Source organism: Corapipo altera, unplaced genomic scaffold (genome assembly GCF_003945725.1).
Source record: "Corapipo altera isolate COAL_440 unplaced genomic scaffold, ASM394572v1 114, whole genome shotgun sequence".
Classification (NCBI taxonomy): Eukaryota; Metazoa; Chordata; class Aves; order Passeriformes; family Pipridae; genus Corapipo; species Corapipo altera.
In genome coordinates, this window is record NW_020885009.1 from 697402 (window position 1) to 823250 (window position 125849).

At 42.0% G+C, this 125849-nt stretch overlaps 1 protein-coding gene across 1 annotated transcript; it reads right to left on the reverse strand.

Moving 5' to 3' along the window:
• Window positions 1–2246: 2246 nt before the first annotated feature.
• Window positions 2247–119858, reverse strand: ABTB2 (ankyrin repeat and BTB domain containing 2). Its single transcript, XM_027667393.1, has 17 exons — window positions 118786–119858; window positions 44384–44530; window positions 41616–41826; window positions 21334–21486; window positions 17999–18164; window positions 14774–14863; window positions 14250–14351; window positions 12567–12663; window positions 11793–11928; window positions 10078–10304; window positions 9175–9353; window positions 8494–8599; window positions 8274–8376; window positions 7680–7770; window positions 6176–6244; window positions 5665–5778; window positions 2247–4381 (listed from the first exon to the last, which is right to left on the reverse strand). The coding sequence occupies exons 1-17, from the start codon at window positions 119645–119647 to the stop codon at window positions 4184–4186; spliced, it is 3051 nt and encodes a 1016-aa protein (XP_027523194.1). The 5' UTR covers window positions 119648–119858; the 3' UTR covers window positions 2247–4183.
• Between the last annotated feature and the right edge of the window lie 5991 nt (window positions 119859–125849).

The following is a 125849-nucleotide window of genomic DNA, read 5'->3' on the forward strand; positions in this document are numbered from 1 at the left end:
CCCAACATAAAAATAATGACATCACTTCATAATCATCGTTGGCTGTACTGTAACAATGGAAAACTCCTTTTGCATGTCCAGAGGCAGGAGATTGTCCTGGTACAGGCTGTGAGACCTTAAACTGTACATTTGTCTGGGGGGCTGTGACTGGGATTCCAGCAGAGAATGAGCCTCCTTAAACATAAAAACTCTTCCAGAGACCAGCATTGAAAAGGTTGGAAGCTGCTGCTTCACCCCATGGTGTCAGAAAAAGAGAGAAAACACAAAATGTCTTTCCCAAAATAATGATAAAATGATTCCTCCTGCTTTTAGTGGGACCAGGGATAACTGTGCTATGGAACGACAAAGAACTTCTCCCTCAGACCACCAGAGCCCCCTTCAAAAGCCAAACTGCAGCAGGTCAGGATGGCAGGGCACCTCTGCCTCATCTGTTAGGGACAGCACAGGTCCTGCTGGTCCCAAGGACTGGGAATGTGGTGGGAGCCAAAAGCATCTTCCCAGGCGAGAGGGTCTTGCCTAAAGCACCACCTCTGGGAAGCCAAGGGTTATGGAAGAAATGGAGTGGTGATTTACAACAAAAACAAGAAGAATAACAACAACAACAATATTGGTGAAGAGCAGCAAAGAGACCAACTATAAGTCCAAGGCAGTAGGAGGGATGTTGAGCTTTAAATGGGGATTTCTGAAGCACAGCTCCAGCTCTGGAATTACATGATCAGTGCAAAGTCCTCCTGTCCACTCTCTGCATTTGCTTCCAGCCAGCACTCGGCACCTCAGGCATGTTTTGGGTGAAAGTGCTCCAGTGCTGCTGCCTGAGGGACCAGGAAAATGGGCATTCAACCACTTCCCCCAGGGCTGACTCTGAGCTCTGCCTTTGGCACCTCAGGCTTTTCAGTAAAACCAGTTTCTATCACTGTGAAAATACACTGCATAAACCCAGCATAGATAAATAACCTTTCTCCAGAAGGACAACCCCAGGGAATACACAACTACTGCTACACCTGGTCAAACACACCAGCAGCCAGTTCTTGGAGAGAGATTCCAGACTCTTGACTCCCTCCCTGGCTGTAAAACACTTGCAGAAGCTTTGAAGTTCATACACACATATCAGGATTTGGATACTTGGGCCTTAATTTAAATTCCACTGACACTGAGGAATTGGAAGTGTCCTAAAGGCACCTCCACTCACACTTTCCTTTTAAGCTTCTTTCTCCCACCCATGAATTTTGCTGTTCTTTTGTCAGGAACACTCCACCCCTGCTTCTTTAGGCATCTCCATTTGGGAAATACAATATATGTGGAAAAAGTTTGGAATGCTGCTTCCAATGACACCCTTTTATTTTAAGGCATCTCCAAGGGCTATTGCTTGGGATTTAATTCCTGTGAGGGAAGGCTTCCTTGGCTTTAACGCTGCTGCAGCCCATGGAATGTTATCATATTTTCCCCCAATATTTTGAGGTGCTGCCCTGAATTAGTTAATTTCTGCCTCCCTCCCGATGGTGTTTTCCAGCAGTCCCACGGCATCTCTTGGGCAGTGCAGCTGCCAGAGGTCCTTCGGGACTGTGGGACAGGCAAAAACCCCACAGCAAAGGAGAACCTGGATTTGGGAGATGGAGAATTGAATGGCACCAGTTTGAGCTGTGCCAGTCCAGGGAATGCCAAAGGAAATAATTCCAAGACTCCTCCAACGGGAATGTTTTTCCTGGATGTCTGCAAACACAGGCACAGCTTTTTACTACAAAGTGAGTTACTGAGATTTGGGATTGTTTTCTCAGTTCCCTCTGTAAGTTTTCCCTCTCTCAGCCCCACTGGCCAAACGGGAGGTGCAGCAGCAGCTCCAGGGCCGGAGCAGTTGGATGGGTTTGGGAGCCCAGGTTCCCATCCTGGTGCAGATGTGTCCTGCAGCCTCCTGTGGGGATGTCCCTGCAGCAGCACCCTGGGGAAGGGATGAGACATCTCCTGGCACTGCTGGAGCACAGGAACCCCACTGACTCCCACCTGGAGCGCCCATTAATGATCATTCACCTTACTCCAGCAAGGGAAAATGCAAGTTCAACCTATTACTTCAAAAAATGTTTGAGCCTAGAAGGGGGAAATGAATGACTCTTTATCCCTAAAATTAGGTGTATATAAACCAAAACAAATTTAAGATGCTTAAACTGCAACAGCCTTTTCCACTGAAGTGTGTATAAATACGTGGTTTTTTTCTCATTGTTAGAAGATCAGAATAAATAACAGCAACTGTGTATTTTAAAATTACATTGTTAATAAAATCCTGGTACATTTACATAAATGGCAACATTAATGTACAATTAACAAAGCATTGTAATATTACAGCAACAAAAGAGGACCTACATATTTGTACAGGTAGCTGGAGCAGCTACTTGAAAATACTTTCCAAGTTCAAGCCTTCTGTGGTATTTTTCAGGCAGACCAGTGATAATTTTGACCCCCTTGTATGGCTTTCTGCTAATAAATAGGGTTATTGGAGCTGGTGATGTTCAGAAGCAGATGTGTACCTAAATCACAAAGGGAGTGTGCCCTGACCAACCTGTCAGCTGACTAAGCCTAGACTAAAAATCCTTATCCTTGCATGCAATTTGCCTCTTGTGTAAATCCTTTAGGACTGAGGCCGTGTCAGCTTTTGATGGATTTGTTGGGAGATGCTGTCGTTCCTTCTCCTTCCCTGCATCTACCTAAACAGTGTCTATATTGTGCTTTGGAGCTTGGGCCCAGCTGAGCCTCCTTCTTTTCCAGTGTGTTTAATTGTAATAGTGATTAATTGTTGAGTTTCTAAGAAGGAACAGTTCTCCACTGAAAACTTGGTTTCCTCTTCTCCTTCACCCATTTAAAATGAATGAAAGGGTCTTGGTGAATGCTTCTGGTGGGTGCAAGCAAAGCTCAGTGGGAATAGCTGGAGGTCTTTTCCTTAAATCTCTTGGTGAGAGCAAGGTCTGTGTTTTAACCTTCCTACAGCTGGGATTATTTGAAGTAAAAACACACACAAAAACCCATTGCTTTAGATTCAAAACTGTAGACTGAACTGTCTGCTTCTTCTCCTAAGTCAGCTAGGATGAGGCCTTTTGGACCAGAAACATCTGTGAATAAAGGAAAAATGTGAATCTTGGGCATTTGAGTTGAGGACATCTTGTTTAAGGCTGCAGCCAACCCCCAGGTACCTACCAGGTATGCACTGTGCCCAGACCCCCTGAGGTAGTGTATCTGTGGAAACAGCAATCCAGGGATGAGGCTGTGGGAGTGGAGTCTAGAGGTCAGAGCTGCTAATTCCAACTAGCTCCAGAAAGAGACCAAACCATGGAGCTCTGTGTTCCTCTTGGGGAGACTTTTATTGCTATTTATGCAAGTGGGCAGTTTTTAGCATAGCTCCTATTACACCTGAGTCTTCTAGAAAGTGTCTTTTATGCTGTGAGGTCTCACAGATAATGTCCAGAAACAGGTTTTGAAGGTGAAAGCAATTGAGACTATCAGACCTTGACAAGTGAAAGGGCAGACAGTCTTTTTATATCTCCTCAAGGTAAAACAGATTAACAACTAGCACAGTGAAAACACACAACCCCCCAACTCTCCCCTCCCTGCCCCAGCTTGGTTCTTCATATAAGGTTTAAAGAACTAGTAATTTCAGAGTTAATATTAGTTTCTATTCAGCTTTGAACATCCAAAATATCTCTTTCAAGGTGCAAACAGTTTTGGGGGAAAAGTTATGTCAGTCTCTTGCCATGTACAGACACTGGTGGTGTTACTGAAGTAGTTTGTGGCACTGGCTCATCGGATGGGCAGTGGATTAGAAAACTCCTTCTATGCAGCCTTTTTACACGGAAAACATCTGTTTGTGTGTGAACTGAGGTGGTGCGTAGACACTTAAACCTATGTATTAGGCGTCAGGTCTAGGTAAAACTACCTCTTTCTCTCCAGCCCTGCCTTGTGCTTGTGGAAAGGGCAGTGCTGATCTCTGCGGTTCAGGTTCTTCCCTTGCACCCTCAGCCCTTGTTTGTGCTGTGCCAGGGGTGTTTCTGTTACAGCAGCAGCACAGAGAAGCCAAGCTCCCCCTCCCTCAGCACCCTGGCCTAGGGGTGGCTGCTGCAGGGGGCTTTCAGCGAGATCCAGAAGGCAAACAGGTCAGCCACAGCTTTCCCGGTGACGAATCCAAGTGCCTTGTCCCGCCTCACACCCTGGAGGTGACATACACGGAGTGCAGGCGCCCAGCCAGGGCTGTCTGCAGGTCCCTCAGTGGGTCCAGGCCCTGCACTTTGCTGTTCCTGCTGTAGATGAGCTGTTTGAATGAGTCCTGCTCCAGGAGGGAGCTCATGTGCTTGAGGAAGAAGCCCTCGCAGAAAGAGGCCAATTCAGGTGCGTTGTGAATCTGAGGGAGAGAGGAAGATTTTTTTAGCCTTTAAGTCCTAAATTACATCCCTGAGCCTCTCTTTCTAATGCTTTTTCCTAAGACAGAAAAAGGACAGTGGGAAAGCACTGAAGGCAGGACCAGTGATGGCTGATAATTTCTCCTGGTGCTTTTTGCAGGCACAGGTGTGAGCAGGGAGGCATCCAGGCTTTTTTAATTCCTTCCCCTGCTGGCCTGCTGTTGGCAGAGCCCCTGGCCTGCACTCCAACCTCCTGCTCTTCAAGGAGCAGAGCAGCTGGCTGATGAAGTGGCCAAGGTACCTGTTTAGCTGTGACACACAACACTGCACTGCCAGATGGTGAGCACAGCTCAGGGCAATCAGGATACGGTTCACAGGATGTGAACCTTACTCCTACAAAAAGGAGATGGATGTAGAAGAACAGAGATATTACAATTCTAAACCATACTGGGTGATTTCTGGCTAGGATCTTCCCTTTGCTTCAGAATCAGTCAGGTCAGTAATGAGAACAAAACTCAAGTTCAGCATTAAGAAGCTCTGTGCACATACAGCCTGTTCCTGGGAACTTCGTGCAAATACTATTTTAAGGAAAAGTACTAAAGGCCAGTAGGAAATGTTCTTTTTCCCCTCTCTACCACAGCATACTGTTAAATTTTAGATCCTGAAAGAAACCAGCCCAAGTTCCATGGGGAAAAAAACAGCCCAGTGTGAGAGTCAGGAATTGAAAAGCCTCAGTGTGACACACTGCACACAAAATAAATAAGTCATGATCAGCTCTCTGTTTCTTTTGCTTAAGGGATTTGATCCTGCAAAATTCCAGGAACAGCAAAGTATTTATGATTTATTGATAACATGGGTTATTTGTTACAGAGGTGAATATCTGCACACAACTGGGTTTATGTTAATTCTGGAACTGTAAGGAATATATTCCAGCAGTAGGGGTCCTAGGAAAGGGTTTATTTCGTAGCTGCTGTGCTGTGATCAATGGCCCCTGCTGCTCCCAGGATTTGAATCCCTTGGGCTTTGCTGATGTTTGCAGGATCAGCCTGCTCAGACAGCTCTCCCCTCCTCTGCAGGGATCCCCCCTCAATTTCCCATATGATTGGTTCAGACAGGAAAACACAATGGGGCTGTGCAGGACTTTACAGACTCACTTTATGGTGGGGTAGAGTCACCTGCAGAGAGGTGCCCACCTGTGCCTGTGCTATTTAGTTCCCAACAGGAGCCTGTGGGAAGAATCCTGCTGTTTCATTGGGATTCTTAAACAAGGGGGGTTGGCATTTACCTTTGCATATTTATAGATGTTCACAGAGTTGTCCATGCTGATGGTCTGGGCACAGAGGATCTCACAGTGTCTCTGGAGGCCGTCCAGCTGGAACAGGCTGGCAGCCGACAGCAGCTATGGGGACAAGAGAGAAGCAGCTATTTGAGATCATGAGCCTTGAAAGGCCTAGGGAAGGCAAACAGAACGGATCATTTCCTCTCTGAACAGCCTCTGACTCCCTGTTTTAATGGCCAAGTCCTCATGAAAGAGCAGAAAGGCCACTCAATGCTAAAGTGATTGACAGACACACTTCCCGTCATAGCAAAGGCTCCTCACGTAGGAAATGTATTTGTGCTCCTTTCTGTCACAGAAGCACCAAGCAATGATGTTTTGAAACTTTTAAGCTCATTTCCAAGTGTTAAGTACACTCCTGGATTGGATGGGAGCTTGCTGTTAGCTCCTGGAGTTTGCCTTTCAGCTCTGTTTATGCCCCAGTGCACTTGGCAAGACTTAGAAGAAAATGCTCTCTCACCTCTAAGATATCAGTGGTGGGAATTTCCATAGATTCTGTTCCTCCATAGTATAAATACTGCATCAGCATCTGGAATTGGAAGAAGGCCAGGCATGAAGTTATCACTGAAGTCACAAGGGGCTGTTGATGGCTGTGCTCCCCTTCCTGAACAGACGGGAATCGTGTCCTATTCTGGCTCTCACCTCCACTGGTGGCTTTTTTTTTCCCTAGCGTTGCAAATCTGCTGCTTTCTAGCAGTGCTTTCTCTCTGGGGTTCTGAAAAGGGCCCTGCTGAGGATTTTAGGCTGAGGGTGACACTGTGTCTCTGAGCAACACTGCTGTCCTTGTAAAGCGGTGTCTCAGATCTGGCTTTGTAAAGCTCAGCCAGCTGGTCACGTGCAGAGCTGCCAGCGAGCCCAGCATGTGTGTCCCGGGGACCTCCCAGCCACTTGCCTTCCCTGCTGGGCTTCTAATCAGCTTCCAGCCTCCCATCAGGGCCAGAGGAAAAGGCCTAATTGTTTTCAGGGAGAGCGAGAGGCAGCTTTTCTGCTCTTTGATGTGCATGCGCTCACCTCCAGCCCAAACGGTACCATCCTACCAGGGACAGGACTGGATTTGGTGTCGGGAGAGAAGTGTCCTAGGTGCTGTGTAAGCAGGTGTGGGGCCTGCAAGATATGCTTACCATGTCCCACAGGGGTAGTAACAAACTAAGCTACTATTTTTAAACATTTTCTAATTGTATTTATTTGTATATATAACAATTATGGGAGAGCAAAGCTGCTTTCCAGTAGAACACTCAGATCTCTGGTGGCTCAGCATCCTCCACTGTAACTGAGATGGCATCTCCTTAGCTCATCTGATTATATTTGCCATCAAATTGTTTAACTCCATGAAGCATTTCACTGTTTCAATTCAGTTCCCATCTCCCTGTTTTGTACCTTTCTTCCAAATCTGGAAGATATGCAGATCTGGAAATCTGGAATACCATAACTATCACATTTCACTGACTTGTTTTTTAACTTTGTTGTGTGTAACCTGCCTTCTCTCCCTTAGGTCCATTAAATACATAAATGTCATAAAAGCAAAGTATAATTCTCAATTCTGACCCTTTCTTGACAGGAACACCATTGATTTCTGATCACCTGATCTGAATGAATATGAAGCCTCATAATCCACCTGCTATAAATAATTTACTTTTGTTTAGCACAGCATGAAAATGGTGCTGTAAAAAAGTATGAAAATGGTGTCTTAAAAGTATAAAATTACTTCAGTAGAAGGCTATTTTCTCCTGCTTAATGGAAGAGTCAGCTGCCTACTAATAAAATAAGACTACAGACTGGAGGATTCTGTTTTAAGGCTGGTCCTATCTGAGAACTTTGGAAAAAGGATCAGAATACTCCTGAAATTCAGATGTATTGAAAGGAACTCAATTTCTGCTTGTAAATTACCTATGATATTACATCTTACCTTCCAAGTAGGTGAGAAGATGATAAAGAATAAATCAAAAGTAAAATAAGTTACATACCTTGAAAATATTGTATTTCATATCACTGATTTCAACAGTCTTGCTGCCGTGGCTGTCGTGCTCTGTTTTATTGGTCATTAGTGTCTTAAACCTGGAAATTGTTTTAAAAGATTAATTACACTTTAGATTGCTGTGTTAGTGTGTCATATACTCATCAACTACTGACAAGCAGCCAAAGCAAGGGGAAAACAAAGATCCTTGTTCTTGTTTGCAAGTTGAAAATTGAAACGTTTCTTTCAATTTAATGATATTTAGTTAAGGGACAATTTAACCTACAAGTTGCTTGGGTCTGATCCAATCCCACCTTGTAATAGTTGGAAAACCTGTTCCTATTTTCTCCTATAGAGAAAATATTTCCTATAGAGAAAATATAGAAATTTTCTCTATTTCCTATAGAGAAAATAACTAATAAATCCAAGTGTACCAGGTCAGTGTACCAGGTGAGTGTGAGATTCCAGGAAAGCTGGAGTGAGTGTAGCTCTCACTGCAAACTCCGAGAGAAGGAAAGGGAATGGGTATGTAAAATTCCAACTACTGCACATATGTTTTAGGGATAATCAGGTTATTTAATTATATCCCTGGTTAGTGACTCACCTGTTAGATGCAGTAACCAGCAGGACTTTGTGTGCATAAAAGAGCTTTCCTTCTACTAAGAAAGTTACGTCGGACATTTCTTTGTTGTTCAGAAAGTGAGGATCTGTCGGGTGAGGGGAAAAAACAGGTGAATATTTTTTTTTGAACTGTGCATGTTTTTAAAAAATAAAAAAACCCAACCACAACCACAAGAACTTCCCTGTGTAGGTGAGCACCTTACCTAGGCGAGCTGGCAGCGTCTTCCGGATTTCAGGAATGCTGGGGATTGGGCTGCTCCCATAGCAGTGAGTGAAGATGGACGCAAGCTGCTGGTTGATGGAATCATTCTGTGAGGGGCATGGAACAGGTATTATCACTCTGTTTAAAGCAGGTTTCAAATGTGCTGTAACAGTTCACTTGAGGCTTAGAGCAACTGCATAACAACAGGAATAACCTCCCCACAGAGGGACAAGGATCTGAGCAAGTGTGTTCTGACAGAATTCTCTCAGCAACAGAGAACAGCCTGTCAGCAAAAGCTCATGCCCTTCTCTGGAACAGAGAGCCCACAAGTGTGTCCTCAGCAAGGTCTGATTTACACTTAGCTCATGGTCAGATCCATTTGGTTCCCAGTCTGTGGTTGGTTTTAGTCAGCCAGTTACATCTCTTGCTTTTAATTTAAAGGAGAGTTACAATGCATGTTGTAGTGACCAAATATGGAGGTATCAAGAGCTGGATCTGCTCCTCAGCTTCCCCCTGTCTGTGCATTTCAGGACTGTTTTGGGGGCTGTATATGCATTTAGATAAATGCTATCAGGGCCATTTCCATACCATAACTCCTCAGGGACTTTGCACTTGTTCTTGTGCACAACCTTGTACAACAACAAAACCACTGATTTTCACACTGTCACAAACTAATGCTTACTTTGCTGGTTTTGAGGATATCAAACATGAGCTGCAAGCCTTCATTAACCAGTTCTTCATTGTAATCCTCCTCTTTAATAGTGACAAACTCCCTGAGGAGGGTCTGTACCACGGAGTAACGGGACTGGTAGAAGGTTGTCCGTAGGGATTCGATCCACACGTGGAGTTTCCAGGGAACCCCTGCAGCCACAGAAAAGGAACAGTGAAAGATGATTTCCTGAAGTACCTGTGAGTAGATTGTCCTGCTGCTATTACCAACACTTGGCAGCACTGGAGTAGACCATTACGTACATGCCAACAGCACATACATTTTTGTTTGATATTGAAGGTGACTGAACTGGGTCATTGACAAATTGAGTTATCTACACAAGCAAAGGATTGGTACCAGGATCATAAATTGGAGCTTTATGCTGATTGTTAAGGACCACAGACTCCCTGTTTTGTTCTGAGCTTCATGATTAGTCAGAACCACAAAATAAATTTGAACTGAACTTGTAAGAATACATAACCCTATGCAAACATGGTGTGAGGGGTCTTTTCTCCTGGTTACCTGTAATACACAAGCTTTAAAACTTCTCTTTCCTACCTTTACATCAGGTTTGTTCTTTCACCTTTAACTATTTAATCTCTGATGTTATTTATGGTTTTGAGACCAGCCTGAATTTTAGGTGTCAGTATCTGACAAAGGGATACGTCCCTTTGTTTTGATACGTGGGAACAGAGAATCCAGCCAAGAGTGAGGGACATCCCACATCAGGAATTTGTGAAGAGCCTTAAACACTTTTTTAATTTAAATTACACAGCCTGGGATAGCTTTGAAGTTGGAGCTAGTGCTCCTGCAAGTGGAAGGGGAAAAAGCTTTTTATGCCTTAAATGTGCACAATGGTTAAAAGGAAGAGCTTACCCAGTGCCCTGAGCTCCATGGTGATGTCCACATAGCCGTGCTCAGCGCTGTAGTACATGGCCTCCTGCAGAGCCTTCATCCTTGTCTTGCAGAGCTTGACCTGGCCCTCACTGGAGCTGCCCTGGCTGGAGGTGTCACTCTCCACCCCCTCAGCCAAAATCTCCTCTAGGGAGAGAACATCTCCCTTCACTTGCTGGGGCTGGGTCAGGAGCTTGCGCAGGACATTCCTGAGGACAAAAAGGAAGAGATTTCACTTATTAATAAGTGAATTATCAATTCAGACAGGACTGTGGTGATTTAGCTGTGAGGATCTGGCTTAGCAGATAATTTCCTTCCCAAAGACAGACAGCAGGCACTATGGAAAAGGATTTAAACAACTTGTCCTTCCTTACCCCTCATGCCCTGTTTGTGCACATGGAATACACCCCTAATACGGTGGGTTTGTTTGGAATTTCACACAGCAGTTGCAAGAGAGAGACTTTCTTGTTTGTGTCCAGCCACTTTGGGAAGTTTGCATCATTGGCGTCCCTCAGCCAGCTGGAACCATCTGCTCCAGACATTCCCAAACCCAGCAAGGCCACCCAGCACTTGGCTGTGCTGCTGCATTGCCACTAGCTGGTGCTCTCCTTGCACCCACACTACTCCCTGTGGCTAAATCCAGTTAATTTGGGTCTTTAGGATGCGAGAACAAACCTTGAATTCCACAGTTTGCACGGTCAGAAAATGGTGGGAGGGGAACAGTGTTTGTGTAGTTTTACACTGTAAATAACTGCATTAGGCTGTTCCAGCTTTGCAGAGTTTGGGCCTCATTTGAGCTTGGAATACTTTCCTGGGTGTATCCAGATGTGAGATGTACCTGGAGGTGCAGTTTTGTCACTGTAAAGCTCAGCTGGGTTCAAGGGAGCTGTTATTTAACATGCCATGTTGAACAACCCTGTGGGTTTCTCTCGGCCCATCTCCATGGTTGTTCCAGGGCTGTTTTAATTGGCCTGTTACACTAACATTTTTCCCTGGGAACAGAAGGATTTCTGGAGGAGTTTGAAAGTAATGACCTAGTTCTAAATAACTACCCTGCAAACAGGGTTGGAAAGCCCAGGCTGGCTGCTCAGCATCATAATGACTCATCTCTTGGTTGGCCATCCAAAAACCAGAGGTGCAATCAACCAGATTCTGTTGCAGATTATTTCTGCCACCTTAACAAGATTAGATTCTGTCTCAGAACATGACCCAGGATCTCATAACTTCAACCTCATAACCTACCCTGAGGTGGAACTCAGTCTGCTCACACAGGCCCTAGAACCAGCTACAGCTCACTCCTAGTGCTGCAGAGCCAGACCAGCAAGTGACAGACTAAGAAAAAGCAAAGATCTCTGTTGTATTTTGTGCTTTTGACTAAAATATAATTCCTTTCTTTTATGAAAATTATAGTTGCTGAATAATGAAGTCTTGCATCAATTTTTTCTCAAAGGGATGGAAAAAAGAGCAACAAGCAATTTAAAAATCATGCCTAAAAGGCATCAGAATAGATTGAGAAACTGTGGTTCTCTAAAAATGGTTATCAGGAGTGTCCTAATACCATCTTCTGAGCCACACACCCTGGGATTTGGGTCACAAAGTCATATATCCCCATATATATGGGGATATATATACACCATAGTGCAAAATACCCATAGTGCAAAAAACCCACCCTGTTCTGAACATAAACAGAACCTTACCTGTGCCCATGTGCTGCTGAGTGGCTGAAGCAATTCATGTCTTCGTGGAGAGATGAGGACATTCCATTGACTTCTAGCATGCTCAGGAGGGGATCTGCACCCCTGCTTAGCAGCAAACTGACCAACTCATAATTTCCTGGGGAAAAATGGACAGAAACATTGTGATGGTTCCTCTCTGGAAGCATAAAAATAGGAGTGGTAACAGGCAGGGCTCCTTTCTCTGTCCTCATTAGATAGAGGAGTGAGTGGTGGCAGGAGACCCAGCACAGTGAGTATCAATATCCCTTCAATAAATCTTGGAGCAGAGCAAACCAGAGACTCATCATAAAAGCACAAAAATGAAGCGGAAAGAAATCAAGGGAAAAAAAGTAAAACCAGTTAGAGGTGAAAAGTACTGAAAAACAACAACTAGCACAGACTTGTTCCCAGAATGCCCAACTCCAGACAGCCCTCTAGAAGAAATGCACATTTTCTTGTACTTAATAAACTAATAAAACAAATTTCTTTACATAACAGTGATTTTTCCCCAGGCTGGATTTAAACTCGTTAATTTTTTTGCATCTGGATCTTACTTAGATCCATGACATGCCTGGACTAGGCAGCGCTGGTTCATGTTTCTTGACAGTGCTTTGCAAAGGAGTTGGTACCATCAGCTTTGCTGTGGTGGCCTCTGGGAGGAGGCAAGTGTGGGACTAATTGCAAAAGCAGATAATCAGGGCCCATCAGGCTTGTGGAAGCAAGAAATGGAGCATGCTGGGGTCACAAGGAGCTCACCTGCAGCCGAGGCCAGCTGGAGGGGCGTCTCGGCGTAGTTGTCCTCTCCAGTGTTCACAGCAGAGCCCTCAACGTGGGCACCAGCATCCAAGAGCAGCTGCAATAGGCACATGGAAGACAGGGAGGTGGGAAAAGAGCAATTCAGAAGGGCAAAACAGAAGGGGCTGTGTGTTAGGAAGGAAAACCAGCGGATTCACACTGAGGAGGGCACGCACACAAAGGGCCCATCTCAAAGGCTACAGCAAAGTATCAGTTATGAAGCAAATTTCTCTTGCATTTCCTTACTCATTCCTCACCATGAATGGTAATTTACAGCTTTCTGTAAATTTTCTTTCGTTCACTGTGCTTTCAATATTTGAGTTTATTCTGGAAAGGGGCTCAGCTGGCAGCCTGGAGAACATCACCACCTATTTTTTATCTCCTTTATGGACATGCCTTTGCAATTGTAATTTCCCAACTCCAAAGAGCTCTGTGATCAGAGCTTCTCTTGAGCACAGGAAGTCCATCTTACTTAGCTTCATGCTGTGTGCAGGAAGCGGGGTTCCTCCAGGGAATTAGCCCTGGAGCTGGTCATGGCTCTCAATCTGTTGCCCTATGGAGCCTGCTGAAAAAGGAGCTCTGGCAGCTGCAGTGATTTGTCACACAGAACCTGCTTTCATTGAACCACTGAGCTGCCTGTGAGGGAAGAACCCCCTCCCAGATGAAGGGGACAAGGTTACAAAGTGATAGGGATGTTTTATGGTCAGGTGGGGCTGGCAGATAGCACAGGGGGTGGGACAGGGCAGGGAGGACCAGCCCTCTCCATGTGTATCCACCAGGATATTCTAATTGTGGGTAGTGCAGTCCAGCAGGAGCTTTGATATACTTGGCTTCATGTCCTGGGAGAATCAAACTTGTATCTTACATGTAAATTAAGGCTGCCCAGGCAATTTGCCAGGTGGAATCTAATCTTTATAATTATTTACAAATGTACACAAATGATGAGTGTGTGCAGCCTCCATTTACTTATATCTTTTTTTTTCCCTTTGAGCAGAAGGTAAATTAAATTCATCAGCAATTGACTATCTGCTGTGATGAGTTTGTAATTCCTATGGAAGTCTGTGCAGGATTTCCAGGACTCCACTCCATTTTGCTGCCCCTTAATTCCACAGAAAAGGGAGCAGGGAGGATGTGACAGGCTCAAATCCCACGACAGTGTAAGTCTTATTCATGCAATTTTCAAGGATTATAGAGAAAGTTACAGATGATTTGCTTCAATTAGAGCAGAAATCAGCACACACAGAATTTTTGCACATGTAAATTTATAAACCAATCAATATCTACTGTCAGAAAGCTCCTGATCAAGCAGTCAAGCTGTAACCACTCCACATGAAGTGGAACTACTTTGTCTAATACTAAAGAAATGATTGTGCAACACTGTTCTTGAAGCAGTAAGCCTTGGATCAATACTGAAACCAAAGAAAAATAAGGAAACACACTGTGTTTTGTTAGGAATTCCATCATCAATTTTCCTTCTCCTCATTTCCAAACATGCTGTTTTTCACTGTTTTTTTAGGAGGCTCCCACCAAACAGCAGGTGGAGCCTGGGCCAGATCTGTGCTCAGGAAGGCTGAGAGTCAGGGTCACAGTGCTGCACTTCAGCCCCCCCACGCCTCCTGGAAGGATTCCCAACCAGAATCTTACCTGGACTACGGAGATGTGCCCGTGTAGCACAGCAAAGGTGAGGGCAGTCCAGTGCCGGCTGTCGGGATGCACCGAGGGATATCGTGGAGAGGTACTGGGAACCTGGCAGAAGGGAACCAGGCAGTCATTCCCCACTCTGTCTGTCTGCCACCATCTCTAGACTTGTACAGACCTGGCTTTTTCCTTTGTAAGTGACTTAGGCCACTTAGAGAACACTGCTACCACCAGTCCCCTGGGCCTTTTTAATGGGCTTACTGGTTTCTCCTCATGGCAGCTCCTTCCCCTCCCCCCGCCCCCGTGCCTATTAGACTTCCAATGCCAATCATAATTGTAGTCACTAAATTCTCCAAGAGGTTTGGAAGGTTTTCTCCCCCCTCCAAAATCCCTGAAGACATGGTTTCTGAAAGAAATTCCTTGCTTGAAGCTTCCAGATCTGAAGCCTTTAGTTTCTAGAAGGAATTTCATAGATGCTCCTATTAGTTTACAGATGAATAAATATGGGGAGAGGGTCCTCTGTTACTCACTGGTATATCTAAATTTGCTCCAGCATCTATAAGCATTTGGACCATGGCTTCATCTCCAGCAGCACAGGCGTACATGAGGGGGGTCATACCCTTCAGAAAGAAAAAGAAAAGAAAAATCAAGTTATATTTCTATATTTATCAACGCTGACACTGTCACGGACACAGGGAGTTTGAATCTTGTGTGTAGAGACAGCATAACACATTTTTAAAACAGTTTTCTATGCAGAGTGGGAACAACATACTGGTATTGGAAAGTGAGGTGGACAAAACACCAGGGGACAAGGCTGCAAGAATACAAAAGGCATCACTGAAAATCCTTGCTGTGTATTGTCCACAATTCTCGAGGTTTCTCAAGGCTGCCAACAAAGAAACAGCATTTCTTGGCTCATTTGTAGCCAAATGAACTGAAAGCAGAACGCAACACAAAAATACAGAAGATGAATTTATTTGGCAACTTCTCCGCATTGCTAAAATCCTACTTGCCACAATATTTCAGAATTTCAATCCCATAAATCTCTCTCTCTCCACTTAACCAGCAAACCATGACGGTTCAGAGATGAATTATGAGAGAAATGAGCCTTACTTATGGAGTTCATTCTAGAAGTAGCCAAGGACAGAAAGGAAATGGCCTAGTAAAATCTATTCCTGCTCAAATCCTATGACTTTCCTGCCCCCCCTTAATTTTTGCAGGCATTTGAATTTTTCACAGGCAGCATCTCTGTTGCTTGGTGTGTAACAATAATACAGCTTCGTCTTTACTGGGACCTGTATTGTAAAACAGAACTACATCTCTCACATAGGAGTTCTGCTCCTGAATCTGCAAGGCATCTTTTCCAAGCAGGCACAATTCCAAGCTTCCTGCTTTGAGGCAGTTACATGTACAAGTCTTTATAAAAAAATCTTCACAAAGGTATATCTGGGTGAGGGGGTTTGGGAGGATCCCCTCTCATTAGAGATAAGTAAACTGAGAATTCAAAACTCAGGTCTGCAGGCACAAGCCCATATTTACTGCCTCGGTCAGGGTTCTAAAATTATAGACTTACCTTTTCCTTTTTTTAAATTTTTAGTATTAGTTTTGCATTCCCTGCTTGTTCCTCAGTATGGAAAGGGAAGAAGAGAGTGTTTTCCTAAAAATCTCAAATCCCATTAAACCAGAGCGCTGCTCAGTCCCCACTAGAAGGGAATAACAGGGTCCTGCTCCAAATTTGAGTTTCTGAGCACATGTTCTGAGTTTTTTTCCAAAAATCTCCACACTCATAGATGGAGAATTGAGTCTGAACATGCTCACACTCTGGGAATGGTCAAAATTCAAACCTGGATCTAAAGCCTTCATGTTAAATTAGTCCAGCAGTCCTGTCTAAAGCTTTTGCTGCACATGGCAGGTGAGAGATGGTCACACCTGTCTGTGAGGCCTTGCAGGTGCTACCAACTGTGCAACCTGTTAAGGAGATGCATCCTGACCAAAAGAACCCAAATATAAGAGCTAACACACTCTATCTTATGACAGGACCTGTTTTATCTTGTCAGTTTTCCCAAGGCTGGGCATCTGCCTTTGACTTATTCCTTTCCAGGAAGGGCAAAACAAACTGGTGGCAAAATTCAGCTTTCGTTTCATACTCCAGCTGTGGCAGAGCTCGCTCCTAGAACTTGGATTTCACTCTGTCTGGGGTTGGCAGTGCCATGAAGGATCAAGTGGAGAATTTCCAGGCAACAATGTCTCCAGAGGGGGCCTGTCCTGCCCTCCTTGGCTGGTGCCAAAACACTCTTTGTGTGGCAAAGATGACAGAGCTGCCCCGCTCACAGTAGGGCTGGTGATCCCATCAATAGGATGGCAATGAGACCATCAATCAGTGACAGCAGAAACTCCTCCAACTTCCAAGGAGCTGTTTAAAAGGGTCTCCACACATACAAAAGCCAGACAGCTTCCAGTTTTCTGGCTGAATGAGAGGTAGGAAACACCCCCCAGCGAGAAGTGACAGCCTTGGCACCACTGTCTGTGGTGCTGGGATAGTAAGGTTCACACAGCAAAATAATCTCTGAGAGAGTAAAAGGGCTACAGAAACAGAAACTGTAAAATTTATTTAAAAAAATTTAATACAGCAAGTGGAAAACCTTCATAACGTAAATCTGCCACCTTTGCCACTTTGACAGAGTGAATATAAGGCGCACCTATGAGGGGATACACACCTTTGTGACCACAAAGCTTGTGGTATTGGGTATGTAAATAAGGCAACTACATACCTAGATATATTTCTGCTCTATTTGTGTATACATCCACACTTCCTCTAAAACTGCAGGATGGTGGGAAGTACCAGAAAAGATGTGCCAGGTTCAGAATTCGGTCTGAAAAGCTACTGCAGTAAAATGCTGTCTGTAAGAAAATGTCTCTACCTGAACGTAAACCCTTCCCACTGCTCAATATCCTCTTATTTCAGAGACATGACAGCTCATTCTCCTTGCTGTGACAGCTGTAACGAGTGTTTATTTGGGGGAGGTGGTTTTTTTTACTTTTTAAATTAAAAGCTAATTCTATGCATTGAATGATGCCCCAGAGGACAGACTCTGCTGTTACTTGATGGGACTGACAGCATGAGCAGAAGCAGCCAGAGATTCCCAGGACTACCAAATGCCTATGGTTCAATGGAGCAGAGAACAGGTAAAAATGAATAAACAGACACATCAGCATGATGGACTTTGAGCAAATCTAGTACTGACTGATGACAACACTGGGGTTCTCAGTGCTGTTTCTTGTATTCCAAACTGTTTCGAGCCTGAAAACCATCAGACAGCAACACCTTTTGGTCACTCATCACTGCCCCAGGCTGGATTTGGGCTGTTGAAGCAGAAGAGAGTGTCAGTGGCAAAACCCACTTTGTCTTGACATCAGACTTTCCATTCACTGCCTGTGTATTAACCTGTCTGCCCTCAGTGCCTGAGACAGGCAAGACATCCAAGGAACAGACCTACATTCCAGCTGATAAACGATTCATTCCAGCCTCTGATGGGCATTTTTGGAGGGGTAGCATGAGAATGGGGGGGGGGAATTTCAGGGGTTATGTTTTTATGTTTTCAGACTGCACTTTCAGACTAAAACATGAGGCAGAATTAGAAAAATCCTTGGAGAGGCAGCAAACACAACCTGGTGTATTGATTTGCCACATGAAAAGGAACATGGAAGTTGTTCATGCAGAGAATTTGTGGGTGTGTTTGTCTTCTGTGACATACCTGGTCATCCATGGTGTTAACCCCATCGGGTCCCAGTGCATCGATTGCTTGGTTGATCAGATCTGTCCTCCCGCAGTTCAGCATCCGGAAACCCAGATCCTGCTGGAATTTTTCAGTAGCAGCTTTAGCATCCAGTCTCCGGAAGGAACTAAAGCAGCATTCAGGTCTGTGGAAGACAAAATCATTCCTGGATGGTGCCCGAACCACGACAGGCACTGAGCAACCTGGGTTACTGCAGCAGGACTGAGGTTACTGTGCTGTGCAAACCTGCAACAACCAGGTCTCCTTAGTCCTACTTCTCAAAAAACCCTGTATTGTTTTAAATAATTATCTATATATTTTTTAAATATCATATTTGTATTTTTCTGCCTGTTATAGTCCATCAAACATACATAAAACATATTGCAAGGAGGAGAAAGAGGTGGAAAGTGTGTTTATTATAACAGTAACATTCTAGGATGAAATAATTTTGCTGCCTGCTCACCAGACTAGCTGTTATTTTGAAATAAAAGACATTTCTGAAAGAAAATAGATATACCCTAGTCTTTTCTGAGGAAAAAAAGCCATCAAAATTTTTTAAAAAATGAAATAAAAATGAAATTTAGACAGTGGAACACTCTCAACTCTCTTCCAACGAGGAAAGTGTGTTAACATTTCTACGAGGCTCTACTAACTCCTTATCCTTCAGATGAGTATCAAACAACCTTTATCTCATCTGCATGGAGCCCAGGGATTACTGTAAAACCCTCTGGTTGTCTGCTCACAGACTCCTGAATCCAAACCTGGAAGTGTATCTCCTTCACTGAAGAAGCACTTTTGAACTGGAGGTTTCCTATCTCAGCTGGGCACTGATATGGTCAGGCCTTTGATGTTATTTTGGGGTGATGCCTCCACCACCCGCCTGGTTTCCAGCACAGCCTCTTGTGCAAGCTTTCAGTGAGTGAGATATCACCCTGCCAAGTTCCTCTGATAAATGAGATGCTTCCAGCACAGCTAAAACTCTTCTGGAAACTCTGGATGGCCTTGCCAGAGAAACAAAACACTCATCACTTCACGCAGAAGATGCAGGATAAATCTTATTCACATTTTAGTTCAGCTGGTCATTTTTTTTCTGAGCTTGCATGGCTGGTGGATGACAAATGGTGAGCAGAAGCTGCGAGCAACGTGCTGAGCAGGCAAAGATCCCCCTGCAGCCTGGGGACTGGTCACCCTTGTACCAGAGCAACCAGCATCTCACCACAGCTGCTCTGAGAAAGGAACTGCAGCAGGCCACAATTTGGGGCAGAGTCAGCAGGGAAGGGAGCCACTGGTTCTTTGGAGATACAGCTGTAGTAAAATGTGTCTCTGTGGCAGCTGAGCTTTTGAAGGCAAGATCACTGAACTACTCAGATGCTAGATCAGGACACAGCACAGAGCAGAAGAGGACAGTGGGGTAAAAGGCCTAATATGCTGGACATATATAAGTCTTACAGCTGGGCTTTAATAACCCTATTCTACTAAGGTGGTTGGTACAGTACGACGGTGCTACAATATTATGACTTTGTATAATAGTAAGAAGAAAGAGAAAAAGAAGAATTCTGTGAAAAAAGTGAAATAAAATGACACCTCTTGAAATCCAGTGAACCTCAGAAAATAAGAGTTTTTGAAGTGATGGCACTTGTCTTCACATATTTTTCCTGTTTTGCCAACAGGCATAATTCCACCCAGAGCTATTGTCAGGAGGAAGAACACTCACTGACAAGCCCTGAAGAGCCACCAGAGAAACAGAACAGAGGTGTCAGAGACCCCAGAAAAAAAGGGGGCTGTAGTTCTCAGTGTAGAGCTGCCAAGAGGCCAGTTGAGGCACAAGAATTTGAAGTTATAACGCGTGAGCTTTGCTGCTGGGGACCCACAGGCTCAGGCATGCAGAAGTTCCTGTTGTTCTAGAGCTGGACAGTGTGATCTTCTCTGATGGATGCTAAGGAATTTTTTTGTTTTAGAATGTGATAAAAAATCCTACAAGAGCTGGGGGGGAGAGCTCACTGCTCGCTGCTGAGCAGCAGCTGTAACCACAGCAGGATTTCCATGTGTGAGTTGTTATCCTGTGGAGAAGAGAGGGAAACCCTTGCACGCTTCCCAGAGTGAAGGCTGTGCTCCTGCAGCTGCCCAGAGAGCAGCTCCTGTGACCAGGGAAGGGACTGAAGAACTGGAGGTGGGCTGGGAGGAATCAGGAAGGCAGAGCAGCAGATGGGATAGGGCTGAGGTGTCCTAGTTTGGGAAGGGATATTTTCAGAACCGAGCAGGAACCTGGTACGCACTTTGCATTCCATAAGCAGTAACTACTACTGGAACTCCTGGAAACAAGTGGGTTAAACAACTACTAGAATTAGTGGTAGTAAGTGATTTAAACTACTGCTAGAATTACTGGAAACAAGTGATTTAAATTTGCTCTGCAGTGAGGAAAAATAACAATAAAAACATTGTGTGCTAATAATATTAACTCCCCCAACACTTATATTTAAGTAAGTGGAAGGGAAATACAGCTCTCTGAAATCTAACATTTCCCCACTTAGACTCTCATTTAACCAATAACAGGTGAGTGCTGAGGATGTTTACAAATATATCATCTGGTAAACATAAAACAAGAGCATCCTATTAGAAGGCTTCATTCTTCATTCAACTGAGACTCAAACAGTTGTTGTGGAGGACTGTGGCAGAGAATAGATATTAGAGGTCTGAATTTTAGGTTATACTAATTATACTCTGTTTTTCTGCACAACTTCTCTTTCAGGGATGTCAACATACCCTACCTGGTGCATCACCACTACAAGGAACATCATTATTACTATTTAATAAACAGACTTTTAGCCTGTGCTTCATGAGGAAAAGGGAGTTTCAATTTGCCTACAGTCACACAGCAAGCCAGGGATAAATCAATCAATCAATCAATCAGTTCTAAGATTTCCTTTCCCTCTAAATGTGCTGAATACAAAAGACTGCTTTAAAGGGTCATATAAATGGCACCGGGAATGATGGATTCCTCTCTCTTTTTTTCTGTTAGTTTAAATCTTTCATTCAAGGTATCCTAAAAAGCAAAGAATAATCTTGTAATTAAGGTATAAAAAAATCCCCCAAATCCTTGTTTTTCAGTCATTCTCTGTCTCATTCTTACTTTTGGCAAGACAAAAATCTCTGCAGAGTTTAGCTAGAGCTTCTTTACCTCTTGGAGTACCTAAAGGTTAAACAGGTGTCACCTGTGGAGTATCGTGAGCTCTGGCTCCCGTGAAATGCAGTAAGAAGAATATTATAAGAGTCATACAGTTACTGTAGGTGCTTATAAAGCTTAGGCCACGTACTTGAGCTGCCTGGGCTCGCAGTCCAGCCCAGGTAGGAGCAGCCTGGCTGTCTGCCTGATGTCATCGCTGTCCACGGTCAGGCTGCGCCGGTGCTCGGCGTAGGTGATGGCCACTCTCATCCACTCCATCAGCGGGGGCAGGAGCATGAAGGGGCTGTGAAAATGAGAAAAAGCCCATCATTTAACACTGCCTGATGCAGAAGGACACTTCATTGCTTGCAGGTCGGAGGCTGGCACGGGTAAAACTCACCTGTGGAGGCAAACTGTGCTCAGAGAGACTGGCAGGTCACAGCAGGAGGAAGGAGGTGGAACTGCTCAGCCTTGGTCATCTGAGTAGCTTCTTACCAAAAATAGGGCCATGGTGGTCTCATTTTGTACTGAGCCTGAACAGAAGGGACATCCTTCTGCTGTTCTTAGCTACAGGTCAGGCCCCTCCACAGTGCTTTGCTTTGAATCAGAGGGGTTCTCACCTCAGCAAGCAGTTTATATAACAATTGTGTCCGTTCTAAATAATCCATATGTACAGGCTGCTCCACCACCAGGAACATGAAAAATATCCTTGATGGTTTGAAACTTCAGTTAAACTAGGCTAATTCAGTCCTACCTCCATTAAGCTTTACATTACCACTACCTAATAGCTTTTCACATCCTACATTTCTCAGGCCTCCATTTTTGCCCACCTGACCCTCTAGAGCACAGCAAAACCGGTGGAGCAGGGAGGTTTGACTCCATGTGAAGGCTTTCAAGGCAATAAAGGGATATAAATAAGGTAATAACAACAGCACTGGTGATGAGGCCCCCTCATTCCTACAAGAAGAACGAGCACAATACTGAGACTACACATTAATATATAGGTACCATAATACTCTCATACACAACATATCTCATCCACCCTCTCAATAAACAGCCAGACCGATCTATTATTTGCTTGATTTTTCCCCAAGGATACCTGCCACCCCGGTGGAAGGCTTGGAAGTGCCAGCTCTCCCATTTACAGTAATGACTTTATTAACGGTGTGAAAGCAAAAAAGGCTTTTTTCCATTTAAGCATTCAAAAGAAAATAGGGGAGAAAGTACCGATTTCTTTACAAAGTTCAGAGAGAAAAAAGATACAGATGAGGAAATATGAAGTGATTTGGGCATTAATGAAAGCAGCTGAAGCCATGAAAGGCATTTTCAAAGGTCTGTGTGTGTACATGTGCACTCTCATGTGAGAGCAGTAAGAGTGAGCAGCACCGATCCCGTTAGAAACCATTTATCCATAATGGGATTTGTAAGCAGAACTCCTTTTGTTATGACTTTGAACACCCTTGAGGGTGGAGTAACTCCACTCTGTAAAATATGTGCTCTTTCCGTTTTCCCAGTTGCAATGCACACCCTAAAATGCTGCCATTGTCACTTCGCAAGCATATCCAGTGTTTTTCCCTTCTTCTCCTTCTCTTCTTCTGAATGGAGAAGCAGTATCTACAAAATCAAAGGTGTTTTAAGCACCTGATCCACCCTGGATTGCCAAGACAAAGGTATTTTTAACAGGACTGTTGTTACCCATCTATTTGATGTCAAAGAATGGGAATATCAGGGTTGCTACATTTATCACTTTGAAAATCACCCAGTAGCTCCTCTGAAAAGAATGGGATGGGATGAATCTCTCCAGCCCAGCCAATTCAGAGCTGAATGACTTCCCTAAGGGAAGAGCAGCAATTGTCAATAGGCATTTGGGAGCTGCCTTTCAACAGCCTATTCCAGAGAACGTCCACCCTTATCAGGCCTGCAAAAGAGGCATTTACACTTTGCAAATTCAGGTCCTTAAGGGAGGAGCCAAAATTATTTGTACTTTCTATGTACTCTGAGAGTCCCTAGTATGGGATTCAAGCTCTGTAGAGGACAGAGAGGTAGGCAAGGGAGGCTAAAAGAACCAGAATTAAATACAGAATTAAATTAAAGTTAGATGGGGTGAAAAGCTCAGGAGCACTGGAAAAGCTCATCTTCCAAGCAATTATATCTGCCAATTTTTATGCTAGATAAAGATTTAGGCCACATCCCAGCTTCCTTGACACTCCCAGTGATGGGAACACTGCTGGACAGAGAACCATGTGGATCCAGCCCTCATCATACTTTGGGAACTGTTACTCATGGCACTGGTCAAGCCAACAGCAAATACCACGCAGTCTGCACCAGAAATAACACCTAAATTTCCATTCTGTAAAAAAATCCACATGTGCCAGGGTTATAAATGGCTTCCAAACAAGCCATTTGAATGTGGAAAACCTGCTTGGGGAGGAATGGGAAAGAGAAAGGATTTTTTTGTTGTTTCTTTTTTAATCTCAACAGATTTTTCCAAAAGCTTTAAAAGTGACAGCTCAGACTGCCTGGTTACCCTGTGTCCAAAGGGAAACAGGCTTTGGATTGCAAAAGGCAGTGTCAGGAAGGATGCTCTTCTGATTTTCCAAACCCCACCACTGGCATTGCTGTGCAAGTTGGATAATTCATTCTTTATTATCCATTATTCTATCAGGGGTGACAATAATGACTCCAATTGCTATTTTGCTGTAAAAACTTTACTTCGCTCCCAAATTTCTAGCTTGAGGATGGGCTTTCTATTCCTCCCTCCACCCTTTTCTCCAGCTATTTCCTTTCTCCATACTATGGGAACAGCTTTATCTTTGCTCACTGACACTTCACCAGCTAAGCAGCATTATCAAAAGATCGAAGCAGAAAGAAGAAATACTGGATAAAACACCCACACTGGGTCACATTGCACTAAGAAAATAAATGCAATTATTCATTTTTTTAGAAAATAAAACACAATTCTCATCCCTGTGGCCTTTAACCTGGGCATCCATCTGCCTCCAGGGAATCACTGATGATTTCACAGTCTGAAAAACACTGTAGGAGGGGAAGGGGAAAAACCTTCATGGAAAATTAACTGGGAGATGCTGCAAGCTAAAGAATTAATTTCTGTCTCTGCATTCCTGTCTGTGCCACATTCTGCAAAGTGCCATTTTCCTCTGGTCTTTCTGACATTTAGAAGCATTTGGCAGCTCATTAAATTCCACACATGAAGTGATCCAAGCCTTGGGAAACTGTCATATTCCAGCAGCAGCTCACTGGGGACACAGACTCTGTGATGTCTGTTACTGTCATGTACTGTCAATATTCCATCCATAGGTTCTTTGAAATTCTCTCCATTTAGAACTGGACAGCCACTCCATTCCCAAGGGGATCAGGCTGGAGCTGGGTGAGATGTGCTCTGAGAAAGGCTGGACTTCGCTGTGGGCTTTTCCCCCTCATTTGAACTAAACCACATTGTTTTATTAGACATAATCAAGGAGGCCAAGCGGCACTTGGCAGAGATTTTATATCAATTTTATACTAGCTTTTTCCTGGAAAAAGGTACTGGCATGTGGGGATCACATGCAGCATCCTAGAGGAGAAGCTGTGGGATCACAGACCTCCTGGGTACCAGTTCCTCCTGGGGAGATTCTGACTGGACACAAGAGGAAACCTTTCACAATGAGAACAGTCAGCCACTGGAACAATTTCCCAAGGGAAGTGGTGGATTCCTCAATATTGGATACTTTTAGATTTGTCTGGACAGGATGCTTGGTCAACTTGCTTTTGCCAAAAAAGGTTGGACCAGGTGATCCTTGAGGTCCCTTCCAACCTGGTGTTCTATGATTTATCCATCACAAGGAAACCAGCCCCCATGGGTTCTTCTGAAGGTTTTTAAGAGTGCTGGGATCCAGGTATTTCTGGCAGAGGGAAGTTAATTGTATGCAAAAAGGAAAGAGCTCCAGAGGAGTCAGAAAATCATGTCATCCCTCCTCTGCACTGAATGCTGGGAGAATGCTTTGGAGCTTCACTCTCAGAAGTGAGGAATATCTGCTACCTCAGGTGAAAACAGACAGACATGCTGTCACATTCCTTCCTCCTCCCTGGGTCCCCAGGAGGGTCCTGTGATTAGATTGCTGAAGAATCACAGAATAGTTTTGGGTTGGAAGGAACCTTAAAGATCATCTCATTCCAAATCCAGGAACACCTTCCACTAGACCAGGTGCTCTAAGCCCCATTCAACCTGAAGGAAAAAAGAAGCAAGAAGGAGACATTTTCCCTGCAGCCACACCTCTTCTCTGCTGTTTTTCATTGCCTCCTGTTTTGCTCCAGCAAAACAAAGCAGGAGCCAACAGTGACAGCAACAGCAAGAGAGAAAAACCTTGTTCTTCTAAACAAAAGTCTCCTTCTTCTAAAGCAGGGAAGAAATAAGTGTCCTAATGGAAGCAGGTGAGAATGGCAAAATTCACCTCACTCTTGGCAGCCTGAGCAGGTCCTGAGTCACACATGCACAGTCTCCCATCCTGCCTGTCCCATGGTCTTCTAAATGCTCTGAGTGAAAACTTTGTCTTCCCTTCATCTGTAACTGCTGCTCTGTAAGTCCCTGCTAACATTTTAAACACACACAAACTTTAGCATCACAAAACGTGTAAGTATCAGAATACTTTTGGTCAGAGCGGGGTAGTCCATGGTATATCCCAATATTTGATTTACTGGAAATATATAGATTCTACTGCAGAAAAGAACCCCAAATCTTTAAAGATCAGTGTGTGTTTTTGCAAGGGATTGAAAAAAAAATAAAGAAAGGTTTTCAGTACACTAATGTTTGAGTTTCATGCTGGAACCAAACTCTATGGCTCAGTCCCACCTTGCCCTAAAATGAGAGAGCTCAAAGTCACTAAGACTTTGCACCAAGATGGAAAAATCCCCAGGATGGCAGCAGAGTGAAAAAGAAATCAGAGTGAAGTCTCATTAATTGGAGAAGGGAAAAGACTTTGAGGCAAAACAGAGTATCCAAAACCCAAACCAGGTCATGCTTATGTGGAAAACAGTGGCATATTTATAATTTGGAATCTTAAAACCCCTCTTCAGCCAGCCGGAAAAAAATAATATCTCAGAGTATGTAATTACATGTGAATAAAACAACAACAGAAATGCTGATTTAGAAGAAGCAAAAAATCTTTGCTCCAAAATACAATCAGTGTCAGTCACAAGCCATTCCTCACAGATTTAAAAATATTTTTCAGAATTTTAAAACTTCCCACATTTACAGAAAAAAAGATAGGATTTACCATGCTGGATCCTACTCAAGGATCATCTCAACACATGCCACGTCTTTTAAAGCAGACAGTTTTCACATCTTCACAGAAAAGGAAGAAGAAATTCAATCACGTTCAACTGACCCAAAAAGTATTCTTCTGAATCCCCTTGAAACAATGGCTGGCTCCCATCTCAGAAGATAAGAGTTCTCAAATTTTAGTGGATCATTATCAAGTTACCAAGGTCTTGGCTTGGATATGCCATGAGTTTAGTGAGTCATCCTTCAGTCAGACACTGATGGAATGAAAACCATCTGGATAATTTTATATTTATTTGGATCCTTTCTCCACTAAATCTGCCTTCACAGCTTCCTCTGCTTAGAGAATATAAAATGGTACAAGAATAGTTTCAATCTAGAACCAGCAGCTCTGATCTCTCCTACCACTCCTCGTAACCACAGACAGAAATAACACCTTTTCCATCCTTTGCAAATCACACTTAGAAATAAGGTGCAGCATCACACAGGTTTTATTTCATGCAAAACCAAGTCAAAACTAGATTTGAGCTCACTAAAAAAAGATATGAAGGGAGTTCAATGGGAATCTTAAAAAAGACCCCCAAGTCTGTGGTTTATTTATTATAATCACATTTTACAAACTTTAACAACAGGGAAAAGATTCCATTTTCAGGCTGAAAACAAGCACTGGTGCTGCTCTGGAATGTGTCATGTGTCTCATCAGGAAAACATGTTTGTAACATCTGTGTGCTGTGGCAGGAGGAAGGTTTCTAGAGGGATACAAAATAATTAAAACCAACTTAAATTGTATATACTTGATGATCAGAGGCAGATATAGATACACATGATAGTTTAACTGCAGCAATCTGGTCATAGTTATGTGGTCAAGGATGTGACCGACTCACATCTGCCCCCCCAGCCCCACACGGAGCCGTTTGATCCCTGATGGACACTGTGAGTCGCCACCTCCTGCTCCTCTTGCTCCTCCCAACTCCTTGGTGTCGTAAAACTCTCCATTAAAGTGAAAACTACTGCAAACAGTTCAGGAGATGAACTGTCCTGAGTCTGGACCTAACTGCAGCCTTGACCTCAATTAACATGGAGCAATTCCAGAGATATGGAGGGAGTCCAGAGGAGGCCACGAAGATCTTCCATGGGCTGCAGCAGCTCTGCTCTGGAGGCAGGCTGGGAGAGTTCGGGGTGTTCAGCCTGGAGAAGAGAAGGATCCCAGGAGAACTTAAGAGCCCCTTCCAGAGCCTAAAGGAGCTCCAAGAGAGCTGGAGAAGGCCCGAAGTGACAGAACACAGGGAATGGCTTCCCACTGCCAGAGGGCAGGGTTAGATTGGATATTGGGAAGAAATTCCTGACTGCGAGGGTGGTGAGGCCCTGGCGCAGGTTGCCCAGAGAAGCTGTGGCTGCCCCATCCCTGGAAGTGTCTGAGGCTGGATGAGGTTTGGAGCAACCTGATCTAGTGGAAGGTGTCCCTGTCCATGGCAGGGGAGTTGAATGAGATGGTCTTTAAGGTCCCTTCCAACACAAACCATTCCATGATGATTCCATGATTCTAACAGTGGCTCTGGCCAGGTCATCTACATCAGATCTATTAAGCCTCTCCCAGCTCTTACAAAAAGGTGTCTACCCTGCTTTGCAAGCAGAAAACACCCTCCCAGACAAGATCCAACAAGTCCAACACATGGAGTTCTGGTACCCAGGACCCACCCCAAGGAGACTGACCACGGAAAACCTTGCCATGCATGATGATTCCTGCAGCGAAGGAAAACACTGGTCCATTTTGGAGCAGGACATGAATCCAAATCAGATGCATGACAGAAATGAGCTTGTAACAGCATGCTAGGTGATAGTCAGAGATAAACACGGGCACAGAGCCAGAATGGGGTGTCTGCTATTCTTGGATTAGCCTTGATCCTGTGGGCAGAAAAACCAAGAGGTAACTCCTACAGTGAATTCCAGCAGCTCTGCTGGCAAACTAAAAAAAAACCCCATTGGTCTCTCAAAGCAGATTATCAGGGGTCAGTGTGGTTCTTCACTATCCACTGCTGAGACTCCTTCCCCATTTTTTTTGCCCATTTTACTTAATTCTCAACAGCACGAGGAGGATTGAGATAACAGGCCTTTTAGTTATGACTTCAATCTGATTTGCCAACATGCATATGTTAAAAACATATGCTGATTCTCGAGCCAAGACCAATCTGCCAGATTCAATCACTGAACTCACTTTCAGGGCCCAGTTGTAAAATCCTGACATAGAACGTTGCCACGCTCAGGAAAACTGCCTGAAGCTCCTGAGTTACAATTGTGCGAACAAAGAGCCAGAAAGATAAATATTTTTGTGTAGTTCTGGAAAACTGAAAGCTGTTTAATTAATTATAACTGAAAAAGTTTGCTCAGTCAAACAAAAGACAATTCTCACCAAAGCAAAGGGTTTTCATAATGAATAGGGGAATGTTTCCCATTTACCTCCCAGCATAAGCCAAAACCTAATTAGTGTTTCAAAAGAGGAATTTTAAAACACAAAATACTGGTATCTAGAGGCAAAACATTTCAAGGTTAAAAAGATGATTCTTTCCTTTTCAGGACTGAGAAATAGTTGATCAAACTGTATTTTTTTAATAACTTTAATTGACAGTACACTTGTGTGCCATGTCACGCTCCCACGAGCACAGACATAGTGTGGCGTCACTCACCCCCTTGCTGATGTCAGTGCTTCCTTAATTAAAATCTAAGTAATCTTTTGGCTTTCCACATTCCCGCAATCCGAGATATTCCAGAAACTAATTTAGCATGGAGGCAAAAGGAATGCACCAGCACATTCGGATGACAGGAATGGGTTTTGGAGCTCTCTTAGGTACAATTGCGCCATGTGTGCTCTGAAATCAGGTACCCACTCCACCCCACAGTGGAATTACACAACCCAATTTCTGGCTGCTCTCTGACAATCACAGAAGGTCTCACAAAAGAGCCAAAATTTAAGAGTCCACTTTCTTGAATAAAAGGCATTCAAGCCCACAGTGTGTGGCATTTGTGGATGAACAGGCAGAACTATACCAGTGCCAGGTAAGACACATCAAATCTGTCATCAATGGAAGTTCAGAAGGAGAAGTAATGTCACTGCTGGATCAAATAATTTCTTAAATATTATTTTTCCAGAAAGTAACACTCTGTCCTAATGGCAAGCTGCTTAATGAGCATATTTCACCTAAATCTTCAGGGAGTTTCTGTTCCTTAGTTCTTGTCTTAAAATATTGGAAGAGTTGATGTGCAGGATGAAGAAGGTGTTCTGTTTGCTACCAGTGGTGAATGGATTTGTTTCTGTTTTCCACCAGAAAGTATAATTAGATCCATGTTTGCATTTTGCCTTAGATAAATAAATAAATAGTGCCATGTAAAGGTACAGATATGAGAAATAAAAGCAACAGAAGTGTCCTGTTTAAAGAAAACTATCACTGCAATGAAGTTCTTTTATGCCAGACTAGAAATCATCCTATCCTTCCCTTTTGTGTTTAATACTGTGAAATCTCCCAACTTCAAACTCTTTTTATGCTGCTATCCCTGATTTCCATGGTCCTATCAATGGGTATCACAACCTAAATAACACTGGGAATGGCAGACACAACAGCTTAACTCTGGGATTCTGATAGGTGGATGGATTTAATTGGCCCAGTTCAAATTCCTTCTGTTTCCAAATATCCTAAATTTAGAGCATGCCTGCATTACATTTCAACGTTTGGAGCTGCAGTGCTTCTCAGTAGATGCCATAAATTCCACTATTAAGTCTGCTTTCAGTACCAGCAGTGCTGCTGAGCAGTCTCTTGCTTTGCCTGTGTGTGAACTTTCACTGAATTTCAAATAAGAATAATTAAAGTAATAAAAATACCTCAATATATAGATCTTTCAGTAGATAAGTTTCGTCTAACATCTCATGTATTCTGAACAACAGAGTTGCAGATTTTATGCCAGGATGGCAAATGATTGAATAAGACCCGGCAATGTTTGTTTATACCCAGGACACCTGCAGTCCGGGGAGATGAAAAAACCCAACTGTCCCACAAGTCTCCATATCAAGGTTATCTGTTACCCCATCTCTCTCTCTAAAAAGCCGCACTTAAATAGCCTTATATTAACAGATTAGATAAAAATTCTAATGGGAGGTAAGAGAGTGAAGTTTTCTTATCCACACCCAAAACCTGTTCTTGCAACAGGCCCAACCTGGTTCATGCTGACCATTGCAGAGGGTGCAGCACTGTGGTTACCACAGGAACACAGAGGAGTTTCAAGCTCCAGCTGCTTCCTCAGCTAATGACCAGCATGACAAAATAATAATTTTTGTTTATAATATCAAATTACAAGGATTTTCTTTTTCTTTTCAGCCCCCTGAGGCCAGAAAGCAGATCTAAAACCACAGAAGCAGCAATGATTGAGATATTAAAATAACAAAGCTGAAAGTGCATCAGTTCTAATGCCAAGTACAATGTGCACAATTATTCTTTTCCAGCTTGTTGAGAAAAATATTTTCACTCAAAATCTTCATATGCTCTACACTTCAGTACCTGTTGCTTGAATAAACCTTTCTATCAGCACCCAGTGCTCTGCATTCCAAACACAAAAACAAAGATGAGACATGGGAAACATCTTTCTTCCCAGAGTTTTTTCCTCAAAAAAACCTGAAAAAAACCAAAATTATTTGAGAAATAAATTGGTTTTCACTTGCCTTTCTTCACAGGAGGTACCTCTGAGCCCTGACTGTGTGGCTAAAGCTGTAAATAGCCAAAACTGTGCCACGTCACTGTCCTGGGGCAAATGCCCTTTTGCTCTCAGATTAATCCAGTTTGGCCACTTATCCTTAAGCATATTAAGTGTCTCAAAACAGACAGTTTAGCAGACTAAAAGTGGTCCCAAAGTGAGTTAATTAAACTATTGTAACTTCTTGTGTAAGGAAGAATGGCATACCCAGATGGAAAGTCATTTAAAGGCACATATGTTTCTGTGATGTTCTAATGCACCAACTCTTCAGAGAGATCCTTCCTGAAGAATTTGGCAGCCCCAACAGGGAACTGAGCACTGACTACCTGGCACAGTGCAGAGCTGCACAGAGGGAACTCTTAATCACACAGTCTGGCAGCTGGGAGCAACGCAATTACAGCAAGATACAGGTTATGTTAGTCCTGTTATAATTTCATGCTAATGTGCTCATGTTCCTCTCAACTAATTAACTATCCTCTAGTAATGCATCATGGACAACTCATCCTTTCCTACTGAAAAGGTCTCTCGTTCTGCAGCACCTGTCTCAGAAGAGCCTCATGTTTCTCTGGCAGGATCTTTTCCATTTCTCAAGGAAGCCAAAGGGGTGAGGAATCATTAACTGAATTCCTTACAGTAGCGGAGAGTTTTCCAGGAGTAAAACTTTCCAGCTCCTGTCTCCCCCTTCTATCCTCTAGCCATTATGATATACTTTCTAATTCATGGAAGAAAGGCCTCCAGGTACAAACTCTTCAGTGGAACTCGAGTTGTCAGAGGTTTGGCTCCAGACTGAGAGTGCCCCTTTCAGCAGCATCATCCCAGATAAGCAGCAGCAGCAGCAGCAGCTTGGTGTCTCCTCTCTCAGCAAACATGTCAGACCAGCACCCGTGGTATCAACACCAGGTGGTTTAGCCCCAGAAGAATCCATGAACCAGGGCTGAATCAGCTCAGACATGCAACTCATTTGAATAGGATTTGTCTTGCAGAGCAGACGTGCTTTTTCAAACAGCCACTTCAGCAGTTACTGTAAAAACATGTGATTAAAACAGGGCAGTTGAGCTCCGTAAGGTCATGGCAGCACAGGCACTCATAGGTATGGGACAGGGAACTGCAAATTGCCAGGGTCTCCTTTAAAAAGGAAACCAAGCAGAGACACACCAATCTAGGATTACCTGAGGGAAAGCTTAGTTCTAATCTCCACAAGGTCAGAGAAAAAGAACGATTGTTGCTATTATCATAAATTACACCCAGAAACATTTACTCTTCAGAGGAGCTTTGCTCTCAGCTCTGTGTTACAGAGATGTCAGGAACAATAAGAGCAAAGCCCCCAACAACCTGCCAGCCCTGGCTGCTGCACAGCAAAGACTCACAATTGTATTTATTTAGTGTGGCCTTTGTTAAAGCACCAGCTAACTCCTTCCTCAGGAAACAGGCAAGTTCTGCAAGGGAAGGGCTGTAATTTAGTCCAATAGGAAACAATATTAACTTCAATTGGAAACAGCAATTACTGAAAAAGGAGAAACTTGCTGGCTTGCTACCATCATTGTTCTTTGCTATGTGCTCAGAACTTTTCATCCACGGAGTCGCTGCTTTTTAGGTATATTAGTACAAAAGCATGATGTTGGTACCACAATACTGACAATTAAGGATCTATTTAAGGAAAAATGGAGACAGGCTCATAGGAAAAGACGGCAAGCCTACAAGAATCAAGCAGAGAAATGTAGACTCGGTCAGTCCTCAATAGGCACTCACTGTCCAAAAGGCGGAAAAAGAAGCCAGAAGACCTTGTCTTACTCATTTCTGTGTTTCTATAATGCTCAAACAGTTTTGTTTTAGGTTTCCCTGCATTATTTTCCCTTCATTTTTAATGCTGGGTTGCTGCTCATTCTTCTCATCATGAACAGCAAAAAACGAACAACACACAGCCCAGGGTGCCTGCAGACACTGAGGATTCCTGGGTGCATCAGCCCTGAGACTCCAGGAAGCTGAATTGCCAGGCTCTCATTTTCTTACACCTTCTTTTTTATCTGCACAGATGGAAACTCAAGAGTAGAAGCCAAGAGCTCAACGTGGGCATCTTTACAGTACAGTAATTACTGCAGCTGTAGTTACAGTAATTGCAGGGTGGTAGCACACACATACACAGTGGCTGTCATCTCTTCACTGGTAAACAAGACAGCCAGAGATCATCCATCCACTTTCCAAACATCTAGACAGGGACTTCCAGCAGGAATGGCTTAGGTCGGTGCCAGTCTTTCTGGGGATTTCCACCCACCACTGGAAAAATGTCTATGAAAGAAGAAAATGTTTTTTTCAAACAAATGTTTTGTGACTGGGAGGACAAAGGCTGTCAAATGCCTTATGCTTCTCTAGGTAGGTGGTGAGGACCAACCACTGCACTGTCTGTGAAGAACTAGTTTTAGGAAACAAGGTATTGATACCTGTGGATGAGAGGGAAGTTACCAAGAGGACAGAGGTACAACAACTTTAAGGACAAATACTGGAATTAGAACCACAGAAGCTGAGGTAGAAAGGCACTTCTGCAGATCATTCAGTCCAAACCCCTTGCTCAAAACCAAGGTCAGCTACAGCAGGTCGCCCAGGACCACATGAAATGGGTAATCTTTCAGGTGACCTGTCCCACCTGCATCTGTGATACCTGAGACTTCTCAGACCATGAAAACCAGTGAATATGAAGCAGCAAGGTCCCAAGACAGCCTATTTTTGGCTCATGGCTCCACAACAGCCATTATCATCAAATTTTTGTTTCACTGTGCATTCTCTTTTTCACCTGTAATGCCTTCCCCATGTGTCAGGCCTGGCAGTGTCTTAATTCTCCACACACTCTGCTCTGTGCTGCTCCATTTCATACACGGAGAGATTCCTCTCCTTGCAGTTTTGCAGAGAATTTAAATAATCTGTGTTTGTACCCCACCCCTGCTCCAAAACAGTGAGATCAGAAGATATAGGAGCTACTTTGGAAGCACAGCAATAACACTACAAATTGCTTACAGCCAGTAATGTGGAAGAAAGGCTGGGCTGTCCCAGGTGTGAGATATGCAGAGTTAAAAAAAAAATAAAATTGAGCAGTGTTTGTTTATACAAAAAACATAAAAGAGAAGGGAAAAATTATCTAATTCAGAGCACTGCCAGCTACAGCAGTTGCAACTTGGATGAATTCGATCCTCAGGGTTTGCAATTAACTCCCTTCACTCCTGCCAAGGTCATCTCTCACATTCCAATTCTGCAATCTTTGAACTAGAAAGAAATAAACAATTAAAAAAATTATGAGATGTAAAAATAGGTGATGCCAGGCAAAGGCAGGAATGTTCCAGGAACGCAAACATAACTAGTGTCTGTCACCTACCAATTTCAGCCTGACTTGGTGTAATTCCATTCCCTTTAATATTCCATAAATACTTCATCCTGGATCTCTCCTCAGTCTTTCAGTTAAAATACCACGAGCACATATAGAAGGAGTCCCACTTGTGGGCTCTGTCAAGAAATCATTTTTTTCTATCTAAATATTACTGAGATGTCCCATAAACAGCAGGAAGGTGAAAGTTGCTCATCAAAAATGTTGACAAATAAAGCTACTGACTCCTCTTTTTAAAATATGTTTTCGATTTTTAAAACTGTGGAAGATATTCAATGTATTGCAGCAATTTAGTACAGGCTCAGCAAACAGATTATCTGGTCTATGGTCAGGAGCAGCACTGCCAATGAACAGTTAATTTCAGTCAATAGACACATGTTGATTGCAGCTTATTGGCCTCCAAAATAGGGCCATTCACTCCATCTTCCCTGTGAATGAGCATCTCAAAAACACAATTAAACCAGACATTAACTGGTCAAAGTCTGAAAAACACATGGTAACAGCTTCCCTCCTTAGTGCTGGTGGAGAAAGTCAACCTTATCTGTTTATAACCTTCTTATTCTTCTGATAAATCTACCAAGTTGATTTTTCATCAATAGCAAATAGCTGCTTTTTTTTGGTCCCCTCTGCACAAGCAATGGTACAGTTCAAAGTAAGGCTTCTGTTTCTCTATATTTAATCAGTATATTTATATCAAAATAGCTTTTGGGGGAAAAAAAATAAAATCAATGGACTGTTGCATGCGGATGGGAGTGGAATATGCTCATCACTGACACATCTTTCTGTAATCACCCCGTTGACTTCAGGGATATTCCGAGTGGATTTAAGTGCTGTTAAATATGAGTGTATGATTGTGCTCTCTCAAGGCAAATAACTGGATCAGGGTTTTCTTTTATTATTCCTATACACCTATTTTTGTCTGGTGAGGCAGCTGCAGACAGAATGGAAAGACAGTCAGATCTCTCAGACAAGCGACCCCAGAACTTGTTTTATTGCAGACCTTTTCAAAGGCACAGCTCACTGAACTAAGTGTATCAAGTTCTGTCCCTGATACTGCATGGAAACAATAGGATATGGCTGTAAAATACAAGAATTCAGACATAAATACATTAAATTTGAATTAGGAAAGGCTAGGCCACAGATAAATCTAAAAGACAGACAATGATGTAGCTATTACACTTCATAAAATTTCATAAACCTGTAGTTAAAAAGAGTAGGGGGGGAAAAAAGGCTCATGACAGATCAGGGAGAGTCTGGAAACATCCAGCTGGAGAAGAGATTTGTCCTGGAAAGCCTTACCCAGTTCTGAAATCAGTTATACCTCTCGGTGATGTTGGTGATCAAGCTCAAACCCAGCCCTCAGTAGCAGGCTCTGCAGGTTATTCCTGATTTTCCTTCCTTTTCTGCCAGTTGGATGCCCGTGCAACAGAGCAAGGCTTTCTGGAGGCAATTCACATTAATAACTGGGATATTAATATCCCTTTAATATGGATTAATACTGCTGTATAAATTTGATCCATGTAGCCAAATCACTCCTGTCTCAAGCAATTCCAGAAGGAACATTTAGTTGTGCCAGGTATTTTCTGGACACAGGTGAAGAAGGCAGCAAAACACAAGGGAAGGAGCTGAAGGCTCTAATTATTCCTAATGATGCACCTAGAAACCATCAAGTAAATAGGAACTAAGTAAGAGCAAAGTAATGCTTTTTCAAAACATGAAATTTAGGAAATCTGATGAGATTCAGAAATAACCATAGCACAGGGGCTCTTTATTTGAATCAACCACTGCAAATCAATCAATCAATTAATAAATAAATAAATCCTACATGGGCGGGATTTTGACAGAAGAATTAATTTAGGCCCAACTCTGGTTTCTGTGCCAGCCGAAGTAGGTTTAGATTTTACACCACAAGACAAAAAATATTAAGTGTTCCAGCCAATGATGATTTAAATCAAGAGCTCAAGTATTGGAAGAACAGAGCATTAGAGCAGAGAGCACTCAAAAATTGTATGAAAGGGCTACAATCTTTTCTTCTTCCTTCAGAATCAGATGCATTTTTCATCCTTTCCCAATAAATAATGTCTCAGAGCTGACACTGCTGGAAATACTCCACAGAGAGAAAACCCAAGTAGATGGTTCAGCTCCTTCTTCCTCCTGCCCAGTTAAGGTAGCACAGAGGAGGAGGAGGCACAAGTCCATTTTTCCTGCTTGACTCTACTGAAAAATATGATTTGCATGTTTATCCAAGGATCAAGTGAGGTAACAGATGTAATGGGAAGACTCCTATTGGAAGCAGAAAAAAATTTAGGTCATTTTTCAACCTTATAGGTAAGAGCAGGCATTGAGCTGAAAGCAGGATGAGCAGCAGCCTTCCAGCTACAAGCAGGATAAGCAGCAGCCTTCCTGAAGGATTATCTGTGGCAAGGAAGAAACTGAGTGAGCCCAGGTTTGTTTACAGTCGCATCACAAAACAGACTTCTCCAAAAAAGCAGCAAATCTGGAGCCTGCATGTGGCAAATAGCCCAAGGTGGCCCCTGTGTGACTGCAGTTGGTTTCTTGCAGTGTCCACGGCTTTTCCAGCTGAAGAGCTGTGAATTTCCAGCAAATTGGCAAGCCTCAAATTTTACTGTTGTTGGCAGCTGACAAATCCTCCATCAGCTCTGGAATTTCCCTAGTGTTTTACTGGATTTTCACTGACAGAGTCAGATGGGTACAGTCTGTGTGCTTCTGCTGATGCAAACTGTTTTGTACTCACTGATGTTTGGAATAAAATAATGCCCCAGCAAACTCAGACAACATGTAGAACTTGGCACAGCTGCCACATGGATAGTCGGGAAAGGCCTGACATGGCTGGATCCATGAGCACTGATGGAGAAGCCTGGAATTAGTTTTAGAATGTTCTACAGACCAACAATAGAAAAACACAATTCAGAGTTTTTTCAAGGGGTAGTTGGAAGGGGAGGATAATCAGCTACACAAGGAAACAGGATCCAACTTTTTTGCCTGTTCTTGGGTATTAGATCATGCTGACTTTCCTATAATAAATGCTGTAGGTACATGATAACCCAAAAGAGACAGGATGAGGACAGTCAGTGTCCATTCCCAGCTTTAAGGCTGGACCACTATGCTGGCCAAGTCATTTTACCCAGGGCAGACAAGTCCACCCAGCTGTAAAATGAAACCATAATATTGACCTGGATTTGGGCTCTATGGGAGCAGACAAATACTCCCCAAGATAAGCATCACTGTGAGAGCATTCTTGCCTTGACATATCATTAAAAATAAAACAAAAGCTTTATGTTCCACTTGGGAAAAGTGAAAAAGGAGAAAGGAACTTCATTTACCTTTGAATGGCTCTTTTCAAATCACAGTATCTCAAACAATCCCAGCAAACATGATCTCAGGCTGTGGAGTGCTCCCAAGCTCAGCCAGCCTGACATAAGCAATGGGAAAAATCCCAGAGCAGGAAAAGAGCAGAGAGAGGAATGCCACGTGTCTGCTTGCTCCTTGTGCTCCAAAAACACATTGTTTGACCCCTGACACAACACAGACTAAGACTTCAGAGAAAATCAAAATATCTTATTGCCCAGCAGAGCCATTTTTTTGCAGCAGCACAGACAGGTGTGCTCTGATGACACCAAAAAGCTCTGAGCCTTCAGGCACCCAGGTGTATCCTCACTGAGCAAAGCAGCTTCCGCTCACCTCAGGGTCTAATTCCTTTGCCAAAATATTGCACAAGTGGCACTCTGTGTTTGCAAAACGCTTCCTCAGATGGCCCATGTGACACCAAACAGCAGATGGTTTATTGTCCCTCCAGCAAATAAGGTCATTCTGGGGTTCTAAGTGGGCCATGGCTCAGTTATACAGCTGCATTCACTTTAATGTTTTGCTTAAGATACCTGAGTGCTTTCTCTCTAATTCTGCCTCCTCTACTCCTCCTGCTTCAACACCTTCATCTGGAGATATCAGAACCAACATCACAACAAACTTTCCAGAGTTTCAGTGTATTGGGATCCATTCACATATTGGAGGCCGAAACAGAGAGCTCCTCTCTCTGCCAAACTAGAGGTAGCTCCACTGACCCTACTGCAGCAGGACTCTCTAGCTTTCTCACCTCAGGTCTTCTGCCAAGGTGTTTAACATGGATAAACTCCACTTTAAACTGGTTTTGTTCACTGGGGTGCCTTAAATACCTTTCTGCAGCGTGTCTGTTTTCATACCTTATGAACTTTGCTGCAGGATACATTCAGAAGCTGAGCAAGGTTTTTAAAGCCCTTTATGGCATGTGACAGTCCCCATTAGGTGTGGTTTCAGAGCTGAATTCTGTGCTTGCCTTCATGTTGAAGACCTTCCAGACCCTTCAGTGTTATGATTTTCACAGCACTTTCCATCACAGTGTGAAACACAGAAAGCTCACAGACAGCAGAAAGCCAAAATAAACAGCAGATTGTCAGGTCTCTGGATGAACAACTGCAGTTCCTTCCACTGAATCAACGTGGCTCTTGGATTTTCCCAAAACAAGGTTCTACCAAGTTTGCAGCTCTAACAGCCATCCCTTTCTTTGCTAAATTTCACATCAATGTTCAATAGATTTATGTATTTATACAGGAAACTGAAGCACAAGCAAACACAGAACAGCTCAGTGTTACTGTCCTGGTCTGTGACAGATTTTTCCAGCAGGAAACAAACTGGGATTGCTGTGCTCCTAACAAGGATATTCGAGAGAGCCAGCACAAACACACAAAAGAGCAATGCCGAGTTTGCAGCTGATTTAGCACAGCTCAGAAAAGAATAAAAGACTGCCCAGCCTTGCCAAGTCACACTAGGTGAATCAGTGCCCTCATCCCTCATGCCACGAGCCTAGCATCTCGCACGCAGCCTCCACTGTCCCTCCTCTTCAGCCACGAATGAGTAACCCACCTCCTCTGCAAAGTGCTGCCAGCAATATTTATATAATAATAATATTTATATAAATAACTTGCCCAGAGCTCAACACATTAAGACACAGATAAATCCACCTTGGAGCAAACGAAAGGTAGGGTTGGATGTTCAATTCTGGTGTACCAAGCAATATTAATTTCATTCTCAGCTTTCATAAACTTCTCAAAACCAGTCCTTTAATCTGATAGTGCTCACTTCAGGTTGTTGTTTTGGTTTTTTTTTCCTAATTTTATTTTTTTGCTCCATTTTAATATATCCTCTTTAATTTCCTTTACAGCTAAGTACTGCTCAGTAAAAAATGGCAGAAATTTCCCTTACACCAGCTGTCACAGGATCTAGTGAGGATTTTAAAACAGAATAGAGTTGCAGCCTACATTCCAAAAAAACTCCAGTGAACCATGTGAAGAGCATTGTTTGGGAGCAATTGGAGAGATAACTGCACTCCTGATTTAACTCATTTATTGTCCTCAATGTACAAAACAAGTAGCTGCAGTAACATCATCCCACTGAGAGTACTGAAAAGGACACAAAATAAAAAGCCTAATCTATATTTCTGGTACAAACTGTTCAGCAGCTTCAGCTGTACAATTGCTGTACCTGTAAACTGTTGTACCACAATACAGTGGTACAGCTTTAGACAATCTGGCCTCATAGAAAGTAATTTTTTTACACAGAGTGCAAGCGTGCACAATAAACAATCTTGCACTAGGTAGGGCATTTGACTAAAGCGAGTAAGTCCAAAAACCTGAGCTCCCAATGGGTTCTGAGTTATGCAGCTGCCTCTTTCTATTCCTGTATTATTCAACTTCACTTAATTCCTCTTGATTCTTCATATGTGTACATCAGTTCCCTCTCTCGGTGTATTCCTGCTCCTTTTGAAAAGATTTTAGAGGAGGATCAAAGAAAAAGACAATTTTTTTTACCTTTGTAATTAATTATTTGTCTGTTACTATGATTTCACAGTAATTTTAGAAGCTGGGGCTGAGCACAAATGAAGCCCAAAATGCAAAGAAGAAACCATGTTATTTCCAAAGCTGCAGAGATGTTTTCCTTTCCTGTCCAATAAGCACCTTGCTTTTTTTGTTTTGTGAGTGTGGCCTCCCCTCCCAGGCTCCAATACCTCAATACACCATGGAACTTCCCACCCACTTTGCTTTTGGGAAGGGGCAGGATACAGCCTTCCCTCAACCCGATGTCCAGCAGGCTAAAGGACATCCAAAGAGCAAGCTAGCATAACTAATGGATAATCAGGAACCAGAATTTCCCATTCAAGATTTCTGAAATAAATAGGAACTTGGATATGCACTTGGAAATGGGGAACTGTAACAGCCTGGGTCTTCCTGCAGAATGCAACTGGGGAGCAGGAGCTGCCTGACCTGTCAAGGAACTCAGCTTGTGGCCAGGGCTGTGAGGGTTCCTCAGCTGTCCTCTTGCCACCAGCCTGGCAGGCAGACTGCCAAGGAGCTGGGCAGGAAGGAAACCAGGGAGGTTTCCAACAGAAAAAACGTCCCTCTGGAAAACTTCTGACCACTCTAATAATGGGCCTACTTTCAGAGTCAGTTACGGTGCTGGCAGGAGGCAGGGAGACCCACTGCATTCTCTGTTTAGTTATTGGCTTCCTATCCAAATTCCTTTCTGCACCAGACACAGGGCATCAACTGAAGTAATCCTTTAAAAGGATGTTCATAAATCCCTCCAACCCCCTCCATGGCAAATGAGGCTTTTCCCCAGAACGATGACAATTGTTAATTGGTGCCATTCAGAAGGTAACATTTTCTTTGGTAAGGTCTTTACTGCTTCAGGCAACCACATGTACTTTTGGCAAGGTCTCCAGACAAGCCCTGTTGGCAGCACACAGCATGTGCCTTGCTCGGAAAGACTGCATGAAAAAACAGCTCACTTTCCAGTTCCAATTCCAAGGCTTCGTAAACTTGGCCACACAACCTGGACTGACTGCAGGAATAACTGATGCCTGATAGGTAGCATCCCACAAAGCTGCCCACACAGTTACCCTACAGAAGGGTAAAAACCTAAAAAAGGGCAAAACCCCTTCTCAGCGTAATTCCACAACCACCGAGAGCGAGCTGACTGATTTACGTACCGCTCGTTGCTCAGGGTCATCCGTGGAGGGTCAAGGTTGGGGTTCTCCATGGACTCCATCTGGGGACAGCGTAGGAAGTAGTAGAGGGTGTGGAGAGCATCAGGGGACCAGGAGATGGGCTGCTGCTGCCGGGTTTGCCGCACGGGGCTCATCCCGGGGCGGATGGTGTTCAAGCACTGCATGTGGTGCATCGCTCGTGAGACCAAATCACCTGCACAGAGAGAGAAATAAAGTCCTTTTAAGTGCACTTTTTGACCTAAATAACACCTCTCTCAGCTAAGAGATACGTCTTCTGTGTGCACACAATTTTCCTCCACAAAGGTCTGTCCTCAGGCTGCCACTCTGCAGGTTGTTGCGTGGGAAATTTAACTTGCTTTCAAATGACAAGTTGTTACTTAGAAAACATTAAATGAAACGCAGTCCCCACACATTCAGAGCAACAGCTTTACATTGAGTTTTCTGGTTTAGTGTTTGTTTTCCCCTCTTTCCACCCACATACACCAGTTTCTTGCTTGCCTACAAAAACTACTGATGTCTTTGTAAAATGTCCTCTGCCCAATCTGGGAGCAACAGCTTTCACAAGGCAAAGCCATCAGCACCAATACAAATACTTTACTCTCATTTCTGTTATGAGGTTGCTCCCATCTCTTCGAACTGGGTCATGCTGTTCTACCCTCTGCCCAGGAACTTGAGACAAACTAATGACATTATGTTCAATACAGAAGTTCCTTCTTTTAGGGATCTGCTGCTCTCATTCTTCCTGTAGCTGCAGGTTTCTCCAGAATAACAAGACCTGACTCTTGTACTAAAAAGCCAATCTTTATCATGCTGCTTGTCACAAGCTGTACCAGAAATTTGCTCCTGAACCTTGTGAGAAGCTTAATCCAGGAACTTTCTGGGCTTCTCAATCCTCTTGGTCTTTGAACTCGAGCCAACCTGCCTCTGTGCTGGAGCATGGTGGACCTGAGGAGGCCTGGAAGAAGGTGACCTGTATTACACAGTTTCACTCAGAAAGGATTTTAAGACTGCAGATTTTTAAAAAGTTCACAAAGCAATGACCCCAAATCTGCTCTTTGTGTAATAACCTTGCTTTATGCACACCCTGATTACTCTCCTCGTATTCTGGTGCATTACGAAATCTAAAAAACCTTTTAAAAGCTTCAGACATTACATCTCGGAGCAGTGTGACTACAGGGAGCTGAATTATTACTATAGATTACTATACTTAGCTAGAATCTATTTTTTCCTTGGGAGAATCCTCTATTGCTTTATGTTTTACAGTCCCCTAAAACTCTCACAGGAAACGTTACTCTATTGTGTCCAAAAGTCACAATACTGGGAAAGGATGGAACTGAAATAGTCACCCCATCACAAAGCTGGTTCCTGAGAAGGCGCCCTGAGTTTAGCTGTGAATTAGTAACACCTCCCTCTGAAATCCTTAGGAAGTTGTTATTTGTTCATTAATATCTAACAGCAATACACTCAATTTGCCAACCAAACTCTGGTTGAACCCCTGGGCTTCTGCTGTTACACAGGAGAAACCCCCAAAAAGTGACTCCATGTCTAAACATGACATTATCAATGGAGTGTTAAAAATCTCACTTTGCAATCTAAAGTTGCCACTCTGTTGTACAGTATGTTCAGCCTAAGGACCCACTTCAGAATTAAAAAAACCTTCTAACAACTCTGCCTTTCCACTCCAGTAGCCACAAGATCTGCACATTTTATGAGGATATCATGAATCCTCCAGCACTGGTGCTAACACAGAAGTCTGTGCAGTTATAGCAGAAATGCATCTGGAATTCAAATATTCAGCTCAGAATAACGTTCCTTCTCCTTTGCACACTCACTCTATTTTTCTGGCAGTGGGCAGCAACATTTAAAAGAAAGAAAAAAAAAAGTAGGCAACTGTATCAGGAGATCTATTCACTGGATGTACTGACCAAGTTGGCCAAGGCAGGGATGGGGGAAGAGAGGGAGAGAGGAAGCTGTATTCAATCTCAGGCCCTTGCTACAAATGTTCTCTTGTGTTCCAGGATAAATAGAGGTGTGTTAAAGGAATTTGAAAACCTCAAATTAAGGCAGGTTGCAAAATAAATCGTGAAACCCACAAACTCCTTGCTGGCCCTGACATTCATTAGCATTCAGATGGTGCAGACTAAGAAAGTGATGCCAGCAGAAACTTTGCAAGGGAAAAGTAGGACCAGGAAAACACAAATCATTTTTGTTTACTTTAAAGGGGCTTTGTGAGTACTCTAGGAATGGAACATTTCATTTGCTTAGCACGAAAAAAAGAAGGGTTTGAACAAGTTTTTGTTACCCAAGCGCTCTCCGATTTTTTTCCTCCACTTTTGGTTTTTCAAGTAACCAAAAAGCTTTTCCTTGAATATCCTGCACCCTTGACATTTCCACTGCAGAAACACTAACAAAGAGAACCCTCTCTGCCATCTGAGGGAGGTGCTTCACAAATGTGCAAGAAATCCTCCACATCTAGGCAAGAGCATCCATCTTCAGTTGGCACTAACACCACTACCAAAAGGCTAGAAAAGCCACATCTTGTATATCTCCAGGTGAATTAAATTTAAAGCAGACTAATGAAACAAGCTGATTTTCATAAACAGCACCATGAGACAATTAAATCTTCCCCAACGTCAGCCAAATGCTGCTTGTGCTGTCAACAATGGCAACGCTCCCACTGACCTCAGAGGAGGAACTGGCTCTCCTGCTTTGCTGAAAGAAACCTGTGGTTGATTGCAGCCAAAACTTACTCAGTTCAGAGATGCTTCCAACACACGTTGCCAGCAGAGACTGCTCCAGGGTCCGGAGTTCCAGCTGGGCGTACGCGTCGGCCCGTCCGTCGCTGCACACCGAGCCGTCGTTGTAGGGGCTGAAATAGGCAGGTAGGGACAGCACACCTGGGGCAAGAGCAGACAACAGACCTGTTAGAAGTGAAGCTACAGGTGTGCAAAAGCAAGTCCCTCTAGAAGAACTCAGCACCTTTCTTGGGGGACTTGAGGTCTTTTGACAAGTTCAAAGAAAATCAAAGTGTGCCATAAATACCCTTGGAATGGTTGAAACAGGGGAATTGGGCCCTGGGGACTGAGGCTGGGTGTTTCTTCAGCCTTTAAAAGCTCAGAACAAATTGCAGTTGAGATAAAACTACATGAAAAGCTTTGATGAAGTCTCCACTCTTGTTTACACAACAGCTCTGCTGCGCACACAGCTCAGTTTGCTGGGGAACAGCTGTATGCAGATTGTGGGATACAAGGGCCTGATCTGGAGAGATGTGGAATAGCCTCGAGTCCACCTCAGGTAGCTGAAATCTCTGCAACCCTGCAAACAAAACCATGGGCTGTGCCAGCCCTTTGAACCTGCCATTGCAGTTTCAAATGCTCAGACTGTGGTTTCTACATGTGCAAAGCTCTGGATAAGCCAAGCAACACCCACGAGTTTTGAGGTTATATTTTCATTTCTATAAATGACCCCTGTGCGAGAGACAGAGATTAGAAAGATAATTACCTTGCACACATGCATTTAGAAAGATAATTACCTTGCACACATGCATTTACCACACGCACACTCCTTCCATCTCCTCTTATTGCATGCATTTGTATGCAGTCATTGATGGATTTGCAGCCAGTTTTGTTAGTTGTTGTTGGGACCCCATTCTACTTTGTGCATACTCCTACAACTCATTTGCATTACTGGGAAATTAGAGACCTTTTGGGTAAATTGGCCAGAATGGCAGTGAAGGGGATGCTACAAAGAACCCACACATCAAGATGCAGGCAGTCTCTAACAGGGGCACTCATTCACCTTCCCCAAGTCACCTTTCTCACCCATTATCTTTGGCTGACCATGGTAGATCTGCAGTCACAAGGCAAGTCAGTGCAACATAAAGATAAAAAAACCCATGCCTTCCCTGCTTTCCTCCCAGAAATCCATTGTTGAATAGCTTCTCTTCAAATTACCCAACTGAAATTTGTTGCCTTTTGGCCACAAGATTGTTCCATGTGGCACAGGGAAGGGGGAATGTGATCCCTGGAGCTGGTGTGAGACAGGGAGCTGGGTATGTGATGGGGGCTGGGGTGGGACAGTGACCCTGAGGTGGGACAGTGACCCTGGGGTGGATCAGATGAAACCCAGCGTGACACTGCATCCACAGGGTGGGTGGACTCCTAAAAGCTGCCTGCAGTCACTCAGCCAGTGTTTCTGTGCCCTTGCTACTGCCACACCTTCAGCTGTGTCTGACTGCTATCACATTTTTAATTACAGATCCATTCTGCAATTGCAGTAGCACCCCCAGCCCAACTTTTCCATGATTTCAGACAAGGATGCTAACAGCCACGACTGCCTGTGCTCTTACCCTGCAGTATCCTGTATTTTTGCTTTTTAACTTTGATCCATGCACAGCCATACCAATCCATTTCAGCTTGGACCCACATTTCCTTCCACCCTTCACCTCCCGACCCCGGGTCAGTTTCAGATGTGGAGATACTTTGCTCCCGTGGCAGTGACCTCCTGTCTCATTGGTGCTGTGTATTCTTGTTCAACAAAACCCTGCCAGAGGAACGGCAGCACATTGTACAAGACCTTTTGTTTCTTTGTCTTGATGTTTTCTTTTGAGATTTTATGCTGCATTGATCTCTCCTACCCTTTTCACATCCTCTTCGCATCCTGCTTGGTGGTAAAGCCAAGGGCTGCATCAAAAACTTCCTGGACATTATGAGAATAAGGGAATGATTTATCCTGTTGTGCTTCTTCACTGTACATCACTGTTAGTTAATGGAGAACACTCTGCCAATGCCCTCTTAACCTGAATAATTAGGAAGTTGAGGCTTTAAGAGCTACCAGAAGTGATGCATGCAAACTAGAAGAGCTTGCTTTAAATACACTGTACAGAGCCTAAGCCACTTCCTTTTCCATGCCAAAGCTATGAAAGGATGTTTGAAAGACATATGGATTGAATTTATGGCAGAGGGAGAATGAAAATAGACTGATTTGTCAAAACTTTCAAATAGAGGCACATAATTCTACAGAGGCGAAAACAGAAACTGGCAGTTACATTACCAAGAAAAAAATGGGGCACATTTTCTCTGCCAGCCGGTTCCAGTCGGTTCTGTTTTCTAACAAGGAATTAAAAATAAAGATTTGCAGAGGGATTGAAGTTGGCTCCCAGACACAACAACATTTTCTCAGTTTTTCAGTTAATGCTTCGCCAGGTGGTGTGAGGAAACAGGGAGGATTTATTTACCTTTGGAAAAATGACTCACACAGGATGGTCGTGGATGAGATTTATGTTGTCATCTGCCTTGGTACAGCTGAGGAGCATCCTCTGTACCAGGGAGAAATAAGGAAGTTACCAAGACTTGGGCGATGCACCAAAGCCTGATGGTGCCACCGGGAATTTTCCCTGGGATCGGGAGGGGTATGAATCAGGCCCTCATGACATAAGGTTTCAAAGGCTCCCTGTGTCTGGCAGGCCTTGATAGGTATGAGCAGTCCTGGGAATGAGGACACACCTCCCAACACTGATTTTGAGACAGGGAGAACAGTGACTAAACTCTACTTGTAGGGCAGAAACATACCCCACAATTATTATATCTTGCAGCACACTCATCAGGATTTCCTCTCTGATACACTTCCAGTGGAGTTGGAAGAAGCATTATCTTTGCTCTTCAGATCAGAAATTCAGGCACAACGACATCTGAAGTCAAGCTTTTCCTGCTGGTATTATAATTAGGAACAGGACTCAATCATTTATATAAAATAGAAATAGTTGTTTGATAACAGACAACTGCCTTGTGATGACTGTTTATACCCCAAACAGTGGTTCCTGCTCTCCTGCCTCTCGAATCAAGGAATTTGCAGTCAAAAGGTGTTATAATGGTAAACCATAGGGGTAGTTTCTGTCTGGCATTCACATTCCTACATTTTTTGAATGTATAGAACCACTGCTTTTAATCACGACTGGCTAAATAAGCAAAACTGGAATTGAAATAAATCAATCCATGTCAAAACACTCTCTGAAATCACCTTCAGACTGCCCACTTGTTTCCTGACTTGCAAATATGTTTTCCCCATAAAACAACAATGTGAAACAGCACATAATTACACTACAGGAATGAACTGCTCTTACAGTACTTACTCTATGTTGTGTTTTCTACAAATCCCTGGCTGTATCCTGGAATTCTGGTCACTTTTTTTTCAATTAACTAAGATTTTAAGTACAGGATCCCAGCCCAGGTGAAGTTAGTGAGTTAGTTAATCAATTAATTTCGCTTAGCTCAAACCTCAGCAGAAGGAGCTAAGAATTCACCTCTCTAGAATGGTGTGATTCTAGATTAACAATTTGTTTCTCATATTTCCATAGCCTTTGAAACAGCAGCTGGAAATAAAGGCATATTTATTCTACCTCAGTTAAATATGAAACCTGCTCATGAGCACTTGCTGCCAACCATCTTAAAAGGCAGTCACGACTGGGTGAAATTCCAGTTAAGCAGTTCCTTAAATTCAAATTATTCTGCTTGCCTAAAGAGTTTGAAATTGTTGTCTGTAATTTGATGCTTTTTAATAGCAACTGAAAATGTTTCCAGTCTGAGCAAGATCCAGGGAAAAGTCTGTTCACACTCTTGGACATCTTTCTGCTTTAGGAGGTGCAGCAGTTCCGTGGAGAGCTTTGGCTGTAACGTGACGACTCCCACAAGCAGGACTGGGCAAACTCCTGTGTGGTTTCCAGCATGTGCTGGAGCTCCTCTGCTCTGGAAACAGGCTGGGAGAGCTAGGGGTGTCCAGCCTGCCAAAGAGAAGGATCTGGGCAGACCTTAGAGCCCCTTCCAGTGCCTAAATAGGCTCCAACAGAGCTAGAGAGGGACTCTGGACAAGGACCTGGAATGACAGGACAAGGGGGAAGGGCCTTAAGCTGAAGGAGGCCAGGTTTAGATTACATATTAGGAAGACATTCTTCGCTGGGAGGGTAGTGAGGCCCTGGCACAGCTTGCCCAGGGAGGTTGTGGATTCCCAGTCCCTGGAGGCATCCAAGACCAGGCTGGATGGGGCTCTGAGTAACCTGGTCTAATGGAAGGTGTCCCTGCCCATGGAAGGAGGGTTGGAACTGGATGATCTTTAAAGTCCCTTCCACCCCAAACCATTCCATGATTCTGTGATTCCCTGAGCTGGTTCTGCTCTTTTGGTATAACGATAAAGTAAATGCAGAATTTTACCTCAATTTTATTTTAAGATCTGAATGTTTAAAAATCTTATTTCAAATAACTTTCCAACTACCCATTGTATCTTCACACTTCACGTTGTTTGCATGTTACATTAATGGCAAAAGGACTCTCCATGATTTTTACCTTGCTGGAATGATTTTCTCTGGCCTTTCCCTCATCTGATTCCTTGATGTTGGCAGACAACCTCCCAGTGATTAATTCATCAGCCATTTGATGACTTTCAAACACTTCTCTGATGTCTAGAGGTTAAGATGGGGCCACTCACAAGTGGCAAAGGGCCAAGGAGACTTGGCTGGAAAGCACTTGAATTCTGCTGTCTGGGATTCCTCATGGAAATTGCCCAGGGTACTAAGTCCCTTATTTCAGAAATGCACTGGCTGTATTCATGACAGATTAGGCAAAGGATCAGGAATATAATTAGGACAGGGGTTTACACCATAAATTACTGACAGAGAAAAACTTTTTTTTTTTTTTAAATATACGAAGTAAAGTCTATGAGACAACACAATGTGTATTGATTTCTCCCTTTGGCCAGAATAAAACCAGGTTCTTCGGGCAAGGATTCTCTGTGTCTTGTGTTTTCATTGCACCTACATCAGTGGTGATTGTTACTGAACACTTCCATAATACAAATTACAACAGCAGGAACAAAAGTACCTATTTGGTCAAATCAACCAGAAAGCCCTTGGAAAATTCAGGATCACATTTATACATTATAAATTGTTTCTAAAAGCCCCATATGTGAAATGAGAACTGCTGTGAGTATGCTTGAAAAATGTATTAGGGAACTGAGTAAGAAAAATTGGTCTCCAGCATAAGTGTGTTTTTGCAATGTTTGGCTTGTGATAAATTCCACAAGGAACATTCTGTGGGGTGAGAACGGCAGTTGATCCCACTGAACTAAGCTGTGACTTGGAAGGTCAAAATTTTGAAGATGATGACCTGATTACACTGAAGTGAAACAGCCAAATCCCACTGATTCCAATGGACCCATCCACTGCAACTGCAGTTCCCATGCCGGAATTTGGCCATGACATCAGGGTGGCTGTCACCTTGCACAAAGTCCTGCAATTCTTTATGGTAAGAAGCATTCAAGGCTCTCCTTGTTTTTTGTTCCCCATTCTACCACACAGCACAATGCCCTGCAGTTCCCACTTGCCAGTCAATTCCAAGCACAGAGCACCATCAGGAATTAATGCCAATTCCTGGAGCTCTGTTTTCTTCTTACTGACCTACCACTGCTAGGAAAGCTCAACCCTCCTTTGTTTTATGAAATGAGATGGGATCATTTTGACAGAACATAAACATGCTCTCCCCACCTCTCCATAAAACAGCAAACAAAATGTTCCTGATAGAACCCCCTAATAGTAAGTTGATTATAGGCTCTATAATCAACTCCAGTCATGCTACAGATTGTGAGAATGGCTTATGATCAGGAAACAATGCAAGTAATTGCTAACATATAGGAAAATAATGTGGCTCCTGCTACAGAGCAGGCAGGCATCTCTCTCAGTTTGTCAGCAGTAAGAAAAATCAAGCACAGTTGCTTATTTCTGTATCCACATTAAACAGTAATTGTGTAACTGAAACCAGGAGGAAAAGCAGAGAAGGGAGGAGCTTCAAGCAGGAGGGAAGATCTTTTAAATCTTCTGCAAGTGCTCAACTGATCTCTCCATCGAAGAGCTGATGTCCTCACGGGACACTTCTGGACAGATCTGGGCTCCTCCGTCTTGATCGAACTGCTCAAATAGACAATGTCCTCTTCAGATTAACAAACTGCAGTTTGCCTGGACTTCAGGAATGTTATTAAAAATATTAATGCACACAGCCTGGTCCATCCTGTAGCTCAGTGTCAACAGGCACTGCTGGACTGAAGTACCAAAATACTCCAAAATGGAGTTATGAAGCACTCTCAAAATCCACTACCACTTCTTCCTGGGGTGCAGCACCTTGAGGTCCAAAAGTACGGAAAGCAGTAGAGTTCAAAGCTCACAGTAACTGCCCTTCCAGGGAAAGGGCAGGAGCCCAGGAACACTCACTACAAATAGTTAAATGCCTCCTTAGTCATAAATAACTCATTGTCCCTGTCTTTATCTCACACTTGGAAAGGTTCAACATTTTGCCTCCCTTCTGCTATGGAAATGGTGGAAGTTGGAGGAAAAAAGGTAGGAAGTGTCTGTATCATATTTGAATCCAGCTGTGATATATGGGATTGCAAATGACTACAAATGTAGGAGAAAGGCCTTGGTTTAGTACCGAGTCAGTGTTTCCTGAGTCATTAATCCCACTTCCATATCCCTGTGGTCTTCTGGACAACCACTAAGCTGGCTTGGCCCCAAGCACTTAATTGAACATAAGCACAAGGGAGCATATCCTTGGCTTACATTGTGATGGCTGCCAAAAAACACAGCACAATGACTGTCCTCATTCCCATTTCCTAGATGGAGAAACAGACAAAAGGAAAAGAAGCAATTACGAATTTTGTGCATCAGAACCAGCCCTTTGCAAAGCCCAAACCTCCCAGTTCAGAATCCCTGTGCCATCAGAAACTGGCCAACCACGCTCCCACAACCTGGATCCAGAGATTTGAAATAAATGGAATGATTATGAGGGTTTAGTCTAGTTTTGTAGAACTATGCTTCCTATTTTATATGTCATAATAAAAGACCTTTGAGATATAACCTGTAAATATGACCTGTAAATGCTTCCTGGTATTATGTGTACAAGTACTTTTGAAAAGGAGCATGTGAACCTAAAATTAGGTTGATCCATTAGAATTTGGCATGTGGTTTTCCAGGCACTGGATCTTCTACACAGGGTCCGAGGACAGGCAAAGACCTACACTACAATAATATCAGTATCAATAAATCCCGCAATTATCAACAAAACCATGTTTTCAGGGCTCTTGTTTTCAGGATCCAGTAACTAAAGAGAAAACCCCATACTGGGCTATAAATATCAATGAAAAAAAACAGAGAAAGTTTTATGAGGCATGGTATAAATAGATTATGAACACTGTGAAAGAAATACAAACCCAGAATCCTGTGCCAAAAAATGACTGTGGTCAAACAGGGGGAAGACTTAGAATTAACTAGTTGTGTAAACCTCGACCAGTTTATCTCTGTGTCCCAGCTTATCTGGAAAATGGGGATATTGCTTCATTCCTGTTAAGGGTTCTTGCTTCATTCCTGTTAAGGGTTCTTGCTTCATTTCTCATTCTCATCTTACTCCTTCATGCTGCTCAACATCTCAGCAGTGTCCCCATTTCCCAGGTGTGCCAATAGCACATTTTTTTGTCCCTTAGCAACAGTCCATCTTTCATTTAAAAGGCCCTTTTTACCTCCAATAATCCCAAAGCTCTCCCAGACACAGCTACTTCTGAGATGAAAGGACACAATATTGTGACAGTATATAATTGCACCTCAGTGGAACTTATCATACCAGAAGAGGACCTTTACCCAACTGAGAGGGTTAAGAATGGCAAAATGATTTTAACCCAATAGAGATTTGGATATGGATACAATACTGGGACAGTTATTCTGAAAAACACAGAAGAAATTCCATGAGAAATTATAAACAAGAAACAACACGTATATATAAGAAAGCTAAAAAATAAACCTTATTTTTTAAAGAGGGAGAGAGGTAGGACAGGTAAACAGTGGCAATTCCAAGAGTCCTTCAATGGCATTGCTAAGGGGATTAGAAAGCTCAGGGAGAAGAATTTTATATCTCTTTCTCCATTGCCTTGGAATTCTTTAGAAGTCTCCAATTTAGGTGCTTATACAGTAAAAACAGCTTCATCTGGTGTAACCAGTGGGACTGAAGCAACTGCAGGCACCAGCTAGAGCCCTCATAGCCTCTACAATACCCTCTTCTAATCCATTCCTTATTGTTCACTGTCCTTCCTGTAATATGGCCTTTGAATCATGCCCAGCTCCCCAGATGTGGTCTGAGTAAGCCCTTTGTACATGCCATAATGACCTCTCTCTACTTGCCTTCAATTCTTCTATTTATACATCCCATGACTGTGTGCTTGCCAAACAAAGAGGAGAGTAAATTTATATCCTCTGTCACTCCCAGTTCCTTTTCGTAGGGAACATCAAGATGGAGAATCTGGCCAGAGCAGTATTCCAGAATAATCCAATGCAATCCCTCCTCAGCTATTCCAGAGCAATCTTTTGGAAGAGCTCCCTCTATGTGACCTATGCCCAGCAGCTTCTTTATACAGGTGATGAAATCCCCTGGACATTATGAGAATAAGGCAATGACTTATCTCCTGGCTGCTGTAAACCTGCCATTAAAACAGAATTTTAGAAACTGTGGCCACTTAATAATAAACATAAAGACTGCAATTACATCAGTTAATGACTTAAAATATCAGAGTGTCATAAGAACTGCTTATTCTAAAAAAGCCAGGAGGAAACAGGAACTCAGCAGTAACCAACCTACCGCTCCTAAACGACTGGAATTCTTTAGGACTGTCTCCATTAGTCGTCAGCTAATGCACAGCTTGGATTTTGTCAGGGTGAAATATGCATCTGTCACTCAATATAAAATTGAAATTTTATCTAAGTGAAACACAGTGCAGCCATGAGACCATAAAGTGTGACCTCAGGAGGGCAAGGCTTGGAGGCTCACTAGGATGAGCACATCCATCCCCTGCCTGCAGACAAAAATGATTCAGGTTTTGAGTCACCAGTCAGACAACATAAAACTTTAGGTGGGTGTATCCTGGGTTGTTCACGAGAAAACAGACAGTATATTGTAGATTTGATACCTGGGGTTTAATCTCCAATATTATCATTGCAGAGCAGTGAATTGCTCACACCAGCATTTATGTGCATGAGTAATTCATGAATCACAAGCGCTGTCTTTTTCCCCCCAAATCTGCCTCGAGCCCAGTATTAGTCCAAGCTTTTGGGACAAGACAAACACAAACCTCCACCACACAGATAACGATGTTTGTGTTTGCCAAGCACCATTAGGCAGGGTTTGCTCTAGAGGATTATTTTGATAGCACTAAAGATGAGCTATCCCAGGACAGAAGCTATTCCTCTTTTAATTTTCATTTCCTCAAACAAACACTTGGAAGTATTTGGCAGTTTTTTCCCCCAGAATATAGCAAATCAGTCTCTTACTAACGACAGTATTTCACAACTTTCTGCTTCCTCCCATCAAAGCATCCTGGAGATCTTGTCAACAATGACCAATTGTTTAGAGCTCAGAAGTGGAGTTGAGGAATTCCACTTAGTCACCAACTGCCCAATTTTGCCCTCTATCTTTGCAACACTTCAGCCCATTTCTCACATCGTGTGTGGTACTAAAGTATCATCTCATACCATCTACTTGGCTTTCTTGGCTTCTAACACCTATTTTACTCCCTGCTCCTGCATTTGAATTCATCTTTCTTGTTCCACACCACCTACTTATTGTCATCGCTATTGCACTCAGGATTCAGCCTTTCAAGGTTCAACACCAGTCACAAACAAGATCTATTTTGGAATGCACCCTTTAGGGGTGGCAACACTGTAAGAATTTGGCATTATTTGTAAAGTTGGAGGGTTTTTTTCTGCACTACAAGGCTCTGGCCTGTCTCTCTCGTTGCATAAGTGCCAAATGCATTTCAAAGTCTAAGTTCTCTTGGTTGTAGCCATTTATAGTTGGTATAAAAAGCATAACTTGTACACTTCCATTAGAGCCCTAAATATAACTGCCCTGAGCAAGCATTCCCTGGTCAAACAGTACCTCTTTGAATTTTGTTTTCAAAAGAATCCTGTGGCCACTATATTATTTATAGACATTTACATTATGATCTGAATGCTTGGTGAGGAAACCACTCCAATTAATGGATCCCCAGCACTGTTCTATAACTCGGAAGAAAACCTAGTTGCCTATATTTTTATTCTAGAACAGCAATTTTTTTGCATAAGTATAAAAGCACCAATATTTACAGTGCTCAGACTGGATGGCCATGGTTTTTTGAAGAATCTGGGAACACTGCCACGTTTCAGTTTTCAAATATAGCACCTGTGTAGAGGATGAAAATTAGAATCTTAATCTTGGATTTTATTTTAAAAATATATTTTGATATCTTTATTACACCCATGCACCAGATCCCTTTCACTGACAACAAATAACAGCTGGAAAAACTTTTTTCTTTTTTTAATAAACTATCACAGTGTTACCTCTGTTTATAAAACTTCTGTAGTCATTAGCATATAAATGCTATGTATATGCTAAATATTAAATGCTATTTAATATTTGCTATTTTCTTGGTTCTGTGTTGGTCTACATTGTGATTTTCTCTCTGATGTCAACATGCAGCATGTCCATTGCTGCAAGGCAGAGATGCACAGCATGGAAGTACTTTTAAAGCAAAAGTCCATCCCACATAAATAATCCCATTCCACAGAAGTAATCACTTTTTGGATCCAGCTGTTTGTATGTAATCACTAGATCCAAGCAATATTAATAGCTTTGATTACTGCCAAGAAAAAAATGTCTTAGAAGGCTTCTTAAATTTATCATGGAATAAAGCAAAAGCCAGAACCATGGCAGAGGCAGATTTGGGGAAGCTCAACTATCTAAGAATACTTTTCTCTCTTCCTTTCACCAAATTATTGAACAGTTTGAATAAGACACTGTTCTGTTAAAACAGAACAAGCTGGTAAAGGCTAAAATCAGACTGCCCTGCAGGTCCACTTTGGGAATTTCAAAATACAGATGGGAGTAAAGACTGGAATAGGAGATAGGGAGCATTACGTGGATTTGACATCCAGGTGGCTCCACAATGTAAAGTTATTTGGAGTTCAAATTTTACTTTAGAACTATCTTTTTCCCCCCAAAGAAATACAACAGTAAGAGGGTGGGGAAAGGAGCACACAGGAGACTCAGAGAGGCTGGAAACAGATACATGGAGGAAGGATGGTGAAAAAGGAACAGGAAAAAAAAAAACAACCAAATATTCCGTGATGAAGAAATCAGTGAAAGAATGGGACAGCCCCAGGAAACAGTCTAATAAGTAAGAGCCAATTCTGCACCCTGATCTTGGAAATATTTTATTTTTCCTAAAAGTTTTCAGGGTCTTTAGGAACACGTAACACTCTATATCCTTTAACCCCCAGTATCATTTGTTTCCCTTCCACTCACCTCGTTCTCTGGGAAGTGGCACAACAAACAAAGGGTGATTGAGCAGAGTTGGACATGCCTGTTTAACACTGCTGGAACCTGATACCCATTGGAGCTATCTGGGCAAAGCCATTCAGCTTCCACTGTACCTTAATTTCAAGATCACCATAATAAGATACAAATAGGAAGGAATCTATTTTTTAATACTGTGCTTTGAAACCTGAAGTTACTGGGGTTTATTTTTGCTTGTTTATGGTTCTTCAGGGCAGAATAATCAGACAAACAGAAAAATGCTACAGTCTCTTAACTACCTATTTTCAAGATGATCTTCACCTTCCTGCCCTATTCTTACTAATAAATCACTGATTTACTGTTAGGGCCCTGCAGGCCCCACCACTGCTTCTTCATCTCAGTGGGAGCCAAATGATGATTGAGATGCCAATATATTAGGCTGGCCTGATTCAAAGCAGGATAAGGAACAAAGCATTTGTGCAGAGCAAAGATAAATGAATATAAATCAAGTGCTGAACCATTTTCTGTGATGGATTAGCACCTTTCTTTGACCTAATAATGTCAAGGGGTCTCCATGCTGACAGCAACTAATGTGGAAATCTCTGTGCTGTGTGAAGCCAAGAGGAATCCTGATCTCCAGCTGCACTTTTACTGTACTTATATTTTGCTGGGTGCCTCACTAAGATGTGAGCAATCCATCTCCTTCATCTCACCTTAGAAACATCACTACAGTGCCCACCAAACTACCCCTAGAGTATAAAAGATTGCTTCCACTCTGTCTTTGAGTTTCTCCTTGTAAACCCATTTTTACCAGTAAACCAGCATAGATAGTACTGACCTAGGCAAGGACTGGATGGAAAAGCTTTCTCAGTGTCTCATGGAATCATAGAATGGCCTGCATTGGAGGAATTATCTCATTCCACCCTGCTGCCATGGGCAGGGACAGCTTCCACTAGAGTAGGTTGCTCCAAGCCCCGTCCAACCTGGCTTTGAACACTTCCAGGGATGGGGCAGCCACAGCTTCTCTGGGCAACCTGTGCCAGGGCCTCACCACCCTCAAGGGAAGGATTTCTTCCTAATAACTAATCTAAAGCTGCTGTCTTTCACTTCAAAGCCATTTCCCCTTTTCCTGTCACTCCATGCCCTTGTAAAAAGCCTCTCTCCATCTTCCTTGCGGGCTCACTTCAGGTCCCGTGAAGGCCGCAATTAGGTCACCCCAAAGCCTTCCCTCTGGTATCTGGTGATGTTGTCAAAGTATAAAACTATACAAAGCCAGCAGCAAAAAGCAGATGTTTGGATCAAATCTGGCAACTGCAGTTTTGCCAAAAAGAGATGACAGCAAAAAAATTAGTACACGCTGAGAAAACTTTAGCGGAGTGGAGCCCAAACCTCTCAGTTTTGGCCATGTGCAGTAGCCAGAGCTGTATTATATAGTGGTTAAAAACCCATTGCATCACTGACTGGTGGCAAAAGCTGCAGGTTTAGAGAGCAGGAAATACATCAAAGTCCTGCAGTTATTGTAGCTCCACTACTGGCATTTTCCAGATGCAGAAGTTGTCTGTGACCTGTCCAAAAAAAGAAGAGAGCAATATTTCTCCTGTGTTTGTGTTTGCAACGTGAGCCCCTGTGGTACATCTTAGATTCCTGGACACTTGGGTCAGTAAAAGCAAGGGTTTTGTGTCTGGGCTGTTCCCACAGCTCACTCTGGATCCTGGTGCAGACAGCCTGGGATGCTCAAATCACAGCTCTGCCATCAACCCACCCTGCAAGTGAGTGGCACTTGTCTAACCTGTTGGACTACGAATCACATCTCACCCTCTCTGAAGAGCTGACCTGATGAAAGATCACCTCTATAAGGTGCCTCAGGCCAGATTCCACCCGAGTCTCCACATTACCCATCCCATGCAGACTGACAGATAGGAGGCACTATCTCAAACAGACTTGAGGCACTAAAAATGAGCTGAGGGCTTGGTGTTACATTGTTTTAAACTTCCACTGAACTACTTCCAAGGTGAGAGAGCAGCTCTGCTCCTTCCTCACTCCTCTGACATGAACTTTGCGCTCCCAGTCTCTGCTTTTGTCGGAGTTGGAATCTCCTCCTCTCAATAGGCTCAGCTTTGGTAATATTCCCTGCCTCAGCATCAGCACTGTATAAACACATAAATGCAAATGCAGGTGTAAAAGGGGCAGTGGGTACATGTTTGGGAGCAAAAGGGGATGGGTGAAACTGCAGCACTCCCAATTCAGTTCAGCTTAAGCTGCCACAAAATCACACCCTTACAGTGCCACCATGTCTTGCAGAAATAACAGAAACTGCTGAAATACTGAAAACCATAAATTAAGTAGAACCCCTTAAATTTAATCTCCTGCTCTCAGAGAAAACAGTAAAGGACTTACTTTTAGAAATTAGTAGAAAACCTAATCCTCAGCTTTGGCCTTCTGAAACCAACTGAGTTTGCCAAGTGCAAGAAGTTGTTTATAAGAAAAGAAACAGAGAACTGGCAATGGTTCCAGAAAATTTATTATGATCCACCTGACTGTAGCCAAGAATATTACATCAGCCTAGATAGCCTGAGAACTGGAGCAATATTGCTCTCAAATTAGCAACTTGCTTGGTACCACAGGCAGGGAGAAATGGTTTTGCAGGAGGTCTGGAGTTCTGTCCCCACCTCTGTGAGCGACGATGGGCAGATCTGCTTCTCTGCCTCTAAATTTACTCCCTGTAACCAGAAATAAAGGCATTTATTCTCTTTACCCCTAAGGCTTGTTTTTGGCTGGTTGTTTTTGTTGGATTTGGGGGAAGGGGGTTTGTTTTTAAAAAATATTAAGATTCTTAGGACAGTGAGCATCTCTCACACTTCCAGAATCTCCTGTTCTTTCTCAGTTCATGCTTCAAGAGGGATTAATACAAGGTAACTTCAACCCAAAAGCCATAGAGAGTCAGTGGTGCTCATGGTGAGTTCAACTTAAGTACAGTCCCAGCATGCCAAGGAATTCTGTGTGTTGCCACATTAAAAAAGGAAAACAACACATGCAAAAAGATCAGCTGAGCTTAAACAATTCAAAGATCATAATTAGAGAACACCTTTTCAATACTTAGACAATTCCACTGCAAAATAAAACACAGCACTGAGTAGTTTCAAAATGACAGTTCATCTAATAACCTTCTCTTCCCCACTGCAGCTGGAAGAGGATTTCTCTCATTTAGCATCACTGATAAATTACCTATTTTATGAGTGCCTAAGAAGCCAAGACTCATAAACTCTCTGATGGAGCTGGCATGGCATCATTAATTCTGAGGTAGCGTTATGGATGCCTTTTATCTTGAAGTATCCAAAAGAAACTTTCTTATACATTAAACAGGGTGGTTCATTGGCAGTGCTTCTTGGAAAGAGGAAATACAGCCACTGCTGAGTGAAATCAAAGAGAAAACCAGTAGCTGCCCACACACAGCAATGCTGTCCTACCAATTATGAAAGGAAAACTACTGTCCACAGACATAGAATGCACTTGGATGTTTTTATGAACTACCTGGGGAATGCTGAGAAGTCAGGGCTGGACTATTCCAAGCCCAAAGCACTCACTCAGGAGGGATCCTGAATGGGTCAGGGCTTCACTATCTGCTTCCACAGAAAAATCATCCCAGAGAGGTGGGAAGGATGGAAGAGCCTATGCCCATTGCCACAGTACAGGACGGGAGGCTGGGAATGCCAGGGGTAGCCCAACACTGAAGTGTGGTTATGATGATGCTCTGAGGGTCTTAGTGTTGGACTAAAAGACAGGGCAGCCCCTATAGACCCTCTGAAGCGAGGCAGATGGCGGGGACACAACTCAGTCTGTGGGGACACAACCTGAAGTTTGTTCTTGTACCATCATTTTCAAATCAAAGTCAAAACCTTCATGTAACTGTGCAGACATGGGACTCACAGAAATGAGTTTTCATGCTCATGACTCAGCCTGGCCCTGAGGAGACATAACCCACAGGTTGTTTTCTCCCCAGTTTTGAACCATTAATTTATTTACCAACATGGTGCCTTTGCATAAAACATTCTCAGAGGTGCAACTGTTCAAGCTCACATTGCTTGTTTTCTGAAAGCCGAAATTTTAATCAAACATCCTGATACAGTTTAACATGGACAGTATCTTCCCAATTGCTCTAATTAATTTAAATGCTGTAGAAATACAAACTTTACTGTTACATTACAGAAAAAAACCCAAACTTCTGCAATGGAGGAAATGATGGTAGGAAATTCTCTGTTGTTTTTCTTCAAGATTTCTTCTTGTCTGTAACTAAATACATTTGGTAATGTTTCTTCTTCACAAGAAGGATCTTTAGACAAATGTAAAAGGGATTTTTTTGGAAGACTTTTTCTCCCTTCTCCCTCTCTCCCTGCACACTGAGCATCCTGATGAAGGAAGGTCTGAAATGAGGTTCATCTTCTAAACATTCAGTTCTTACAATGGCAAATCCTCTTAAAGAGCTCCAGTAATCTCCCATTAATCTCCCACCAGGGTTAAAAGTCCGGGGCAAAAGTATAACCATCTTATAATCCCCCTTCTGGGCTGGGGGAAGTGCCAGGATACAACACTGAACCAAAGGCATTTAGTCCCTGAGCTAAAGTTTTCAGTAAATCATCAAATATCCTCCCAGGACAAAGAGGTTCTCTCCAAGTTATCAGCCTATCCCTATCCCATTCTTTCATGAATACCAAGGGCATTCCCAGGTGGAAAAATACAACTTCAGCAATCTCTTGAGTTGACTTGAGTAAGAACCATGTTGCATATAACCACAAAGAGTTCAGTTCTTATAAGCTTGATCACATCATCCATAAGGCCCATGTTAGGTCTAAATCATACCACAGTTCATATTTTATAAATTTTTTTATCTGTACAGTACATAAACCTCATAAGCAAATAGCTAATGAAAAGCAGAACGCAGGAAATTTTACAGGGCAAGCAAAGGTCATCTGTTTCAAAGGGGTTATGTTGTCATTTTTATTTCAGCTGCCAAATGTCTTCTCCAAAAATAAAAGTGCATTTGTTGCATCAGGTTTCATTCCTAACTTCTCCTTTTGAATTTTATAATGAAAGGAAATGCACTTTAGATACATCAGTATTTCTCTTTTCCTCATCAAGCACTGAGGAGGAAAATGTTGGGGTTTAGGGGCTTTTTTGTTTGTTTGTACTGTTTAGTTATTTTTAATTTACACCTGCCTGAAATTGAGGTTTGGATTTCAAACTATCACAAAAAGCTGTGAAGGAACACATGGGCCCACTACACAGACACAGTATATTTGTCAAAATTTGGTTCGGATTTAGGCTTCAGTGAAGAAATCATCATCAGTCCTTTTCCAAACATGGTTAAAGGTCTAAGGTTTGAGTCTAACTGGAGCAGTTCTGCTTCCAACTCTGCACTTCTTAGGTATGAAGGAAAAGGTCTCTCTGAATCTCTTCTCATCTAATAGACTGAAAAAACAAACTGGGAACTCCTCCTTTCTTCTGGAATGCGATGAATAGACCTAAACCACTCTTTGCAGGAACACTGATTTATGGATTTGAATGGACCTGGTTCTTCCTCCTTTTAAAGCAGTTTGAAACAATACCTGCAGAACCCCTTTTTTCAGTACAAAGAAAAGATCTATATCACTGTCTTTGTTTTTCAGCAGAAGAAAAGAGGCACAGGCACCACAGCCCTCGCCCAGCATCATTCCAGGACCGCGGTGGAGCAGTCCTGGAAGTCAGGCATGCTCCAGGGAAAAGGGTGTGAGAACAGAAAGTGGTATCAATAATTCTTTTCCTGTTTGCACATTTATGGTGACCACGGGGCAACTGGTGCAGTGTCCAGGTGAAATCCATCTCCCTCAAGCAGATTTATGCAACACCCCACAGGGTACCTGGTTGACAGCCTAAAAGCTCAAGGTATTCCCATATGGATATGGTTTATTCAGTGTCTTCATCTGGGAAATATAACAAAAAAATAAATCACTTAAATGCTGGACTCTCTTTCAGTGTTGTTTTGGTTACCCTCTGGCTTGTTTTCTTTATGTTCCCTTTCTCCTAAGGGATAGTGCCAACAAGACCTGCACCACTACAAAAAAAGCATGGAACAGCCTAGAAGGAATGGACACATTAATTCTGCCACTCTCATATTTTCTCCCCTCGTTAAACAAGCATCACTGTTTTGTTTCATTGCTTCTGTGCACCGGACTAAGGGCTTCCAAGATTTTTCCACAACAACATCCAAAGCCTTGCTCCAGCCACAGTACTCTGGATGATTTTTCCAGTGCACACATAATTCCCCCAGCTGACTTCTTTCATTTCCAAGTTATTGTACCATTAGAATGACAAGATGAGATTTATGACACCGTAGACGTATCCTAAATAACCCAGAGAGGCGCTGACATTCCCAGCTCTGGATGGGGCCTGTGCAAACCCCTCTCTCCTGCTGGAAGGACAAGCTGAGATCAGATTGATGTGGAGCTTTTCAGCAGGGACTGATTAAAAACAAAAAACTGGGGGGGGGGAGGTATTTTGAAGAAAAACTTCTCTATTCTCAGAAGAAAAGGAAGACTATTTTGAGGCAGCTTTATAAACCATAAGCTGTGCTGAAACACAGTGGGAAAAGCCTTAGTAGGCTGTAAAGGCAACAGTAGGTTTAGTACATCGCTCATGGGACCCGGCAGCAGAAATACTGAATTTATTCCAGTCTGCCACTAAATCATGTGACTGAGGCATTTCCCTCAGCTTTCTCATCTGTTAAACAGTTAACAATCCTGCTTCCCACAGATGATGCCTCAGAGATGTTTGGAAAATGCTCCGAGATGCAGAGGAAGGAAGCGGCACAGCAGACAAAGCTCTCAGTCTTCCCAGGGAAAAGATCTGATCCTTGTGAACACTAAATCCATGATCCACTGAGACGAAGGGCTGCTGCTTCATATAAAATATAATGCTGTATATAAAACACATACTATATGTCAGCCTCTTCATAATTCTGCTTTTCCTCCAAAGAACTCTCGTGGGGGAAAAAAATAAACAACAAAGAGCAAGACAACCCTCAGCAAACACAGTCAGGACAAAGTGGGCAGCTGCTTCAAGACAAGTATTAACCTGAAAAACAAGCAGTGTCTTGTCTATGGCAAGGCAAGTGTTGCTGAAATTACAGATTTCTGGTATTCACAATTAAAAGTAATTCCCAACCTATGTAGGGACAAGGTAGAGCCAGGGAACAGCCCAGAAGTTCTGTCCAGAACCACCACAAAAGCACAAGGGCTGTGTGTTGCCTCTGCCTTTGTGGCAACATCTGTGCTCTGATGGAAATGCAATCTTTTTATATTGATAGAGAAGATTTCCAAAACCAATTATTCAGCAAAGAAGCTGTTCTACAACAAACTATGAGATAAGGCTAAATCTATCTGTGCTCTCCCAGGGCCTTTAAAAGCCTGAAGGGAGATGAAAGACAAGCCAGGGCATGTCAGTGGGAGCAGGCAAATGACTTAAAGATCACCAGTTACACACAGAAAATTCCCTTTATTGCCAGTGTATGACTAGAGAGGAAAAAAAAGTAATTAAAAAATAAATCAATCTGTTGTGGTTAGACTAAAAGACACTCCATTCCACCAGCCGTCTTCACTTTGAGCTGCAAGACAAAGCTGCACTTTGTTTGACACTTGGAGCCTTGCAGCAAGAGATGTCACAAGGTACAGTACAGAAGGGTGTTGTTACAGACCCAGGGCATTACACTTCTGGGATTACACCCCCCATTTGGGACATTTTCCACACCCAGGAACTGGTAAAAAATATGGTCATTTTTATGAAATATTCACATTTTCAATAGGGGAGAATATATTTATGTGTAAGGCTCAGCTTCTCTCTGAGCAAAGACCTTTTCTGTTTCAGATTTATACTGTTCCAGATGAGCCAGATAAAACAGGGAGAGGAAAATGAGGGTCCCGGGAGCAGGACCACCAGTGGATGAAGCAAGAGTGGGAGTGTGTCCCACAGGAGAACAGGTTCCTGCGGGTGCTCTGAGAGCAGAGGCTCCAGAAAGGACAGTTTCCCATAATTCTGCAGTGAGTAATGAATCCACACAGCTTCCAGCCAGAGCATGTGATCCATTTCACTTTCCAGAGGAGGAGAAGGCCTTTCCTGACTTGACTGTATCAACAGCTATTCAGGATCGAGCTCCACTCACGTGCTCCACCATCACCTCTTGCATGGAGTCAATCCATACTAAATTCCACTTATTCCCGACCTCACTTTGCCTGGGACTTAAGTTGTCATCTTGAAATGAGAGTTATTTCTTTCCTTGCAGTTTTCCACATTCCATGCCTGGTTCTGAGCAACTCCAGCTTCATCTGACATTATTGACATGGCCCCTGTGGGGACCTGCTTGGGGCTAAATTGCAGAGAAGTTTGTGACAGGCAGAGCCATCCTTTCAGAGCAACAGAAAAAAAAAAAAAAGACTTATCATGTAAAAGACTGAGTTTTACTTTAATTCCAAACAAATCCCTTCCAAAAATAAAAGGCAAATAAATGGCCAATTCAGCTTCTCTGCTGCCTTTCCCAAGGTCATGACTAAGGGCGGACAGGCTCAAAGCCAGGCTGTGAAATGGATAAATTTCCCTTCCCTACTCTCCTAAAAAGTGTAACATCTTGGCTCACCCTCATGCCTCTTTAATCTCTTTGCTACATTCATACAACCTCCTGATCAACTAGATTGCAATTGCTGTTCCACAGTCTGTTTTTTTAAAAAAAACAATCCTTGTTCATTTCATTCTTTAGCATCATCTGATTCTGTGCTCTGGAAGCAGAGTGATTTTGGAATGCCCATAAATCACACCACAAACTAGACTAAAATAACTTTCTTTTTTAATTGTTATTATTGATTTGTTTTACACTCTATTATTGCAACCAGCTTATCCTGTTATGTGTAAAGTCTGGACAGGTATCTGTTTAAAAAAAAAACCAAGAAGAAAACAACAGAAAACCCAGCTAATGCCTGTAGCTGATACTACTGGAAGCAAAGGCTGAGGAAGCTGCCTCAAGGAGTCAACCCTTGCAAGGAGTCAACCCTTGATGTCATTTCTACACTTGCACCTTCACTGGAGTATTTCTGGCCAAGAATCCAAATCATGTTCTCACACAGTCTTTCACCAACTAAATTAAAGGGCTAAAATGAGGTATTACAGCTAACAAAGAATGGGGGAAAAACCCTCCTCCCAAAAAAGCAGTTGCTGTATTTTGCTCACTAGATCCTATCACCTCTCACAGGTTCAGAGTCTCCTCTTGGACAAGAGCCTCACACTCCCTGGCCAGGTGACTACAGTTGCACCAGTACCACCCTTGCAGGGCCACAGCTCCAGCACAAATTTGCCCTAATGCCTCCCAGGTGGCCAACTGAAGATAAGGAGTAGGATCCTGTCCCATAGGCAGGCAATATGCACAGCCTCAAACCCCAAGATAAGAGGAGGCAGACAACCTTAACGTTTAATTTCTGTGAGAAACCACCCCTCCCTGCTGCACAGGAATGACTGAGGATAAAGCTGGGATATGAGAGGAGCAGGGGCTGTTTTAATGAACACACTAAGTCACTCATGTCACATCAGCCCACTCAGCATGGTGGCTTTTGAAGCTAGAAGAAGGAATGGCATTTTTTGCATGAGGAAGTTACAGAACATGCAGGAGACTTGTATTAATAACTTTATTTGGGTTGGTAGTTGAGAAAGAGAGGGAACAGCACAGGGATATAGTGTAATTGGATCCTGGCTTAGGAAGGAAAGACAAGGCTGTGCTCTGTGTGTACAGACACACTGAGGAAAAGAGAAAGGAAAGCCAAAAAACCTTGTCAGAGTTGACCACACTTGCCTTCCACAACTGAGGTTTCCAGCCACTCTTTTTACAACAAAAAAACCAGAATAAATATAAACATAGTAGAGGATTTCTGTGAGCTCTGTGGGTGTGGGAGCAGGACATGTGTGACAAAAGCTGGTATCACAGCAGAGTTGTGAATCATATGGTAATGGAATGAGGAGTTCCTGCTAAAACAATGCACTCAGTGTCGGACTACAGGTCGTGTAGATAGCAGCCCTGAGCTGAGGGATCCAGAGCTAGAAAAGCCCATGGTGCTGACAAAAGGAAAGCCCCCAACAGACACAGTGAACAGCAGAAAAATGGGCTCTGTAATGGTCACACTTTATCTCTGAGAACAGAAGAACCTCAAATCTACAGAGAAAACTTTGCCTCCTACTTCACCGTCTCTCTGATGAAAACTTGCCCCGGAGCTTGTAACAACGAATTAAATAAAAAAGACTTTAAGATCTCCTCAGATGTTTTTGAACGCCACCAAAACGATATTTTACTACATTAAACTCCTAAATTTGTTGTTATCAGCCTTAGCCCCAACTAATCCTTTTAACAGCCTCTAAAGGCATCCTCTTTACCAGTTTCCCTTTAGCTTTCAATTATTAAATGCCAAAATCAGTGTGTTACCAGTATATGAAACACTGTTCAAAACCAGAAGACCCACCTTTCTTTTAGAAGGCTAAAAGTCCAATTTTAGGACTTTTTCAGCTTTAGAAAAGCAATGGCAACAAAAAAAGATGCAGCAAGAACTCTCAGTCAAGCAGGAGGTGCTGAGATGACCAAGATCCAATGCTGACCAAGATCTGGACAATCAGTGCCAAGAGCTCAGGAGAAAGACAAAGGCCTGAATGTCACCTAAAAATAATCCCACAGCTCTGAGGAAAGAAGTAACACAACAAAATGCAAAGAATATGCAAGCTTAACCAGTAAATGCCAGAGCAGAAGATGAAAATAAATCACAGCTGAAGCAAATCTAGTGAAAACCACAAGCATAATAAAAAACAGACAGTAAAACACAACGTAGATGGATCACTAGCTATGAGTTTTCTCTGGTAATGTTTCCAGTAAGTCCCAGAAAATAAATCTCATTTTGGAAACTATAAGAACAGCCCTTCGGAGTTATAAGAGTATATACATCCACAGATGCATGAAACCGAGGAGGAAACAGCATAGTCTATGATTTCTAAAGACCTGTGCAGTTGCAGTTTTTTCTGAAATAACATCTGTGCACACCAAGGGAAGGTAGGAAGGAAATACGCTCCTTAAAAACACCCTCCACTTCTTTTTACAAGCAAAGCCACGTACACACTTCTGTCTCTGTTAGCCCCTACTACGCGGCCAGTTCTCTGTACATGCAGCCCCCCACTTCTCTTCTCCTTAGGCCATCTCCATCCACCTTTTTTTCCTTATTTCTCCTTCCTCAGCTGCTAAGCAGAGCTCATCTCACATGGAAAGCTCTTTCAAAGGAGATAACACAGTGTCTTGCACTGTGAGTCTTAATATATAGAAACAGTGCCCAGAGGTGAACTTTGGATTTGGGAGAAAGCTTATAATAGGCTGGTTCTGCTTTGAGGGCTAAATAGCTCATCATATAACCAGTTAGAACCAAAGAATCATTCAGGTTGGAAAAGACCTCCAGGATCACTAAGACCAAATACCACTGTGCCCACTAAACCATACCATGAAGTCTACTTGTTTTTTGAATACTTCCAGGAATAGTGAGTTCACCACTTCCCTGGGAAGCCTGCTCAAATGCTTCACTACTCTTTCAGTGAAGAAATTTTTCCTAATATCCCACCTCAACCTTCCCTGGAGGAACTTGAGGCTGTTTCCCCTCATCCTATTGTTAGTTACCTGGGAGAAGAGGGTGACCCCCACCTTGTCACAACCTCCTTTCAGGGAGTTGTAAAGAGCAAAAAGGTCTCTCCTGAGCCTTCTTTTCTCCAGATTAAACAAAACCAGTACCCTCAGCTGCTCTTCATAGGATTTATGTTCCAGGTCCTTCCGTATGTAGCTAAACTACCAAGAGTAAGAGTCCCTTTTCCACTGTAGCAACTGAGCACACTGGCCTATTAAACATTCCAAACATGCCAAAACTATTCCAAATGGAACCATGGCCATGTTTAGGTAGTCCTATTAATTGCACTGAATTGCCACATTGAACATTGCAATGCTGAGGAGACTCTCACATGTAACAAAGGTCCCAAGGACCTGTTCCTCCTCTTGCCCACACCAGGATGTTGTGACGCCAGTGACTTACACAACTGATGTACCAACAGTCACTATAAGTAAAAGAGCCTGAGACTCAGACATTGTTCTGGCAGATGAAAGGCTTTGCAAAAAAAGCCAGGCAATAGCTGAGCTATGCACACCACGCCGGTATCTGCAGACATGCTTATTAAAGCTTGAGCAGCCTCCAGATCTCTTACCTTACAGAAACGACAGCAAGAACGTGCAATTTGGTAATTGTCAGTGGCCAGATAAAGTGAAGATGAGTTAAGGTTGCACTTTCCTCTCAAAACTGGTAGAATCCCCCACTTCACTGTTCAACAAAAGCATAAGTACAGATACTCATCCCTCACTCACTGGGCACTCAGCCAGTGCTACACTCCTGGGTCAGGTATTGCCAGGTTGGTACATCACACTTGCTTTTGAAGGCCTGTATTCATTTCTGTCTTCCTTACACATCGCAACTTGGGAAAACCTCGGTGAAACCAAGTGAATTTCCCAGTAAACCATTCGCTCCTCATGCAGAGACTGAGAGTCTGGGTTGGGTTCGTGGGAGGAAATGGGGAAAGCCTTGCAAAACCAGCCTTGCATAACCTCCTGACATCAAAGGCCTGCCAGGGTTTTAAATCAGATCAAAATTTGACTGTGCAGCATTTGCACTAGAAACAATCAAAACTCAGATATCCTCAGAAGCAATTTTGGATTCGTGCTTGAATCTTAACCAAGAACTTTTCTTTGCAATCCCCGTTTCTTTATTTTCTCTAAAGCAGCCCATTTAAGATTATTCATATTTAGTAAATCACTTTATGTGGCTTCCAGAGCAACTGCTTAAAACGTCTGAGCCCATGCAGAGAACACCGAATACTAAACATCTGACAAATTCACTGAAGCATTTGTATAGAGAATTAAGAATAGATAAGAAGGGTATGAGGAAAGTGGGTAAAGTGTAATCAGCAGAGAGAAGGGGGGAATCCAACTTACTATTTGCTGGGGTTTTTGAGTCAAATAACTGACCTGAATGAAAACATAAATACCTGCTTTCTGCATTACATTTTGCATCATGAATAATACATACACCTCCCCTCTGTACTGAAAATAAAACTCACTTGAACTGTCACTGTGCAGCTGGAGAGTGTCAAGATTAAATGACATCCTTAGGTTACAGCTGGAAAACATGCAGTTGTGCTTTTATGTGAAACAGTTTTGTATTTTAGCTGTTGTCCCAGTTCAAGAAGAGAATGGGAAATTCCCAGCATATGTGTAAAGGTAAAGCCATTTTATTGCAAAACAAAAATATATGTATTTTCAAGGAGCAGAAGTGACTGATACCCAGAGAATTAAAAGCATAGTTTAGTTGGGGTCACTTCTGCAGACAGGAGTCCATAGATACCTTTGTTCTTAGTCACTTAGGTAAGACAAATTTATTCAGATGGAACAGATATGAACAGTAACAAGGATTAATTACAACATAATTAATTAATGGTAACGACTGGATGAAATGATAAACCAGTGGAAAGATTAAAAAAACAACCTGAAGTGTGACATAGATCCTTAGTAAACAGATCTATTTATTACCATTAATGCACAGAGGCAGCATTATTGTTTCTCTCTGTGCCATATAAAGTTATAATTAATTATGCAGCACAGCCACTGACACCTGAGATCGATTCATGATCATTTATACTCTTCCAGGGCCAGACTTTGAGAGGAGAGAACTTTGGAGATACCTGATAGTGCCTCAGCATCTGTTACCTTGGCACAGTGTGTGCTGAGCAATCCCCTCCCCTGGCACAGTCCAGATGCAGGGAAAAAAGAGGAAAGGGGTGTATTTAAATATGCACTTCAGGGTTTATCATGTGCATTTTATGGATAAATACACAGAGGCACAAGGAGCTCACTGACTCGTGGCAAACTTTGTGCCCTAGGTTTAGCATGAGCTTCCTTTTTGGATTGGAAAGTCCTGGAGTTTGTCAGACTGTGCTGCACAGCACTGACATGAGGCACTTCCTATAGTGGAAGATACGACTTTCACCTCAGAGTCCCCAAAAGGAGTAATAAAAAGGGCTGTGAGATTAAATCAGCCCAAATCGATAATGAACTCCAGGTTTGTTTTGAACTGAGCTCACTCTTAAATGGTGTCCCCTCGACTAAGTGACTCAGGGGATTGGTTTGGAATTGGGAATGTTTTGAATTGCTGCATTCTGGATTTCATTATTCCCCCTGGGCAAGTGGATGCATTTGAGAGCCTGAAACTTCATCTGTAGAAATCCTGCTATAGCTGGAAAAGCAGGAATCAAACCAACCAGGATCGGATACATGCTGATGCCTCTGAGTCAGCATTCAAATTCCTGCTCCACTGCAGCGTTTACCAAGTCTGGAAAGGGAGAGAGGAAATAAAAAAGAGACAAGAGGCTTTCCTTACACTACCAGCAGCACACAACCATGTGTGTGCTACAGGAAACAGTCTTGGTTTGCTTTTCAGAAACTTTTTTCTCCATGAAGCAGCTCATTGTATATTATTACAATTCTATTGCTGTTCCTGGTTAACTCAGTGTCTCACCTTCCTACCAGCTGGTGGCTGTGACTGCTGTTCTCTCATCAAGTAGGGAAAGGTGAGGATTTTGCCTTTTGACAGGAGACTTGTTGCTGCAAGTCTGATATATTTAACATTCTTTCTACCTGGTTCATTTACTAACATACAATAATTAGCTTCCAGAAACAACTGGCGCAGCTCAAAGGGTTTGTTTGCTGACATTCGTAACCAAAGCTTTGAGTATGAGCAAATGCAAAGGGAATAAAAAATACAAAGAAAAACAGAATGTGTTCAAGATGAGACTTGAACCAAGGCCTCAGCCCAGTGCTGAACCCCGGGTGATAATAGTGAAGGAATGCACAGAAGCAGAAAGCTCAATCTGCAGTCCAAGTGGACTCAAATGTGATGGCAATTATGTGGAAGATGTGCTTCTGCTCCTCATAGCTGTTCCTTCCCTTGGCTCCCTCCCAGCAGTTCTCATAGAGGTTTTATGGGCAACTCATATCTGAGACCAAGAATTAACGGAGATACTGACCACACACATACCATACATAAATTTGATTTAGAAGACAACTATTAGTGCTTTTCTTTCTTTGTTTGATCAACCTGATCTCCTTTTACGATCAGGTGACCCACCTGGTGGATGAGGGAAAGGCTGTGGATGTGGTCTATCTGGACTTCAGCAAAGCCTTTGACACTGTCTCCCATAGCATACTCCTGGAAAAGCTGGCAGCCCATGGCTTGGACAGGGGCACTCTGTGCTGGGTCAGGAACTGGCTCAAGGGCTGGGCCCAGAGAGTGCTGGTGAACGGTGCTGCATCCATTTGGCGGCCGGTCACCAGCGGTGTTCCCCAGGGGTCAGTGCTGGGCCCAGTCCTTTTTAACATCTTTATCGATGATTTAGATGAGGGGATCGAGTCCATCATCAGCAAATTTGCAGATGACACCAAGTTAGGAGGGAGTGTCGACCTGCCGGAAGGCAGGAGGGCTCTGCAGAGGGATCTGGATAGACTGGAGAGATGGGCTGACTCCAATGGAATGAAGTTCAACAAGGCCAAGTGCCGGGTCCTGCACTTTGGCCACAACAACCCCCTGCAGCGCTACAGGCTGGGGACAGAGTGGCTGGAGAGCAGCCAGGCGGAAAGGGACCTGGGGGTGCTGATCGACAGGAGACTGAACATGAGCCAGCAGTGTGCCCAGGTGGCCAAGAAGGCCAATGGCATCCTGGCCTGCATCAAGAACAGTGTGGCCAGCAGGAGCAGGGAAGTGATCCTTTCCCTGTACTCTGCACTGGTGAGGCCACACCTTGAGTATTGTGTTCAGCTCTGGGCCCCTCAGTTCAGGAGGGATATTGAGGTGCTGGAGCGGGTCCAGAGAAGAGCAACGAGGCCGGTGAAGGGACTTGAGCACAGGCCCTATGAGGAGAGGCTGAGGGAGCTGGGGTTGTTCAGTCTGGAGAAGAGAAGGCTTAGAGGCGACCTCATCACTCTCTTCAACTACCTGAAGGGAGGTTATAGCCAGGTGGGAGTTGGTCTCTTCTCCCAGGCAACCAACAATAGGACAAGGGGACATGGGCTCAAGCTCTGCCAGGGGAGGTTTAGGTTAGATGTTAGGAAGAAATTCTTTACAGAGAGGGTTATCAGGCATTGGAACGGCCTACCCAGAGAGGTGGTGGATTCACCATCCCTGGAGGTTTTTAAAAAGAGATTGGACGTGGCCCTTAGTGCCATGATATAGTAATTGGAGTTGGATCAGGGGTTGGACTTGATGATCTTGGAGGTCTTTTCCAACCCAATGTATTCTATGATTCTATGATTCTACAGCTACCTGCCTTCCTGAGAAATACTCAGGAGACACCAATTAAATCATAACTTTATGATGCTTAAGGACTTAGAGTAAATAGACACGTGTCATGGAATCACAGATTCCGAGAATGGCTTGGGTTGGGAGAGTTCTAAAAGAGCATCTAATTCCAAACCCCTGCCACAGGCAGGGACACCTTCCACTAGACCAGGTTACTCAGAGCCCCATCCAACCTGGTCTTGAGCACTTCTAGGGATGGGGATGTCTGTCTTATTTAAAAACGGTTTTATTTTGGAAGGGGTGAATACAGTAAGAACATTCTCAAGTGTTCAAAGGTGGGAAAAGGAGGTGCTGAGATGACTCCCAGGTCATAGTTTTGTACTGTAAAAGGCCAAAGCACTACAACAAAAACTATGACAGGGATCACCATGAGGGCAGGTTCAAAGGAGAGATTTCAGAAAGTTCAAGCAAGGACAGGTCCTGCCTGGTTAGAGCTCTTAGTGCTGCTGGTGGATAGATGAACACTTTGAAGACAAAAGTTAAGATGATCTTGGGGTTCAAAGAACAGATTTAGAAGCAAGAGATCTTAGTCTTCTCCCCACCTCAGACATGGTTTCATCTCCCACCCCATCACTACTTGCCGAATTGTCAAAACTCCTTCCATACAGCACCTCACACTGAGAACAGTAAATGGCTGTTGAGAATCAAGAAATTCAAGGTCTGGCTTTGTCTGGCACTTGGTGTTTTCATTTGTAAAGTGGAGGCAATAACCATCTCTGCTACTTCAAAGCACTGAAGTGCTTTGAGGTCCTTGTAGCAAAAACAGTAGGTACAGTTATGATCTGCTATGTGATCACTGTAGGAACAGCACAAGTCTGCTCTCTCAGATTTACAGCTCCTTTACAGACCATTCATTTTATTTTTTTGTGTTACAACTGAAGGAGCTGATGACTAACTTACTGAATATAGAAATGCTGCTGTACTCCTTGGAGTATTCCTTCCTGCAGCACTTTCCCCACCCCCAGACATATGTTAGTGGTTAGAATCAGCTTGCTGCAGCTCAAAGTTTGACAGAGGAAGGGGAAAAAGGGGGAAAAGAATATATTTGTGTTTAGAACAAAACAGAATACCTCAAAAGACTGCCCTTGTCTCTCTGGCTACATACACACACGCTTCTTGCCTCTTTATAAGATTTTTAGTTAAGGCCAAGGCACAGCAAACTGAAGTAGTAAATAACTGAAATGGTCCCCATTATTTATACCCATCCTTGATTAAAAATAATGATTCATTAATGAAAGAACTCAGATTTTACTAATGTACACACATTGTGCATTAGTCTGGATCAGAGGGAGTTATCCCTTAGCTTTAATCACGGAATATCCTGAGTTGGAAGGGACCCTCGAGGATCAAAGTCCAACTCCTGATGACAACATCAGCACAGTAACCATTATAGTTTATCCTGCCTTTATTGGTAGAATAATTCTCCAGAAATCATGAGCCCTGTATCCAAAGTAGAGCAAGTTTCCCTAACAGAATTCCTGAGGAGGAATGGGCAACACCACACAGGACTAGTAAATAGAAAAGAAGAACAGCAAACCTGCTGCTAGAAACCCCCCAAAAACAACAAAAAGAGTTTTCATGCTTCTGATTTCCCTTATGCCAGAGACATGAAGAGGGCAGAAGGTAAAGGAGGAGGGAGAAGGAACAGTGACCAGGAGCCAAAACAGAGGAAAGTGTGGCTGGTGGTGAACGTGTCACCCGAGCAGGGAATTCCAACCACCGCAAGTGCTCGTTCCAGTTGTCATCGCTGTGACACAGGAAAAACACCCCAGTACTCAGCAACCCCAGAGCACAGCCAGCCATATATGTTTATTAATACCCCTTTGGAGCCAGGAGGTGATGGGAACCACGGGAAGAGACGCCAGCTCAGTGCCTACTGGAAAAGGACTGGTAGGTATCTCATTCCCAGTCCCAGCAGCACGTCGGTGACACACACCCCAGGCAGAGCTGGCACCCCGCCCAAAGAGCACTTACCCAGCCAATTCAATTAATGTTATCATTAAGTCACAATATATAATGAATGGGGCAGCCAAGTTCCTCCTCATTATCACAGCATTTCTCTCCGGAGCAGTGCTGGTGATGGGATGCAGGGAGCAGGCTCCGACGTACAGGCAGCAGGGAGTGGATAAGGGAGGTTAAAACAGCCTGGGGAAATCAGCCACTGCTCCTGGGCCTGGGAATAGAATTGTCACCTGGGCTTTCATTTGCATAGGGCCCACACCAGACTTTCTCCTGCTAAGCAGCCAAGTCTGAAGTGAAGAGTTCAACGAAGCTAAAAATACTACAGCTTTTCAAATTTTCAATTTTCAATTAATCAGAATTACATCAGCACTCTACTTTCACATGGCATATTTTTACTTTGAAAGAATCACATCTTTTCCCACATTTAGGTAAGTGTTTGGCAGGACACATCTGATAACAACGCTGTCTGTACGTGTTCATGTACTGGAGTTACCCAATGCAGAAACAGCAGGGAATTCTTAGAGTTTCAGCAACATTAACAATCTCACTGTTTTCATTCCACCAGGACTGCCTTCTAAAAACCTAGTTATCTCCATGTTAAATACCCCAAAACAGAAGCCCCTTAAAAAAAAAAGATTACATGAAAAGGCTGAAATTCCACACCCACATCTCCCTGGATTTTAGACTCTTCCCTCTGAGATGCCCTGAAGCTTCACCCACTGTCATAAATACAATGTGCCGCTAAACATAAATGTAAAAAGTTGTTCTGCTATGGCTGAGGCTTGGTCTGGCAGAAAGCTGCAGATAAGCAATGAAATGCTGACAGGGAAAAGGAATAGAACCAGAATTCCACTCCTGGACTACCACTGTATTACAGGTTGGGAATAAAACCCTGCAGGGTTCATCAGCACAGGGAATGAGGCTTGGCAGAAGATCTCATGTGCTTCTATCACAGATGTAAAAAGAACACAGGATTTTGTGCTTCAGACTTTTTTCCCCCCCTAGAAATTTAGATGCTCCCAACTAAATGACCAACCTTGGTGTTTCCCATGCAACATGATTAAGGCTTTGTAGCTATAATTTCCCACATGTGGTTTCCAATGCACTGTTTTGTTTACCAAGGACAATTGGATCCAGTTCTCTGATCAAACCCAGTGTCTGGCAAGTTAAAAGCCAGGAGTGCTTCAGTTGACTTCTTTCTTATTCTACAGAATTTAGGATTTGCCTGATCTAAATAAAGTGCATGGACTGATCTTAGGACTCCAGCTTATTTAACTGGCAGAAATACTGATTTTTTGCTGATGCTGTTTGCTGGAAAAAAGGCTTAGCTGACTGCTGAGCGTGGCAGAGATGCTTGTGATAAGTCTAAACAAGTTGGCCTAATCACTGGAAGGGCAGTAATTGCAATAGCACAGCACTAAATATGAATTAATATACCCTGCTAGGACTCTCAGGGTAAATCTGCCTACAAGGAACTCCAGGGCACCACAGCAGTCCTTCCTCAAATATTCAGGTCAACTCTGTGCTGCAGCACAGGAACACCTGGAATCTGAGAGAAACAAAAATATTTCAGAAAGGGAAAAGATGTTCACAATTAACTAGGAAGTTAAACTAATTTTCCTGGAGTTTTCCTACTAATTTTCTCTGTAGTTTCTGAACATTCTAATAGCTGTTCCTACAATTACAGATCAGAAGGACCTTGGAAGCCTGGGACAGTGTTTTTGGGGCTCAAGACTTGTTCCACATCTAGGAGACTTTAATGTTTCCAACACTGGGGCTTTCAGCACTTCCCTGCAAATCTGCTTGACAGAGCAACAGATCCACTGTCAGGAAATCCTTTGGTATTCAACTTGAGTTCCTTTTTGCATCCCCTTTCGTCTGCCAATTACCTCTCTGGAGCACACTAAGCAAATCCTTCAACATTTACATCTTTAAAGTAACATGGTATAATTAACTCCAGGGGAACAGCTTTCACCAAACTACATATATTTATCTCTTTTAATCTTGTGTTATTAATTTAACCCCTCCAGCCAGTCCCTGAGTTGTTTGGGTTGCTCTCCTGTGAGCTCGTGCCAATTTGTTAGCTTTTTTCTGGTGACTCAAATGCATATAGCAGAGAGCAACATGGTAGGTGTGGTCTTTGCTGAGCCACAGAGAGAAATCTCTATGGTTAAAAGTCCATCCTGAACCACGAAGAACGACACTCATTAAAATACTTTGGAAATGGAAGCTAATTCCCACATGTCTCTCTGAGGAGGGGAAGTGTCTGACCTGTTCTACAGATTGAAAACAACAAAACGTTTTACCTCTGGCCACAAAGGGAGAGTCAGTGTGAAAACAGTGTCTGAAATTCAGCCTTTTCCTCTCAGTCTTCAGTTTAGACTATTTCCATTGCTCCATAAAACAAACTGAAGGAGCTCCAGAGGGAAAATTTTCAGAAAGAAGTGACTTAGTCCCAGTTGAGCTGTAATTCTGCTTCTGGCACTCTGCTCATATATTATTGTATTGGCTCTGCTACCAAGTACCATTTTGCTTCCCAGGGTTCAGACACTTATGATGCTTGACTTGCTTCCCTCATTCTCATCCATCTGAAACTGCAGCCTGAACCTCCAACCCTCTGTAGGAGCCTGATCCACTTCAGCTTTGAAGCAAATGTCAGAACCCAGAACATCAAAGCGTGAACCTCAGAACACACCACACCTCCAAAAAGCCACAGCCTGAGCAAAAATGCTTCTCAAAAAACTCCTAGTCAGACGTGTAGATTTGTAAAACAAACTGAACATAAAGCAGTTCAGTGCAAGACCCTTCTATTTGGGGAAAAAAACCTCTAACGTTATAAAGTGTTGGCACCGTTCAGCTCATGCTTCATATGTTTCAGCAGCGCCGTGTTGTTGTTGGTCTTGACAGACTGAGCAATGCCAAATCCTCAGGGAATGCTGCAAGGAAACTTGCATGCCTGGCTGGAGAAGGAGCAGCTGTAGAGTGAGACCATAGACTGAAGAGAACATGTTTCAGCTTGATTTTTATTTTTTTAAAGCCATTTCTGCACCTTCCACACGTAGCTTGTTTCCTTTGCACTCACACTCTGAGAAGGGCCCTTTTTGTGCCTCGTTTTTTTTTTTTTGTGCCATGGCTACTTCTGTAATCTGTCTTATTCAAAAAAAAAAAAACCACCTCAGCAGAATCTTCTAAAAACAATACAATTATCACAGCCCTTCTGTCTCACCACATTAGTGGCAGCTGCAGAGAATTCTGGTTTAATATACCTTTGATGTACTCAGTAGACAACCATATCTACGTGCTTGATAAGTAATTTTATTCAAATTCAGGGTTTGAATACCCTGAAGCAGTTTATAAGGCATGTGTGCACTTCACATCCCCTGCCTGTAGTAATCTGAGAGCTCACAAACGACCTAAGGCTTCCAAAACCAGCACTTCTCCATTCACACCCACTTCAAAAACTCATCTGCTACACCCAGAAGGTGGAGAGACACCAAGGGGTGGGATTTACTCTGTTCTCTAGACAGAGTCTTGCAGTGACTGTGGAAAAAATCTGCACCTTCCTCCAACATTACACATAAAGAGCTGTAAGAAAAAAAAAAAAATAATGGGAGGAGGTGATTGAGACATCTCAGAAGAAAATACCTTCTAGAAGGGTAGAATCTCCCAATGACACAGCATTTCCAATGCATGCAAAAATAAGATACTTGTAGGGACATGTAAATTAGAGCAGAAGTGATAAATATTTTCAGTTCTGTTTCTTCACAGGTACTTGTCAGGCCTAGATCTGAGAAGGGAAGAACGTCATTGGAGGGGAGATTTCATTTATCCTGGAACTCAACCTTTCCCTGGGGACTCTCCTTCATGAACTTGAATACAATACCTCTATTCATTAACTTCTTTTTCTCTTAGGTTGTTTTCCTTTAGGGGGGTCCCTTCCCTGCTCAGCCCTTTCCTCCCATTCCCCCTCCTCTTCCCTGCACTATCCCACACTTTGTGAGCCGTGTTACTCCCATTTTGTTATCCCTGCAATAGGGATTGGACGTGCTGGTGTCTGTTTAGATTAAAACCATGTTGTAATTCGGAGGAAAAACACACAAAGCCATGGCTGAGCGTGACAGAAGAAAGTTATTCCCAGTTTTGGAAGCTGCGGTATGTCCCTCCTGGGAATAACCCAGCACTGTGTTTATTACTTTAACCAAAAAGAGGGGAAATGGCTGAGTTTTCCTGGTCTTCCAGAGGCCAGAGCTCATCCCCCCTTCAGCTACATGGGGTGAACATTTTACACATCCTCCCATTTCTACTTAACGGTTCTTCCATCTTTCCAAAGAACTCTCTCCACTCTGGCAAGCACATGATTTATGGAAGCCCAGCAGGAACAAAAGGATTACAGAGCTAATGAATGAATCCAAGGAACCCAAGAGGGGACATCTCATGATCAGCTGTGGTGGGACTGAGCTTTTAAATGGCACTTCTGCTACTTTAGGTCTTTGCACTTGGTTATACCAAAGTTTCAAAGAGCCAGAAACCAGACAGATACTGCATTGTTTAAAAAAGCATGGAATTTTTTCACATGGATCTGCCCAGCATCGTATCCATCCAAATTAGCTGCAACTGATGCAGAAAACCTCCCTGTGACAGCCTATAAAAAACCTAGGGCAGAACAACTTTTGGAACATTCCCTCTCTCAAATATATCTATGGCACTGGGCATTTCTAACAGGACACTTCTCTTGGAAAACATTCAGGGCAATGAAATTTAATCTGCTCAAATTTTAGTAGTAATAAAAATATAATAAATAATATTACTGATTTGTATATAACTATTTCAATATATTTATATTTACATACTTAATATATTATTATTCATTATACATTATAATATATGTAATATACAGTATACATATCTTGTCATAATATATAATTATTAATATTATGTATTTGCTATATATAATTTCTTTATATATTATACATATACTATATAATATGTTTATAATATTGATTTATATATTATATTTTTATATTTATATAAATAGAAATTAATAAATATTACTCTGAACTTCTAAGCTGGTTTGTACCCTAAGCATGGCCTGCAGAGGGTGGGATACCTGGAGACTCCAAGAGAAACAGCAAGGTTTTGCTCCAAACTTCCATTCCAACAATGAAAAAAGCTCTGCCTTTCCACCAGCCTGAAGAAACTCTTTCAATATCACGGTCTATTATTTTGATTGAAAATTTCTTCAGCTTTTACACTAAATGCAAGCAAATTTAAAATTTTAATTCCTAGTGACATTAAAATCTTGGCCTTTTAAACCTAAAAGGCAAATGTTTTAAACTTTACAAATTTTAATCCTACTTGTTAGGCCCATGCTCTGAATTTGATGAATACCCATTCTGAGCTTAAAATTCAATTGCACTTTTGGGGAATGAACCATTTGATTAATAACTGCCTTGTGTTGTTCAGGATTTCTCCCCTTCTGCCAAAGAAAGGTCACCAGAGGGAATGAAGAGATTTAGCGGAGAATTAGTTTAAGATAATCATTAGATAACTTTCAGGCTCTTTCTACAGACAGGAAAACAACTATTGCAGAAACAGAAGTTTGGTTTATTTAAGACTATATTTTGTAGAACAAGTGAAGCTCCCAAGTAGGATGTCATTCACTTATTTAGCAAATATGCGAATATATATTTAGCATATATTTATGCAGCAGCAGTTTAGAGTCATTATTCCTTTACAGTGGCACATTATGTCATCTGGATGGTGCCTACAGACCTAAATTCATTAAATTTGTGGCTTTTTGGTTAATATTACAAAGAAATGCTCTCTTTGAGTGGTGCCTCAATACTTTCCAGGACTCATATTTTCACTGCCCAAACACTAAGTTGGTTTTACTCAACCAGTCTTGAGAGATTCAACATTTTGATGTTAATCATATTTACTGTGAGCTACCAGCACTGAAATGACAAAAACTGCTTCTATTCTTGCAGACTGATATAATTGATTGAACCCTGCTCTGCTCTTTACACCATATGGAAAAATATGGGGCAAAGACTATTTCTCCCTTTCTCTCCACACAAAGGCTGACATTTCATTTTATCTGAGCCTTTTATTGGTTTTCACATCTGGATTATATAAATTTCAAGCCCAGTTTTCAATATCTGAGTTGCTTAAGGTTACAATATTTGACAAATCCTATTCGCCAGGCTGTCAAATTAAATTAACATGGGCAATGGAGGGGGAACAAAAGAATAAAGAGGCTGGGTTTGATTCCCTTGTGTTTGGAAAGTGAGACAAAATTAACCCCTCTAAAGGAGAAGCATCAGCCCTGACAGACAAACCTGCCAAAGTGGCAACAGGCAACGTGACATAAATCCAGAAATTATGCTGGCTGCTATCCCAGAGATCAGCTGGCTGTTTTGTTGGACCATCAGCTAAAGTTTTAACCACAAATCAACAGCAAACACACCAGGAAGGATCCATTTAATGCTTCTTTTGAGTGTTCTTTCTTGGATTCAGTGAGAAACACCTGAAAGATGCTGTAAACTCACCAGTGGGCCACAAAGATTAACTGGTCCAATGTTTTTTTAGCTGATGAGAAGAGTGAAATCCCAAGGGATGCTCTTCACATCACTCCTTTGAAGATTCTTCACACAGAACCTTTATCTGATGCTCCAGGGTGGGTCTTGGGGGGACACCCAACTTCGGCAGCCTTATGCTGCGGGGAGCACTTCCCAAGAGCCAACAAAAAGGCTCACAAAGCCCAGAAAAATAGTAAGGATAGAAGCAAAACTCAGGGAGCTGGTCTGCATGAACCAGCTTAATTCCTAACAGATGCTTAAACCCAGTATAGTGCTGGTTCTTTATCTGCTAGGAGAAAAATCTTGGATCATAGTCTGCATCAATATGGCACTTGAAAGTCTCTGGAGCGGGGCAAGAGGGAGAATTCTTTCCTCAAAATTACCTGGGGGGCTCTACAATTGCTGCTGTTTTCTGAGATAAACTTCTGTAGTCACATCCCAGAGTTGAAATCAGGTGGTCTCACCTTCACTCTTCCCACAATTGCATTTTTGCCCCCCCCCCCCCCCCCAGGTTCCTGCATCCCCCTCAGGGATGGATGGACAGACTCCATACACTTTCTTTCTGGGTGAAACTCTGCAATTCTTGTCCAAAACAGATATTAACTTCCACATTATCCACTAGGAGAGTTTCACTGAGAGCACATTCACAGCTATTATGGCATTTCTTCCTACTGTATCCAAGTAATTTGGGGGGAACTGACTGTTTAACTAATTCTTCTTAAGCTCTGGGCAAATTGGTATTAAACTTGAGTAACATCTTTGTGTTCACAGTACATACATTACACAAACTGCCTACTGAGCAGCCCCATTACACTGAGCAGGACTCAGATTTTAGGAAATTAAGAAAACCACATGGGCTGGTTATTAGGATTGGTTATCAGTATTTCTTGCCATTGCCATGCCTAAGGGCAGTGATGATTTCTCCTTCCAGCTTAAATTTGGAATATGCTTTTGCTTATCTCAACTATCTGCTGACAGGAAACATGAATAAATGCGATCATCTAAATATATACATTAGGGTTTTTTTAAACCATCATTTTACAGCAAAACCAAGGGACTGACAGGCAGTAAAAGAGCAGAGAAAACATGCCAGCAGTAACACTGTTCAAGACACGGTAAAGCAAGGCACATCTGTCATGAGATGAAGGATCACAAGTGTAACTCTTTTTTGTATGTGCAGATACACGTACATATATATTTGACACCACACTGACAGTGTTCAGCATTTTTATCTACAGTCACCATGATGTCAATGTGGTACCAAGGTTCTCCAGAAACTCTGAGAAGCACGGGTAGCTCTCCCAGTCAAAACCTACTCAGTCAAAGCTGTAGCCACTCCTTGGGGATTTGTTTAGGTTTATAATAGTGACATGAACTGATGAATCATCAAAACTCCTCAAGTTTCTGCTTTTACAAATAGTATATCACACTCCCACTGCCCCCAGACCTGTATGACACCGAGTCACATGAAACCTGCAGCAAACCAACCAACACTCATTAAATCACTTTTTGTTGAGAAAATGGGTATCTAAAGATGATAAGATTCAGGTAACACACAGTTCCAAATGGAGCAATGATGGCTGAAATCACAGCAGCCCAATGCCACCATCCACCTGCACCTCCAAGGCAGCTACCAAGAGTTGTTTTGTAACACCAACGTTTCACAAAAATATTTACCAAGGGTTTGTTTATGGGCAAAAGGTCACACCAAGGAAGAGACAAAGCCCAAAATAAAGCTGCAGTAGTCCAATACACGGTATTTGCAAGTATGTGGAAATAAGCTGCGAAAAGATAGAAGAAAGAGCCTTGAAGGAAGAACAGAACCTGAGCACAGAAAGAGTGATTAGGGAAGGTTTGGAGCTGTACTGAGGGAAGGCACTGAAGATTCCAAACTATGGAAAAGTGAGGCTGAAATGGAGGAGGAAGAGGGGAGAAGTTTGGAAGAGAACATCAGAAACAACCAGCAGGATATAAAGCATTACTGGATAACTTCTACATCAAGAAGAGGCTTTTGGATAGTGTTTAATTTGTGCTTCCTCAGATTCCAAAGTTCAATTAGCACAGGCAACATTCTGAGGCCTAGGTATCAGATTAGATTTTTCTTTCCCAATGGGAATATAAAGTTAAAAACAGACTTCAAAAAGAAACAAGATCCTGCTTATTTCCTTATCAGCAGTTTCTGAAGTAGTTTCTTATCTCTGCCAGAGGGAGTGGCCCTCCACCAGTGCTGCATTCTGAGGTCAGCACCCCTGCTATCACTGATCCTGCACTTCAGATGCCACAGCTTAAGTACCCAGCTGTCAAGTTTTGCTTTAGACCCGACTAAACACTCTCCTTTGAGCCTCTTCTAATAACCTTTTGTGCCAAGAGACGTTGCTCCAAATATCACAGAGTCTGAGAGACCTTGTGGACACAAGTAAGGATGGAATAAAGCAGTGGGGAAGTTGTTGAGCACTTGTTTCTCTAAAGGATTGATTCTGACCAAGAATCTGAGCCATGAACAGAAACCTTTCAAGCACCCACAGAAAACCAGCTGATTGATCAGTATCTGGAACCGTTGAGGATGTAAAACTCTATTGAATGAGGCAGATCACTCAAGCCAGATAAAATCAGAAGTTACTCCTACACTCTGGTGTGATGGATAATGTTGAGCTTTAATGTTCCCTAGAACCCTTGTGTAACAAGGTTCACTTATCTGTCCAGATCAGCAGTTCTTTAGGGGCATTACATTCTCTCATCAAAAGAGAATCTCCATCTCCACTAGATGTAGAGGAATGTAAAATAAGAACAGCAGCGCATGGCAACACTCATACTTGTTTAGAAGGAAAGATTTAAAAAATGAGATCGTTTGAGGGATTATTTATTCTTGGACAATTTATTTTTCCATTAAAATCCGTTTTATCATAGATCCCTCATAAAGGAAATCAGCCTTTCTCAAAGCAATTTCAAAGTGCAGAAGCATAGAAAGCATTATGAATATTCAACAAGGGACTGGACAACACAATGACAATTATAAATTTCAAAACTTAAGAATAACTACAACCTCAACTGCTGGTCCTGAAAACTATTACATTGAAATTTGGAAAGAAAAAACACCCACAATGGAAGAAAAAAAAAACACCCCAAACCAAGAACAACCTGAACTCCTACCTCTGAACATCAATATAAAAGCAGGGCCATGTGTCCTCACAGCTTCTCCTGTGTGTTCTCTTCCACACTGTTACTGGTTCTGCAGTTACAGGATCATCAAGAGAAGGCAAGATTCATCCTTATGTGGCTTCCAATCCCAAATACTGCACATATGGCAAAGTACAGCAAATAAAAACCTGATCCCATTACCCTCAGTTTGAAATCAAAGGGTTTTTTTCCAAATCTGCTTTGTGTGGCTTGCTCTATTCCTGAGGGAAAACCAAGAAAATGCACATCCTGCAGGGGGGAAAAAAAACCCCAACCATATTTGATAGGGATTGAACCAGGAGAAGGAAGGTCAAAAATGCAGGGAACAATAGGAAATATTCCTGTATTCCTGTTTTTGAAATGATCCACATACCAGCTCTTTATCCTACAATGCACAGATGTCGTGGAAGCAAAGTGCAACACCAAAAGGAATTGCACTTTTCTCCCAGCCATTCATTATTTAGACATCATTTCTCTTTTATGGCTTCCCTCGAAGGTCGCGACAAATTTTCTCTCATCACCTCCAAGGCCCAGGTCGGTAATGAAACACCTCCCCACCAAAATAATTGCTGCATTATATGCTGTAATGCTCCATTTGAAAAGGGGAACACGAAATAGCTCTATTCTTCAGGGAGCAGGGCTTCCACTCGCAACACCAAGGCCTTGCACATTTCTCTCATTTTTTGCCTTCCTGTTCTGCAATATCATGTATTTCTGGCCAGAGGTTACACTGAAAGATCAAAACAACTTTTCCACTTTCTATCCTTTTCATCCATCAGGCCTGAAAAGTGTAAATTAAGGAATTGTAAGGAAAAAGGCTTATGAAACAGACACATTAAGGAAAAGTAGTTTTACAATAATTAGTAAGATTTTCTGAATGTTACAGTAAAATTCAGTACTAATAAGCAATACCCCAAATATTCCAGTGTATTCAAAGGACCAAACAGAATTATCCACCTGAATTTCCTGCTCTCTTTCCAGAGTCAAAGCACAGCCTCTGCTCTTGCTTACAGTGTTAATGTGACTAACTCCAATTTTCACTAAAAAGCCTCAAGTTTGATCTTCATATTTGCATTTGTTCCTCGTACATTAATAACGAATATACAAACATTAAAAAGCAGCTTCCAAAATGCACTTGTGCACATTATGAAGCCATAAGAGGCTTTTTTTTTAAACCCTATTATTGTTAACCCTGATTCTGTACCTGAACAAAACCAGGTAAGCACAAGGATTTGTACCACAGCCACAAGATATTTTTTTGCAAGGACACACTTTATACAACAAGCTGGGATCATTCATTCTGATTTCCAATGGGTGGCTTACATTTGATAGCATGAGTTGCATATTATTCTACCAATTTTTACCACTATGTAGTTGCTCAGGCCAGTTAAAATGAGTGCTCTGGTAGAGGAAATGTGAATAGCTGGGAGGAGAGAATTTACTGACAAAATTATTCCCTGCAAACTCCTGTTTGTCCTGCACAGTTGCAGGACTGGATTGTCCTCACAATAAACAGGGAAATGCTCAACTGGGACAGATGTAAGAACCACCTACAAAGTAAAGTAACTTGATAAAGCCCTTTTTATTAGCAACTGTAATAAAGAACATTGATCTGCAGTGTACAAAGCAAAAGGAGTTTCTCTAACAGTCCCCTAATAATTTGCAAACATCTCCTAAGTGTGGCTTCACTCCTCCCAGGGATAAGAACTTCCAAGGGCAGCTGCTCACAGGGATAGACCTAATAGGGCTATTGCTCTCCTGAAGGTAAAAAAATTATTTATTTTCTTGTTCACTGTCAAGGGGTGAGAGTGATACAGAGCGTATTTAGATCAGTCCCAAATTTTAATTGCTATGTTTGTTACTACATCCTATTTATACAGTATGTATTCCCACCTTAAATTTGGTCCAACAAACCACAATTTTCACCGATTTAAGGTTTGATTCTGCAGTGTGTATCCCACCAGATTACCCGCAAGGATTGCTTCCAAGAATAAAGTTAAAGCATAACATTATGCTTTGTAAATGCCTTGACTTCAAATGGAGTTACTGCTGATCTATATCAGAGTGAATGGAAACAAAGTGGATCAGATGAGATGAGATCCTGAATAAAACTTCTAAAAAAAGGATTTGGATCCACTACTTCATGTACTACAAATCAGGAAGATTAGATTAGTCCCCAGGAGATGAGAGGATAAAGCGTTTGTTTTCACACCGGAAACTGTAGTTTCCTGCTGGTTAAGTCAGTCAGCAGCTCTGAGAGCAGAGCATTCAACCAGAACACTGACCTGGGCTTCTTCCTGCTTCTCTCACTCAAATAAAGGTGTTCAGAGATTTGTTCCACACCCTTACCAGAGGGAAGTTTCATGTTTATCTCCTTCTTCTCTAGGAAATCCCCATGATGTAAGAGCTGCTCAGGTACTGCACTGGCAAGGAGTGAGTCAGTGGTACCAAGAAAGGGATATTTGCCTTCCAAATTCCACTCATTCCAGTGTTTCCACATGCAGTGCTAGAACCATACAGGGGAATTCACATCCAGTAACACAGAACCAGGATCTCACCTGTAGGTGCCAACTCATTTTAAAGCATCCTAGGTAAGTATTCTTTATACTTCAACTAGATGGAATCAGAGTTCATGACTTAGGTTACAGCTTACATTGTGCTGGCTCCTGTTAAAAAGTGAAACCCTATTTTCTTCTTCCTCTAAGTTGCAGATTCTCCCCCTCAGTCTTGCACAGGCTTGTGCAGTTTTGTGTCTCAGGTCAATTCAATCCAATAGAAAATCCAATAGAAAATCCATTCAGTCAGCAAAGTGATCCAACTTGCCCAGAGCCAGAGTTGCCAGAGCAAACACAAAAGGTGGAAGCACATGGCTGGCCCAGGGAGAACAGGATCTGCTTTCACTGGCAACCCAAACTTAGGCCAAACTTGGTGTAACACAAACTGCACCCTGAACTGAGGCTGTTTCCCAGCTGTTCATAGGATACTGAAGGGTATCTCTGGATTACTGTAAAGAAGTAGCTGTGCACGAGGCCAATTCCTCCTCCTCTCATTTAATAAAACTAAAGAGATGTGAAGTATTTTGCTATAAGTGGTTACAGAGGTTGGCACAAAGCTCCCAGTGGATAAATAAATGAATAATATATCCAGAAAGAAATCATGACATGTTCTGGATGACACCTTGCCACAATGTACAAACACGATCTTATCTTCTCACATAAGCTAAAACTCAGTAAAAGATTTACCCAATTTATTAATTATAATTCCTAGAGCTATCCAAACTCTTAAGTCTTCAACACAAAGCCAAGTCTCCTTCAGTACAGTCAACAGTTGCCACTCTATTGCAAATCATGGAGTTTTCTCTGATTCTCCAGCACAACTCTCAGAGTTTTAGTATTAAATGAGCAAAACGATGTTCCTTAGAAAAAAAAAGGGCAAACAAAACATCCATCCTTTTATTCTTCACAGATAAGGAAAAAACTTAAACACTGCAGGCTAAAAATACCAGAAAACAAACCTAACCAAAACAAAGGTATTTTGTTTTGTTTTAAAAACATGCTCTCAACTTTGAATAGCCAGGTTAGGATTAGGAAGACTGAAAGTGTGAGAAGAATCAAGCCTTGATCCTACAAATTATAACTCCTAAGTATTCCAGGACTACCTTCAATATCTAAACAATAAATAATGTATTTTCTGCTAGAAGGGCCTTTCTAAGCTAGTTGCCTTTGAAAGTCTTCAATAATTTATATTAAGTTCTTTATATTAGTGATCTTTTCTTTTGTGATTAATAACTTGAATAATAAGAGGGTGACAATTATAAGCATTAAAACTTTTATACATAATCTCTTAATTTCTTATTTTTATTATTAATTTTGGTATTTTCATCCTATGCCAGTTCTGAGGAAAAAACTTGAAATTTAAGAATTCACTTAGAGTATGAGAATTTAAGAATTCATTGCAGTTATTTTGGTTTTGCCAGGGAGGTCTTCATTTAACTGTGTCCAGGAAACCAGCCTGGCTTCTGGTCAAACAGAACCTGCCTAGATTGAGTTAGGTGATCGTTTAAATTCAGGCTGGCCTCTTCGAAAGGTAAAACTGGCAAAGATGAACCTCAGTTTTCCAAGCACATCAGCATCAGCACACTCTGAATTGGAGCACTTTCCAAGGGCAGAAGGAATCCCAAATGGCAGCAGATGCTCATTGTTCAGATGTATCATTCTGTTGTAGAATATTAAATATTCTTTTTTAAACTCAGTTTCTAAAGATGAAAAGAACTGTTAAGACTAGAAACAAATCGGTCAATGTGACAAGAGAGTCAGATTTGGGGGCTAATTCTAAAGGACAACATCCTTTAGCGCACAAGCACGTTTTACACAAGCTTTTTAAATGGCTTTCACATTTATTTTGCCTCTGCACCGCTGACAATACAATACAAAACTGCCTGAATTTAAAATATGCATTTCATTTCCACTACAATGGATATATCTTTCTAGCAGATGTTGTGTGGAGTATCTAGTGATTGTAAAATGTCTTGACCTAAAGTGATGACTAAAATGTACACCAATACACCCCTTTCTCCGCTGAGATTGGTTTTTTGCAAATCCAGTTCCCATCATTTCACATGAAACCATTTGTGGACAGCCTTAAAATTCCAGGCACCACCAGGAAGTGTCAACATCACCATATCCTAAAGAAATACTGATTAGAGAATGCTGCTTCTGATCTCCAGCCCGAGACTTCTCAGCATATCAGGTTTCCTTATTTCGAGGAATGGTTTATTTAGGAAACTGTAGCAATATTCCTCCTGGAAAACAAAGAAGGCAGTTGTTTGAAAAGCAGAAGCTGACCTGGATTATCAATGTCAGGGCAAGAACTTCAGCTGCTTGATGTAATTTTTAGTAAGCAGGCTAGGAAAAATGCAGAGCATTTGTAATAATAATTGCACAAACACCCCTCTAAGGTGTTGTCTCCTTGGCTTTGAAAACCTCTACCTCAAAACTGAATGTTTGGAAGTGTAATGGAGATATTGTATCTTATCTGCACTGACTACTCTTACAGTTTTGGTTAGTCCTGTATTCAGGATTATTGTTTCACTCTCAATTTTTCTTTCCAACTCATTTTCTTAGCCAAGTGATGGTTATTTGACTCCCCACACTCACATACCTTTAACTCTTATTCTGGTCTCTGCCATTACGCACTGTTCAGAAAGTGTGCTACCTGTTCTTCATATAGAAATTAAAAACAGTTTAAATAGTTAAGAAAAGCAATTTGCCTTTTCTTAATAATTTTGGGATTTTCTGAGGGGTTTAATTGCTTTTTCTAGCAATGATTTGATGCTTCTGTGATAACTTATCTTTGTTCAATGTTTAACAAGCCCTCTTTAACAGACTGCAAAGGCTAAATAAATAAATAACGGTGAAATAAATCACACTCTTGTTTTGCAAGTTCAAAGTTACTTTAAAAAAAAATCAGCCTGAAATCAGCTACAACCACGATCAGCATTAAATTAACTTCCATCAAGAACTGAACATCTGGATTTCAATTAAGCTCAGAGTTAATTGATAACTGTCTTAACTCCTGACCCATCAAAGAGTTAAAAGAAAAAAAAAGAGAAGAGATCAGGCTTTGATGATCAGTCTGGAAGTTGCTGAGCTATTAATCAGTGGTTATCAGTTTGCCTTAGATGACTAAAACTCATTAATATAAACGAGGAGCCTGAAAGGATCACATTAGAGTGTTATCAGGTCCATCATTTACAACACTGAACCAGCTACAAGAGTTAAGCCATCACATACTGCATGGAAGGATAATTTGGCATCATTAATTCTACTCTGCCATTTGCCAAACCTAATTGGGAATGATGGGGCTTGTAAATCTGAGTTCAGTGCCTGAATTTGTTAATTCTTAAAGGGGCTTTTACACTTTTGGCACACAAGGATTATTATGAAATGGGAGTAGTTTCTTCCCTGTTAGTTAAAAATGAAAATAAATATATATATATATAATTTTCAATTTCTCAACTCAAAAAGGAATACCCCAGGATTAATCTTGAAAGCAAAGAGAAAAGAACAGTATGTACCTAGTCATCAAATGGTTAATGCACTAGCTCTTCAAAGCAGTAAAATAATTTCTTTTTTGTTAGCTCAGTTTGTGTATGAGCCCAATAGTGAGCAAAATGCACTCTTCTCAGCTTCACTGTCACTGCCTTTGAGGAAAAGCTTAGTATTTAGCTAGTTCATGAATAAAAAATAATAAAAAGTAATCCATAAACATTAAACACGATTAATTTAAATATTCAGATCCAACCCACTTCTGATTTCAGGCAAATATTTAGTTAGGTCAGGGAGAGCAATCCTAAAGTAAAGTCAAGGGTGGAAATCCCTGTTCTAATTAATCTTTGTTGCTGGTCATTTTAATCCCCTTAAAGTTATAAGGAAAGGTAAAAGACAGGTGTTCCAATTCCAGCTGTAGATAAACACGCTGGGTCAGGATTATGGTTATTTATTTACACTCAGCCTAAACTGAATTACCCTCAGCTGTAGCTGCATCCCTTGGATCCGAAAGGCTCCGCTAATTCCAAGGAATCATTCCCGATTTGAAGCAGCGCCAGGGAAGAACAAATCATACCTGTGCTTTCTAAAGAGATGTCACTCACTCCACAGAAGGAAAGCATTCATCTTTCCCATTTTGTTACTCCCCAGATAATCCCTTTAGCCTTTGGGCTGTTGTACTTTATAGAAATTCAAAATAACCAGCCACCAGCCTTATTTCCTAGCACAGCCTTTTATGCAGCTCTTCAAAGAGCATTCATATTCCAAAGAGGTAAGGGAGTTCTTTTGTCACATTGACATGGAGACCTTATTATCCTTTAATGGAAACTTCATCATCTGTGGCAGTTTTGAACCTTAAGGAGGTTGTGCTATTAAGACAAAATAGACGTACTACTTTTAACCATTAAAAGTTATAACTCAAACAGTGGTTTCCACTTTTCTTGATATGTCATGATATTATATGACATTTTCTCTTTTCTTGCATTCACAAGAACACCCAAGTCCTTATCCCAAAACTTCAAGTTTGTTTGGTTTCTTTCAATAAATTGTTTTGAAAAACTACTTTTAAAGGCAAAGGATAAACAAGGGCTTCTCACAACTATGGGTCCTGAAACTTCATGTCATGAGTTCACTTCACACACTGAGAAATAACCATCTGCAAGCCAATAGAGAACTAAATCTAGAATGGAACGTACCTTAGGGGATGGTTCAAAGCATGGAGCTGATGGAAGAATACTTCTCCAAGCCAAAATTACCCCTAGTGAATATTACTTTGGAGCTCCAGGTCAGTGGTGTTTATCCATTAAGAAATGCTGCCCAATAAAAGAAAAATTTACTTTACACTTGGAATCAGTTTCTGAGCTGTGCCTACTTCCTCCCCTCCAGTTAACTCAGGGAGCCTTTTACTGCATCCAGCATCCTCAGGAGCCTTTGGAAAGTGGACACTGGTTTGTCAACACAGAATCAGAACAATTCAGTTCAAAACTTTCAAGGGGTGGTGTGTTTTCCTTCCTTTAAAAATACAACAGCAATATGATATTTACTCTCATTTCTTTGCAGCCCACCAGGTTACAACTCTATCCTTCAACTGGAAGGATTAATCATTAAATTTCTCCCTGTGATGTGAGGACCTTAAAGCTCATCCAGTTCCAATCCCCCTGTGCCATGGGCAGGGACACCTTCCACTATACCAGGTTGCTCCAAGCCTCCTTTTCTCCAGGTTGAGCCCCCTCAGCTGCTCCTGATGCTCCAGACCCTTCCCCAGCTCCATTCCCTTTTTTGGACTCACTCCAGCAACTCAACGTTTTTCTTGTGAGGGCCCCCAAACTGGACACAGTATGATTCCTTTTCCATTGGCATGGATTATTCCTCAGGCAAAAGAAGTTCCCATTTGCTCAGTACTTACACAATCCATTCACAGCTTACATTAAAATATAAGATGTTAAGGAGGACCAAATTCTTTCCCAGGAATTCACCGATACTGAAGCTTTGTTAACCACAATTCCTTGGATTTACATAATCCCAGAGTCTGAAAAATGTGAAAAAGTATTCACTACCAGGGGTATAAAAAGCATCCACTACAAGGGTGATGTTTGTGAAAGTATCCCAAGGGAATAATTTTGTAACCCGATGACACGGTGCAAACACAGGAGTCTTGGGGGACTTTTCCAAAACCTTTTGGGGCATTTTCACTCTGGCCAAGTAATGTTCACACCAAAACATCCCAGGGGGGCAACAGAAACACCCTTTATTGTTCTGTTTTATATAAAACAATGTTCATGTAGTGGTAGGAACAGATTGTTCCTTCCAGCAATAGGAGCTGCTCTAGTAGGAAAAGAATCAAACCAGTAATATTCCAACAGTAGCAGAAACTTTGTTTTCATTGTTTGTTTTAGAATCAAGGACAAATTTCATGTAACAGATTCTGGAGGACTCACAAAGTATTTTATTTTCGTTAATATAACTGGCTGAAGTGTGAGGGGAATTGTTCCCTTCAGAGCACTCACTGTTCGACATGGAGGAATTCAACTTCATCTCCCATTGACATTCCTGTGATGCCTCTACTCAAAACCTGCATCTTTGCCTGCTGCAGATATTAGGGATGGATTTCCAAGGATAAAAACAAACCTTACCAAACCTGATTTTAACCCAGCAGTGCTTTACAACCACACATGCACTTCAAGCCACAGTTTTACCTGATAAAGCATTGGCAGTAGAACTGTCAGGGTTAATGAAGAGGCTGAGAGAGAAGTGCTAATTACCATGGTATCGGAATGGTATCCACACCCACTATTATTTTATGCAGCATGGCAATTCCTTATTTCTATCACTTCCAACAATGGATATTAACTAGTTTTTTCAAGTGAAAAATAAAGCTGGTCTACTGGAAGGTGTCCCTGCTCATGGCAGGGGGTTGGAACAAGATCATTCTTTTAAGGTCCCTTTCAACTCAAACCATTCTCCAGGTCTATGATGCTTTTTAAATAATCATCTTTTTTCCCTGCACTTGCAAAGCAGGTTTAACAGAATCTACACTTCTTGGCGCACATCCTATTATTTGAGAGGATCCAATTCCTGCAGGATGGCAACAGGCAGTGTGAAAAGTAAGATTAAGCCCTGCCATTGAAGCATAGAGGTTTTGACACACAGAGGGCAAAGTAAGGAGCATGTAAGCAGAAAAATTAATAAAGATGGAACACTGTAAAGCAAGAGCTTCCAAGAGAAGCAGTCTCTGCTCCCAACACAGCCAAGCAAGTGGAGTCAGGGCACAGAGTGTACTAGTTTGCTACAGGTAAAGCCATTTAGGTTTGGGCTAAAACTCAAATGAGGCCCAGAACCCAAATTTCACTGCTGCACTGCCCTGTGGCATCAGAGAACACAGTGACTCGCATTCTGCCAAATCAATCAGCTCAGCACAGATTCAAGTCAAGAGATGGCATCCAGGAATTGCTCACATGATGTGCCTCCAATTCTACTATGGTCATGTCAGTGTAAGTCTGTTTGGAGTATAAATCCATTCTGGAAACGTACCTGATGATAAAAGATGACAGCATCTCTTTTAAAAGCAATTATTATTTGAAAGGTGCTCATTATTGCTAAAATGATTCCTCTTTGATAGGGCTCCTACCTGCAACACTCCTGGTATTCCACACTCCCAGGAGGGAGCAGCTCGCTCAACTGCTAATTAATGTGATAACACAACGGCTCCACTCAGATACACTGTAATTAAATTTAGGGTCTAGAAAGAACAAGCTCTCCCATCTGTGTGGGGAGGGAAGTGCTTTATTAGGACAGGGATAGGGATTTTTTTTCCTCTCTTTAGCCCCCTCTAACAGGGGACTGTTTGCTGAGAACTTGAGCCCAATGTGTTTATGCTGATTTTTAGTCCCTGTAATGCTTCGTGGGAAATCTGTCAAATTTTGTTTGCAAATTTTCTCTCTCTATTTTTTTAAAGCATTTGTGCCACTGTCCCACCCCCAGCAGTTCTGAATAACTGATGCCTTTTTACAAATTTTGTAATTAAAAGACCTACTGGAGTTACTATAGTAACAGGGGCCCTTAGAAATCAATTGAATAAAACAAAAAAAGGGGGTCGTTTGGTTGGCTTTGATCTTTTCTCTTTGTTCACTGGTATTAAGAATATTCTGAAAGATCATATTTTTTTCTCAGCTGCAGAGTTCAGTTATATTTCGTGGCTTACAGTGTGTAAACACCAATATTCACCATCAAACCATGGCATAAACACGGATAACTTTTGCTGTTTTCTTTCTGGGACCAACCCTAAAAAGCAAACTCCACTTATCCAGTTTTAAGACAGCCGTCTTGAATTTTTACACTGCTGCCTACTGTGCATGGAAATCCACACATGGAAAGACTTGACTATGATGCACATTTTAGGGAATATTCCTCCAAAAATAAAAGCCAGCTCAAGTTACAAGAACAAAACTCAGAGCTCCTTCATTTCAAAGCAAGGTCCAACTGGATGGTGTAGTAAACTTGTTTTATTGCAAGTGTTCTATTTGATTTTACTTCCACCAGCACCTGACTCTTCAGGTTTCTGTTTCAAGAGTGTTTCCACTTTGAAAAATTACTTTAAAACAATGACAAGCTCTTATACAACAGCTCTGTTCCTTCTCATGCTGTGAACAGACCCAGATTATCAATTCTCAGGGCACAGATCAGGCCTCTCTTGCTTCTCTGTTTTCAGCAGTTCAAGAACCAACACAAAGGAGAAGGTGTTTTTGGTAATCGTTATCTTTTAATTACGCTGACAGACAATGTAAGTCCTTGTACACTAATATCAGAGTGTGTTACACCTTAGAGTAACTCCTGCAACACAGAATAGGAGTGGTAGTACCTGTGTAAATCACTTTGTCTCATTGCTTCACCTGATTTAGTGCTTTAAGTCTCTCAACTTGTATCAAATGAGAAAAATCACACCAGAAACTTTCACTAGGAAAAATATTCCAGTAGGAGTCACAAATTAGAAGACCACAACAGGATCACAGGCACAAGGAAAGGATGCGATGGCATTTCCCAAGTTCTACCCTGCTGCACAGGTGCTGCTTGCTTTGGGATACCAACCCACCATAAATACAGAGTGATGCAGCTGCCACCCACGTTGGAAGGGCATGATTCCCGCTCCAGAACCTTTCCTGGGAAAGGTTCAGCTCAGCTCAGCTCTCAGAGCCAAGTTTAGGCCTCTGTTGCAAGCAGCCACCTACAACATCTTCCATTTGCAGCCTTTCATTAAGCTCTTCATATTATTTATTGGCATTTGCTTGAAAAATACTTATTTTACAAATATCTCGTTTCCTTGCAGAATTAAGATGAAACTACAAATGTGAGTCTCAAAATATGGAACCTATTCCAAAGATACAAAATCTATCCTATTGTGGCATGGCCCTACTTGATCCTCACCATCAGTCCTGCCTAAACTCCAAACCAGGACCATTCCAGACACTACCAACCATCTTATTTTCCCAACTATGCAGCTGTAAACTCTACTGGAAACTCCCATTTTCCTTAGAAAACTTGGTTGCCCAGGAAACCAGGCAGATTGAGGAGGAGGTGGAAAGATTCCCTCTCAAGTCCTGTCCTGCCCTGTGGTAGGAACATCAGAAGGTGTTAGACCAGATCTGCAAGGCACACCAGAGAGTAAATCCACCCCACAGCTTACGCAGCACCAGCGAGACCAACAATTTAAAAGGTTATTAAATCACTTTTCTCCAGAGGAAGAGACATCTTAGAACAAATTTAGCAACAAGGAAATTCAGCCACTCATAAATCAATAACATTTCCAGAGGTCTAAAATGACTTATGTAAAATCTGTTCTTTAAAATGTCTAATTTAAGACTGTTGTAACAAGTTTACTAAACCAGATAAATTTATGGTCAGACAGTTATGGAATGAGCCTAAATTTCCATGCAGAACTTGATTTTTACCTTAAATAACTAAGTTTAATAAATAACTAATTTTTATTGGTCTGAAGGGCCATTGCTTAAAACAGGTTTCTTTTCAGCCCAGATGCTCATTTCAGATACTCAGCTGCAGCTCAGATGACCACCAGATCCATTTGGTGAAGTCCAAGCCTTATTTAAAAGTAATAAATCACAATTTTTGTTTATATTTAAGTTATACTAGTGAACTTCCTTTGGAATTTTATATTTGCAATTAAAAATGTAAAAAAAATCACAACTGATTAGTGACAGAAGCTGTTTTTACATTAAAAAAGAACAGTTTTAGCACAGGTAACAGTAAATTGTGTTTCAAACCTAAAGTGACCCATAAACACAATAAAGGATTGATTAGTTTTTTGATAAAGTTTTATAAAATAGACAGTAATGAGCTCTCTATGCAGGTACCATAAAAAAAAAAAAAGAAAAATGCAGATGTATCCTCCTTTATCTTCAGCATCTACCACAGGACTGGAATAGAAATAAAAACTCTCTCCTTCTGGAAGAGCCAAATGGAAACAGACTGAGATTTCACTTTCAGCATGGAAAGGAGTTTTGTAACCAAGCCATGGGATGCAAAGAGAACTGGCTCACTCTGAGAAGGCCCTTCTTGATTCAGCTGCAGGAACATCTTTCTCCAGCAAAATTCCTGCAAAACCTCTAACCGGAATAATTTATTAAAATTAATGGCCTAAGCACGGCACAACCTTTTGTCCCCAAGTCTCAAGCAGACCACCTTCTTTCTAATAACCACTCAGAAGGAATTTCAGGAAGACAACACCCCCTTTCCTGTTTGGAGATGGGAGGAGATGCTGGAGATGCTTTGCTGTGTCGTGTCCACTGTTTGTGGACTATAAATACAGGCAGTGCTGGGGTTGCTCTGAAAACTTCTCCACTTTCCTACAATCTCAGAGCACAGAAAAGCACATCCAGGACACATCTGTTTTGATCCTTGATGAGATGGCACAGGCCCTAAACTAACAGCACATCTGGCCATTAGGTAGCACCACAATATCAACTCAGATTTCAGGATTTTCTTTCCAGTTTTGCCACTTTTGTGTGATTTTAAACAAAATCACTTCTGCATAACATTTCATATTTTCCTTTTTTTTTTAACGTTAAGCTTGCAGTATTTTTTTGCCTTCATAATAAATCTTATTTAGTAGTTGTAAAACACCACCAAAAATTACTTTATAAAAATTTCAAGTTGTTCATTATAATAACAAGAAGCTTTCTAGCTGCTGACTTGATTCCTTGCAGCGTTTTATAAGCAGGGTGTGAGGTAAAACCACCACACCGAAACTCTTGTGTGTCATCTCCTCCACAGGAGCTCCTCCACCTCTTATTACGCTGCCTACAACGCTCAGGGACCTACACCAACACACAGTGAACTCACCAAACTTTTCCATATAGCTGAAGGGGAAAAGAGAGAGGATTTCCTCATGTGGATGGTATGCCCTAATTCTGCTCAGCTGGGGAAGATTTAAAAAGAGAACCACGACAAGCCTTCTGACGTACCCAGCGAGACTCATCGTGAATCCAAAAATAGATGACTCTGTGCCTCAGAAAGAAAAAGAAAGAGACCTTCCTGTAATTTGCACTGAGGAAACCACCTTAGCTTATCATAAAGCAGAAGTTGGATCATTGCTGGGCTGGGAGTTGTTTGTCACCAGATGGGTACATGGAGGTTGTTGCAGGGGAGCTGCACCAACACGTTCCATAATGAGCACACACAGTGGTTTGCCTTCCACAACATGGAAATGAGACCCAAATGTGGGTGACTGCACAGCAGGTATTCCTTAGAATATTCCACCAAGAGACACTAAATTTCAGTTTGGCAGAATGCCACAGTTGGGCTGAATGGAAATCCTTGGAGTTCACTGCTCTCCTTCACGACTGGGGAGAAAACATCAGACGAGCAAGCTATTAAAAGAAGTTGTGGAATGTATTCCCAGTATCACTGATTTTTACTGCAGTGAGGCCTTGCAGTTGTTATTGTCACGGAAGGCTCGATGCTCATGGTATAAAAATCACTGTTACAGAACCTCATCATCAACTGGTGCAACTTGTCCTTCAAAATCAGAAGCTTCAAAGTTACAGCTGGGCAGTGGAGGACAAAAAAACCCTCAGAACTTTGAACAGCCAGAACATCTAGAATTCAATCCCAACTCTAATACTGACTCGAAAAGTGGCCTTGGACAGCTAGTTGAAGTTTTGGTGCCACACCAATACAATGGGTAGAGTGTTGTACTAACAAGCAACAATATTAAGATTAAATAAAGTCAAGCTTCGCTAGGAAAAAAAAAGATACTAGAATACAAGGAAATCTATCCCATAGGTGTTTTTATTTTCATAAAGGATCTGCTTTCCTTCTCCCACAGAACAACACCAGCAGGGAATGCAGGTCTCATGTTTTCAAGCCTCAGCTATACCTTGTCATATTTATTCTCCCACAATCTTCTATATATTCCTACATTCACTAGAAACAACATGGACAAACTTGTAGAGATTTACAAACATTTTGATTGCACCCAATGATTAAGTATTAACAACAGACCAACTAGACACCGTAAAAGCAGGAATAATATGTGATCCTTCATTTGGAAAGCAGGAGACATCCCTAATCCCCCCTGCTCACTGATGTGCTCCTCATGGGACGCTACTACAGAACTAACTACAGTAAATCCATTCAGTGCTGGCTTCCCAAATGTTTGCTCATAATTGTCATTCTTGGTCATCCTTCCCTTTTTTTTTTGCATGAGAAGTGTGAAGGACAGGAAGAATTCTGAGCAATCTGTTTTGCAATCACTACCTCCTTTGTTTCCCAACTGCAGTATTCACCCACAGGTTTTCCACGACATCTAAGAGCAGACCATGTTTTTAGAAGAATTTACGTATCCATATTTTCTTCACAACAGAAAATTATATTTTCATATAAATATGAATTTTTTTGTATTTACTAAGCACAAGTTTAAAGTTAAGCTGTTGTTTGCAGACTGTTATTGGTACCAGTGAAACAGGTTTGTAAGCATTGTAAAATGCTTTCCTATTGAAACCATTTAAAGCACATGTTATTACCAACTTCTTAATTTTGCTATTAATGATAAAACTGTAAAGATGAACCCCCTCGTTTTCAAAGTCAGAGCTAAAGGACATAACCAAATTCATGAGCTGTTGTGATTAAGAACAGCTGAACTGCAACAAAAAAAATTACAACAGAATGAAAAGTGTCAAACCAGATCAAAGAAGTGATTGAAGAAGCCTGGAAAGACCTATTTAGCTCAGAGTCTAAACAGCTTCTCAGACAAATAACAAGAGATCCCACTCTGAACGCAACACACCTTCATCCTAGTGCTGCATTTCTGCTATGAGGGAATTTCACAATTATCAGTATCCCTAAGGAATGGGAAGGGGGTATACTTTACACACAGTCATGGTCCCTGAGACCTTTAAAACCAGTTAGGTGTATAGCCACACTTAGGAGATCCCGGCTAAGCACCTCCTGCTCTGACCCCAAATCTCTATAGCTACTGACTGTATTTGCAACCAAAATGTTTTAATCCCTTATTAATTTACTCTCATATTAATTTATTCTGAAATGCACAATAAAAGAACTTTTTCCTTTGCAATTCCACACTCCAGCCCCACTGTCTCAGCTTCATCCCTTCAATGTTTTGGGGAAGGCTTTTTGATATTTCTGCTTGTAGAAAAGACACCAGATAACCAGAGACACGTTTCTGATCCTAGTGCAGTTGTAAATACACGATGTGCTGGATAAAACCCGACAAATTCCCTCTTAATACTTGGGAAGGGAATTAGCAGCAAGACTCAGTTCTGCAATGAGAAAGGTTTAATTAATAGGTGTCAGCATAATGCAAAGGTGGTTTCTCCATAATCCCTTTTGCTAAAGGCTGGGAACGGGAAAGACTGGGAGAAGTTCGCTCCTTATGTCTGGCTTTACAAGCAGAGTACCTGTGCAAACCAGCAGCTCCCAGCACATATATCCCACCAGTAAATCCCAGGACACAGCTGACTGGGAGCTTGCATGGGGTTGTATTGCTTTATAAAAGGCTTTTACTAGCACACGTTTCAGATGACTTGAAAACTCAGTAGTGGCTTCCTGAATAATGTGCCTGGCTGAAACTCACACCAATAAAACTTTTATACCGGCCCAAACTGCCACCTAGTATTTTAACATCACACATTATGCAGGGAAGCTGTTTTAGAGAGCTTTAAATGCTGTATATTTGCTCCACTTCCTCACATCTCCGGTGATTCTGTAACTGCCAGGAGCAAATGGTACCCAGCTGTACAGTTGGAGACACAAACACAACATTTCCCAGGTCACTTTTAGGGAGGTAGTTATTAAACATAAAGATGAGAAGCACTGATGTGCTCTCTCTAGTCAGAAAAAAAGACCATGTCTCGACCTGTGATGCACACAGGGCTTATCCGCGGCAAATGAAGCCGATTTCAGGGATGTGCTTCTAAATTAGCCGAGCTGGATCCAGCAGCACATCGGATCCCTGGCAAAGCTGGCGCTCAGCCACCTTCAGCTTCTGAATCCTTGTGTGCAAGGAATGAAAGAGCCGGTCACATCCGCCGAGTGGAATGAATTAGTTACTGACAAAAGATAACATTTTCTGCTCCCTGAATAAGAAAGCGCTGAAAACGCTTCGTTTCTGTAACGTGAGTGCGTGTTTAAGAGTCCCCTCTGGATAATCTGCATGTAAATGAGGCAACATTAGTTGCGAGTATCTCTGGAAACTTAAACTGGCTACACATTCTGAAAGTTAAGTAAAAACAGAGCCATGGGAGAGAACCCCTAATTACCACATAGCGAGGGGACTGATTAAAACCATCGGGGCAGGGATCCTGTGTTTCATTAAATAAATACACCAAGTCGAGCTTTATTATTATTTTAGCTGATGAAGGAAAAATAAAGTCTACCTCCAAATGCATGAAATTGCCTAAATTCAAAGTCTCACTAGTAACAGACTTCGAGCAGGGCAGGATTTTTTTTCCCCCCTAATGTTTGTATTTAAGTAGCTCACTATGGCTACTTGGATTAATATGAAATACTGAAGGCACAATTAACCTCTGGCGTTTCAGCATTCTACATAGAGCCATTCCTTTGGATTTCACATGGCAGGGTGTAACTAATAAATTCAACATCAGAATACTATTTTAACCATTTTTTAAGCTAAAAGCTGAGAAGAATTACAGAGCTTTTTGGTATAATGGACACCACCACCACCTCGTTTATTCTCCAGCTTATAGAGCCTTTTTCTGCTTTCTCAGTGATGCATTAAGTATTCAAAACTGATTGCCAAGAGCATGAGCAAACAGCCTCAGTGAGGTCATTTCTGGGTAGCAATTTCACAGGGGGTTCACTTCAATTAAAGAAAGACAGACATGAATTTGTATGTACGGAGCAAGTTTCCTCTTGCTACCATCAAACTCAATTTAGTTACGCTGCTCCAGGCAGAAGAACATCCTTCTCTGGGCTATATTTGCAGCCTATACCTTGTTAGTCAGCATTATCTCTGCTGATGTTTCCAGAGTTTTTAAGTTAAAAAGAAGCCTCTACTCCTTTTCCATCAGTACTGACAGCCTCAAAGGGAATTCCACATCCAGAACTGGTACTGCTGGTTAATGGGATCTAGCCCCTTTGAGGAAAGGTTGAGCATAATCCCAACATTTTCACAGGAGAGAAAGTTACAAATCTTATCAGTTGTTTTTACTAATCACTTGAAAAGCTCGAGTTTTGTTAAACGCTTTTTTCAAGGGCTGAACAAGTTAATACAGAGTAACTTTCAGTGTCATGCTCTACATCCCACTCTCTCTTTTCAAGTTTATAGCCTCCGAGCAAAATAAAGATGGAAGAAAAGCTGAAACTTGCACAGTCACCAGCATTGCTACTTTAATTGGCATAAAATTCTCTTCAACTGCTTACTTATGTATTATTAGTCTTAATTTTTATAGGTGACGTTCTGTTTTTTAAGGGTTACGTAAAACTAAGGCATAATCCTGTACCTGTTTTCCTGGGCAGCCAGTGTTTAAAGTCACATATTTCCAAAGAAATACTGAATGAGTTTTTGGTTTGTGAAAGCTCCACAATGCAGTAGGTAGAGAAATCAAAATATTCTCGGTTCTCCACTTGCAGAGTAACTCAATTCTTCAAGTACCTTTAGGCACCATTCATGTAAGTGGCTGTAACCTTAAAAAGGGCATCCAGTGATAACAAAGGACAACAAAACTGGGTCTCCTATAACCAAGAGATCCTACTTGGTCATTTTCTAAGCTTAAAATGATCAGGCAAGTTGTGCCTTCAACTCTGGGAAGGGGGACAGGAAAGAAAAGAAGAAAGAAAACAACCACTGAAACATGAGACCAGACCTCAGGCAGAGGCAAACCTCACAGACAGACTTCAAACCCTTGATTTTGATGGTGTCTGGATATTGAAAATACTGATATTGTCACACACTGCAATAATACATCATGGCTCTAACTCAGTGGAGAGAGTCTGCAAGTGTGTAGTAATATTTGACTGCCACAAGGAAGACTTCAGGGATTTTTCTTGGGTTTTGGGGGAGTTTTTTGGTGGTTTTGCAGTGGGGTGTTTTTTCCCCTTTCTGTTTTGTTTCATTATTTTTAAACATCAGAAATAGTTTTGACTGTACCAATGGCTACAAGGCAACTCAAGAATCCTTGTTTGTGGTAGCAAGTAGCTCAGTCCCTAGGGATGAAGTAATTTCTCTCTGGAGACTCCCTAGAGCAAAGGGATGTCTCTGTTTCATGCTCTGGCAGAATTAAAACTCTGCCTTTGAAACCTCTATTTTCCCATAGTTTTTTCACTGCACACAAAGCCACAACTTTGCTCACTGCAGTCTGTTGAGTGCAGGACTTTGGCAATACCAAGACATGTTCCTTTCCAGCAGAGTCCATCAGTGGTCAGGCTGGACCCAGTTGGTCTGGGCTCATCCCTGCCTTTGCCACAGGGTTCTCATACAAATGTGGGATCACAGGTGATTAACACTTGTTTGTGAAGTTCTTTCCTTCCCTACTGACACCTTTAAAATGTAAATTAAAAACAGAGACACAGAGAGGGAGAAAAATCACATGTCCCAGAAGTTATCCAGCAGCTCAGAACCACAGAAGGAGTCAGAAGATGTGGGACTGCCAAACACTTTGTAGAGGGCCTCTGGATTGCTGCCTCCTCCTCTCTGGAGCTCGGCCACTGCTTCCCTGCACCCACCTGGGCAGAATTCAACAGTTTCCACAACCAGAAAGGCCTTTCTGCACTCAAGGTGAGGCCAAGATGACAGTGGACCACATAATATGCGGGACTGTGTTGTGTGCACATTAATTGGGCAGAATGATAATGATCAGAGAAGGCAGCAGCTGATCCTGGGGTCCATATCGCTTAATAAAGCCCTAAACAGCCTCAGCAGGTTTGTGGGTAACACTATTTTAGGCTGCCCAGTTCAAGAGGGGTGTGTGTAAGCTGCAGAGAGCAGCGGATGGTCTCTGCCTGAAAATGGTCAGAGACCTGCAGATCAGGGCCGTCGCGGTGAGGGTGGGGGAGCTGGGCTTGTCATGTCTTGCTTCGAGGACATTGAAGGCCAATTTAAGAGAAACCTACAACTATTTGAAGGATAGCTACAAAAGTTATGGAGTCAAATTCTTCTCAGGAGCAGCACACGGTGCACCACAAACTCTGGCTTAGGAGTCTCAGGCTGGATACTAGGAGAAACTTCTTCACTAAAATGCAAGCAGGTTGCTCAGAGGGGCTTGTGGGATCTACCAGATGAATGTTTCCCAGATTTAGAGATGCAAAGCCACCTCTTACCCGATCTAGTTCTGGCAGGAGCCCACACAAAGGTGGGAGATTGGACTAGGCAACCTCCAGGAGCTCATCCCAACCAGCATTTCAGTGATTCTAAGGTGACCAAGCAGCTATGCAATACAGCCAAGAGTTCCAGCTCCCAAAGCGTTCATTTATATTCCTCCTCCTACCCTTTCTTGTGTCTAATTCATAAGCTCACAGAGCTTTCACAATGAATGAATCAAAAATACTTAAAAATACCCAATAAACCCCAAAACTATCAAGCCTGTGCAACTTCCCTGATGTCAGGGGGATGTTCAATATAACAGAGCATGTATCTAAAAACACCCTACAAGATAACCTACATAAAACACTTCATTCCTTTTTAAAGTGCTGCTTTTGTCTTAGCTTGTCTTAAGCTGAGGAAAGGAGAGGAGCAAAGGCAGGGAAAAAGCACATAATTCCCCTCCCACAAAAATAAACCAAATATTCATTAAAGGCCTGAATATTTTCAGCAGACCCAAATACTTAAGCAATTCTTAATGCCTTCAACACCCCTGCCTGAATGTTGTTACTGATTACTTGCATTAGGAAGTTGAGGCCAAAGAATAATCTGTCCCAAAGCAGCCAATTGGGAAAGAAAATAATAATCAGCGAACAGCTGTGTGATTGCTGCACAACAGTTGTGGGAAAGGCAGTGCACCGAGGGCAGATCCGGACCCATTACATCAGTGCGGCTCAAGACAGAAGGAAAGCATTAGAGATGTGAAGTAAGCTCAGAGTGCAGTCCACAATGTGCAGGACAGGCAGCAGAATGCAGCTCATTAGCATAGCTCCATGAATGCCATTATTCAACCAAAATTAAGACTACATTGCTCTCAGCTCCTCAGTGTGCCAAGCCAGGAGTGTTTTAAGAGGAGGCATAACTTGGAGCCCAAGAGATCTCATTCTGGTTCACCTCATGCTTCTACTCACCCTTCTATCCAATTAAGGCTGCCAGTTTTATGAACTACTATATATTAACAATCACACAAAGCTGACTGTACCCTCCCAATAAAGTGAAAAATGCTGGTTGAGAACACTCCTTAAAAGCTGAATGAGCCCTTGGTCCTGTGATTATGATTCCACTTTGCTCTGCAGGAACAGAAAATTGTGTTATTAAATAATTACAGAGTAGGTTTCTCACCAGATCATTCAATCTTTTTGAAAAGTCATCTACTGATCCTTTCCTCCATCTCAAAACTAATCTAGGTTTTAATGGTTGATCCATTTGCTCACAGTACTCAGAAAATCTCTGCAACAAGTAGATGTGACTATAATGTAGTAAGTTCTCAAACCATTAGGGCTACACAGAGGATTATATAAGAAAGACATTGCCAAGGAACTCAGGAGTTTAAACACAGAATAAATTCTCTCGTAAAATAAGCACTGGGATTTGAGGGGAGAAGAGATGGAGAAGCTGGTTTATGTACCTTCCCCCCCCCACAAAGACTTTTAGGAAAGTGAGAACTTTTGTGTTGGCGAGATTGAACAGAGTGAAGAAGCCACTAGTCCAGGACAAAAATTTATACATGGCAACTGTGGAACACAATGAGAGTTCAGTTTTCCTTGTGCAGGTATTTATATACAGCCTCCTTCTACTCCTAAAAATGAATAAATAGAGCCAATACTTCAACAGGGATCTATTTTGCTTTACTCCTTATTATAACTTAATTTGATGCTCTTAACCTGTAGATCTGAATACATAACATACATCTTAGGATTCCTGGCCTTCTGAAGTGCACAATAGATGCAGTACGTTTTTTTAAATAATAACTGAAGGTCAAGCTCAGTGATTAATGGGTTCTTTAATGTGTTATGCTGATTTTGTTCCAAAATAAGCAGCTGCTTTATGTGACCTGCTTAATTTCAATAGCAAAATCACAAAAAGTAGAAGAAATCACTCCCACATGAGTCTCCTAAAGCTCTTGCTGTTCATCACAGAACAACCTGCTGTCCCTGAACAACAGAAAAGTGTCCTCAGATGAACCAGTCCTATAAAATACTATATATTTTTACAGATATTCCCATAGCAAGCTCCTCAGTAGCAGCTGAGCAAGAAGCAAGGCTAGGAGGGCAGATGATTATTAATGCAGATCCATATTCAGACCCAAAAGTCAAACTAGAATGTGTCCATCAATCCCTAATTAAGATAAATCACATAAAACTCCTGTTGTCTTCTAGAAATCACTGTGGGTGATATTCAGCTGCAGCCAACCCATGCAAACTCCATGAATATTTTAAAGAAATATTGTGTCTCTCCCTCCATAACTGGCTCAAGGGAGCTGACAACAAAAGATCTCGTACCTCCAAGCAAAATACAGATTGAAAATACAAGTGACAGTAGCTTCCCACCATTGTGGAATATCAGAAAGAGCTGTAAGCCACCCCAGATTGTTCCAATCAGCCTTACTCAATCACTCGAGCACTTCTTTGTTATGCACTCTCATCAGAGAAATACTTGGCAGTGTTCACACGGAAATCATCAGCAGCTTTTTGGATCACTTCTTTTACTGGAGAATCAGCCCAAACTTTTCAGAATGAGGATGTTTCACTAGAATGCTCTTTCAGAAATACAATGCTCTGCTGAGGATTCGGGCAGGTGGCTTGGCTGAGACAGTTTGCCATTTGACAATTGTTTCCAATCAGATTGAAAGAAAATAAAAAATAAAAAAGCAGCAAGTCTTTTTGAGATATTACACAGGGAAAAGCAGCAGTTACTAGAAGGTATGGGGTCATGGAATAGACTCCTCACTCACTGATCCCAGCCCCAGGGTTAAATGCTACCCAAGTTATTTGATTTCTAAATGAGATTAATTGGTATCTCTAGTCTCCTTCTTGACAGACACATCACCACTGCATCCAGCAATATTTGGCACTGTAGCCTTCACCTTCCTCCTGTTCACAGTTCCATTCTTTCAAGCAGCTGAAAAGGGACTACATAGCCAAACAACAGCTATGGTTGGAAAATGCCTGGAGAACAAACTACCCTCTTGTATGGTCCCGTTCAGACAGAATTAAAAACCACAGATGGGCCTGGGAGAAAAAGTTTTAAATCAGCTTTTTTTGCCACAAGAAGTTTGCTGTCCATCCTGAATGTGTCCTCAGTGTTGTTTTGTTGCTATTTTTTAGTAAGGGAGCATCTTCTCTACAAAAATGAAATTGGAAACTGATGGAGAAATTCTCCAGTCCCCCTATATGTCAAGGGAGCATAAGCTGCCCAGTCAGACACTGCTCTTCAGACACACTGAGAGCTTTGCAAACTGTGCAGTTCATTACACACAGATTATTGTGCTTATCTCTCATAGACAGATAAGAAAACTTTGCTCTCCAAAGCAAATCACTCCAGTATCCCCTGTTTCAACCTAAGAAAATACATGGACAAGTGACCCTACGATCTACCCAGAGCTAAAAACTGAGCCAGCTCCACAAGCCAAACAGCTTCTGCATCCCTGTCACTTAGTGGATCATACACATATACTCTGAGCTCTAGATGTTTAACTAACACACAAAATCCCTGAAAATCCTCCCTGAAAATAAAACCAAACCCCCAAAATGAGCCCAGGGAAGCAGAGGTAGGAGCTGCTCTTTTGTCTGACGTGCCCAAAGCTCTGTGGCTCCTCCACATATGCCAGGGACCCAGTTCTCTGCTGCTTTACTCTCCTTTTAGCTCAGCACAACCAATTAAGTGAGGGTTGAATCAGGCCCCTGGTATATAAATGGACCATTTGAAGTTACACACGTTACTTTACCTGGAAAAAATTCCAGCTTTTAAAAAATGAGCATATAAAATATAAAAAGACATTGAAGGCACACACAAGGCAGCTTTGCTTTGCCCTGCCTGTTCAGGAGAACAGATAGCCTGTTCTCTGGCTCTCTTTTAACTGCAAACCTTATACTAGCTGTGTGTATTTTGGACCCTTTCCCATCCTACCATGATTTCCTGTCTGAGTCTGCAGCCCATGGCAACAGCAGAAAATTGGGAGTGTGGGCTCTGCAGATGGTGGAACGCCAAATGCCCTGTGCCAGCTCAGTATCTTCTGCCATAACTTCTGCATTATCTAAGGCTTGGTTGTGTGGCAAGAATTACCTTCATGCTAATAAATTATATTCATTGGAATTTGTAAGTTGTGCTCGCCTTAGGGGAGGCTCTGGCCTTCTGCAGTGAACGTGAAAAACCACAATCACACAGCCTTACACACACTATAAAAGGAAAATGATCCTCTGAACTGCTGTGGAGGTAGAGAAAATTCACACAGTTTTATCACACAATTCCAGCAGGTCACTGAGACTGTTTAAAAACAAAGGAACACAGTCCCTTCCCCAAATTTAGGGATGTGCAGCATATACAACATGCCACAAAACAACCTACAATGAAAGCTGCATTTTCACATGTCTGCAAAAAAATATGAGACCCAAGAATACACACACAGGGAAAAGGTGCCAGAAACAATTCCAGGGTTGTTTTCCATTGAGAAATGTAGTGTTAAGCATGAATCTTCCTCAAGTGGCTTTAATAAGAGACTTTGCACCTGGGGAGTGGCAGGGGGAAGGCCACACTTTTTCGAAGGAATAATATTAATAAAAGCACACCAGTCACCCTCCTTACACGCACCAGCACAGCTACAAAACTACCTCAGTGCACAGATGCTTTAAATCCCCCCTGCTCCCTCCCATATAAGAGGACATCCAGGTTTTCCATGGAATGAAGGGTCATCATCAAAGCTTCTCCCACCTCAAGGTGTAAAGCTCCTAAATTTATTGCAAAGTACTAAAACAAAACTACCTCAGACAAACACGTGGCCTCAACCCAAGTGCTTTCAGACCAGGCAACTGCTTCAAAAAGAATCCAGGTTTTTTCTGATAAGCAATAACTGATCAGTCCCCTATTAAATCTAAGGGAAATTATTCCTTTGGCTCTAGCAAGGTTAAAACTTGAAGGTAAGCAGCACTTCCCATATGGATTCTGAGCTTCTTTCAGTAACAGCATTGACAACAATTCCAACAAATTTTGTACTTGATGATCTTACTGTCATCACCCCCCCAAACATCTTTTCAGTTCAAACAAAACTGATACTCACTGAAGCCAAAATTTCCACGTATACTGACAAAACAGAGAAATTTTCATAACACTTCCTGGAAAGAAACACTTTAAAAGTCTTTACATATTGACAATAGAATTAAATGGTTTATTAAAACCAACAATAAAGATAATAATGTGTCTTGGTTGCTATTGTAGTTTCTCATCTTCTTCCCTCCCCTCTAAGTTAAAGTATCCCTTGAGTGAAAATATCCAAAGGCACCTTATAAATTTGATATAACAACTTAAAAGCACCAGAAAACATGCTAAGAACATAATAAAGCTGTATCAATTCAACTCTGGAGTGATTTTTATGATCTCCAGACTAAACAAAGCTGCCAGTGCAAGCTGAGCATTAAAGGGGGTGGGGGGTGGAGGGAAGATAACATATAATGAAATGTATTTCCTCTGTGGGGGTGGATATATATATATATATTTCTGCTCTTTGGTTGAATGTTATCTCTTATACTATTATAACAAGCATCCATCCTTAAGTGTTTTGGTTAGACCTGTGGTGTTATCTCAGGAAATGGCACAAAAATTGGGAAAGAAATAAAAAGGAACCTCACAACCTTTTAAGGACAAGTTTAGGGCATTCACCAGTCCATTAATCATGGAGTCACTGTATCATTTAGGTTGGAAAAGTTCTCCAAGATCAGAGTCCAACACTGCCAAGTCCACCATTTCTCATTACTCTGTCACCGATTCTTCCCAAATTCAGCCCACAATAAAACACTCCAAAAAGACACCTCTGACATCAACACTGACTGATGGTACACAGAGGGTGCTCTCTACCTGCTACAAAAACACCACACCTGCTCCCATCCCTGTTCCTCCAGCCCCAGCAGCATCCCAGTACCATTTTCTCATCCATCAGGAAAGGCCAAAACTCTATTTCAGATTTAAAAAAAAAAGGATCATCAGTGTATCATCCAAGAGGAATCAAAGATGAGTTGACTGTCTAAAAGCAACTCAAAAATCAAGTTTGTGTTTTCATCTACTAGTTTTGACACACATGGAGCACTGAATAGCTATTTAAACAAAACATGCAAACAAGAAACTGACTGCTACTAAATTCTATTAAAACATCAAAAATACAACCAGTTTGAAGAAAATATGAGGCAAAACTGGCCTGATTCCCTGCTTTAGCTGTTTGCCAACACTCAACTCTTGCCCTTCATCTGAAACAGTCGCGTGCTTTATTCACAAACAATAAAATGTAAATATTAGAAGAAACTCTATTCACTGTCAACTTGGAACTAATCAGGAGAAAAACCAGAGCTATACAGGATCAAGAAAATAATAGATAATTACGCCTCTGCATGTTTATTTTTTTAATGTATAAATCCCAGTGTAAACACACAGTCATATTCCCTTCTTTATTCTCCAGGACCCAGGCAACAGGCTGCAGATTGGGATAGAAATTCAAGGAACAGAATTACCCAACATGGACTGTAATGTTATAAACACTAAAGACTGGGACAAGCAGATTATGTCTTTTGTAGTGTTCCTTTCCTCTCATCCCTGAAAAATCATAAACAACATTTACTTTGATCTTTCACAGCCCCACAGAAAATTTATCAGTTGTTATAAATTTACATCCACGAACTGAAAAGCTGGTCTGAAATGTTTATTTGGCTTCAGTTCTTTGTCTCTATCCCGTGATTATACCACAAACACTCCTAATCATCTCAAGCATTTTAGTGTCACTACACAAAAATTACAGAAATTGCTTAAGCACATTTTCCACTGTTTTCCTCTGTTTTGCTTCTTCATTTTTGGACAGGGAGAGCCAAATACAGCCCCTGACAGGCCTCACTGGCACTGCAGGAGCTGGTAGTTTGCTCAGTTTGGATGAGAAGCAAGTTAAGTAGCCCTGTGAACATCACACAGGTTTTAAGAAAGAAATGGTCCATGTGTAGTAACTAAACAACCAGAACAAGATGGACAAGTGCTCGGTGCACAACTGACCTATGAGTGTCTGGGTCAAACCCACACAAAGAACACCAAACACTTTTTGCTTGGTCCACAGGAAGGAGGGAAGTGCATTGACAGCAATCCCTGTGACCTGATTTAAAGATGCTCCCAAGGTTACGGTCCAAAGTCTCAGCTCTGCTAAACACCCTTTTCAAGGAAATGTTTCATGTTAAGGTCACAGCAAAGACCAATCCCAACAACTCCTCCACAAACAGCATCAGTAGGACTAGAGTTAATAAAATAACATCATTAAGTAACAGGTCTGGAGCAAATGAGGAGAAGTTTACAATTCTGAGGCTCTTTCATCTGCAAGTAACACATAACAAGGAGGTTTTAACAGACAAGGATTTTACAGCTCAGAATTCCATTTAACTTGAATTAAAACGACTGATACCCTGTGTCCACTCCTGAAGACAGTACAGTCACAGCATTCCTTTTCCTCAGAAGTTACTTCCACACTATTAATTCCACCCCATGTATCCCAGACTCACAAAAGTGCAGCCACCACCCTTGCAGGGTGCAGGCAGACACTTTAATTACAGGTTGACAAACCACCTCAGCCATGCCCTGCCCATCACTGGTCTCTCCTTGCTCCCCTTGCCAAGCTCTCCAAGTCACCCTCTGTTCCCAAACATTTCCTGAGGACCAGGGTGAGCTCCCAGATCCAGCCCAGCCTGTGAGCAGAGTCAGAGGGCAAGTCTGGATGTGTTGGGGTCAAAGGACCAAACCTTTCAGCATTTGGTGCATCTTTTCTTCTTTTTATTATTGCTTTCTTGGCACAAGTCCTGCAACTCCACTTAAAAGGTTCTCTTCACTCAAATGCTTGAAAGGCTGGACCAGATGAACCTTCCAACAAGGTATTCTGTGATAAATCCACAACCTGGAATCCTTAAATAGACTTAGATGCTCTCAAGGTCCACTACATATTATTAAATCTATCTCCTCTTCTGTAAGGAAAAGAATCAAGATTTCTGTTGAAGTACTTTGGCCCCAATTTGTAAATTAAGAAAGCATGAATCCATCATTGTGCTGGATTTACTGTTGCCTCAGGCTTCCTTGGATTTAACCAAATGTCATGTTGGGCACTTAGGTTCAAAATAGCATGTAAATTAACCCCATTAAAACAAGAAAATAATCAGAAATGATTATGTTCATTCTTTTGTTCGTCAGCCTAAATTCCCATTGCTCAATAAGAGCAAACGGACATTTTCTCCTGCACTGGTGGAGCAGAACTTAGTCAGGGAGAGAGGTTTTCCTTAATGTCCAGTGTATAAAACTGCAAAGTCCTGCACCATAAACAATGGAAAAGTGTTTATAAATATATACATTTTACATATATATTGACTTGAAAAGCTTAGCACTGATCAAATGCAAAACAAGAACTAAAATGTAAACAAATAATTATTTCTCTCTTGTTTCCAAACACTCAGAAGATAAAGACAGTGAGAGATTTGCTGGGCACTGTTGGGTATCCAGTGGGTTTATTGTGCTTAGAAGCCTCTGTTTCTCCTCATTTGAATTCCACTGGCACAATGGGCAAATTGCTCAAGAAAAAGTAAAATGTATTGGTCTTTAAGAAAGTACAATTTTGTGAAGATTACAGGATTAATGTTATCTTTGGACTTATTTTTCCATTTTCTTGCATTGCTGCAAAATTATTTCTTTTTAAAAACCTACTTCTAGTTCAACACTAAGATTTTTGGTATAAGCTCCCAAGTGCACTTTGGAGTTTCAGTTCTTTCTGAAGTTAATTAAGTGTTGAGTCCTAAGTCCAACTCTGCAACTCGGTAATTGTGTATTAAGTGAATTTTATAGTCCATTGTAAAGAAGTATTTCCAAGACTTTACTTATATTTCCTGCAGAGGATTTTATAAACTTCAGTGTTTCCTTTGAGTTGTTGCAAACCATTACCACACCAAGCATGGGAGAGGGACAGAAAAAATCCAACAGATTAAAAAAAAGCTTGAAGTGGACCATTAACTGGAGGAATTGAATCATACCAGGTACATCAGCACAAACCAGTATTACAACATGAAAACATTAATACCCAAACAAGATTTTTCAGAGTAAAAAGATCATAATTTCACCCCACTATCAAAACACAATTTATTCAAAATTCACCACTACCCTGTGTTATTGGTGCACTGAATTTTGGAATAGCCCCAAATTCAGTAGGATTAAGATGTCAAAACAGTCAAAATATATATGATATCCATGCTCTGGGTGAGTGCTGATCTCAAGGAAGAGGAGGCAGTGTGGAAAGCTAGAGATCAGTTAGGGAAGTTCATTGACAACCATCAGCTCTCCCCAGATGAGTTTAGATTTCAAATCACGTTTTATTATTAAGAATATGAACACCCAGAGCTCATTCCTCATTTTCTGCTGACACACACACACTAAACAACATGCATGAGCACCCCAAATATCCAATCACTGCTAAAGTTTGAGCTAAAGTAGCATCATTTTTCATCTGAAAAATAAATAAATAAATAAATCAATGAGTCAAACACCAAAACTGTTATAACTTAGGGGTTTACACACCAAGGATAAAATTCTGTGCTGGCCCCAACAGAATTCACTCAGTTCAAACCCTTGGCTTTGGCAGTAACAAGACACTTCAGTCTGGACACAACAAGTCACAGAGTTTTCTCTCCAAAAGATCCCTCTCTCACAGGCCCAGCTCCTCAGTTTCACAGGGTTAAGCTGCCACCAACCCCGATTCCCCTAAAAATCCAAATATAATCAGCATTTGGTAATTATACACTGAGGGAGTTTCAGCTCTTTAACCAACTGAATTGAAAGGACACAAATTTTATTTGTGGAGTAATATCAGCAACATGAAGGATAAATTTATGACAGCACCATTACTTCATTAATGAAGTTTTCCTTTACTATCACTAAAAAAAAAAAAAAAAAAAATATATAGACACAGAAAACTGATTATAAGGGGGGGGGGGGGGAAATAGGCATTTTAGCCTTACTTGAGCTATACCTTAACACGAAATGCACAACTAAAATACAGACAACTGCAGAGAAGCAACTGGTGGTTTGTGTCTGCAGGAGAGGTGAGCATGTACATACATATAAGCATTAATATTTAAGCTTAAAGAATTTGTCCCTGGGGGTTTGTGGATACAAATCCAAGCTCTTGACTGTGGAGAAGTGGAAGCACACAAGGTATGCTGGGGGTCCACAGGTGAATGAAGTCATAATTTGAGTAGGATCATAGCTACAACCAGCTCATCCAACATGGAAATGTGGACAGAAGTCTATTACATTTCTGCCCAGGAATTCCAAAATTGTTTTAAGCTCCTGCTTCAGACACAGTAACAAAATGCAGAGTTATTTATTTTTTTCTTAAATAATTGGCAAGCCACCCACAGTATCATTGTCCTAGCCCTCTATTTGTCCTCAGCGTGGTTTATTGATTGCATTTACAGCTCTCTTCCTGCAAATCCACCCATTCCACCATGTAGTGCTTTCCTCAATAGTTGTGGAGCTGATAGCTTATTAAAATTGATGAGGTTCTAGATGAGGACACCAGTTTGTTCAGTTCAGATAACAAAAGGACATTCTACTTCTTGAAGTGTCATTATTTTTGCTCATGCTGGATTTCAGTACAATACCACAACTACGCTGAAATAACTTTATTACAGACCATTTTGACAACTACAAAAAGGAATTTTTAGATTGACATAGCTTTAAAAATCCTTAATTATTTATTTTTACTAATTACCCTCAATTTTAAAACTGGCTATAGTTTTTAACCTGTATTAATGCAATGAGAAATATAAAAGAAAATGTGCTTAGTGACACTAAATCTCAAGTCCATGTTTGATGTGTGGCAACGTTTAGAGAAGAAAATTTAATTTTATTGAGTCCAACCCATTCCCTCTCACTCCAAGGAAATGTTACATGTTTCTCCCCTCAACCCCTTGCTAAGAAAAATGCCTTAAGACATAAGTAGAGTTTATTTCAGGCTCATGTTTCTACTCCTCGTCAGCTGAGTAGGTTTGTTTCTGGATTAGTTCATCCAGGGAGAACTTCAAGTGTTTGGGCTGAGAGGTACATGGACAGTGTTATCAAATTAAATTCCAACCCCCACCTTTTTTTTTTTTTTAGCAAAAACATCTGTCAACACTTGTATCTGCAGAGCACCAGGATGTGCTGATGCATTAAACAGCACAGCAGGTGTACTGGCAGTCATAGGGGAGTTTGGCCACAGCCAGAGAGTTAAATACAATTTAAGTGCTCTAGTTAATAGGGCAATAATAGCAAAACGTATTTGCAGTGCTGATAGTTCAAATTCTAAAGAAACAAGCACCAAACATAAGTAGGGCAAGGAGAAAAATCGTGATTCCAAGGTAAGTTCATATTTCAACTCATCTCTCAATGAACATTTTAAATTAATAGACTAATATTCCAAACTAGCATGACTTAAAATCTCTGTGAAACTACTGGGTGCATTCTCTACATGAGCTGCATATTACACATCTCTATGTAATTAAAAATAGAAAATAAAATGTGTTTCAGTTTACCCAAGTTTGTTATTTTTTTTTTACCTTCCAGTAGCCACATTCTTCAGTAGCTGCTTATAATTTTTGCTGCTTTTCTTTCCAGCTTGCACTGCATTATTTTTGCATCAGCCCACCTAGACTCCAAGGGCTAGAAAGACAGCCCTTGGAGACATCAACACACCCAGAGGCTTGGCAGAACTCCTTAAGGCCACAAGCTCAGAGAACATTCCTCCTTCCACAGAACTCACACTGACAGCACAAAACATCTCATAGAGGCAGCAGAAAGTTGATTAAAGAACAGCTTCACAGAAAAAGCAAATAAATAAGTGAGCCACAGATTATTATTTATTAAAAAAAATATTAAAATTCCCCCTTAAGCACCTAGAGTTTTAAACTTTACCCTTCACACATCAGGTGTTGATTAAAACACATTTGTTATAATACATAATATTACTCCAAAGCCTTGAGACCAGGGAGTGGACTGTGGTCTTTGATGGGAGATTAGTCACTGAAGAAACACAGGGCTAAAGCTCACTCTCTTGAGAATTTAGGAAGATTTATGTATTTACTTACTATTTCTTTGACTCCAAAGCAGCAGGCTATCCTGATCTAATAATGAAAATGGTATTCCATAGATCATAATGCCAGAAATGTCCATTATGATCATCTCCTGCATAGGACACTGCCATGGATTTCATCCCAAGATTGCAATGCTTGACTGGAGTTAGACCTGAACCTCTTAAGTGCTTTTTATCTCTGACATCAAACTCAGGGCTATAAACAAAAACCCCAACACACACATGCCAAATGTGCAATTTATGAGTCCTCCACTAAAATGCTCTTACTAGAAAAGAAGCAAAAATGACAGCAAAGCAAGTTTTCCTGTTCCTTAAGCAGGAATAAATCCAGCTATTTCACCACCAGATCTACTTCAGATTCAAATTAATGTAAAAAGCAAGATCACTTGAAAGCACTGCAGAGAATGATGTGAATGCTACTCATTTACAATTCCTACAGGGAGAAGAAGAAAGAAGTTATTTCAAGCTTTTTTGCATCCATATAAAACCATTTGTGGCCTTACAACTGCAAGAAAAGCCATTTAGAAGATTCACTGACTTGTGTCAGGTAAAATACTAGTGACAGACTGTCACAGGAAATCACAGGATGCCTTCATGTGCGGTTTTATTCAATTTCCAGACTTAAAAAATGCATCCAATTATTGACAGAATTGATCTGAAAGGCAGGAACAACAAAAGAGGCAACAGAAGCCAATCCTTCTGTGGCCACTGCCTGCCTGGCTTTGCACTGGAGGAGCGTTATCAGAACTGACCATTTGGTGCTTTGAATATTTATAAGCGTTTCCCTGCACAGTCACCCTTCTTTCCATTGAACACCAGCATCCATTCACTCTCTGCACTTTTTCCAAGGAGACTTCTTGGAAATAGATTAAGAATAAGAAATAGATTAAATAAGAAATAGATTAAAAATAGAATAAGAAATAGATTAAAAAAAAAAAAAAAGGGGACTGACTCTTCCTCTCCATTTTACACACAGAACTTGTGTGGCAAAAGCACTGAGCAGAGAACACCAAAAATTGTATATTTTAGTTCACAGAAGCACAATATTTCACTCCAGCTTCCCTAAATAAGGGGAAACAAGTCCTCTTTTTGGACCAGGTGACACGCACTCCCAGGGTAAACAAAGAATTACAAGTGTTTTGGCAGACAGGACACCCTCATACCTCTCTAGTCATCCCTGAGCTCAGAGTTAAAAATGTAGACTCTCTGTTTGACTTTGAAAGTTACAGCTCTACCTTGAAACGGTGCCAAGAGAACATCCCAAAGGGCTCTTCACATTTATTTCACAAACATTTAGTGACACTGTCAGCGGAGGGAGGGCAGATAAAGTGCACAGGAGGGGTTTTGTGAGTACCCTTAACGACAGGAGGTTTCTTACCTTGGAATTTGAGCCAGGGAACACGCACTGCACTTATCTACTCGTGATCTGAATCGCGACATTATTGCTTGGGTATGGGATAATCTCGGGAAATCAATGCACCCACGGAGGAGAAGGTGAGTCAGCCCTGTTTCGACACTGTTTCCTTGCTAACACTCACCTAGGGGGTGTTGTCTCTCCTTCACTTCTCTCTCGCTGTGAGATTATCTTCTGAAAAGACCAAGCCGCTTGGTTTTAGAGTTAAACTATTAAGGTGTTAAGCATGGAATAACCGACCATAAGGATGTGGCCAGAGAAAGTCCCGAAGCTGTGGGTGGTACACAAAACAGCTTCCAAAACTCCAAGTTTCCCTGAATTTTCCACAGAAAAATATGGCATTCCTCAGTGTGACAGTGCAAAATAAACAGAACTGTCACAGTTAAGCCTTCCAAACTGCTCCTCCGTCTTGTAGGAAGATGCCAACATTCCTCTATCTGCTTATTTGTTTAAGTGCTCAAACCTTTGCTTTCCAAAGAAATTACAGGGGGAAGTACCTTAACATCGTGTTATTCTCATTACTGAGGCACCGTCCCACATACTCACTTTGGCAAGCCAAGCACAAGCTCATGTTTACTGCACAAGACAACACAGCTCTCTGCTGAACTAGAAGGAAGCCCAAGTAACACGTAGTTACGAGTTTGAGCTCAGAAACTGAATTTTACTACTCCAAAGAAAAAAGACTGGATGTTGTTTTCCCTCTCTAGGCTGTATGTGGGAACGGCATCTTTAAGATGAAGCTGCAAGACACTCACTATAATAGAAATTTTGTCTAAAAGCAACAGTGGTATTTTCTGAAGAGCAGCTTCCAGAGCACGTTTCATCTTACGGTTACACAGAAAGAGGTTTACACGCCAGTTAAGAGTAAAAAATGCTCAAAACAGCAGCTGGTAGAAAGTCAGATGTTTGTTAGGACAACAGGGCTTGGTTTCCCACAGCTTCTGTGCCTTTTATAAGCTGGGACATCTCAAGAATAGAGCAGGATCATTCTTGCCTGGTAAAGCCGCCGTGCCCGCTTTGCGCACACACAAACCACGACCAAGATGCAATCCAGATGGCAAGAAAAGCCAAGGAAACCACCGAGTCCATAGAGATCAAGGATTTTACTGTAAAGCTCGCTGGTATGAAGACAACAAATCGTAAAAGCTGGGTCTTACCATTCGCGTTTTTCCCACAGATGAGATGCTCGTAAGGTTGCAACACTCCCCAGAGTTCCGCGTCGTTGTTGATAACCATCTCCAGGACTTCGGCTGAGATCTCCCCTCCACCATCCGGGCTCTGACTTGCCAAAACCCTACTCTTAATCTCTTCCACGAGGTTCTCCATGCAAGCCGTCAGGGAGATGGCCGCGTACTCGTGGATCCTCACCGAGATCCTCGTGTCCACCATCCACCTGAAAAACCTCCCCACCGAAAATGTGAGGCCACACCTGGCGGATTTCCCTTTCCTCAGCCCATCTCCTGCGCTCATGCTGTACAGGGACAGCGCCTTGACGGTGGCCAAGACGCAGCTTTCCGACAGGGACCAGCTCTGGATGAGCTTGATGGCGCTCTGCACCTCGAACCTGGTGCATTTGGAGTGCATCACGCTGAGCCGCTGAGCCTCCCTGGAGATCCTGATCAGGGCGCGCCGGAGCAGCTGCGAGAGCCTCCTGACAGCTTCCTGGGAAAAGGTCCTGCCGTGGCCATCTCCCTTCCCTTTGCGAAGGATCCTGCCGATGTCTTCATCAGTCCACGGGTATTCCTCTAGATCCGGCAGCTTAGGGCACTTGGAGAAGATATCTGCGACCTCGGGGTCCTCCGGCAGAACGGTGTTCACAGTATCCCAGCTGTTATTCCTACTGTTCATGGAGCCCGAGTAGTACCACCAGTTGCCTCTGTGCTGAGAAGAGGTGAAGGCTTGGGAGTTGGACTTGGAAGAGGAGAGACTAAGAGACCTGCAGGAATCCCCTGCCCCATAACCAGAGTCCAAAGTCAAATCCTCCAGGGTCTTCAGAGTAGAGCTGTATATCCCAGCCATAGGAAAAGACGGGTTAAAGCCAACCGGCAGCGCAGCGCGAAAGGTGAGGCTGGGGCAGAGCCCTACCGAGCCACCAGCGGCGCGGGAGAAGCGGCGGCAGAGCGGGAAGGAGCCCTCTTCGAGGGTCCGGCTACCTCCATCCCGGCGGGAGGCTGCGCTGGGGCATCGCCAGCCTCGGGAAGGGCTGCGGAGGGTCCGGCGGGGCGGGACGGGAGCGCGGCCGCAGCTTCGGCGCAACTTCCCCGGCGCGGCTCCACCGCCGCATGCAAATAAGGGTCGCGCGGAACCGCCAATCAGCGGCGGAGGAGGAGGCCGGCCGGCCAATGAGGTGATAGGTGGGCGGGGCGAGGGGAGGCCGGGACCGGGACCGGGATCGGGACCGGGACCCCCGTCCCGGCCCTCGGGCTCGGAGCCTGTTCGGTTCCCGGGGCGGGGGTCACCGCTCGAACCGAGGATTATACGGGGCGGCTGCGGAGCTCCCGAATTCCTCAAAGGAGCCTTTGTGGGGTTCCCCCATCGCGGAGCCCGGCACCAAGCGCAGGACCCCGGCTCGTCCCTGCGCGGTGCGAGGGCGCTCCCGCTCGGCCGCACCGGGGAGCGGCAGCGTAGGATGCGGGGTCTGCCCGTGTCTCTGTCTCAAGTCCTTTCAGACTAAAGTGATTTAACTTTAAAATTAAATATAAATAATTACTAAATTAATTTAACTTTGAAATGCACTTTTCACAGCTTCCCACAAGGTGCGCCCCCCCCCCCCCCCCCCGCCCAAAGACCCTGCCATCTACAGCCAGCCGAGCCAGGCACGCAAAGTAAAGCAGGAGAGAATGCATGTCCTTGAAAATGTGCATCCTTGATAATGTCGCAACTATGCCAAAATGTATAAAACTCAGAGAATTGGATTTTTATCTGTTGGTTCAAAAGGATTCCGAATTTTTCTTTCTATTCTTACCATATGCTCACTCTTTGTAGGATGTAAGTGAAAAGATACTTGTTGAAGCCAAAAGAGTCAATTCAAGATTTCTCACAAATTATTCCCCCCCCCCCCCCAACTATAGAGTGGATCTGTAGAACTTCACACAAAACCCTACAGATCTTACACAGTCCTGTAACAAAATGTATAGATCTTACAGTCCTGTAACTTACCTACAGGTTTAAAAAAAAAATAATTGTATACCTTTTCCATAGTAATGTCCCTTACAAGATACAGCTTCCAAGTATTATCAGCTTCAATACCTGGAGAATACCTTCCAAAACCTCCTTTTGTGTTTTTGTACTGCTCTATGTATACCACTTAGTGCCAGTAAGAAATAGATTGCAACTATTAGGCATGAATTAAATACTTGAAAAATCATATTTTACTTATCCACTTCTGCTCACAGGATCAAGCAGCTCCTGTTTATACTGAAAAAGAAAGTACTTAACAGGGTGTACTAACTTTTCACTAGCTGACCCTTAAAACTGATTTTTTTTAAAAAACAAAATATCTTCTTTTATCTTTCTTAGATCAAAGTCCAACTGTAATTCATCTCTCTGCTTTTTCACAGCTTCTCCCCATGAAAGCATGAACATGGAGCAAAAGTTATCTGATAAAACCAGACCTAATTCTCTCAAAGTCATTCCAATTTATTTGGAAATCTTGACACCTCAGCACCTCATTTTGTGCTCCACAGTCAGCTCAGGAATAGATATTTTTACTACACAACTAATACCTCACTCAGGTGCTATTTTACAGATCAAAGCTAACTCTGCTATTTTGTCATATTTTTCAGGTTTGAGCTCTACTTTTAAGAGTTTCAAACCCAGTAAAGACACCAGAGCTGACAGTGCACATGGTAAATAGGTCTCTGAATGTGTGACAAGGCATAATGGATTCAAACCACAGCTTTAAGTCTCATGCATTCAGTTAATACACTGATTTTTAAAAATAATATTTCCTCTCTTACATCTGCATTTAATCCTATATATTAGGTGCCATGGGCCACTGCAGGGCTCTTAAGTGTGATTTTTGTGGGGTGCCCATCTCTCCGTCCCCACATCTCTCCATTACATCCTCAAAATAAGGAGTTTTTTAGGTTTTGTTTTACAAAACTACCTGGTAATTCTCTAAAGATCATACACAGAAAACTCTTTGTTCTGTGTTGCCTCTTTGCAAATGCCTTCCCTAAAACTCATCCTGTTCCCTCTACCCCTTGGGATTCATATCAATCTTAAAAAAACAAGGAAAAATTGCCATTGAGAATCACTACACAGTTAGAAACTGCCATTATTTGGGAAAAATGCAGCTGTGAAATTACTTAAAACTTCCACAAATCATTTTTCTTCCTTCTCTTTATCACACTTCTCTCATACTCCCACACAGTTTGTTATTCCTTCCATTCTGTGCAATTTAACAGCACAAAAATCATCTGGCTTAAGAAACAGTGCTTTCCCACTTCCCTCAGACAGCATTTTCTCATTGTGGGCAGTCACAATTTCACTTGTGTTTCCTTACACAAAACCACTTTGTTGATAAGTTCTTCTCTCTCTGTACTGCAAAGGTATGACCAGAGTTTTCCTCAGGCAAACAAACCTTGGAACAAAAGCCCCCAAGCACAGAAAGGATTTTCCTTACTGAAGATTTAAACCTCAAGCTCCAAGATATTGAACATCGCAAAGAATCCAAGTCACGCATCTAAACACCCATAAAAACAACTTATCATTCCTTGATTTATAAGGCACAATAAGTATTTGGCTTTTTTGCATATGATGCATTAGCAATTGCAAGTTATTTTCATGTGATAAAAGTCAACTTTCTACAAGCAGATTTTGTAATAATCATTTCTCTCTAGAATTAAAATCTTAAGGAAGTAGAAGGTATCAAAAGTCTTTCAGGAACATAAGAAAAACAGGTAAAACACCTAAAAATGAAGGTTCCATTATAAATAAAAACCTGGCACTCAAGAAGCCCCATTTTCCTTCATGTAAAGAGTTCAGATATGAACTATTCCAGCTCTGATAAACTACAGGGTTTTAAAATTTGAATTCAAAGTACACCAGAATTCACCAGAATTTAAAAGCCTCAGCATTCTCTGATACACAAATAGCAACTGAATGAATAGCAAACTTATTTTAAAAATAAACAATTTGTTTTAAAGAAACACAACAGTCAAAGCAAATGTAAAACCCCTGTAGAGTTAATCTGTACCAAAGACTCCAAATCAATACTTCTTGAAGTAACCAATTAATCTGTTACTTGTTCAAAGTTCAGCGAACTTCTAGAAAATAATGTTCACGCATAGACTATTAAGCATAGTTTCTACATCCCATAGAAACTTATTTCAGTCACTTGAAGCAAAGAAGACTCAAGAATTTCCACCAGGAAAAGATAAAAATATTAATAACAGAACTGTCCTCAGCAGAGCTCTCAAAAAAGCTGCTTGAGTGGTACAACCAAGCCTTGGAGCAGTACTTGGAACACACTTGGCAGAGGAGCCCTTTTCAAACCTTATTCCCTGCAGCTGTGGGAGGGAGTGTTGATGACCCCAAAGGCTTAGCAGCTGGGACCCAGTATTCCATGGGTATTTCTGGAAATTTCCTTCTCAAGCTGCTGTCTCTGTCTTGAGCTAGTGCTAATGGCATTTTCCTTACATAGCTACTTAATTCACTACATTTTATCTGCACCATTCAGAGCTAACTTTGTTAATAAACTGGAGCTGTGTTAACAGCTGGTGCCCATCACCTGAAAATCAGGGTGAACCCAGACACCAGAAGATGTGGAGGAAGCAGAGAAGAAGCAGGTGAATCACATATCAGGCCTAAATTAAGTGAAAAAAAAGTTTACTGCAGTTAAGAGAATACATTTTGCGTATTGTCAAAGCAACAGTGATGGAGAGATAACAAAAATCTGGTTTTCTGTACAGCAAAGGCACTCAATTTCTTATCTAACTGGATTTGATGGTCAGTTGAACAAGTGACCAAATACTCACTGCTGACCTCACAACTGCCAGAGAAATAAGAGGAATATCTTCCCAACTGAAGAGAAACTCTATTCAACATGTAATAACTCAAATTCTTCTTCCCTTATTAATTTTGTGAAGAATGGGCTTTGCAAAGGTTATAATACTTACATTTCAGAATGTGTTAATTGGTAATTCAGGTAAATTTGCTTGATAGCACCAATTAAAATTGAAAAAGAGAACATAGAATGTCATGAACGTAGAATTTTAGGTATAATACTACTCCTTGTGTAAACTTTTCGGGTAGGTAGAACTCACTGAAATCTTGTGCAGAGAGTACACTGAAGAAATCTTCAGGATTATTAGTAATAAGTGGCTATTCTACCTTCTCCCTGCCTTGGTTTTATCTGTGTGATTTAGCACGGACTAAATCTACATTTTGCTGTTAACAATTCCACAGAAACACTCCTGCCTAACAAATCCTCCTCATTTTTTTTCCTACTCAAGTGATTAGTCTAATAAAAGACATTACTTGTCCTTACATAACTTGCCTCGCTGATATCCTTAGGCTGTCAATTAAAACATCATTTCTATTTAAAAAAGATCAGCCAGGTAAATTTGCTTAGCATAGGAAATCAGCCCAGATTAGCTTTACTGTTATTTGTAATGACAGATAAGGCAGAGCTTCTCAAAATTAATACTGTCAGGAAATGAGGGGTCATGTCTATCATGACTAATAGTGACTGTTAAGCAAAGACCTTTTAAAAAACATTAATTGTGGAAGATTTTATATAACAACCTGCTTCTGACACACATTTTCATGTATGGAAAGCATAAGAGCCACTGAGAATCTATGAAAATTATCCTTTCTACTTTCAAAAGCTGCCTTTTGTAGTAGACATAATTAAAGAGATAAGTAAGGTGGAATGAATTCTCCTCTAGGGAGGAATAACTACCTGCATCACTATATGCTGGGGGCTCACCAGCTGGAAAACAATTTTGGATAAAAATATGTGGTGGTCCTGTTGGAAAACAAGTCGGACATGAGCTGGCAGTACATCCTTGTGGCAAAAAAAAGCCAGCAGTATCCTGAACTGCACCAGGAAAAGCACTGCCAGCAGGTGGAGAAGGTGAACCTTCCCTCTGCTCAGCTCTGAGGAGACTCAGATGGAGTGTGGAGTCCAGCTCTGGGTGTTTCAGTACAAGACAGACACGGACAGACTGAGTTAGTCCATCAAAGGGACACAAAGATTGTTAAGGAACTGGAGTTTCTGTCATTTATGAGAGGCTGAGATGCCTGGGGCTGTTCAACCTGGACACCGTGACACAGTATTTTAGTGTATAAATACCTGACAGGGGCAGAGTAAAAAAGAAAAAAGATTGATACAGAATACTCCATTTAAACATTAAAAATCCTCACTGGAACAGTTTTCCCAGGGAGGTTATGGAGTCTCCATCCTCAGAGGTATTCAAAACTCAGCTAGAAACAATCCTGGACAAGCTGCTTTAGCTGATTGTGCTTTAGGGATTGGACTAAAAGATCTCCAGAGGTGCCTTCCAACCTCGATAAGAATTCTATGAATTCTTTCCACCGTGAAGGACAGAGAGATGAACCATTTCCAGCACAACTTTCCCTTCCCAAAGTCAGGTTCTCTGCCTACATTTGAAAGCCCTCTCCTCACTGGCATTTCTAACACTGCTGCTGAATCCTCTGATCTTTAAACATTTCTGGTTAATTTAGTTTTTGATATCTCTTAATTCAGCACACATTTTATAGGTGAAACATCTTTAAATCAAACACTAAGATTGAAAGTAGTATTGAAGATGCTTCCTACACTTGTTAGATGCAGGAAATAGCCTCCTTCCTCAGCCACAGTTCCACTTGTAATGTATTTATTCTGTTTGTTTTGAAAACATTTTGAAGTAGAAAAAGCAAACTCATCTTGGAAATAACCAGTGACATTTTACCTAATTTAAAATGCAATCCTCAACAAACACTGGACATTTCTGTCCAGAAATTTGGGTTGTATGAAGACAAGAGGTGACAATTTTACTGAGGCCTCTTTTCCCACCCCTTCTCTTCTCATTTCAGCGCTGACTATTAATAACAATTTTACAGTGCCTGCATTTTCTTTCTCATGCAGGGATGGAACAACTAGAACATTCTGAGAGCCATTAGGCATTACCAAATAGCTACAAATAATGATGTTGTTCCTCAGCATTTAACAGCATTTAACATTCATAACATCCAGCTATAAAGTTATAACAGG

Bases quoted from the DNA above. Each gene is read 5' to 3' on its own strand.
- ABTB2 (XM_027667393.1), bottom strand. From the start codon at position 119,647: ATGGCTGGGATATACAGCTCTACTCTGAAGACCCTGGAGGATTTGACT. The intron at 12,664-14,249 runs GTAAGATTCTGG...TGCCTATTGCAG, and splicing joins GGCACATCTCCGTAGTCCAG to CTGCTCTTGGATGCTGGTGC. The intron at 5,779-6,175 runs GTGAGAGAGCAT...TTGTCCCCATAG, and splicing joins CCACCACTGATATCTTAGAG to CTGCTGTCGGCTGCCAGCCT.